We start from the raw sequence: 144,179 nt of genomic DNA, 5'->3' as shown, positions 1-144,179 counted from the left end.
ATGGGGAGAAAACAGGGACAGGGTACTGAATTTGGATGATGAGCCATGATCTCATTAAATGGCGGAACAGGCTCGAGGGGCCGAATGGCCTACTCCTGCTCCTATCTTCTATGTTTCTATGTTTCTATTTCACATCATTTGAGTCAAGCCCCATCCACTTTCTGGGTATAGAGTACCAACTGGCAAATGCCAACCTGGACTTTCAGTGAGAAAATGGTAGAAGGTGCTTGATGGATCAAACCTAAACAAACGTAAAAAAAATGAAGGCAAAAGATTGGAATTCAGTTGGTCCAGACCACACTATGATCTCTTCTAAGATCTATTAATTGTACCTCGTCTGGGCTGGTTCAGGTGATGCGTGTAATGATGTATTTGTACACTCTCAGTTTCACTGCAGGTAACCTTGGTAAACCAGGATGAAGGAGCACATTATTTATCTAATCCAACTGCTGGTATCAAGGGGATTGTTTTTTTTTGGCCAACCTCTGTAAAACAGTAATGAATTCATGGCATTGCATTTCGCATCTGTGAGCTACTGAAGAGACTTTAACCATCATAAATTCACACTGTGACACACTCGTGCTGAATCAGCCAGTCTACATGCTAATGCGCTGTAAAGCAGAGTGGAATTGGGAACGCCTGTCTGGATGCCCCTGACGTGAATCATACAAATGAGCTTCCTTGCAATGATACCCAGGCTAATACTTCAAGCACAAGGCTTTTCTTACAAGTTAGAAGAGGTATCAGCAAGTGCGTCTATTCATAAAAAGGTGGGTTGTCCCACTGAGTTAAAAAGCTCCAAAGTGGTCCAAATTGGGCCAGTTTGGGTTTAACTGTGCTTAGTCAGGTTCAGAGACTCCCTTATGTTTAGAACCACTGGCTTTGCCACTCTCCCTGCACTGCCCTTGGGATGCGTGGTGTCAGGTATACCAATTCATGATGGTCTAGTGAAAGCTTTTAGTCCCTGACACTGTCGCACGGTTATGCTTCTGTGACCTCTGTGGATCTTCATGGTCCAGAGCGGCAAGTATGTTCCTCAGTAGTCTAGTGGGGGAAGAATGCATGTGCAATAATTGATGGTCCAAAGAGACGCATACACTAGCCTGAGCTTAAAGGTACGGTAGCATAGTGGTTATGTTACTTAATCCAGAGGCCTGGGCTAATGATCCAGAAACATGAGTTCAAATGGCAGCTGGGGAAATTAAATTCAGTTAATTAAATTTAAAAATCTGGAATTAAAGAGCTAATATCAGTAATGGTGACCATGAAGCTACCAGATTTTTGTAAAAACCCATTTTTGTAAAAACCCATCTGGCCCGGGCATTGGGCTGAAGATTGTCGGACAGGAGGAATGGTGGAAATGGAATGGCGGCGCGCACAGACGCAGCGGCTTTGCTTCTCCCAGGACGGTGCTATTTACGTTTAATGTTAATGTTATTTGTACTGGACTCATGGGAGCTTGCAAGATCACATCTCGTTGTTCATGTACTTGTGCATTGTACAATGACAATAAAGTTGAATTATTATTATTATTAGAATGTCCTTTAGGGAAGGAAATCTGCCGTCCTTACCTGGTCTGGCCGATATGTGACTCCAGACCCACAGCAATGTGGTCAACTCTTAATTGCCCTCTGAAACGGCCCAGCAAGCCACTCAGTTGTAACAAACCACTGTGGGAGGACCTTCAGCGCAGGGACTGCAGTGGTTCAAGAAGGTGGTTCACCACCACCTTCTCGGGGGCAATTAGGGTCTTGCCAGGAACAAATTTTTAAAAAAGTTGTTGGGGTTGATCTTCATATTAAGTCATTTTTATATTTCCAAAGTTGAAACCACAAAAGATGTAAATGTTCATTCCTGGGCTTAAGCTTGTCTAGATCCAGACTTTGACTTTAATTTCCAAATCTCTTCAAATCCAAAGCTTGGATTCCTTCACCATCCCGAACAATCCACAATGCACCATTGTTTTCCGAGCCTCTACAAAGATAGGGGCCATAAGAGATATCCAAATCATCCGAGATTTGATAGATTCAAAGAGCAAATTTGGAAATATTTGAATAAATCTGAATCTGTCCTTTTTTGGATCTATTCTAGTTCAGAGGAAAATTCAGTGCTGCAACCTTACCTAGACTTGAGCATGTCAAGGCAATGTTGAGAAAGGTGAGAGAGGTGAGAAAGAGAAATTAGAAAATTATAGACCTGTTCGTCTAACATCTGTTGTGGGGAAGTTATTGGAATCTATAATTAAGGACAGCATGACTGAGCACTTAGAGAAATTTGAGCTGATTAGAGAGAGCCAACATGGATTTGTAAAGGGTAGGTCATGTCTAACGAAGGTCATTGCATTTTTTGAGGAAGTAACTAAAGTAGCAGACAGGGGAATGTTTATGGATGTAGTTTATATGGACTTCCAGAAGGCATTCGATAAGGTTCCACATAAGAGACTATTAGCTAAAATTAAAGTTCATGGAATTGAAGGCAAGTTAATGACCTGGTTAGAACATTGTTCAGGTGATAGAAGGCAGAGAGTAGGGATAATGGGTATGTACTCGAATTGGAAGGAAGTGACTAGTGGTGTCCCACATGGATCTGTGCTGGGGCCTCAACTATTCACTATATTTATTAATGACTTGGATAACACAATAGAGAGCCACATATCCAGGTTTGCCGATTAAACAAAGATGGGTGGCAGAATAAGTAGTGCAGACAGGAGCATAGAATTACAAAGAGACATTGGTAGATTAAGTGAGTGGGAAAAACTGCGGCAGATGGATTTCAACGCAGTTAAGTTTGAGGTCATCCATTTTTTAAATGGTGAAAATCTGGGAACAGTGGAGGTCCAAAGAGATGTACACAGATCGCTAGAATGTTGTGGTCAGGTACAAAAAATAATTTAAAAAGAGGTCTAGACTATAAATATGCAACAGCTAGAGAAAGGAATTGATCGAGTAAATGGAGTGAAACCTTTCCCACTTGTGAGGGAGTCTAAGACAAGGGGACATAACCTTAAAATCAGAGCTAGGCCATTCAGGAGAGAAGTTAGGAAACACTTTGACTTAATAAAACTCACTACGCACTTGGTTTGAGTATAAAGCAAGGCTTTAATCAACTTGTTTCAGAACATGGAGGTCTAGTTGTACTTCACTAGTTCCTGTCTTACAAAATGTCCCTGGGCAATCTGAGCCCACGCCCGAGTATTTATACTCCTTGGACGGCGCCACCAGCTGGCCGTCCAGTGTTATTTCATGAGTAGTTTCTTCATGATGATGAGATTTATAACACACTTCACAGAATCACAGAATCACAGAAACCCCACAGTGCAGATAGAGGCCATTTTGGCCCATCGAGCCTGCACCGACACATATCCCACCCGATCCCCGTTACCCCTACACCAACACATATCCCACCCTATCCCCATAACCCCACATATTTAATCCCCCTAACACTAAGGGTCAATTTATCATAGCCAATCAACCTATCCCGCACATCTTTGGACTGTGGGAGGAAACCGGAGCACCCGGAGAAAACCCACGCAAACACGGGGAGAATGTGCAAACTCCACACAGGCTTCACACAAAGGCTGGTAGAAGTGTTAAACTCTCTCCCACAAAAAGCAGTAGATGTGAGCTCAATTAATAATTTGAAATCTGAGATCGCTAGATTTTTGCTAGCCGAGGGTATTAAGGGATATGGAGCCACAGTGGGTGGATGGAGTTAGGTCACAGATCAGCCATGATCTCATTCAATAGCGGAACAGGCTCGAGTGGCTGAATGGCCTCCTCCTGTTCCTGTGTTCTAATGAATGTGGGAGCTAAGCTTCGAGTTAGATCCTCAACTCCAGCCGTTGGAGCTGATTATACAACAATTTGTTTAATGAAGATTGAAAAACTAGGGCATCTTCATTGAGCTATGAAATCTGGACATTAGTGGCATCTGTAACACTCGTATTTGGAAATAATGTGAAAGTAATTTTAAAATGTCTGATTAGACATTAGGGATCAAGGGGTATGGGGAGAAGGCCGGGACCGGGTACTGAGCTTGGATGATCAGCCATAATCGCATTGAATGGTGGAGCAGGCTCGAGGGGCCGAATGGCCTACTCCTGCTCCTATCTTCTATGTTTCTATGAAGGCCTGAGGTTTTGTTGATGATATTTTATTCATTTAATGATAAAAGGTTACTAACTGCTACTAAAAGGTTAGAATTCTCCCCCCACACCCCAAAATCAGCATAAATTACCGACTGCAAACCTTTTAAATTTGACAAGTAGACTTGGGCATCGGCCACGGCTTGTGACTATGATGCTGTACAAAATTCAAGCGTAGGATGTTGCACACACGTTCATTCTCTTGTCCTTATGGACTAGTTAGTAGTTGGTGGATAACAGCACATTGAGCAGACAGGTAGTGGGGCAGAGGATGTAATAAAAATTATTTAATTAATGGCCCGGAATTTGGCGACCTCTGTGGCGTGAAACTCAGCTCTCCCGACCTTTGTTTGAGTCTGGTGCCATATCAAGTGAATCCGAAGCATCCAGCAGCATTGATGCAATCAAGCAGGCTGAGCAGCCAATCACATTGAAGAATTCTCACAGACGGCAAACCAGGAAGAAAAATGCACAGATTATAAATTAGTTTTTATCAATTTTACAGAGCGCGAATTGAAGATTGGGACATAGACATGCAATTAAGGTAGAAGCTGAAACATCATAAAAAAACTTTAAAAAAAAATTATATTAAAAACTTGTAATTCTTAATCATATTAGTGGAAACATTTGACGTTCCTCAAATATAAAATTAGTTTTACAGGGCCAGAACGGTTGTTCAGCAGTCAATTCGGTGTTAAAACCCCAGTTACACCTCTTTCAACAAGGCTTAACTTATTATGGGATGTTTTGCAGCGATATTAGAGCAGAAAAGGGGGAAGATCTCGTCAGTTCAAGTGATCTCGCTGATTGCCGGCTCTGGGGAGCTCCACAGCGCAGCCTGTGGTGGAGCAGGGAATGACTGACTGCACCTTCGGGATTCCCGCGTTTATCTGCGCAGGTGCTAAATCCTGACATTGCGGTCGGTTTCAGAGGGGTAATGACGGTGAGCGCTGACAGTTTCACCGTCATTGCCACTACACTCCCCGCAGGGTTTTACTTAGCATTTAAAGGAAAATTAAGCACTCTCTAGAACGGGTGTTGATTTTACACTTCAGGCAGTGAGTTGGAAATGAGCCCCACTGGATCAAACCTACTCTGTTAACGCGGAGATATACAGGAAACTCTTTTTTATCCGGCACCAATGGGACCGGCGTGGTGCCGGTTGATCAAAAAGTCCAAATAACAGAGAGGTATACATACCAAGGTATGAGAGCCCCGTACACGGCCACAGCAGGTGCAGGAGCCCCGGTTACACGGCACTTGTGCAGGAGCCCCGGTTACACGCCACAGATCCAGGAGTCCCTGTTGCACAGCCACAGGTGGAGGAGCTCCGGTTACACGGCCACAGATCCAGGAGTCCCTGTTGCACAGCCACAGGTGGAGGAGCCCCGGTTACACGGCACTTGAGCAGGAGTCCCGGTTACACGGCCACAGATCCAGGAGTCCCTGTTGTACGGCCACAAGTGCAGGAACCCCGGTTACACGGCCACAGATCCAGGAACCCTGGTTACACGGCCACAGGTCCGGGAACCCCGGCTACACGGCCACAGATCCAGGAGTCCCTGTTGTACGGCCACAGGTGCAGGAACCCCGGTTACACGGCCACAGATCCAGGAACCCTGGTTACACGGCCACAGGTCCGGGAACCCCGGTTACACGGCCACAGATCCAGGAGTCCCTGTTGCACAGCCACAGGTGGAGGAGCTCCGGTTACATGGCCACAGATCCAGGTGTCCCTGTTGTACGGCCACAGATCCAAGAACCCCGGTTACACGGCCACAGATCCAGGAACCCCGATTACACGGCCACAGGTCCGGGAACCCCGGTTACACGGCCACAGATCCAGGAACCCCGGTTACACGGCCACTAATATATAGTAAAACTTACCTGAACCTACTCCTGAATTTTGCCGGTTAAGAGAGATTTCCAGATATTTAGGTGCCGGTAAAAAGAGCGTTTCCTGCTTTAAATGGAGGGGCCTGTGCTTGGTTATAAATTCAGGAGAATGTTTTTTTTAATTTGTTCAGCAAGTGATATTGCTCGAAGGGCATTAAAACTCAGTATTTTTTTGGGATACAGCTAGAGCATTGCAAACGCTCAAGTGCATGGCTTTCAAGGGTTCCTTTATTTTCATTTCTTGATATCCGGGGTTTCTGCGCTGGTTTTATTTCCCGCTGATGAACGAGGCAGTGTAGACTCCATCAGAGGTGTCATGGCTAAAACCCTGAAGGATTAGGAACTCCCTCTCAGTCTGCGCTAATGTACCTGCTGCTGATGTTATCAGTCGAGTCCATCTGCACCAGCTGAATATTTGATAAGTGAATATTTAAAGCTACACTGGGCTCACTGCTTCTGTTTTTTTTAAAATATAGACCCGCAACGTGCAGATTAGAGTTGAACAACTCCATCCTTGCTGTGTTGAAATTAATGGGTTGAGATTGCACTGTGTGATATTAGTGAAATGGGCTAACACCCTTCGTCAGCACAGTACACAAAGGAATTTGATGGGAATGCATTAACGTGTTCATCATTAATATTGCAGACTCACAGGTCTCGTCGTACTGGCTCACAGTATCCCAGAACCTCAATGCTGAAGAACTCTATCCACAGCCCAGGGTCACTGCAGCCAATTACAGCACCCCCTCATCTGCCTCATTTGATATACGCTGACTCAGAACAATCCGCTGATCAAACCTCAGTACCATCCTGAACACTGGGCTGTCAGGGGAACTTAGCGGAATCTCTTTAAATGTTAACTGCAACTATCAGGCGTCAACTGAATATCTGGAGGAATGCCAAACCTGTATCGAACCTCGGTTAGACCACACTTAGAGTACTGCGTACAGCTCTGGTCGCCATATTATAAAAAGAGGCGCTGGAGAGGGTGCAGAGAAGATTTAGAAAGAAAGAAAGACTTGCATTTATATAGCGCCTTTCACGACCACCAGATGTCTCAAAGCGCTTTACAGCCAATGAAGTACTTTTGAAGTGGAGTCACTGTTGCAATGTGGCAGCCAATTTGCACACAGCAAGGTCCCTCATACAGCAACGTGATAATGACCAGATAATCTGGTTTTGTTATGTTGGTTGAGGGATAAATATTGGCCAGGACACCGGGGAGAACGCCCCTGCTTTTCTTCAAAATAGTGCCACGCAATCTTTTACGTCCACCTGAGAGGGCAGATGGGGCCTCAGTTTAACGTCTCATCTGAAAGACGGCACCCCTGACAATGCAGCACTCCCTCAGCACAGCACTGAAGTGTCAGCCTAGATTATGTGCTCAAGTCCCTGGAGTGGGACTTGAAACCCACAACCTTCTGACTGAGAGGCGAGGGTGCTACCAACTGAGCCACAGCTGACACTTACAAGGATGATACCAGAAATGTGAGGGTATACATATCAGGAAAGGATGAACAGGCTGGGTCTCTTTTTCTCTTGAAAAAAGAAGGCTGAGGGGTGACCTAATAGAGGTCTTTAAAATTATGAAAGGTTTTGATAGAGTGGATACAGAGAGAGTGTTTCCACTTGTGGGGAAGAGCATAACTAGAGGCCATCAATATAAGATAGTCACCAAGAAATCCAATGGGGAATTCAGGAGGAACTTCTTTACCCAGAGAGTGGTGAGAATGTGGAACTCGCTACCACAGGGAGTGGTTGAAGCGAATAGTATAGATGCATTTAAGGGGAGGCTGGACAAACATATGCGGGAGAAGGGAATAGAGGGTTATGCTGATAGAGTTAGATGAGGAAAGATGGGAGGAGGCGCGAGTGGAGCATAAATGCCGGTATGGACTGGTTGGGCTGAATGGCCTGTTGTATTCCGTATATCCTATGTAATCCTGTGTGCTGGAACATTCGTAAAATTTATGAGATTCTCTGTAGTACAGGCTGCTGAGCTGTTAGACGTAAAACCGAGGTGGGATAGTGCCTCCACTGGCGGGAGGCTGCAATTACAGTATTGGAAGTTTAAATAGGCAGTTCCCATGACAAATGTGGGCACAGGAATTTATAATGGACAATAGAGGAGTGACCTAATAGAGGTCTTTAAAATTATGAAAGGTTTTGATAGAGTGGATACAGAGAGAATGTTTCCACTTGTGGGGAAGAGTATAACTAGAGGCCATCAATATAAGATAGTCACCAAGAAATCCAATAGGGAATTCAGAAGAATCTTCTTGACCCAGAGAGTGGTGAGAATGTGGAACTCGCTACCACAGAGAGTGGGTGAGGCGAATAGTACAGATGTATTTAAGGGGAGGCTGGACAAGATTTTGTAGACAGGGTGCTTCCAGATGTTAGATTTTTAATATATTAAGATATAAATATAAAAAAATCTTATTCATCCAGAACTTTCATGATGTTCTCCATATAATAATGTAATTTCCCAATTGAATAGTTAATAAATCACCTTCTCCAACTGCATCCGGTCAGGCAGTTATATAAAAAAACATTAAACAAACTTAGCTCTTCAAAGCCCAAGTCACTAAAGGCACTGATGTAGTTCTGAGCAAACAGGTTCAGCAACAACAACAACAACTTGTATTGATATAGCGCTTTAACGTAGTAACCACAGGAACATAGGAACAGGAGGAGGCCATTCAGCCCCTCGAGCCTGCTCCACCATTCAATGAGATCATAGCTGATCTACGACCTCACTCCATATACCCACCCGCCTTTGGCCCAATACCTTTGGTTAACAGAAAGCTATCAATCTCAGATTTAAAATTAACAATTGATCCAGCATCAGTTGCCGTTTGCGGAAGAGAGTTCCAAACTTCTACCACCCTTTGTGTGTAGAAGCGTTTCCTAATTTCACTCCTGAAAAGCCTGTCTCTAACTTTTTGACTATGGCCCCCTAGTCCTGGACTCCCCAACCAGCGGAAATAGTTTCTCTCTATCTACCCTTTATTGTCCCCTTGAAAACTTCGATCAGATCCCCCTTAACTCCTTAACCTCCTAAATTCTAGGGAATACAACCCTAATCTCTCCTCGTAACTTAACCCTTGAAGTCCGGGTTTCATTCTGGTAAACGTCCCAAGGCGCTTCACGGGAACATTATAAAATGAAATTTGACACCGAGCCACACAAGGAGACATTAGGGAAGATGATCAAAAGCTTGGTCAATTAGGTAGGTTTTAAGGAGCGTCTTAAAGGAGGAGAGAGAGGTAAAGAGGCAGAGAGGTTTAGGGAGGGAATTCCAGAGCTTAGGGTCCAGGCAGCTGAAGGCACGGCCGCCAATGGTGGAGCGATTAAAATCGGGGATGTTCAGGAGGCCAGAATTAGAGGAGAAATGGGGAGACAGCTGAAGATAAAACAAACAAATGTGTCTGCACAAGAGCTTCTTCATGCAACTAGTGACGATGGCACTAAAAACACTGTTTAAGAAATAGCACACGGGATCCTGGACTTTATTAATAGAGGCGTAGATTACAAAAGCAAGGAAGTTATGATGAACCTTTATAAATCACTAGTTAGGCCTCACCTGGAGTATTGTGTTAAATTCTGGACACCACACTTTAGGAAGAATGTCAAGGCCCAAGGCCTTGGAGAGGGTGCAGAGGAGATTTACTAGAATGGTACCAGGGATGAGGAACTTCAGTTACATGGATAGACTGGAGAAGCTGGGGTTGTGCTCCTTAAAGCAGAGAAGGTTAAGGGGAGATTTGATAGAAGTGTTCAAAATTACAAAGGGTTTTGTTAGAGTAAATAGGGAGAAACTGTTTCCAGTGGCAGGAGGGTCGGTAACCAGAGGACACAGATTTAAGATAATTGGCAAAAGGACCAGAGGGAGAGGAGAAATCTTTTTACGCAGAGAATTGGATATATAACTGTAAAGGAAAAAATTACAGGGCTATAGTGAAAGAGTAGGGGAGTGGGACTAATTGGATCGCTCTTTCAAAGAGCTGGCACAGGAACAATGGGCTGAATGGCCTCCTTGTGTGCTGTATCATTCTATGATTTTATGACAATGGACTGACTGATCCAGCAGGTTCTATGCTGATATTCGGAGACAGGGAAATAAATAAAGTACAAGATGAGATGTGAGTGCATTCATTAGTTCCTTATCCCAGCATTAAACCTGCTCCACCGTTCACTGCAATTGTTCAGGAAGAAGCATTTTTGAAGTTTGTTTGATGTAAACACTTTCATTCAGTTTTCTTTAACGACCTTCCAAATTTTTTTTGTGGAACTCTGCGTAATGAATAATTTTATCTAAAGGGGAAGGCGTGCCCGCGCTCAAACCCAGACTCCGGCGCAACGAGGCTGAGTTTCCAAATTAATCCGAAGAAGACACAGTGTGGATTTGCACTTGGGGCGGACATGCTAGATCTACTGGGGGTAGTTTTGACTTTGTGCGACTGTGTAAAACGGACACTAGCGAATCGGCAGCCCGTTCTACATCTGCCCCCAGTCTTTATTTCCATTGGCTTCAATCAATGGGCTGCCAATTCGCTGTCATCCATGTTACGCTATCGCACAATGTCAAAATTACCCCCATTATGTTGAAACCATTCCTTATACAACAGGCTAGGAAACTTTTATATTTATGTATTTCTTTTTCCTCCCCTTTCTCCGCGAGTGCTGGCTGTTGCTGGGGTTGGGTTTCCATGGGTGCTAGCAGCCCTCCGATACTTCAGGAACGTGCGAGTCTACACATGTAAGGCCAGGGTATCACCCGGCTCTTCACCCAGTCCAGAGGTATATTGCCATTCCTTCATCGTCACTGGGTCAAAATCCTGGAATTCCCTCCCGAACAGCACAGTGGGAGCACCTTCACCACACGGACTGCAGCGGTTCAAGAAGGTGGCTCACCACCACCTTCTCAAGGGCAACTAGGGATGGGCAATAAATGCTGGCCTTGTCAGCGACACCCACATCCCATAAACGAATAAAAAAAAATACCTGTCCTCATCCAAGCTGCCTTTTACAGCAGGAGCCCCTGGATATTGATCAGGAGTGGAAACACTGGTTAGTTTCCTCCAGCTCAAAGCTGGCAAAACCAAAGCACCTACTTGCCTGTGGCCTTTGACTCAGCAAGTAGCTGATAAGTACCTGAAGGAAAAAAATTTGCAGGGCTACGGGGAAAGGGTGGGGGAGTGGGACTAGCTGAAGTGCTCTTGCAGAGAGCCGGCACGGGCTCGGCGGGCCGAATGGTCTCTTTCTGTGCTGTAACCATTCTATGATTCTACGATTCAGTCAATCTCCCCCAGGTGCCACGCCACGGTGAGTCAGGAGATGTGGTACTTTGCTTCTCCTGGGGCTCAGCTTCTTCTCCCCCATATCCACACCACTGACAAGACCTCTTTCTTCCACTTCTGTAAAAAAAAAACAAGCATCCACTCTACGGGCCAGAACTTGCTGGGAAAACGATGGCGACTTTAATAGACACGCCGTTATTAGTGTGCCAATCGTCCACCAGCTTGTGGTGAGGAAGAGATACCCCGTGAGTTGTGAATCGCCACAAGTTGCTGGACGATTTTGCCGCTGGCCTTGCACAAATGGCAGCTCGCCATCAACCTCAAGAAGTTGCTGCATTTGGGCAGTGACTACGAATTAAACTTGCCGTAGGTAGATAAGGTGGTTAAAAAGGCATATGGGATACTTGCCTTCCTTAGCCGAGGCATAAGATATAAGAGCAGGGAGGTTATGATGGAGCTAGTTAGGCCACAGCTGGAATACTGTGTGCAGTTCTGGTCGCCACACTATAGGAAGGATGTGATTGCATTGGAGAGGGTGCAGAGGAGATTCACCAGGATGTTACCTGGGCTGCAGCGCTTCAGCTATGAAGAGAAACTGGACAGGCTGGGGTTGTTTTGCTTGGAGCAGAGAAGGCTGAGGGGGGACCTGATTGAGGTGTACAAAATTATGAGGGGCATAGATAGTGTAGATAGAAAGGAACTTTTCCCCTTAGTAGAGGGGTCAATAACCAGGGGGCATAGTTTCAAGGTAAGGGGCAGGAGGTTTAGAGGGGATTTGAGGAAAAAAAATTCACCCAGAGGGTGGTTGGAATCTGGAACTCACTGCCTGAAAGGGTGGTAGAGGCAGGGACCCTCACAGCATTCAAGAAGCATTTAGATGAGCACTTGAAACACCATAGCATACAAGGCTACGGACCAAGTGCTGGAAAATGGGATTAGAATAGACGGGGTTTGATGGCCGGCGCGGACACGATGGGCCAAAGGGCCTCTTTCTGTGCTGTATAACCCTATGACTCTATGAGAAAGGGAGACAGTTTATTTGATAACGCTTCTGTGAAGTGCCTTGGGACATTAAAGGCGCTATATAAATGCAAGTGGTTGCTGCTGCACCGCGGCGTCAGTAGGACGGAGATGAAGCCTACCCATGCCTGCCAACCGTACGTGGCAGCTGGCGGAGGACCGATAGCTGCAGAATAGCTGCAGCATCGATCACGTTTACATTTTTATAACTGCCTAAGCCTCAAAGCAAAGGAACAGGTCTCCAGGCCAGTGGTCAAAAGCAGGAAAGTTGCTCCAGCGGACAGCACAGGGTTATAATCCTGAAAGCAACCCTCTGGGTGGGTTTGCCAGGGGTTTGGCAATGGCCAATCATAGAGGCTGGCATGCTGGACATTTTTTGCAATAGTCCTGCGCTCTGATGTTTCAAAGACAAATCCGGTGTGGGGAACTGTCAGGGCGAGTGGCCGAGTCGCTTAAAGGGAACCGGCACCACTTCCCTTCGCTGCCTGCGATCTGCTCCCTTGCCCTCCCTGCCGTCTGTACCGTCACCCTGGTCCCTTTTCTTGCCATTTCCCCCTCCCCAACACACAGCTGTTGAGGACAGCAATCCATTGTCTCCGCTGCAGTGGAGTGTAAAATTGGGGTATTGAGCAAATTCACTCCAGAGACCCGTCATCCTTTACCGAGAACAGATAGGTCTTGACAGTCACAGTGTTAACATTAACTGCTGAGAGAGGACACGACTATTATGCTGTTCATCAAAAAAAAATCGCAATGAACATCATGCCAAGCGTGTCAGGAAACCACCACTTGCCATTTATTATGAGTTGGCAGAACGGGCTTATAGACTGAGAACTGCCCGAGACACAAAGAGATAAAAGCTTCAGAACGATTCACTCCACTGTCGGTGGAATTGTTAGCTCTGTATACAGCTGCTGTCTTCTCATTTCATTTCCAGAGAGAGAGAGAGAAAAAAAATCAACAAATGCCTGTTTCTCTTTGATATTATGCAGGGATCCAGATAGACAGATATAAATATCTATTTCTACATATTAAATGTGCCATCCTACAGTACACAGAAATTGTTCCTTTTTTTGTTTGTTGTTAGAAAGAAAGACTTGCATTTCTATAGCGCCTTTCATGGCCTCATGACGTCTCAAAGCGTTTTGCAGCCAATGAAGTACTTTTGAAGTGTAGTCACTGTTGTAATGTAGGAAACGCAGCAGCCAATTTGCACACAGCAAGCTCCCACAAACAGCAATGTGCTAATGACCAGATAATCTATTTTAGTGATGTTGATTGAGGGATAAATATTGGCCCCAGGACACCGGGGAGAACTCCCCTGCTCTTCTTCGAAATACAGGAAACTCTCGTTTAAACGACACCTAAATATCCAGAATTCTCTATTAACCAGCAAAATTCTCACTCTGAAAACAACACCTCAATAACCGGAAATGTTGCCGAGTCCGAGTCTCCCGCAGTGGCTGAGTTAGTCAGTGGGGGTAGTTCTCCAAACTGCCACTACTCGGCTTCTTGGCGCTGTCGGAAGTCAGACCACCTCAACACCCCTGTAACAGGAGTCTGACTCTCCTGCGCTGCCAGTAGTATCGTCTGATCCGCCATTTTACAGGGGTACTGTGTGTCTCCCACGCTGCTGGTAGTCATTGCATTGCATTACCCTCAACTGGCAGTCCTGTACTTAATCAAGCATCTTCTACCATCCATTTAACACAACATTCTGTAGGTGAGTACCCAATTACTGTATACTGCACATTTCTTGATTTTTTTATTTTTCTTTGTTAAAAATAGCCTCGGTAGATAACCCTCTCTGTCATCCGGAATTTTTGATCAACCGGCAACACGCCGGTCTCGTCGGTGCCGGATACCAAAGAGTTCCCTGTAGTGCCATGGGATCTTTTATGTCCACCTGAGAGAGCAGACGGGTCTGCGGTTTAATGTCTTATCTGAAAGACGGCACCTCTGACAGTGCAGGGCTCCCTCAGCACCGCACTGGAGTGTCAGCCTGGATTCAGCTGACCAAGAACATTTAAAAAGGTTTAATTAATCTGTCCTAAGGGTCCAATGCATAAATGAGTAATTGAGTACTGTACAGAGACACATGAAGCTGAAAGATCCTAAGCTTATTCTCTGGACATTGTAAATGGCCCCCTCTCCTCAGGTACTGCTCTCATCCCTTTCAAAACCACTGTCATCACCCTCCTTCTCATAAAACCCACCCTTGACTCATCTGTCCTTGCAAATTACCACCAAATGTCCAACCTTCCGTTCCTCTCCAAAGTCCTTGAATACGTTGTCACCCTGCAAATCTGTGCCCATCTTTCCAGCAACTCTTGATTTGAAGCTCTCCAATCAAGTTTCCATCCCTGCCACGTGGTGCATTATCGCTCCTTGTTCTCCTCAAGCTCTCTGCAGCCGTTGACGTGATTGACCACACTATCCAATGCATCTGCGCTGACTTGATTCCACTCTTACCTATCCGATCATAGCCAGAACATCTCCGGCAATGACTTCTCTTCCAATCCCTGTGCCATGACTTCAGGAATCCCCCAAGGATCTATCCACTTCCTCACCTACATGCTGGCCCTGGATGACATCATCCACAAATATGGGGTCAGCTTCCACACGTACGCTGATAATCCCCATCTCTACCTCTCCAGCACCTCTCTTGACCCCTTACTGCCTCTGTGTAGTCAGACTGCTTGTTCGGCATCCCATCTTGGGTGAGCAGCAACGCCTCCAATTAGACATTGGGAGACTGAAGCCATCGTCTCCTGTACCCTTGTCATAGATTTCATAACCCTCGCTGGCCATTGTCTTAGGTTGAACCAGACTGTTCGCAGCCTTCGCATCCTATTCTACCCCAAGCTGAGGGTCTAACTCCATATCAACTCTATCGCAAAGACCTCCTCCTTCACTTCCATAACATCGCACGGCTTCGGCCCTACCTCAGACCACCTGAAACCTCCATCCATGCCTTTGTCACCTCCAGACTCCTCTATTCCAGGCTGGTCTCCCATCTTTCACCCTCCATAAACTTTGACACATCCAAAACTCTGCTGCCCGTATCCTATCCCGCACCAAGTCCCGTTCACCCATCATCCCTGTGTTCACTGACCTACATTGTCTCCTGGTTCGCTCAAAGCCTCAAATTTAAAATTCTTATCCTCATGTTTAAATCCCTTCACCGCCTCGCCCCACCCTATCTCTTTAACCTCCTCCTGGCTGACAACTTCCCTCTAACTCTCCGTTCCTCTGAATCTGGGCTTTTGTGCATCCACCATAGGCAGCTGTGCCTTCAGCCACCTAAGCTCCATGCTGGACTTCCCTCTCTAAACCTCGCCGCCTCTCCACCTCTCTCTCTCCTCCTTTAAGTCCCTCCTTAAAACCTACCTCTTTGACCAAGTCCTAATTCCTAACATCTCCTTCTTTGGTCTGGCACCCATTACCCCTCTGTGAAGTGCCTTGGGATGCTTCTCTACATTAAAGGCGCTGTATAAATTGTTGTTCTTCTTCTTCAATGACCTAGCTGATCTCAGTTGGGATGGCAACAGGTATGCTGCAATTCGACTCAGTGTCCATAGACTAGGGATGGGAATATTCAGCTGAGCAGTCTCATCCAGTCACTCCTACTCGTTAGAAGTGGGTATGTGAGGCTGTTGGTTGAGGACAGGATTGGGTTGGTTTGTCTTGGCTTGGCTGTGATACCCTCTGATGTAAGAAAACTACTAGGCACTTGGTCTAAGCATTAAACAAAGCTTTAATCAACTGTTTTACAACATTGAGGTCTAGTTGTGTCCTTCACTAGTTCCTGTTAAGAATGTCCTGCGCAAGCTGGGCCCATGCCCGAGTATTTATACTCTCCCTGGACAGCGCCACCCGCAGGCGGCTCAGTATTATTTCATAAGTCTTTCTTTCATGAATGACTGATTCATGTCACCCCCCACGGTGCAACAGCCCACTCACTGATCCTTACCGTTTAACCTCCGATATGACCACCAGGGCAAGGTAGCGGAGGGCAGTTGGAGTCCATTGATTGCCCAGCAAGAACCGACTTCTTTAGGAGAGCAGGGATAAAAAAAAAAATAGGAGAGGAAAGGAAATACAGCTTCCATCTGATTTACTCCCAGTACTTAACTTTTGTAGATTTTGTTTAACTTAATGCAGGCACAATCGGCATCAATGGGACTCGACAATCGAGCGCACTGGTTCCCAGACACTCCTGAACGAACTGTGACTCACACTGAATCACTTGACTATCACAGCGACTGCATGTCACCTCTGCATCATGTGAGGAATGCCAAACATACGCAGAATGTCACTGATTGCACCCAATGAAGAGCGGAGCAACGTAGATGAGAATTTATAGGCCAGTCCCGGCCAGCAGGCATTTTTTGTTCAAATCTAAATAGAGGTTTGAAGCCTGTGAAAGGATTGAAGTCGTAACCTTGGAGTAAATTACCCTGAAGCTTTATTTTGATGCTTGCAAAGCACGCCAGGAATCCATAAGCAAGGTTAGGAGCTATTATCGCCCTCTTCTCAATGCCAAAGGTGGTTTCAGTGATGTCACAAAATGCTTGAATAATATATTTCAGGAATCTTGAAATTCAGGCCAGATCTGACGAAGATTTCCCCTCAGCACTATCTGTAGGGCATTCGTAATATGGTTTATAAAGGGTGCGTTTAGTGTTGAATGTAACAAATCTTATCCGGTTGATCCCAGAGTGTGTTTTTTCTTGTTTCTCTGCTTTTAAGGGGGGGATTCATTTGAATTGAATCCGCACATAATTCAAGTGAAGATATTAATACAGTTACTGAGTGACTCTTTGGCACTGACGTGGATAAGGAAAGTCGGGCGGCTGTAGATCGGGCTGCCGATTCGCTATCGGCCGTTTAGTGCTCGCGCCCTTGACCAATGTCATCCGCAATGCGCAATATCAGTAACGGAAGCACTAATGCATTCACATACAACAACAACAACAACGTGTATTTCTATAGCGCCTTTAACATAGTAAAACGTCCCCAGGTGCTGCACAGGAGTATTGTAAGACAAAAAATTTGACACCGAGCCACATAAGGAGAAATTAGGGCAGGTAGGTTTTAAGGAGCGTCTTAAAGGTGGAGAGAGAGGTAACAAGGCGGAGAGGTTTAGGCAGGGAATTCCAGAGCTTAGGGCCCAGGCAGCTGAAGGCACGGCCACCAATGGTTGAGCAATTATAATCAGGGATGCTCAAGAGGGCAGAATTAGAGGAGCGCAGATATCTCGGGGGGTTGTGGGGCTGAAGGAGATTACAGAGATAGGGAGGGGGCGAGGCCACGGAGGGATTTGAAAACAAGGATGAGAATTTTGAAATCGAAGCTATTTTTACCAAACCATTAACCTACTTGAAAATAAACCCAATAGCAACTTTATTAAAATAACAGACAAAGGAATTTCCCACAAAAGCATTAACTTGTTTGTTGTTAATATCGCAGCGCGATTTCAACCAGAGCCCTTCCCTCACTCCTGTTGGCAGGAGGATGCCGGGAGCAGATGTTTCGCATACAATCATCTTTTCAGTGACACCACAAGGTTGCGCTCTGGAACCCTCATGGCTAGGGCTAGAGGGTGAAAGGCTGCATGCCCAGTTCATTGGGGCAGTAATTCCTCCCCAAACGCGTGAGTACGGAAGGGGTACTCATGCGTCTGGCCGGAGGAAATGCCGGTTTTCAGCATGCACAGCGCATGCGCTGAAAACCGGCATTTCCTCTCCTCTCACCCAAGAGTTGAAGAGGCTAGCGCGTGCGCTGTAGGGGGCAGCGCGTGCGTCTTGGATTTCCTCTGTTTTGGGGGATTTGCGCATGTGTAAAGGCCTCCGGTCTTTACGCTTGTAAAAAGCACACGTAAGTATTTATTTTTACAGGTAAGCGGTGTTTTAGTGCAATTTAGAATTTTTTTTCCACAGGTTTATTATTTTAAAGAATCTACAATAAGGTAAGTTTACTTTTAGACCCTTTTTAATAAAAATTTATTTTTTTCAAAAAAAAAAATTATTGTTTAAATTATTTTTTTAAATTTATTTATACTTAATTTAATGATTGGGATGTTTTTTAAATTTTTATTTAAAGTTTAAATAGTGTTTTGGGCCCCCGTAGTTTTCATGAGTTTGACAGTTCTTACTCTCAAACTCATGAATGAACCTTCCCCTCCCCTGATTGGTTGTACAGTGCTCACCTGATCCCAGCCGGCACATCGCACCAACTACGCTGCTGGATCAGGTAAGCACTGCGCGCTGACATCTGAACCGGGCGTGTCACAGGAAATGCAAGCAGGCCCGGGCTTCAGATGTCAGCGCGCAGGGTGAGTGCAGATCGGGGGCTTGCACACGCGGCAAGCCCCCGATCCTAATTTCAGGGCCATTATGTCAATTCAGAGTCCGCGCATACAGTAACACTACACACCTCGAGTCTCTTCGCCGGGAGCAAGCGGAAGCCAAGCGCAGGCAGCGCAAGGAGCGCACGTCAACCCAAGCACCCCACCCACACGCCCCTTCAACCACCATCTGCCCCACCTGTGACAGAGACTGCAGATCCCGCATTGGACTTATCAGTTCACCTGAGAACTCATTTTTAATGTGGAAGCAAGTCATCCTCGGTTCCGAGGGACTGCCTAAGAGAAGAGAGATAGACTCCAGACCTATCGAATTGTGGCAATACTTGCGGATGATAGCATACTGTCCTCATACAACATCCAGCTGTTATGCCTTACCTGGAAGTGCTTCGATGTTGACACTGGCCATTGAATAGGAAAGTGCTCGGTTCTTTAGAACCAATCTCCCTCACCTTGTTGAGTGTGAAAATTCACCTCCTTCCCCACCTAAAAAACATGTTATGTTGGTTATGCCGATAGGGTGAGCTGAAGAGGGGTAGGAGGCGGCTCATGTGGAGCATCAATGCCGGCACAGACCAGTTGGGCTGAATGGCCTGTTTCGGTGCTGTACAGTGTATGTAATTCTATGTTAAGTGCCCCTCCTTTACTCCAGGAAATCATACAGGGGCACACAACTCACCTCAGCGCCTCTCCGTCTAACAATGATGTCTCGGTAAAGTCAGCAGGTTGGATGTATAGAACTGTACAACATAAACAATAACTTTCCCAAGCTGCGAATGCACCATGCTACACTGTATTGAAACCAATATGTGGAGATGCCGGTGTTGGACTGGGGTGGACAAATGTAGGAAGTCATACAACACCAGGTTATAGTCCAACAGCTTTATTTGAAATCACAAGCATTCGGAGCGCTGCTCCTTCGCCAGGTGAAGTGAAGAGAAGCATACAGGCACAGCATATATAGTCAGAGAAAACTGCCAGATGATTACAGGTAATCTTTCTAACTGCCCTTTATCACACCTCGGCAGAGAGATAATCATAGCAATCAAAGGTGTGAATGGTGTCCAAACAGGTCAGTCAGGAAAACATTACATCAAAGAGCAATGAGGTGGGGTCACAAGGGGTCAAATGTTGCAGATGCTGGGGTCTGTATGAAAAACAGAAAAAAAACAAAAACCTTTGCTGGAAATCACAGCAGGTCCGGCCGCATTTGTGCAGAGAGAACAAGCCAACGACGACTCGAGTCTGGATGACTCTACATCAGGTGGGGTTACATGCAGCGTGACATGAACCCAAGATCCCGGTTGAGGCTGTCCTCATGAGTGCGGAACTTGGCTATCAGTTTCTGCTTCCCCGGAGTGGAGAAATTACGCCATGTTCTCCGCAGCCTTCAACATGTCATCGACGACGACGAACACCTCGCTAAGGTCATCCCCACGCCTCCACTACTCGCCTTCAAACAGCCGCCTAACCTCAAACAGACCATCGTTCGCAGCAAATTACCCAGCTTTCAGGAGAACAGCGACCACGCCACCACACAACCCTGCCACGGCAACCTCTGCAAAACATGCCAGATCATCAACACAGATACCATCATCACACGTGAGGACACCACCCACCAGGTACATGGTACATACTCATGTGACTCGGCCAACGTTGTCTACCTCATACGTTGCAGGAAAGGATGCCCCGGAGCATGGTACATCGGCGAGACCATGCAGACACTGCGGCAATGGATGAACGGACACCACACAACAATCGCCAGGCAGGAGTGTCCCCTCCCAGTCGGGGAACACTTCATCAGTCAAGGACATTCAGCCTCCGATCTTCGGGTAAGCATTCTCCAAGGCAGCCTTCGAGACACACGACAACGCAAAATCGTCGCGCAGAAACTGATAGCCAAGTTCCGCACTCGTGAGGCCTGCCTCAACCGGGATCTTGGGTTCATGTCACACTACATGTAACCCCACCTGACGTAGAGTCATCCAGACTCGAGTCGTTGTTGGCTTGTTCTCTCTGCACAAATGCGGCCGGACCTGCTGTGATTTCCAGCAAAGTTTTTTGTTTTTTTTCTGTTTTTCATACAGACCCCAGCATCTGCAACATTTGACCCCTTGTGACCCCACCTCATTGCTCTTTGATGTAATGTTTTCCTGACTGACCTGTTTGGATACCATTCACACCTTTGATTGCTGTGATTATCTCTCTGCCGAGGTGTGATAAAGGGCAGTTAGAAAGATTACCTGTAATCATCTGGCAGTTTTCTCTGACTATATATGCTGTGCCTGTATGCTTCTCTTTACTTCACCTGACGAAGGAGCAGCGCTCCGAAAGCTTGTGATTTCAAATAAAGCTGTTGGACTATAACCTGGTGTTGTGTGACTTCCTACATTTGAAACCAATACTCATTGCACCTTATCCTTATACTCATTACCGACCTTAGGGGTGGTAACCAAAAGACACAGATTTAAGGTGAATTTCGCGAGCGGCGCAAACATCGCTGCACCCGGGCGCTAGTTGCTTTGTGCCCTCCCCCCCCCCCCCCGCTAACGGGAAGCGCAAAGCAACCGAACTTTTCCCCCTATGATCCTATTGAACTCATTCTTTCCCAGTACATCAAAATTCTGGCAACCCTCAATTCTCCCTTTCCTCCTCTAATCTACAGGCTTTTAATACCCAAGCTGGGTGACACCTTTCTGATTGACCTCATCTTCTCTTCTATTTTCAATGTTGCTGGTGTCTTATTCTATAGGCAGGGGTGCCAACTCTGATTGGACCTATTCCTGGAACTTTCACCACATGACCTCTGTGCTTCTAACCATCCCGCCATTGGTCGCCTAACACGTCCATCCTCACAGTGCCCCGCCTTCTCACGGCCAATGGGAAAGTAAACAGGCTCTTAATTAATCCAATTGGATGACTCTTGGCTGTCAGTCAAACAGCCTTTTTATCCCCCATCTCCAATATTTTTATAACTAATAAACAAAAGTGTCCAATGGAAATGAAAAAAATCACGCACCATTTAAAAAAAAATGCCCCAATGATTTTTCTCCCGGGTGTTGCTGGCTGCAGTGTCCTGGAGATTAATCTTCACTTCCTGGAGAGTCCAGGGCAATCCTGAAGGGTTGGCAACCCTCATTACAGGCCTTGCCCCTTCACCTTAGGTTCCTCAATTTAAAATAACCACCCCCAATTTAAATGTATTTATACCTGAGGTAACGGAGAGACAGGAGGGAGGGGATCCTCTGGGATCATTAGCTTTCATGCCCTCCATTTTAAGGAAAGAAAGACTTGCATTTATACAGCGCCTTTCACGACCACCGGACATCCAAAAGCGCTTTACAGACAATTAAGTACTTTTGAAGTATCGTCACTGTTGTAATATAGGAAACACGACAGCCAATTTGTGCACAGCAAGCTCCCACCAACAGCAATGAGATAATAACCCGATAATCTGTTTTTAGTGATGTTGATTGAGGGATAAATATTGGCCAAGACACCAGGGACAACTCCCCTGCTCTTCTTCGAAATAGTGATGACGTAAGAAAACTCACTAAGCACTTGGTTGAGTATAAAACAATGCTTTAATCAACTGTTTCACAACCATGAGATTCTAGTTACATCACTAGTTCCTGGTTACCAAAACGTCCTGGGCAAGCTGGGCCCACGCCCGAGTATTTATACTCCTTGGACGGCGCCACCAGCTGGCCGCCCAGTGTTATTTCATGAGTCATTTCTTCATGAATGATAAGATTCATGACAAGTGCCATGGGATCTTTTACGTCCACCTGAGAGAGAGCAGACGGGGCCTCGGTTTAACGTCTCATCTGAAAGACGGCACCTTCGACAGTGCAGCGCTCCCTCAGCACTGCACTGGAGCGTCAGCCTAGATTTGTTATGCTACAAGTCTGCGGATCGGGGACTCTGAACCCACAACCTTCTGACTCTGAGGCAAGAGTGCTACCAAGTGAGCCACAGCTGATACTGCAGCTTTAAGGAATTTGCACAAGTTACCATTCAGAAGAATGCGCTGACACAAATGTCTCTATGCATGATGGATGCTGCACCTCAGTACTCTGCTCACTTACAGCAATCAGCTCGGGCTCCAAATGCTTGTGTTGACCCAGTCACTGCTGTGCCGCTGTTTGCTCTACCCGGCCGTATGCATGGCTTAGAACCCGAATCAAGTGGGCTCCCAATAAGTAGCAGTCTGACCCCTTCCCACCTCGTGACCTCGTTGGAGAAAACCTATGGATTTGCGATTAGACAATAATTGTATTTTTTTTTTACAGCGCTAATATATTGAGTGCTGCCGGGGCAGCCTCCGAGAAGCTTGAACATCACCTGTCCCTGTACAATTCATATACAACATGATGTACAACTGCCTGCCTATATGATTCTTATATCAATCTTTGACATACCACACCCCTCCTCCTCCCTCCATGATTCTTATACCATCCCTGAGATATCACATCCCTCCCTGTTCCTTTGCCTATACTATTCCCTGATATCTCTGTCTTAGGCAGTCCCTCGGAACCGAGGATGACTTGCTTCCACACTAAAAATGAGTTCTTAGGTGACTGATGAGTCCAATGCGGGACCTACAGTCTCTGTCACAGGTGGGGCAGACGGTGGTTGAAGGGGTGGGTGGGTTTCTAGGGTTGACGTGCGCTCCTTCCGCTGTTTGCGCTTGGCTTCCGCTTGCTCCCGGCGAAGAGACTCGAGGTGTTCGGCGCCTTCCCGGATGCTTCTCCTCCACATTGTGTGGTCTTGGGCCAGGGATTCCCAGGTGTCGGTGTGGATGTTGCCCTCCCTGATATATCACCCCAGCCTCTTCCTATACCAGCCTTTCCACCATCTACAAGGCACAAGTAAGGAGTGTGATGGAATACTCTCCACTTGCCTGGATGAGTGCAGCTCCAACAACACTCAAGAAGCTCGACACCATCCAAGACAAAGCAGCCCGCTTGATTGGCACCCCATCCACCACCTTAAACACTCACTCCCTCCCCCACCGGCGTACCATGGCTGCAGTGTGTACCATCTACAAGATGCACTGCAGTAACTCGCCAAGGCTTCTTTGCCAGCACCTCCCAAACCCCTGACCTCTACCACCTAGAAGGACAAGGGCAGCAAGTGCATGAGAACACCACCACCTCCAAGTTCCCCTCCAAGTCACACACCACTCTGACTTGGAAGTATATCGCTGATCCTTCATCGTCGCTGGGTCAAAATCCTGGAACTCCCTCCCTAACAGCACTGTGGGAGCACCTTCACCACACGGACTGCAGCGGTTCAAGAAGGCGGCTCACCACCACCTTCTCAAGGGCAACTAGGGATGGGCAATAAATGCTGGCCTTGCCAGCGACACCCACATCCCAGGAACGAATAAAAAAAAATATATAATTCCATTATCTAACACACCCTTCTTTAATATACCTCAAACCATCCCTGTATCATTCCCTAATATACAGCCTATATCACCTCTCCTGTGGCATTCTTTATTATAGCAATACTTTTCACTTCCTGTCATTCTCTCCTTCTTTAATATGTTGCACGTTGCTCTCTACAGCACTGTCTGATATAAAAATCATTCCAGCTGCACTACAGAGAGGTGACCAGTTCTCAGGACATTGTCAATGTTAACCATGATCCACACTGAAAATACGTAAGTGAGAACAGTCCCAAGTGAACTGACCAGCTGATAATTTCTTTTGTTCTTGTGGGGTTGGGAGTCAAAGGCAATCTCCACCCTAAAGTCCCGTTCCACCCATCACCCCTGTGCTCACTGGCCTACATTGGCTTCCGGTCCAGCAACCCCTCGATTTTAAAATTCTTATCCTTGTTTTCAAATCCCTCCAGGGTCTCCCCCCCTCCCTATCTCGGTAATCTCCTCCAGCCCCACAACCCTCCGAGATCTTTGCGCTCCTCCAATTCTGGCCTCTTGCGCATCCCCAATTTTAATCAGCCCACCATGGGCGGCCGTGCCTTCAGTTGCCTAGGCCCTGAGCTCTGGAATTTACTCCCTAAACCTCTCTGCCTCTCTACCTCTCTCTCCTCCTTTAACACGCTCCTTAAAACCTACCACTTTGACCAAGCTGTTGATCACCTGTCCTAATATCGTCTTATGTGGCTCGGTGTCAAATTATGTCTGATTACGTTGCTGTGAAGCACCTTGGGATGTTTTACTTTATTAAAGGCGCTCTACCAGTTGTTGCTGCTGTCAGTATCCACCCGTGCGGAGGGAAAGGCAATATCCAATAATGTAACAAGACGCACTCACACTGACACTGGTACGGGGGCAGGAGTAGGCCCACGTGCCACTATGGGTAGTGGTTATCATTCAGCAGTTATTATGATCTGGAATGCACTCCCTGAAAGGGTGGTGGTGGGGGGGGGGGGCGGCGGGGGTTTGGGGAGGAGCTGTTTTTGCAGTCTGGAAACCCGGAATAATGGGTTTCCCTCAGGCCCTGCCGAATTAAACGGCAGGGCCTGATCAATAGGTCTTATTATTTGTTTCCGTTTCCCGGCTGCAGCCAGCCAGGTTGAGAGGCTGGCTGGCTGGTGGGCAGGAAGGCCTGCGTCACCAGGCCGCAGCCGGTGAGAGGGAGGGGGGGAGATCGTGGGTCGGGGGCCGTGGATTGATCGGAGGGTCGGAGACATCAGGTGGGGGAGCAGAGACACATTGAGGGACTGGAGACATCGGAGGGGCAGGCCGGTGACACATCGGTGAGGCTGGAGGGAGGGAGAGATCGGAAAGGCCGGTAGGCGGGGGGGGGGGGGGGGGGGATCGGAGGCATGGGAGGAGGGGGGAGATCGGAAGGATTGGTTGGTGTGAGATCGTGGCTTGGAGGGGGAGGGCGATTGATCGAGATGAGGGGGTGGGGTGGGGGGGGATACCGGTAAGCCAGATCTAGCAGGTAAGTGCAAAGGCACTTGAAAGGCACTTACCTGCTGGATCCTGCCATCCTCGCCTCCCTTTAGCTACCAGGTTTCCCGAAGCCCCGGGAAACCCGAACAGCCAGGGTGAAATTTAAAATGGAGATTAAATCTGAGGGACACTGCCTCATTATGATATTTAAATTACCAACCAGCCTCCTGGGGGTGGATTGGTTGCCCGCGCCCCTGTCCCGCCTCCGTTAAAACCGGAAGTGGGCGGGTTGGAGTCAGGTTGGAGATTTTTAACATTTTTACATCCCACCCGGCCCAAAGCCACCCATTTTTTTGGGGGGATCAAAGTTCCCACCAAAGAGCCAGCACAGACACGATGGCCCGAATGGTCTCCTTCTGTGCTGGAAAGATTCCCGGCAGCTCCTGCTTCTTGTCAGTTTTCCGCAGACTCGCAGACCGAGGTACGATACAGTCTGCAAGCTCCAAGCTTCTCTACGGGGAGGAACGAAAAGTGTCGGACTACAGAGAGTTAAACCTCCGAGCAGATGGAGGAGCCGTCCTTCTCACAGAGCGTTCCTTGTGGCGGGGACAGAACTTGTGGAAAGGAGATAGGATTGCCAGGTGGCGCCAGCACCTCCCAACCAGCTGTCCGGGACTGACCATCTGACAGGGGCAGGACTGGGTAGAACTGCCTGCAGTATTCTGCATTACAATGAATCCTAGGCCAAACTGAATTGTTCATTAACACCGTCGTTCTCAATATTCTTTTACAGCAGAAGCAGCAACTCTTAAAGTGGGTCGATTGGGCTTATATTCGCTGGAGTTTAGAAGAATGAGAGGGGCTCGCATTGAAACTTAGGACTAGACAGACTAGATGCAGGAAGGATGTTCCCGATGGCGGGGGAGTCCAGAACCAGGGGTCACAGTCTAAGGATAAGGGGTAAGCCATTTAGGACAGAGATGAGGAGGAATTTCTTCACCCAGAGAGTGGTGAACCTGTGGAATTCTCTACCACAGAAGGCAGTTGAGGCATAAGAACATAAGAACATAAGAAATAGGAGCAGGAGTAGGCCAATCGGCCCCTCGAGCCTGCTCCACCATTCAATAAGATCATGGCTGATCTGATCCTAACCTCAAATCTTCTATCACTGTGCATCCACCCGAACCCATGTGATCTCCCGGGAGAGGCGAAAAACCAGATAAAGACCCAATGGCCAATTTGGGAGAAAAAAATCTGGGAAATTCCTCTCCGACCCATCTAGGCGATCGAAATTCTTCCAGGAGATCACTCTGTCCCTATATTTTCTACAGTACTTACCTTCTGTAAAGGCGATCTCCACCACAGCCAGGAACAGGAATAAAGCCATCTCCTGAAATCTAACACAGAATTAGAACACAGTAGGTGCAGAACAAGGCTACACGGCCCCTGGGCCCAGCGGGCTCGAGGGGCCGAATGGCCTACTCCTGCTCCTATCTTCTATGTTTCTATGTATTCAGCAGTTGACTCTCACTAGGCCAGGTTGTTTTTCGACTTTTGTTTTGCCTTTGACCCTTGGGGACAACATGACAGCACCTCGATTGAGCGAGTTGGCGGGGGACGGGGGGCGGGGGGGTGAAATGTGAGGCTGTAGGAATTGCCAAATTCCTATCTGAAGTACTGAGACCAGGCAACTCTGGTAATTAAACGATGTTTAATACAAACTGGTGGAAGTAACAGTTAAAACGCAAGAGAACTAAACAACAGGTGTTTGCTTAAGGCTGACTCCACGAGGACTGAGTCTGGAAGCTTCCCCGCACGTTTCCCGCCGTTGGGAACATCACGTGACCTGCGTGATGACATCATCGCGTTCAGTCTACATCTTAAAGGGACCGCGTTATTTACATACAGCAAACTAATACAGGTACCGATTCACTCTGTTAAAGGCAATTATGTACATCCATATAAGAGTCCCTTGGTGGCTCTGCCACATGCGCCCCCCCCCAGAATTGTCCTTAACAGCGAAAGTCAATCGAAGAGGAGGTCGGCTGAGCCTGTTCGAACGAATCCTATATTCCCGGAGAGGAAATTGCTGGGCAGCTGAGGAGCTGGCCGGTGGAACGATCCGGTCGGGTGTGGTAGCAGCAGGCGGTCGACCACGACGCGGTGGCTGTGCAATCTCGACTGGTTGCTCGAGAGCCAGGTGCGCGGGCTTGAGGCGGTCAATTGAGATGTGGTTGGGTTTGCCGCCGATGTCGACCAAAAAGCTCTTGGCACCTGCCTGCAATACTCGGAAAGGGCCCGTATAAGGAGGTGTGAGTGGACTGCGATGGGCATCATGATGAACGAAAACGAACCTGGCGTGCATCAACTCTGTTGGAATGTGGGAGGCAGGCAAACCATGATGTGATGTCGGAATTGGCTTGAAACACTGGGCTGCTTCCCGGTGGGCGTCTAGTTGGGCGGCTGTGGACCACGGCTTTGTCGGTGATGGCAAGAACTCGCCTGGCACCCGGAGTGGCTGGCCGTACACAAGTTCCACGGCAGAAGACTGCAAGTCCTCCTTTGATGCTGTCTGCAACCCAAGCATAACCCAAGGCAGCCTATCTGCCCATGCGGTGCCCTGGAGGGTGGCCCTCAACGACGCCTTCAACGACCGATGAAAGCGCTCACATAACCCATTTGCCTGCGGATGGTAGGCCGTGGTGTGATGGAGCTTGGTGCCCAAACCTAAAGCTACAGCGTTCCAAAGTTCAGACGAGAATTGCGGGCCGCGGTCTGAGGAAATATCTGTTGGGACACCGAACCGTGCAACCCATGAGGAAATAAAAGCCCTGGCGACGTCCGCGGACGTGGTGGACGTCAGAGGGACCGCCTCCGGCCATCTTGTGGTGCAGTCGACGATAGTCAGGAGGTGTGTGAACCCTTGCGACGGTGGAAGAGGCCCAACGAGGTCGACGTTGATGTGGTCAAAACTGTGCTCCGGTACTTCGAAAGTGGCCAAGGGGGCTTTGACATGGCGTTGCACTTTGGCTCTTTGGCAAACGACGCAAGTGTTAGCCCAGTCGCGGACGTCCCTGCGCATTCCTCTCCAGACGAATTTGGATGCCAGTAACTTTTGAGACGCCCTCACGCCAGGATGTGAAAGTCCGTGGATGGCATCAAAAACTTTCCGCCGCCAAGAAAACGGAACGATCGGGCGGGGATCCCCCAATGAGACGCCGCAGAGCAAGGAGGTGCCCGCCGCGTGGAAATGCACATCCGTTGGCTGGAGGCAAGAGGAGTCGATACGGAATGCCTGAGTTTCCAGGTCGGCTGCTTAGTCGGCAGCCATGTGTGAATAATCTATTCCCAGCTGGACGGCTTGGACGGTCGCACGCAAGAGGCAATCAGCCACCACGTTGTCCTTGCCGGCCACGTGCTGGATGTCGGTGGTGAACTCTGAAATAAAGGTGAGTTGCCGCTGCTGTCTAGCTGACCACGGTTCAGCAGTCTTGGCCATAGCAAACGTCAATGGTTTGTGGTCCACAAACGCGGTGAAGTGGCGCCCTTCCAACAGAAAAAAAAATGGCGGATGACCAGAAACAGCGCCAACAACTCCCTGTCGAACGTGCTGTACTTGTGCTCATTACTGCGCAGTTGGCGACTAAAAAACACCAGCGGCTGCCATGTACCGTTGACCCACTGCTCCTACACGGCTCCTATGGTGTAGTCCGATGCGTCGGTCATCAGAGCGATGGTGGCTCCAGGCAGTGGGTGCACCAACATTGTGGCATTTGCGAGAGCAGCCTTTGTGTCCCCGAAGGCACAAACCATCTCAGGCGTCCAAACCAGGGGTTCCTTTCCCGACTTTCCTCGGAGGGTCTCGTAGAGTGGCTGCATAAGTTGCGCGGCCCTGGGAATAAAACGATGATAAAAATTTACCATACCCAGGAACTCCTGGAGGGCCTTGATGGACTGCGGCCGCGGAAATGCTGCAATCGCCTCCACCTTTGACTGAAGTGGCGTCGCCCCCTCTGCGGTGATGCAATGGCCCAAGAAGTCCAGCAGCTGTAGCCCGAACTGGCATTTGGCCGGGTTGATTATTAGGCCATGCTGAGGGAGGCGGCGAAAGAGGATGCGCAGATGATTGATGTGTTCCTCTTTGGTGGCACTGGCAATCAGGATGTCATCGAGATAAACGAATAAAAACTTAAGATCCCGCAGCACCGAATCCATTAGGTGCTGAAACGCCTGTGCCGCATTTTTGAGCCCAAAAGGCATTCGGAGGAACTCAAATAGGCTGAAGGGGGTAATGACCGCCGTCTTTTGGACGTCCTGGGGGTGTCCAAGCACTTGATGGTACCCACGAACAAGGTCGACCTTGGAAAAGATCGAAGTTCCCGCCAAATGTGCGGAGAAATCCTGTATGTGCGGTATGGGGTACCAATCGGGGGTCATGACTTCGTTAAGGCGCCGGTAGTCACCGCAGGGCCGCCAGCCACCACCGGGTTTAGGGACAATATGGAGCGGCGAAGACCAGGGACTATTCGACTGGCGAATAATCCCCAGCCGCTCCATTGCGGCGAACTCCGCCTTTGCAGCCGTGAGTTTGCTGGCTTCTAGTCGCCGAGCCCGTGCATAGACCGGGGAGCCGGTCGTTGTAATATGGTGCTCCACACCATGCTTGGCGGACGTTGCAGAGAAGGTGGGCCTGGTTAGCTCTGGGCACTCGCCAAGAAGGCGGGTGAATTCGTTGAGTGCTGGCAAGGCGCAGGAAACCGCGTGCGACGTGACTGAACCTCGAACGCACGGAATGGAGTTGTAAGTGGCGGCGTTGATCAGTCGACTATGTTGGTGCATAAAAAGTCAGCGCCGAGGATCGCTTGCGAAATCTTGGCAGTGATGAACTCCCATTGGAAGTGTTGCCCGCCGAAACACACCTTGATCCGTCGACTCCCAAATGTACGAATAGCACCGCCGTTGGCGGCTTGGAGGGGAAGGCCGCTCCTCCCAGCTCGGATGTCGAGGACTGATGCGGGAAGAATGCTGCACTGCGCCCTTGTGTCGCACAAAAATCCCTGGCCCGAGATGGAATCAGTGATATAGAGTAACTTCCCAGAGTTGCCAATCGCCATCGCAGCCGTGGGGCATACTGCAGGTTCGGGCTTCCTTTCGCGCAGCTGGTGCTGGTATTTTTTGGTTGCCTTGGGCGTGAAACCGCAGGGCGGGCGGCAGCATCTGGCCTTCGTGCTGAAACGGGCGTGGTAATAACACAAGGCGGATGGTGGAGGCGTCGAGGCGGGGTCCCGTGGGGAAGGATGCCTCGAGGCGGCGCAATGTTGCTGCATGACCGCGTAAATAGTATCAGCTTCGGCTGCAAGCACCACACAATCTGCGGTGTCCGACCGTGCGAGGGCCGCCTGTACCTGCTCGGGCAACTGGCTCAGGAACAACTCCCGAAAGAGGAAACATTGCGGTTCGGACCCGAGGAGTGTGAGCATCTGGCTCATTAACTTCGACGGCTTGGAGTCGCCTAGCCCGGGCAGCGTGAGCAATCGTCGTGCACGCTCTGCCTTCGTGAGGCCAAAAACCTGAAGTAGCCACGCCTTAAGGGTATCATACTTGCTGTCGGCCGGGGGGTTTTCCAGCAGGTTGATGATCCTCAAAGCCGTGGAGCTGTCGAGTGCGGAGACCACGTAGAGATACCGGGTCTGATCCACCACGATATTCCGAAGCTCGAACTGAGCCTCCGCTTGCACAAACCAGGAGGCCGCCTGTTGCTCCCAAAACCGAGGGAGCTTCAAAGCCACTGCGTTCGCATCCATCGTGTCACTGCGTCTCGCTTCCTCCGCGAAGATCGTCCACGAAGATTCGGGGTCACCACTGTAGGAATTGCCAAATTCCTATCTGAAGTACTGAGACCAGGCAACTCTGGTAATTAAACGATGTTTAATACAAACTGGTGGAAGTAACAGTTAAAACGCAAGAGAACTAAAGAACAGGTGTTTGCTTAAGGCTGACTCCACGAGGACTGAGTCTGGAAGCTTCCCCGTGACGTCATCACGTTTCCCGCCGTTGGGAACGTCACGTGACCTGCATGATGATGTCATTGCGTTCGGTCTACATCTTAAAGGGACCGCGTTATTTACATACAGCAAACTAATACAGGTACCGATTCACTCTGTTAAAGGCAATTATGTACATCCATATAAGAGTCCCTTGGTGGCCCTGCCACAAGGCGAGAGAGAGAGGAAACAGAGCCAAAAGGGGGCGTGGAACCTGCTCACTGTGGTGACGTCAGACACAAAGAAGGCAATGACATCTTCACCACTCAGCGACATGCATCAACAGGAATTAGTGTTTGGCAAATACAGAGGGGTCGATGGGGGTAAAATCCCTCCTTTCGATAATTTTATTGCAAGGAGCAGCAGGAGCGCAAGATTGGAGTTCCCTTTCTGTACTTTCTGCTGGAGTTATCACAGAAGTTTCATCCCAAATGTTTCTGTAAATCACAGCTGGCATTTAAAAAAAAAACTTTTTTAAGATTATTCTTATCCAAGCACAAAGAAAGAACTTGCATTTCCACAGCACCTTTCATGACCTCAGGACGTCCCAAAGTGTTTCACAGCCAATGAAGTACTTATTGAAGTGTAGTCACTGTTGTAACGGAGGAAACACGGCAGCCAATTGCGCACAGCAAGCTCCCACAAACTGCAATGGTTTGCGTGGCCAGTTTTCAAGTGATGTTTGTTGCGGGATAAATGCTGGCTAAAATACTGTGAAAACTCCGCTGCTCTGCTTTGAATAGTGAAATGGAATCTTTTTTAGGTCCAATGAGAGAGCAGATGGGTTTAACACTTCATCCGACAGTGCAGCGGAGCTCCCTCAGTACTACGGAGGTTATCAGCCCAGGTTATCACCAGGAATTTCTTGTGGGGTTTCCCCGTTTTCAGCCATCATAACTTCGACAGAAACCCAAAAAAAAATCCCAGCATATGAGCAGAAGTCTCTGGCGTGGGGCTTGAGCTACACAACCTTCTGACTCGTGGGGCAAGTGTGCTAATCACTGAGCCACAGCTGACGCTTGTTCCACTTAATTTTTTTTTTAATGCTGAAATCAAAGATAATTACAGCACAGCCCTGTTAGTGTAACTGTATCCAGTGCCTTAATACACTCAGGCAGACTTTATACCAGGCACCCTGAGGCCCTCCACATGCGTTGCTGGATTTAAAAACTCCTGAGGCAGTGGGGACAACAAACTGCAATAAAACATTGACGCGCTTTAGAAACATAGAAATATAGAAAAATAGAAGCAGGAGTCGGCCATTCGGCCCTTCGAGCCTGCTCCATCATTCAATATGATCATGGCTGATCCTCTATCTCAATACCATAATCCCACTCTCTCCGCATACCCCTTGATGCCTTTTGTGTCTAGAAATCTATCTATCTCCTTCTTAAATACATTCAGTGACTTGGCCTCCACAGCCTTCTGTGGTAGAGAATTCCACAGGTTCACCACCCTCTGAGTGAAGAAATTTCTCCTCATCTCAGTCCTAAATGTCCTACCCCGTATACTGAGACTGTGACCCCCCTCGTTCTCGACCCCCCCCCACCCAGCCAGGGGAAACATCCTCCCTGCATCCAGTCTGTCCAGCCCTGTCAGAACCTTATACGTTTCAACGAGATCCCCTCCCATTCTTCTAAACTCCAGTGAATATAGGCCTAGTCGACCCAATCTCTCCTCATACGACAGTCCTGCCATCCCAAGAATCAGTCTGGTGAACCTTCGCTGCACTCCCTCTATGGCAAGTATATCCTTTCTTAGGTAAAGAGACCAACTGACTTGCTATTAGTAACAACAACAACAATTTGCATTTATATAGCACCTTTAACATAGCAAAACCTCCCAAGGTGCTTCTTTAGGCATTGAAGATTGTTCTCCAGGGCACTGCTGCAAGCAAGCCCGGGAGAAATACCATCCGTGCATTAAAGAAAATTGCATGATTTAAAAAAAATTTCTTTGAACAATTTTACTTAAAATCTGATGCTGAGTCACATAAAGAGGTATCAGGGCAGGCGACCAAAAGCTTGGTCAAAGAGGTAGGTTTTAAGAAGCGACTTAAAGGAGGAGAAAGAGGCGGAGAGGTTTAGGGAGGGAATCCCAGAGCTTAGGGCCTGGGCAGCTGAAGGCACGGCCGCCAATGGTGGAGCGATGGAAATCGGGGGATGCGCAAGATGCCAGAATTGGAGGAGCGCCGAGATCTCGGAGGGTTGTGGGGCTAGAGGAGGTTACAGAGCTAGGGAGGGGCGAGGACCATGGAGGGATTTGGACACAAGGGTGAGACTGTTAAAATCGAGGCATTGCCGGGCCAGGGGCTAGTGTAAACATAGACATAGAAACATAGAAGATAGGAGCAGGAGTAGGCCATTCGGCCCCTCGAGCCTGCTCTGCCATTCAATTTGATCATGGCTGATCATCCAAATTCAGTACCCAGTCCCTGCTTTCTCCCCATACCCCTTGATCCCTTTAGCCTTAAGAAATATATCCAACTCCTTCTTGAATATATTTAATGTATTGGACTCTACTGCCTTCTGTGGTAGAGAATTCCATAGGTTCACCACTCTCTGGGTGAAGAAATTCCTCCTCATTTCTGTCCTAAATGGCCTACCCCTTATCCTTAGACTGTGACCCCTGGTTCTGGACTCCCCGGCCATCGGGCACATCCTTCGTGCATCTAGTCTGTCCAGTCCTGTCAGAATTTTGTAAGTTTCAATGAGATCCCCTCTCGTTCTTCTAAACTCCAGCGAGTACAAGCCCAATCATCCCAATCCCTCCTCATACGTCATTCCTGCCATCCCAGGTATCAGCCTGGTGAATCCTCGCTGAACTCTTTCCAAGGCAAGAACATCCTTCCTCAGATAAGGCGACCAAATCTGCACACAATACTCAAGATGTGGTCTTACCAAGACCCTGTACAACTGCAGCAAGACATCCTTGTTCCTGTACTCAAACCCTCTCACTACGAAGGCCAACATACCATTTGCCTTCTTAACCGCCTGCTGCATCTGCATGCTTACCTTCAGTGACTGGTGCTCAAGGACACCCAGGTCTCATTGCACTCCCCCTTCTCCCAATCTATTGCCATTCAGATAATAATCCTGTTTTTGCCACCAAAGTGGATAAACTCACATTTATCCACGTTATATTGCATCTGCCATGCTTCTGCCGAATCACCCAACCTGTCCAAATCATCCTGTAGTTTCTCGGCATCCTCCTCACAGCACACACGCCCACTGTAAGAATTCGCAATAATTTACAGCTCCGAAGATTAATTTCTTTGATTAAAGAATCCCTGGGTGATGTGCCTTTAAAAGATTTCAGGGATCAAAAATGGCCGTCAGACCGCATGGCCGAAGACAAAGGACTTGGAAAACAGCTTTCTGTGTCTGTGAAGAAAGGTTCAATGGCAGTCAAATCTGTCAATCAAAGGGAAGTTTCCCCCACCCTGCAGCAGGACAATCGATGCCTGTTTACAAAACGTTCTACAATGTTGACTCTAAGATCAAGTGTTTGAAACTGCCAGCATGAACAAAGGAACTTTGTTTGCTAAGCACTCAAGACTGTCAATCAATTGCGGTTCCAGATGACCACAGGACAATGCTTTGTTTACAAAGAAATTTAATGCTATTAGCATTTGTTTGTATATCAAGTGGACACATCCAAACTGAGGAGAAACCGTTTAAATGAATGGGAGAACACATTCAAACCCATTACTGGACAATGGGGCAGTTGGATCCCTTTTGTTTTAGCCCAGAAACATCCGGATCTGGGCGGGCCCCAAAAGGGGGTATAAAAGATAGCTTCCCAGAAGCTCTTGCTCTCTCTCTGGCCTCGCCTCTGTGTCCCTCTACAGCGTGGGAGTCTGCCTATAGAAGCGAAACACCAGCAGTTAAACTTTTAAAACACTGGGGTGTTTTTCAATTCAGGGCATTGAAGATCTAAGTTCGCAGGACACAGAGCAGGCATTTCCAGTGGTGAGCATATATTTTTCTGGCCTTCCACAAGGCAACTTAGGATAGATATAGGGGTGGGAGTAAAGTGGGAATTTCGTTAGAATTGTGATTTTAGTCGATTTCCTTCATTGTGTCTGTTTCTCCTCCCCTATTTAAGCAAGACAGTGTTGCACCTAGCAGTGAAGTGCTATAGTGAACATTGAATTCGGTATTTAAAACTGTATTAAAAAGGAGTAGCTGTTTTAAAGTACTGTATGGAAAACTGTATTAAAAGGGGTGTTGCATCAAGCTGTAGAGCTGTGGTGAACGCTGTGTAGCTATTTTTTTAAGTCTATATTAAAGTACTGTATTTAAAATAAGGTAGTGTTGCACTGGGCAGGTAGTGCTCTGGTGGACACTGAGCGTACTGCGTGTATTAAATAAAGTAGTGTTGCACTGAGCAGGGAGCCCTCTAGTGGACACTAAGTGTACTGCATTTAAGCAAAAGTGTTGCACCAGGCATTTCGATTTTTCTTTCTTTTGTTTTCAATAAATACTGGTCGGTTTTGCACCCAAACCACGAGTCACATTGTTTTCTGTCTACATCGCTACCGAATAAGTCCGGCGGTCAGAACTCAGGAATAGGGGAGCGCTTCGAAACTGCAAGGGGGTCCCTGGAGCAGCTCAGAGGCTTCTGACTGGCCAGAGACAAATAACCCCAACCCCGCTAGCGTGTGCTAATTCCTTACACCCACCCAGCTTTGTGTCGTCTGCAAATTTGGAGATATTACATCTAGTTCCCTTGTCTAGATCATTAATGTATATTGCGAATAGCTGGGGTCCAAGGACCGATCCCTGCGGTACCCCACTAGTCACTGCCTGCCACTTGGAAAAAGACCCGTTTATTCCAACTCTTTGCTTTCTGTCTGCCAACCAGTTCTCTATCCAAGTCAATACCTTGCCCCCAATCCCATGTGCCTTAACTGTCATTGTTTTCCAAGTGCTCTGCTATTACATCTTTTATAATGGACTCTAGCATTTTCCCCACTACCGATGTCAGGCTTAATTCCCCGTTTTCTCTCTACCACCTTTTTTGAATAGTGGGGTAACATTAGCTACCCTCCAATCCATGGGTACTGTTCCAGATATAGTGTAGGCTAATATGGCATTGCTGTCGTATTGGCCAACTCGGACGCAGGGCTTAATACCAGGAGCAGACTCCTCTGAACACTCCACTTAAACATTGCCACGTTGATGCCAAGAGAATGTCTGTTCTATGACAGGTGGTGTATCAAGATCTTTGACTGTGCATTAATATTTTAAAATAAGCATATGAATAAAAATGTTGGAATGATTGGAGGCTATTCGACCTGTCCAGCTCTCCCAGTCACTTATCAGCCCTCTGTCTCTCTCCTACACCAAGCTCATTCTTCTCACTGCTGAACCAGGAATCCGTCCAATTGCCTTCTCAGCGTGTCAATGTTTACTGAGCTATGCAGCAGCCTGTTGCATAAATTAGCAACTTTAATTATGAAGAAGTTAGTCTTCTCACACGTATAACTAGTGGAATAAAAAAATGTTTCCGTAAATTTTATAACAGTATTCATAGGGTTTGAGCCAAGAGCCCTTAGAATTTTCTAATCTAGCTTCCTGTCCCATATGCTGATCCAGCAACTGTGCCATCAATTTCTTCCAGTTTGAGGCTTTGTCTGAAGGGGAGAATGGTAGGAACTTGGTTGGGGGGGTTAACGGGGTGGCGGGGGAGGGAGACAACCTCATTTTCAATTTGCTCACGTCTCTGACCCCATCCCCCCGCCCCCCCCGCCATTCCCTTCCCATAAGATTTCATAGGTGCTAGCAGCTCCCCAATACCTCACCATCCTGCATGTTCAAGCCTAGATGGTGACTGTCGGCTGCTCAACCTTGGAGACATTACTACGAAGCCCAATCCTGTGCTCACCTAAGGTCCACTCGCGTACACATTTCAGCAGGGATCTTCTTCTTCTTCTTAGGCAGTCCCTCGGAACCGAGGATGACTTGCTTCCACATTAAAAATGAGTTCTCAGGTGACAGATGAGTCCAATGCGGGACCTACAGTCTCTGTCACAGGTGGGGCAGACGGCGGTTGAAGGGTCGGGTGGGTGGGGTGCTTGGGTTGACGTGCGCTCCTTACACTGTTTGCACTTGGCTTCCGCTTGCTCCCGGCGAAGAGACTCGAGGTGTTCGGCGCCTTCCCGGATGCTTCTCCTCCACTTTGTGCGGTCTTGGGCCAGGGATTCCCAGGTGTCGGTGTTGCACTTTTTCAAGGAGGCTTTGAGGGTGTCCTTGAAGCATTTCCTCTGCCCACCTGGGATCACTAGGTAGCAATCAAGCAAATTGGGACTGGGGTCAGCCAATTCATTATAGACCAGAGATTGAACCTGGGACTTTGCACTCAACACGGCTCAGTCCTACACTGTTTTATATGCCAACTGAGCCATTGATAGTCTCAGTGAAATTATTGAAAGGGAAGGAATGTCATGAGGTGTATGTTTTTTTAGAGGTACTCCCTCATTTCTATATCAAAAATAGATTCATATTTTGTTTTATTCAGTTTTCATAAAAGCATAACTTTTTTCTATTAACATGGAGAGGCTTTGATGTAAGAAAACTACTAGGCACTTGGTCTAAGCGTTAAACAAAGCTTTAATCAACTGTTTTACAACATGGAGGTCTAGTTGTGTCCTTCACTAGTTCCTGTTAAGAATGTCCTGCGCAAGCTGGGCCCGTGCCCGAGTATTTATACTACTCTCCCTGGACAGCGCCACCCGCAGGCCGCTCAGTGTTATTTCATAAGTCTTTCTTTCATGAATGACTGATTCATGTCAGGCTTCATCATCATAAACAACAACAACTCTTAGAGTACACTTGGAGAAACATGTCCCACAGCATTTTATATAAAGCTGGGTAGCAAGGGTCTTGGCAGTGGTCGAGAGAGGTAGGTCGACGAAGGGTGGGAGTTGGAAGAAAGCGGGCGGAGTAATGGATCAGATGTTGGGAGGAAGCTCAGCTTGTGGTTGAGCAGAATGTCAAGGTTTCGAACCTCTGGGCTAAGCGTGAGGTGGCAGCTGGAGAGGTTGATGGGAGTCCACGCCAGTGGAAGAGAGGTGGCGTTGAGGGTCAAAGAGCAAAGCTTACGGTTGGCATCAATCTGAGCAACTCATCCAGGTCTTAACCTTGGACACCTGACTGGGGAGGTTAACAGCAGCGGGAATCAAGCATGGAAGCTGAGAGACAAAGTGGGGTGTCATTGGTCTACTGGTGGATGCTCCATGGATATGGATGGTGCCACTGAGGGGCATCTTGGAAACGACGAAGAAGAAGGGACCAAACATGGAGCCTGAGGTACATTAAAGGTTACAGTCTGGGCACAAGAGGAGAAAAAGTTGGAGGAGGCTATGACCGAGAAATTCGGGTGTGCCCATTTTCGGGCACACGGGGTGTGCCCTGCACCTGAATGGTGAGGCTAGAGGTGCCCCCCAATATTGGGTCTCGAGCCTCATTGTGATGGAGCCGGTGGGGCGAGAAGACATGTGGCTATTGGCTAACGTACGTGTCTAAATAGGCAAACGAGGCCTCAGTTTAACGCCTCATCTGAAAGACAATGGAGGGCCAAAATTCCTTCAGGGTTCGCCGGCCTCATGCCTTAATTCCAGCAGTACCTCCCGAGGTGTCCGCCATTTCAGGGAGTTCCAGGTAAATCTCTGTCCACCCCCTTGCCTGGGTACCTACATCAGAGGGAGCAGGGCCGAGGGTAAGGACATCCAATGCCCTTGGCTTACAGGGGACGCAGTATAGAATCAGAAGCTGGTGCGCCTTAATGCATGTGGGCCTGGACCCCCCTGAAGAAAAGGGAAACTTTTTTTTAATAAAAAAGTAGCAGCGCACTTACACAGGCTTCCCTCATTTTGTTTCTCATGGGGAGAACCCAGCACACTCACCCCCAGAGCTGGCCACTTACACCACACTATGTGGCCTCTTCTGCTGGGAGACACCCCCCCACCAAGACCAAAGGCCCATGTTTCATAACCCCCCAGCCCTTGTTACATTACAACAGTGGCTACACTTCAAAAGTGCTTCATTGGCTGTAAAGCGCTTTGGGACATCCTGAGGTCATGAAAGGCGCTATATAAATGCAAGTCTTTCTTTCTAGCCCAGGAACTTCAGCAGAGTCCATATCTGGTACCACTTCCATCAAGCCCAGCACCTCTGACGATGCAGCACTCCCTCAGTGCAGCACTGAGGTACTGAGGTGTCACCCAGGCCCGGGAGCAGGGCTTTGTTACCCGTATCCTATACCAAAACCAGGTCCCACTCAATCAGCCCTGTCCTCAATGACCTGCATTGGCTCCCGGGGTTCGCCGGCCTCGTGCCTTACTTCCAACAGAGCCTCCCGAGGTGTCCACCATTTCAGGGAGTCCCTGTGGAGCATGCTAAACCTCTGTCCTCTCCCTTGCCTGGGTACCTACATCAGAGGGAGCAGGGCTGAGGGTAAGGAGATCCAATACGAGGAGTTTCTGTGCCCTTGGCGTACAGAGGACACAGTATAGAGTCAGAAGCTGGTGCACTTCGATGCGAGTGGGCCTGGACCCCCTGACGATGAGGCTCCCTCATTTTGTTTCTCATGGGGAGAAGCCAGCACACTCACCCCCAGCCTAGCCACGTACACCACACTATGTGGCCTCTTCTGCTGGAAGACAACCCCCCCCAAGACTAAAGGCCCATGGTTCATGACCCCCACCCCTTGCTCCCATGAACTTCAGCAGGGTCAACAGCTGGTAGCACTTCCACCAGGCACAGCACCGCTGACGATGCAGCACTCCCTCAATACTGCACTGAAGTGTCACCCAGGTCCTGGAGCAGGGCTTTGCTACCCTTCCCCTAACCCAACACCAGGCCCCACTCACTCATCAGCCCTGTCCTCAATGACCTGCATTGGCTCCCGGTCTCCTAACGCCGCAAGCTATCTTCCTTCGTGGCCTCACCCCCTCCCTATCTCTGTAACGTCATCCAGCCCTACAACCATGTCCCACCACCTCCTCCCCCCTGAGCGCTACGTTCCTCTGACTCTGGACTTTTGCGCATTCTCTCTCTCTCAGCCCACCTTCATTCTCTCTCTCAGCTCACCTTCATTATCTCTCAGCCCACCTTCATTCTCTCTCAGACCACCTTCATTCTCTCTCTCAGCTCATCTTCATTCTCTCTAAGACCACCTTCATTCTCTCTCAGACCACCTTCATTCTCTCTCTCAGCCCACCTTCATTCTCTCTCAGCCCACCTTCATTCTCTCTCAGCCCACCTTCATTCTCTCTCAGCCCACCTTCATTCTCTCTCAGCCCACCTTCATTCTCTCTCAGCCCACCTTCATTCTCTCTCAGCTCACCTTCATTCTCTCTCAGCTCACCTATGTAGTGTATGTACCTTTAAGAGAGAACTACTTTTACAGCTCCTGTATACTGTAGTACCGGCAGTGACCACACCTGTATATAAGCCTTGAGCATGCCTCTGTACCCCCAGTCTTGAGACTACCCTACTCCAGTAAACACCTGTTGATTGTTAAGTTACAGCATCCGTGTAGTTATTTGAAAACATCATACTCTCATAATCACGGATCCAACAGTGGTGATGAGTGTCGATTCAAATCTACCTGCAACTCTACATTTCCCTTCAAGGATTCGCTCCGGGAGGGCGGTGGAAGAAAGTCGAGGCCAGAAGCACGGGCGTCAACCGCGAGCAACCGCCCAGTTGTCCGGCAAAGAGTGAACATCGCAGGGGAGGCTGTTGAGAGCCGGGCTTGGTTCCCCAGCCACGACGATCCAGCAACAGACTGACAACAGGTACAGCGCAGACCCTTCCCGGACAGCGGTGGCTGGAGCCGACCGACGGCAGAGAAAAAGCCGAGCAGCGTCGACAGGGTAAGAGAGAGGGTGAAGCGCACAGGGTGCAGCTGGGGGTTGAAAACCGAGCGGCGTCGAGGAAAAACAAAACGGAGATAAAGAGGGTAAAGCAACAGTCGGGTTCAGGACCGAGCAGCGGAAATGGGGAAGGCGCACAAAAAAAAAACCCCGCAGAACACAGCCAGGGCTCAAGGGCTGAACAGTGTCCGCGGGGAGAAGAAGGGAGAGCGCGGGAGACGCCATTGAGCCGCGGAGAAGAAGGAAGAGCACGGGAGATGCCATTTTTAGAAGCTGCAGCGGAGAAGGGCGAGCGCGGGAAGAAAGGGAAGCACGGGAGACGCCATTTTGTGCCAGCGGAGAAGAAGGGAGAGCACGGGAGACGCCATTGTTGACAGTTAAATCACACCCAGAGATGCCGAAGAGTGGCAGTATCTCTACGTTCGACAATGAAGTCGAAGATTGGGCGACATATGTGGAACGTATTGAGGTGTACTGCAGGGCGAATGAAGTGCCAGATGCTAGGAAAGCACTGGTTTTGTTAAATTCCATGGGCGCAAAAATTTATGGCTTACTGCGAAACCTAATAACCCCAGAGAAGCCCGTGAATAAGAATTTCGAAACCATAGTAGAAATCCTACAGGACCACTTAAACCCCACACCGCTGCTGATAGCAGAAAGATTTAAGTTCCACAAAAGGAACCAGCATAAAGATGAAAGTAATGCTGAGTACTTAACGGAACTGCGCAAGCTATCGAAACACTGCCAGTTTGGAGTGGGACTAGCAGATACGTTAAGGGACAAGTTTGTGTGTGGGTTTCAAAGTGAAGGAACCCAGAAACGGCTTCTATCAGAAAAGGATCTTATGCTGGACAAGGCTTTCAGCATGGCAGTATCACACGAAGCAGCTGCAAGGGGCGCTGCAGAGATACAACGGAGACCACAAGAATATGGCACCAATGAAATGTCATATGGAACAGGGAAGTGTTATCGCTGCGGCAGAACAACACATGACCAGAAGGATTGTTGGTTCAAGGACCAAGTGTGCAGACAGTGTGGAAAAGCAGGACACATAGCAAGAGTCTGCAGGTCAGGGAAGAAAACCAACAGCAAGAAATCTCCACAGGAAAAGTACAAAAAGGTACATAAGGTGATGGACAGTAGTTCAGACGAACAGGAAAGTGATACAGACTCTGGAACCAAGGAGCTGGGTTGTCTGAAACTACATAAGGTAACCAAAATGGAGGATCACCAGACTATCTGGGTCACACTCAAGATAGACGGAGTCCAAGTGAAAATGGAATTGGACACAGGATCAACCCTAACAGTCATAAACCAAAGGGACTACAAGCGGCTATTTTCACACATACCCTTGAAAGCTACAGAGATTGTCTTGAAGACGTACACGGGGCAAAAAGTCTACCCCAAAGGAAAAATAAGGGTGAAAGTGCTATACAAAGGCCAGGAAATACCTAAAATGGACCTATATGTATTGCCAGATGGAGAACCACCGCTACTAGGACGTGAATGGATCCGGATGATACAATTAGATTGGCATTCCATACAGGCACTGAAGGTTGAGGCCAAAAAGGATGACGACGTCACACCTGGACGACTGTCAAAAATGCTAACTGACGCAAAAGAAGTGTTCCAGGAGGGACTTGGAACACTAAAAGGCATAACAGCAACAATTTAAATAGAGGAAAATGCAAGCCCAAAGTTTCTTAAGGCCAGACCAGTGCCTTATGCGATCAGACCAGCTGTCGAAGCAGAGCTGGAAGGGTTGGAACGTTCAGGAGTACTGTCCAAAGTAGACTGGAGCAAGTGGGCTACACCCATCGTTCCTGTAATGAAGAGGTCGTTGAGTAATACGCCTGGGGAACCAAAGAAGGTCGCATCTGTGGGGATTTTAAGGTGACAGTGAACCCAGTCCTTCACACGGTACAATATCCGCTTCCACGAATTGAGGATATTTTCGCCTCGCTATCTGGAGGTAAACGCTTCACCAAAATTGATCTAGCCCAGGCGTACTTGCAAATGGAGGTAGAAGAAGCCTCAAAACAATACCTCATGATCAACACTCATAAAGGTCTCTACCAATACAACCAGCTGGTGTTCGGGGTAGCATCGGCTCCGGCTATTTGGCAAAGGGTGATGGATCAAGTCCTGCAAGGGATTCCAGGGACCCTGTGTTAATTGGACGACATCCTGGTCATGGGCGAAAATGGCAGTGATCACCTCGCCAACCTGGAGAAGGTGCTCACTAGATTAAGCAGTATGTAACTGAACCGACCAGGGGGCAAGCAACCTTAGATCTGGTCCTGTGTAACGAGACGGGATTAATTAAAAATGTCCTAGTAAAGGATCCCCTTGGAATAAGTGACCATAACATGGTTGAATTCCATATTCAATTAGAGGGTGAGAAGGTTGGATCTCAAACAAGCGTGCTAAGCTTGAATAAAGGAGACTATGAAGGTATGAGAGCGGAATTGAGTAGGGTGGATTGGGAAAATAGATTAAAGGGTAAGACGATACATGATCAGTGGTGTACATTTAAGGAGTTATTTTACAACTTCCAAAAAATATATATTCCACTGAGAAGAAAAGGGTGTAAAAGAAAAGACAGCCATCCGTGGCTAAGTAAAGAAATTAAGGATAGTATTCGACTAAAAACAAGGGCATATAAGGTAGCCAAATCTAGTGGGAGGATAGAAGATTGGGAAAACTTTAAAAGACAGCAAAAAATAACAAAAAGATTGATTAAGAAAGGGAAGATAGATTATGAAAGTAAATTAGCAAAAAATATAAAAACAGATAGTAAGAGTTTTTATAGTTATATAAGAAGCAAAAGGGTGGCTAAAGTAAATGTTGGTCCCTTAGAGGATGAGACCGGGAAATTAATGGTGGGAAATATGGAGATGGCAAAAACACTGAATGAATATTTTACATCAGTCTTTACAGTAGAAGACACTAAGAATATCCCAACACTGGACAAACAGGGGGCTAAAGGGGGGGAGGAGCTAAACACAATCAAAATCACTAAGGAAGTGGTACTCGGTAAAATAATGGGACTCAAGGTGGATAAATCACCTGGACCTGATGGCTTACACCCTAGGGTCTTGAGGGAAGTGACGGTAGGGATTCTGGATGCATTGGTAATAATTTTCCAAAACTCCCTGGACTCGGCAAAGGTCCCGGCAGACTGGAAAACTGCTAATGTAACACCCTTATTTAAAAAGGGCAGTAGACAGAAGGCTGTAAACTATAGACTGGTTAGCCTAACATCTGTGGTAGGTAAAATTTTGGAGTCCATTATTAAGGAGACAGTAACAGGACATTTGGATAATCATAATTTAATAGGGCAAAGTCAGCATGGTTTTATGAAGGGGAAGTCATGTTTGACAAATTTGCTGGAGTTCTTTGAGGAAGTAACGTATAGGGTGGATAAAGGGGAACCAGTGGACGTAGTGTATTTAGACTTCCAAAAGGCATTTGACAAGGTGCCACACAAAAGATTATTGCTTAAGATAAAAAATCACGGGATTGGGGGTAATATTCTGGCATGGATAGAGGATTGGCTATCTAACAGAAGGCAGAGAGTTGGGATAAATGGTTCATTCTCAGACTGGCAATCAGTAACTAGTGGTGTTCCGCAGGGGTCAGTGCTGGGTCCCCAACTCTTTACAATCTATATTAACGATTTGGAGGAGGGGACCGAGTGTAACATACCAAAGTTTGCAGATGATACTAAGATGGGAGGGAAAGTAGTGAGTGAGGAGGACATAAAAAACCTGCAAGGGGACATCGACAGGCTAAGTAAGTGGGCAGAGATTTGGCAGATGGAATACAATACTGGAAAGTGTGAGGTTATGCACTTTGGCAGGAAAAATCGTAGAGCAAGTTATTATCTTAATGGCAAGAAACTGGAAAGTATTGAAGTACAAAGGGATCTGGGGGTCCTGGTGCATGAAACTCAAAAGGTTAGTATGCAGGTGCAGCAAGTGATTAAGAAGGCCAATGGAATGTTGGCTTTCATTGCTAGGGGGATAGAATATAAAAATAGGGAGGTATTGCTTCAGTTGTACAAGGTATTGGTGAGACCGCACCTGGAATACTGCGTGCAGTTTTGGTGTCCATACTTAAGAAAGGACATACTTGCTCTCGAGTCAGTACAAAGAAGGTTCACTCGGTTAATCCCGGGGATGAGAGGATGGACATATGAGGAGAGGTTGAGTAGATTGGGACTCTACTCATTGGAGTTCAGGAGAATGAGAGGCGATCTTATTGAAACATATAAGATTGTGAAGGGGTTGGATCGGGTGGATGCGGGGAAGATGTTCCCGATGATGGGTGAAACTAGAACTAGGGGGCATAGTCTTAGAATAAGGGGCTGCTCTTTCAAAACTGAGATGAGGAGGAACTACTTCACTCAGAGGGTGGTAGGTCCATGGAATATGCTGCCCCAAAAAGCTGTAGAAGCTACATCATTACATAAATTTAAAACAGAAATAGACAGTTTCCTAGAAGTAAAGGGAATTAAGGGTTACGGGGAGCGGGCAGGAATTTGGACATGAGTCTAGGTTCGGATCGGTCATGGCCCTGTGGGTAGCGGAGCGGGCCCAGGGGCCGTGTAGCCTGATCCTGCTCCTATTTCGTGTGTCTAATTCTATTAGATTCAGGAGATGGTTCTGTGATAGTGGATTGGCGGTTAGGATCAGATCAGCCATGATCTTATTGAATGGCGGAGCAGGCTCGAGGGGCCGATTGGCCTACTCCTGCTCCTATTTCTTATGTTCTTATGTTCTTATGTTCTTAAAGGAATATGGGCTACGAGCTAATCGCCACAAGTGTGAGTTTTTCCAGAAGCAGATCTCGTATTGTGGCCACGTTATCGATGAAGAGGGGTTACATAAGTCCCCTGAAAAGATTGAGGCAGTAGTCAAGGCTCCAGCACCGGAAAATGTGTCACAACTGAGGTCGTTCCTCGGGCTGGTAAACTACTACCATAAGTTCTTGCCAAATTTGTCTACGGTATTACACCCACTGAACACCCTACTGCAAACAGGGGTACCATGGAAGTGGAATGACGAACGTAAACGAGCTTTCCAGAAATGCAAAGAATTGATCACATCAAAAGAGGTGTTGGCCCATTTCAACCCAGCACTACCAATTCGTTTGGCATGTGATGCATCACCCTACGGTATTGGAGCGGTGCTGTCGCACAAATTCCCAGACGGGTTGGAGAGGCCAGTAGCCTTTGCGTCTTGGTCACTAACCTCAGCCGAGCGCAACTACACCCAGATTGACAGGGAGGCCCTCAGCCTAGTATGGGGAGTAAAAAAATTCAACCACTATCTGCATGGGCAGAAGTTCACCTTGCTGACTGACCACCAACCACTTGTCTCCATCTTTAATCCAAAGAAGGGCGTTCCGGTGATGACTGCACAACGGTTACAAAGATGGTCCCTTTTTCTAGGGGCGAACCAATATGAAATAGAATATAAAGGCATGAAACAGCATGGAAACGCTGATGGGCTATCACGCTTGCCACTGCCTACTGTGGAGGAAGCACCAGCAGTGGACCCTATCAAGATATTTTATTCATCAATAATTGAACGATTGTCAGTAACTAACACGGATATAGAGAAGGAGACCCGCAATGATCCGACACTGTCTCGGGTATATGATTTGACGGTGAGGGGATGGCCAACACATGGCGACTCACTGTTGCCAGCATTCTCATCCAGAAGAGAACAGCTGTCAGTATGCCAGGGGACAGTGATGTGTGGGTCCCGAGTGGTGATTCCACCCAAGTTAAGGGAGAGAGTGCTAAATGAGCTTCATGAAGGTCATCTGGGAGGGGTGAAAATGAAAAGCCTTGCTAGGGCTTATGTGTTGTGGCTGGGGATCGATCAACAAATCGAGGACCTAAGAGCTGCTCAGGATGCCAGAAGGTCCAAAATGCACCACTACATGCCCCTCTACACCCATGGGAGTGGCCCTCCTCTCCATGGCAACAGGTGCATATTGATTTTGCTGGTCCATTCATGGACTCAATGTTCTTAATAGCAGTGGATGCTCACTTGAAATGGCCTGAGGTGATAAAAATGTCCTCAACCACTACAGAGAAAACGATTGCAGTCCTACGGACCATATTTGCCAGGAACGGCTTGCCAGAGCAGATTTGCTCTGATAATGGACCACAGTTTGTGTCCGACGAGTTTCGGAAATTTATGAGAAGGAATGGGGTAAGGCATTACACATCCGCCCCGTATCATCCAGCCACAAATGGATTGGCTGAGAGGTTCGTACAAACCTTTAAAAAGGCCATAAAGGCCATATGCAATGATGAAATTCCACTACAGCATAAGGTGGACAATTTCCTATTAGCCTACAGAAATGCGACACATGCAGTTACCAACCAGACCCCGGCCATGATGCTCTTTAACCGAAGGTTGAGATCTCGTCTGGATTTGCTCAGACCAAATGTGCGAAGAAATGTTGAGGATAAACAATTCCAGCACATCAATGAGAAGCCGACAAGGAGCTTCAATGTAGGACAACCAGTCTTGGCCCGTGACTACCGAACAGAGAAATGGCAACCCAGAATGATATGCATAAGGCAGGGGCCATTAATGTACACAGTGGATGTCGGGGAGAACATTGTGAGACGCCACGTCGATCAGATCTTAGCGTCACAGGAACGAGTCAACCCCATGTCTCGAGTACCTGGGGATGAACCCGACATACCGTTAGCATCTACCTCAGAACCAGTAGCAGTGGAAACTGATGAACTAGCCGACGAAAAGGGGCCAGAATCGCCTCCGCACGAAGAACAAGAACCTCAGGAAAGGCGCTATCCAGAAAGGATCAGGAAGCCGCCCCAAAGACTGAATCTATAAATGGACTATTTTTGTTTAATGTGCATGTTAAAGTGTTAATTGTTATTTGAATATTATGGGTACTGCTAATCTAAAAGGGGAGGAATTGTAGTGTATGTACCTTTAAGAGAGAACTACTTTTACTCTGTACCCCCAGTCTTGAGACTACCCTACTCCAGTAAACACCTGTTGATTGTTAAGTTACAGCATCCGTGTAGTTATTTGAAAACATCATACTCTCAGAATCACGGATCTAACAACCTTCATTCTCTCTCAGCTCACCTTCATTCTCTCTCTCAGCCCACCTTCATTCTCTCTCTCAGCCCACCTTCATTCTCTCTCTCAGCCCACCTTCATTCTCTCTCTCAGCCCACCTTCATTCTCTCTCAGCCCACCTTCATTCTCTCTCCGCCCACCTTCATTCTCTCTCCGCCCACCTTCATTCTCTCTCTCAGCCCACCTTCATTCTCTCTCAGCCCAGCCGTGGCTTCAGCTGCCTAGGTCCTAAGCTCTGCAGTTCCCTCCCTAAGTACCTCTGCCTCTCCGCCTCCTTCTTTTCCCTTAAGACGCTCTTTACAACCCATCTGTTCGACCATGCTTTAGGTCACCCCTTCTAATAGCTCTTTCTTTGGCTCAGCAGTCATTTTTTTTCCTTACGTCACCCTAAAGCTCCTTGGGGTGTTGTTTTACTGTGTTAAAGGTGCTATGTAAATGCACGTTGCTGTTGTTGTTGAACCTATAAAGCTAACCTTTTAACTCAGTGGCAAAGAATGGTACCAACTGAGCCAAACCGACGCTGCTGAAAGATGCATGTAGGGAGAGCGTGCACTGCATTGAAAATATATTCCCTCCCCCTGCTGTATTTTTCCCCTTTAATGAATTTATAATATGAAGAACGTCAATAAATGAGAGGAAAAAAATCATATTTACACCAAATAATCTTGGTGATTTATTAGCCACTGAGTTTGCCAGATTAGTCGTTTTTCTGGGATTCGATTTCCAATACCTTGTAGTTGCTGTTAAAGGAGCCACCCATCTGGGGAGTCTTAAAGCCAGTCTCAGATCCTCGAAGGACCAGGAACTGTTTCAGCTCCATCAGATACCGTGCCAACTTCACCCAGTGCCAGATGTCGACGTACTGTGCGGGGTGATCTCCATCCCTGCTTCTGTTTTCGCACAAATCAGTTTGCGTTGCAATGTATTTTTCTCTTTAAAGAAAGAAAGGACTTGCATTTCTATAGCGCCTTTCACAACCTCAGGACGTCCCAAAGCGCTTTATGGCCAATGAAGAATCGTTTTTGAAGCGCAGTCACTGTTCTGATGTAGGAAACGCGGCAGCCAATCTGCGCACAGCAAGCTCCCACAAACAGCAACGTGATAATGACCAGATAATCTGTTTTAGTGGCGTTAGTTGAGGGATTCACCAGACTGATACCTGGGATGGCAGGAATGACGTATGAAGAGAGATTGGGTCGGTTAAGCGTATATTCGCTAGAGTTTAGAAGAATGAGAGGGGATCTCATTGAAACTTATAAAATTCTAACAGGGCTAGACAGACTAGATGCAGGAAGGCTGTTCCCGATGGCAGGGGAGTCCAGAACCAGGGGTCACAGTCTAAGGATAAGGGGTAAGCCATTTAGGACTGAGATGAGGAGGAATTTCTTCACCCAGAGAGTGGTGAACCTGTGGAATTCTCTACCACAGAAGACAGTTGAGGCCAATTCATTAAATATATTCAAGAAGGAGTTAGATATATTTCTTAAGGCTAAGGGGATCAAGGGATATGGGGAGAAGGCAGGGACAGGGTACTGAATTTGGATGATCAGCCATGATCGCATTGAATGGCGGAGCAGGCTTGAGGGGCCGAATGGCCTACTCCTGCTCCTATCTTCTATGTTTCTATGTTTCTATGATAAATATTGGCCCAGGACACCGGGGAGAACTCCCCACCCCGCCCGTCTTCAAAATAGTGTCATGGGATCTTTTACGTCCACCTGAGAGAGCAGACGGGGCCTCGGTTTAACGCCTCATAATGTTGACATACATTCCCTCTTTGCCATCTTGTTGTTAAGTTTCCCCACCTCCGTGTTTGAGAGATCCCAGACTCCACCCAGCGAACTAAACACCTATTCCCAGCCTCTGCCAATAATCCTCTGTCACGGGTTGCTAGGAAACTTGGCTCCTGCCCTTCTCCACTTCCTCCTTCCCATTGAGGCAACTTCTTTCCTCCCCAGTCTTCCCCTCCCAATCCCCATCCTCCCCACCCCACCCCTCCCGCCAACCCTCCTCCCCTTTCAGTCTTTAGCTCGCAGAGTCAGATCCCCAACTGAGATGCAGAGCAAGTCAGCCATTGCCTCTTTAAAGCGCTGGTATCTGCAGCATTGGCTTTCACAACACGCAAGAACTCCAGCCTGAGTAAATGAAAGCCGGACTCAGCAATAAATGCGTATTGATTTCCCACGCAGTTTACAATCCTCCCAGGCCCGCAAGAGTATTGCTGCCCCACATCAATAACCATAACAAGGTTACTGTTTTCCCGTTTATTCACTGGATACCAGTCCATCTGTTGCATTCACGGTACCACTAAAGACACCGGGGATTTATGTTCTGTGAGAAGCTCACTGCTCTATAAAAAAAAACACACAGCATCTTCCCTGCAGCTCGTCGAGTTGAGGAATGATAGTGCAGGAGAATGCAGCTTCATGCGCTGTTGCACAGTCAGCATCAAGTTCCCCTGCTGTAGGAAGGGGGACAGGTCGGATGTAAAGGCCGGCTCCCTCTATAGCCTCTGCGCACAAGAAACTTCCAGAGGTAACAGACCGCTGATACCACCCCCCAACTGCAGCGGAGGCGGAGGTCCCCAATGGAGGGCTCTTTACACGGGAGTCCTCCCCTTTTCTATTGGGGACTTGGCCTGGAGGGTGTTGCACGGAGCAGTCCCATCCAATAAAATGTTAAGTAGGTTCACGGACTCCCAGGCCGCCTGCCTTTTTTGCGGCCTAGAGGAGTCCGCGTTCCACGTTTATATTCAATGGGAGAGGTTGCAGCCCCTGTTCCATGACTTAAAGGGGCTGCTCCTTGATTTTTGGTTGCACTTCAGTCCCACGCTCCTGATCTTCGGTCACCCGGTGCGGAGGGGAGCGGGCGGGTCGGAGGACCTCCTCATAGGACTGCTCCTGGGCCTGGCCAAAGTGGCCATTAATAGGTCCAGGCAGCGGGCGGTCGAGGGGGTCGTCCGGCCCGATTGCCTGCCTCTCTTCCGCGGCTATGTTCGCGCCCGGGTGGCCCTGGAGATGCAGCACGTGGTGTCTGCCGGCACGCTCGAGGCCGTCCGAGACCAGTGGGCGACGCGGGGACTGGAGTGCTTCGTCACCCCGGCAAACCAAATTTTAGTTTAATTTGTTAAGTTTTAATTAAAGTTTTATTAAGTTACAGTTAATTCACAGTTAATTTGGTTCAACAAAAGAGGACCCCCCAACTGCACAAAGCCAATTAGGTCAATCAATTTGAATCTAATAAGATAAAAAATCGCTAAACCAGCAGCGTTTCCGTGGCATTTTTTCAACATCTGTTGATACATGGAGACTAGCCTGAATATCGACCGAATCCGGAACTTCCCGAGTTGTGCACCACGCGCCAGACACGAGTTTAACAACCAGCGCCTGTCCCCAAGAACGGCTCGTGATCACTTTACCAGCTAGTTGCTATGACAACGTGGCACTCGCCAAGCACAGGGGCAGCCATTTTGTATCAGCAATTCTGAACAATTATTTTCCAGAATATTAGTTTGACTAAAATAGGACCAACAATTCTCAGCACACAGCTGGCATTGCATCTACTAGTTGAGGAGGCCTTCGGCAGTGTGCTAACATTGGGGGAGGAAAACGTTACCAGTGAAGTTTAAAGGCTGAGCCCCTTTGGCCTCACATTAAAGTTATGCCTCAGCTCAAATGGTAAAAGACGCCCCCCCCCCCCCCGCACTCTACTAGAGGCAGCCTCGCACCTCCTGCCATAACGTGGTCTGCAGTCAGAGTCACTGGCCTGACTCCGCCGAGAGTTATATCGCCAGATGTGAATCCGAAAGCAATTGTACATAGAAACATAGAAGATAGGAGCAGGAGTCGGCCATTCAGCCCCTCGAGCCTGCTCCACCATTCAATGAGATCGTGGCTGATCATCCAAATCCAGTACCCTGTCCCTGCTTTCTCCCTTGATCCCTTTAGCCTTAAGAAATATATCTAACTCGTTCTTGAATATATTTAATGAATTGGCCTCAACTATCTTCTGTGGTAGAGAATTCCACAGGTTCACCACTCTCTGGGTGAAGAAATTCCTCCTCATCTCAGTCCTAAATGGCTTACCCCTTATCCTTAGTCTGTGACCCCTGGTTCTGGACTCCCCGGCCATCGGGAACATCCTTCCTGCATCTAGTCTGTCTAGTCCTGTTAGAATTTTATAAGTTTCAATGAGATCCCCTCTCATTCTTCTGCAAATCCCGATGGTATAACCTCTAGGTATAATAGCAAGTAACAGTAGCTGCAACATTGATGTTACGTCACTGGGTCCATGGAGCAAACAATACTGAGGCATGAAAGGGCAATTTTAAACTAATCCGCCCATCGGAAAACTGATGGCTTCGCTGGTTTTACGCCTCGCCTGATTTTACCTTCCATTCGCTGGAGAGCAATATTGGGCGGGGTGTAAAAACTGGCGTTCCGCCCGATCCCGTGGGATTCCCACCTGCTGAGCTAGGTTAAAATTGCCCCCATATTTGCAAGGCATGTTAATCAAATCAAATCAAATCAACTTTTATTGTCATTGTTAGTGCACAGTGCAGTACAACGAAATGTAGGCTTGCGGCTCCCGAGAGTGTACATTTAGATTAAGACATTTAAACATTCAACATACATTTGGCTTGTAATACATTAACATAAACATAACTGTAATGATATCAGCAAATAGTGATGTTATTTGCCTGTTTGATTATCATGTCTTACCAGCATGTTTGCATGTATTGATTACTTATGCCTGACCAGCAGAGGTCATGTGAGAGACAAGCAGTTTGAGTTTAGTTTCAGTTTCGTTCTAGATGCATCACAAGCATCGTGTCTCCTGTAAAGCTGTATAAAGAGTTGAACAGACTTTAGATTAAAAGACATTCTCTTTCATAAATGTCTCGTCATTGAACCCACGAAGAAATCGATACATGGTGTCAGAAGTGATTGAAAGAGATGAAGAGGAAAAATCTGAAGTTAAATCAGCTGTCCACAAATTAGCAAGCCAAAAGAGAACATCGTTGCTTACCATTGGAGAATAGCTAACGAAGTGAAAAAATGGAAGGTTTACACCCACCGGCGACGCTTCAGTTGACAGATAATGTGGCTGAAAATTGGAGAAGGTTCAAACAACGTGTGGGGTTGTATTTATCAGCAATCGGAGCTGACGAGAAAAGTAATAAAAGGAAATCGTCACTGTTCTTACATGTCGTGGGTGATGAAGCGCTGGAGGTGTATAATAACTTCACTTTCGCTGCTAATGGAGACAAAATGAAGCTAGATAAAATAATGGAACAGTTTGAGGCCTACTGCATACCTAAACATAACGTGACGTTTGAGAGGCACAGATTTTTCACATGTGTACAGAAAACGGGTGAGACTATTGATCAGTATGTGACTGAACTGAGAAACCGAAGCAAAACATGTGAATTTGGGGGACAGACAGACTCGCTGATAAAAGACAGACTGGTGTGTGGTATTCCAGATAATGGTCTAAGGGAAAGACTGCTAAGAGAGCAAGATCTAGACCTGGGAAAAGCCATAGCACTGTGTAGGGCTACAGAGACTGTGAAGTTGCAGGCAAAGGAGCTGTTCAGTGACAATAGCTGCAACGTGGATGCAGTGAGAAAGAACGGATACAAACCGTTTAACAAAACGAGCGCCAATGTGAAAAAAGAGACGTGGCCAGCGAACGAAAATGAAAGGGACAATCGAAAGTCATGTAGTCAATGCGGTACACAGCATACACCAAAAAAGTGTCCAGCATATGGTAAAACATGCAATAGTTGCAACAAAAACAACCATTATGCCCGTTGCTGTAAGAACCAAGCGCAACAAAGCAAGGTCCATGCAGTAGATGAAAGTGGGATAGAGGAGTTCAATGTGGATGTTGTGTCTGAAAACAAAAAAGAAGAAAGAGACTGGATGTTGACACTAAAAGTGAATGACATACACATTCCATTTAAATTGGATACTGGAGCACAAGTTAATGTGATATCAGAGACTGATTTTAAGAAAATTAGACCCAGACCAAAGATACATGGAATAAAAGTGAAAGTGACAGGATACTCAGGTACTGAAATACCAGTGAAAGGAAGATGCATTGTCAAAGTGACACACAAGGACAGAGAGCACATGCTAGCATTAATCGTGGTGCCAAAGGATGTGCAAGCCATACTAGGTTTAAAAGCCTGTGAGAGACTGAACCTGGTAAAGAGAGTCTTCGTTGTGGAAAGCGAAGGAGAGACAGTCTATGATGAACTGAATGTTGCGTACACACCGGGTAAGCTGATGTATACAGCAGACACGTTGTCCAGAGCTGTTGACCCAGGAGAGCCCGCAAACACAGTGAAAAGACGGATGTACAAGGCAAAAGACAGTGGAACTGACTTCTACCAGAGCATGCTTGTATACCGCACAACGCCGCTCGAGTGTGGTATGTCACCAGCCCAACTCCTGATGGGACGTCGGCTAAGGTCAAACCTACCCATCCCGGAGAACCTCCTGAAAACAAAAGAGGGGGAGAAAGTGAGGAAGTTCAAAGAACAACAGAAAGAAAAGCAAAAGTACTACTATGACAGAGGAACACAAAACCTACCTGAACTCCACACTGGTGACCAAGTAAGGTTGAAAGACAAAACAAACACATGGACTCAGAAGGGAACTGTCCTGAGTGAAGTTCAACCAAGATCATACACCATTCAGACAGATGAGGGTGCTGTTCTGAGAAGAAATCGTCGAGATCTTCTCATGGGACCAGCCACAGCAGGTCAAGAGACTGATACTGTTGAACAACCTGATCACACAGCTGAGAAACCATCATCTGAGGCAACAACTCAGATTCAAGGACAATCAATCAGAAAATCCTCAAGACACGTGAAGCCTCCTGAGAGACTCATTGAGCAAATTTAAGGACTATTGTTATAGAAGGAAGTAATGTTATCTTATTCTTTTGTCAAGTTCTAGTGTATTGACATATTTCATGTGAACACACAAAGCAAGGTTAAAAAACCTTGATCATGATAATGATAATGTAAGTTCATTAAGTGTTACAGTTAAAATGCAGATTAATACAAAGAAAACATGTTGTTAGTTAAAAGTAAAATACTTTTGTTTTAAGAAAGGGAGATGTAATGATATCAGCAAATAGTGATGTTATTTGCCTGTTTGATTATCATGTCTTACCAGGATGTTTGCATGTATTGATTACTTATGCCTGACCAGCAGAGGTCATGTGAGAGACAAGCAGTTTGAGTTTACTTTCAGTTTCGTTCTAGGTGCATCACAAGCATCGTGTCTCCTGTAAAGCTGTATAAAGAGTTGAACAGACTTTAGATTAAAAGACATTCTCTTTCATAAATGTCTCGTCATTGAACCCACAAAGAAATCGATACAATAACCATAATAAAGTGCATTGGCAGATGTGCAGGCAGACATTACACTTGCACCAACCATGACTCCACTCTGGATTCAAAATCCACCAGGGCGATTATGATTCGGAGTCGCTTTCTAATTCAGTAGAGTTTGAAGGCAAGAAAGAAAAGTGCAAATCTTTGGAAATCAGAAATGAAACCAGAACATCTCCTGATCAGTCAGCATCTGAGGATGGAAAGACCATGTTAACAGTCGGCTGCCGACTCCGAAAATAAAACGGCAAAAACGCTGCGCCTCTGGGCACTTTCTGTTCGTATTTTAGTTCGTATTAGATTCCATTTTGCCTGAAGTGAAGCTGGTAAACCCCCTCCACCCACCCCCCCAACTAGTCTGGAGAAGGTGACTGACCACAGACAGCAGCAAGAGCTGACAAGCTGCTTCCCAATTGTGACTAATTACCACAGAAGAATGAAGGCCGGCTGAATTATTCCCTTTGTCCTGACCGATCGCTGCCATATCAGAGCTGCTCCGGCAGCTGTTGGTTGTGGTGCTGCCTTATTTCCCACCGATCTCTGGTATCTCGGGCCTACCTGAAGGGATCACCCTCCGAGAGTGGGAAAGGAAGGATACAACGGGTTATGGGCCCTGGAGAAAGATATGAGGACTGATGTGTAGATGAGAAATCTTATCTCACACAGGTTATTAAAAGGGTGTCTGCGGGAACCAGGCAATATTTGATTCTCTGGGCTATTACTCCTGGGTCAAACAGAATTAAATTCTCCTCTGTTCGAACAGTAATGGTGGCTGTAGCATCTCTGGCCCAAAGTAGTCAGAAGGAAATATACATTGGACTTGGAAATTAATCAACGCTAAATTACCCAATATAAATGCCACAATTGTTAATAATTTTGCATGAACTATTCATGTGTTAAGGTTACAGAAAGACTTGTAGGTTTCATTCATGGGATGTAGGTGTCACTGGCAAGGCTGGCATTTATTGCCCATCCCTAGTTGCCCTTGAGAAGGTGGTGGTGAGCTGCCTTCTTGAACCGCTGCAGTCCGTGTGGTGAAGGTACTCCCACAGTGCTGTTAGGGAGGGAGTTCCAGGATTTTGACACAGCGACGATCAAGGAACGGCCGATATATTTCCAAGTCAGGATGGTGTGTGACTTGGAGGGGGACTTGGAGGTGGTGGTGTTCCCATGCACCTGCTCTCCTTGTCCTTCTAGGTGGTAGAAGTCGCGGGTTTGGGAGGTGCTGCCGAAGAAGCCTTGACGATTTCTGCAGTGCATCTTGTAGATGGTACACACCTTTATTGTCTTTTCCATTTTATCAATGCTACAATAAAAGAAAAAGAAAGACTTGTATTTCTGTAGCGCGTTTCACGACCACCGGGCGTCCCAAAGCGCTTTACAGCCAATGAAGTACTTTTGAAGTGGAGTCACTGTTGTAAGGTGGGAAACACGGCAGCCAATTTGCACACAGCAAGCTCCCACAAACAGCAATGTGATAATGACCAGATAATCTGTTTTTGTTATGTTGGTTGAGGGATAAATAGTGGCCAGGACACCGGGGAGAGCTCCCCCTGCTCTTCTTCGAAATAGTGCCATGGGATCGTTTACCATTGTTCCTCTTCAATTTCCTCTCTCGTTGCTCTGGAGCTCATTATACCCTGTCCTATGTGCTCTTCTTCCTCCTTGCAACCTCACTGCTTTGAAATCAAGAGCCAACGCACTTTCTCCTGTACTAATATATGACTTCAAAACTATGAAACTCCTTCCCTCCCTTGCACAGTCTGCAGCCTTGTAAAACCCCGAGCCTGGCGCCGCCTAATCACACTTTGCTGATCTGCTTCATTCTCTCGTCCGCTCTTTACAACCTTGGTGAACAGAGGGAGGCCATTCAGCCCATTGCATCTGTGCCCGTACCAGCTCTTCAGCTGGCGCTGCATCCCATTGCCCTGCCCTTTCTCCAGTTTGAAAACTGCAGCTAATTTTGTCACCTGACACCCTCACGTTGATAACTGCATTTTGAGGTTGCCATTACTTGGCGTATAACGTAACTTTACAGTTTTGTTGGGCAAGACAGTAAATTAACATAAGAACATAAGAAATAGGAGTAGGAGTTGGCCATTCGGCCCTTCGAGCCTGTTCCACCATTCAATGAGATCATGGCTGATCTTCTGCCTCAACTCCATTCACCGGCCCTATTGCCATATCCCTTGATGCCCTTACTAGTCAGAAATCTATCGACTTCTGTTTTGAATATACCCAATGACTGAGCCTCCACAGCCCTCGGGGGTAGAGAATTCCAAAGATTCACCACCCTCTGAGTGAAGAAATTTCTTCTCATCTCAGTCCTGAATGGCCTACCCTTTAGCCTGAGGCTGTGGCCCCTGGTTCTAGACTCCCCAGCCAAGGGAAACATTCTCCTAGCATCCACCCTATCAAGACTTGTAATAATTTTGTATGCTTCAATGAGATCCCCTCGCATTCTTCTGAAATCAAGAGAACAAATGTTCAATGGCTCTATACTTCTCGTAAAAAAAAGTTTACTTTCATTTTTCTCATTTTAGTTATTCTTCCAGCAGAGAACCTACTCATGAACTCCTCCAGTGTAAGTGGTGCCATGCCTGCTTTGACTTTCTCAACCTTTCACTAGAGCACCACCAGACCTTCACTTACAGCTTCCTCCTGGCAGCCCAGAATGAGATAGGGAACTCACTGTTTGCAGTGAAAAAGAAAAGAAAGAACTTGCATTTATACAACGCCTTTCACCACCTCAGGACATCCCCAAAGTGCTTTTTGTTAAATTCATCCATTGGATGTGGGCGTCGCCAGCAAGGCCAGCATTTATTGCCCATCCCTAATTGCCCTTGAGAAGGTGGTGGTGAGCCGCCGCATTGAACCTGCAGAGGGCAGTTAAGAGCCAACCACGTTGCTGAGGATCTGGAGTCACATATCGGCCAGACCGGGTAAGGGCGGTAGATTTCCTTCCCTAAAGGACATGAGTGAACCAGATGGGCTTTTACAACAATCCAGTAGTTTCATGGTCGCCATTAGTAGCTTTTTTTTAGAATTCCAGATTTATTTAATTAACTGAATTTAAATTGCCGTGGTGGGATTTAAACCTATGCCTGCATTATTCCAGGCCTCTGGATTACTAGTCCAGTAACATAACCACTGTGCCACCGTATCCTTTACAGCCAATAAAGTCACTGTTGAAATGTAAGGAAATGCATCCGCCAATTTGCGCACAGCAAGCTCCCACACACAGCAATGTGATAACAAACAGATAATCTGTTTTAGTGATGTTGGTTGAGGCATAAATATTGGCCAGGTGATAACTCCCCTGCTCTTCTTTGAAATAGTGGCTGTGGGATCTTTTACGGCCACCTGAGAGAGCAGACGGAGCCTCGATTTAACGTCTCATGCGAAAGACGGCACCTCCGACAGTGCAGCAACAGCTTCCCTCTTTAATCCCACTTTGGAGCATTCCATTTTACTTTTACCTCCATTTTATTCTTGTAGCGGTTACAGGTTGAAAACCGTGTGAATTTGGGAAGAGTTTGAAGAGCATTCAAGGCATCAAGGGTTGGCAAGTTAGCTGTAGTGAATTATGAATCACATTTTAGAGTGGAAGGCAGCATAATGCCTTCCGAATAATAGTGATAGGACATGACATGTGTTTGTTCCCATTATTTCCTACGCAGATAGTTCCTGGGAGCATCAAGTGGGGAGACAATGAACGGAACAAACAGGACAATTTATCCTGGGCTGCTCTCAGACACCAACTAGTGGCTGAATGAAGTACTGACAGAGGCCTCGGTGCAGGTGACTGGTTTAACTTTGCAGGAATGGTGCCTCACATGAGGGTGGGTGAGAGGGCGCAATGTACCAAGGCCGAGGAAGCCAAAATAGCCCTGAATTTGCGCTCGGCAGGACAGTGAACTGTCCGCCTTTGAAACTGACCTCAATGGGTCAGGATTCCCACACGTACTTGCCCATGCACTAAATCCTGAACTTCTCAAGAGGTTTCGCTGTGTCTTTCACCTCCTGATAGAAATCAACGTGCTGGCGAAAAGTTGGGTCAATTGCCCACCTGCTCCAAAGTAATTAGGCTTTCAATTCTTAAGTCTTGTGCAAGCAGGCGCAGGAAACCTGTTGCACAGCGCAAGGGGAGCGGAAGAAAGGTTTTTTTTCTCTTGGGAATGAAGTTCTAACACTCAGTTGAATATATTTTTGAAGGATCATTTATTTATTTAAACTTTTCTCAAAAACAAATGCTGCACAATTGCAAAAGCTGACATTCTCATTTAATTGTATATATAACGTTTGCAATTATACATAATATGCATGTAATTAAACTATTTGCCAACATCCCTTCTAGTAATCTCGCGTGAATGTCGCCTCGTTATTTTAAAGTGTTGGCCTGCCAGGCTTTAAAAGGCCAGTAATTTGCAGAGTTGCTGTGTCTAAAAGTCCCAGATCGGGGATTATGATAGGCAAACAAGACTGTGTAGATCAAATGGATGGCATGGTGCTGGTTTATCCCTGCCATCACAGTCAGCTGTGAGCTGAAGCTCAGCACAGACGACCTTGCCTCAAAAAAAAGTTTTTGAAGAGCTTTCTTTTTGATGCAACGTAAAAAATTACTTTTGAACGGCTAATGCCTGTTACAGACGTTTGGTTGGAGGGGAAAGAGAAAAATGTCAGGTAGTTTGAAACGGGATAACTTGGATATAATTCGAGATTAACGATAGAATTTTTTTCGGATTCCCGTCGAATTAAATAGGAACTGAAATCCATATAATCTGTAATCTGGTGGAGTCCAGAACCAGGGGTCACAGTCTAAGGATAAGGGCTAAGCCATTTAGGACAGAGATGAGGAGGAATTTCTTCACCCAGAGAGGGGTGAACCTGTGGAATTCTCTACCACAGAAGGCAGTTGAGGCCAATTCATTAAATATATTCAAGAAGGAGTTGGATATATTTCTTGAGGCTAAAGGGATCAAGGGATATGGGGAGAAGGCGGGGACAGGGTGCTGAATTTGGATGATCAGCCATGATCTCATTAAATGGTGGAACAGGCTCGAGGGGCCGAATGGCCTACTCCTGCTCCTATCTTCTATGTTTCTATGGTCTTGCTGTCAATTTAATGCCAGTCGAAATAAAAAGCTTACAGCACGTTGTGCGGAACTCTGCAGCAGTTTGAAGGAAGTTCTCGCAGGGAGTGATCGTGCGAGGTAGGTGTAGATTTCTCGCGATGTCGGCAGCGCGCTCCTCAGCTTTGCCGCCGAGTGCAAATTCATGCCTAGCAGGTTTAAAGAAAATGAATGTTCGACTGGATAAAAAACCGGCTCTTTTCTCCAGCCGTTATTGGATTTTAAAATTACATTTTCCTCCCTCCGCTCACACCTTTTTGTAAAGACAAAAAGGAAAACCGGCAAATGCTATCAATCTGAAATTATAGAAAAGTGTTGGAAACGCAGAGTGGAGTCTGAAAAAGACAATATAGGTTCATGTTTCGGAGGTAACCCTTAAATGGCCGACCCCTTATCCTGAGACTATGGCCCCTAGTTCTAGACTCTCCAGCCAGGGGAAACAACCTCTCCGTATCTACCCTGTCAATCCCCCTCAGAATCTTAGATGTTTCAATGAGATCACCTCTCATTCTTCTAAACTCCAGAGAGTATCGGCCCAATCTACTCAATCTCTCCTCAGAGCACAGCCCTTTCATCCCAGGGATCAATCTGAGGCATACAGGATAGTAAGGCTCAGGTTTGATCCCCTAGTTTGTGCTTTTAGTTAAGCTCAGCTAGGACGCTCCAATTGGCCTCAGTGCCCTTTGAGTTGCGTTGTGAAAACTCGCCTTGAGTTCCCCTCACTCCTGATCATTATCTAGTTGGATGTGTGGACATGAATTAAGGACCGGATCGGGTTCGGACGTGCGACCTCCCACCGCTCAGGATAAGGGGTAGGTCATTTAGGACTGAGGTGAGGATAAATTTCTTCACTCGGGGTTGTGAATCGTTGGAATTCTCTACCCCAGAGAGCTGTGGATGCTCAGTCGTTGAGTATATTCAAGGCTGAGATAGATAGATTTTTGGACTCGTGGGGAATCAAGGGATATGGGGTTCGGGCAGGAAAGTGGTGTTGAGGAAGAAGATCAGCCTTTGTCTTATTGAATGGCAGACTCGAAGGGCCGAATGGTTTACTCCTGTTCTGATTTCTTATGTTCTTATGCTCGCTGTCGAGGCTTACTGGGGAAGTGCCGAGTGGATGATCCATCTTGGCCTCCTCCTGAGGTCCCCACCACCGCAGACGCCAGTCTTCAGCCAAATCGATTCACTCCACATGATATCAAGAAATGGCTGATCGCACTGTATACAGGAAAGGCTATGGGCCCCGATAACATCCCGGCTGTCGTGCTGCAGACTTGTGCTCCAGAACTAGCCGCGCCTCTAGCCAAACTGTTCCAGTATAGCTGCAACACTGGTATCTATCTGACAATGTGGAAAACTGCCCACAAAAAGCAGGACAAATCCAATCCAGCCAATTACCGCCCCATCAGTCTACTCTCAATCATCAGCAAAGTGATGGAGGGTGTCATCGACAGTGCTATCGAGTAGCACTTACTGACCAATAGCCTGCTCGCCGATGCCCAGTTTGGGTTACGCCAGGACCACTCAGCTCCAGACCTCATTACAGCCTTGGACAAACATGGACAAAAGAGCTGAATTCCAGAGGTGAGGTGAGTGTGACTGCCCTAGACATCAAGGCAGCATTTGACCGATTGTGGCATCAAGGAGCCCTAGTAAAACTGAAGTCAATGGGAATCAGGGGTGACAACTCGCCACTGGCTGGAGTCATACCTAGCACAAAGGAAGATGGCTGTGATGGTTGGAGGTCAATCATCATAGCCCCAGGATATTGTTGCAGGAGTTCCTCAGGGCAGTGTCCTAAGCCCAACCATCTTCAGCTGCTTCATCAATGACCTTCCCTCCAACATAAGGTCAGAAGTGGAGATGTTCGCTGAAGACTGCACAGTGTTCAGCACCATTCACAACTCCTCAGATAATGAAGCAGTCCATGTCCGCATGCAGCAAAACCTGGATGACATACAGGCTTGGGCTGATAAGTGGCAAGTAACATTCGCGCCACACAAGTGCCAGACAATGATTCTCTCCAACATGCGAGCGTCAAACCACCGCCCCATGACATTCAACGGCAATACCATCGCCGAATCCCCCACCATCAACATCCTGGGGGTCACCATTGACCAGAAACTTAACTGGACCAACCACATAAATACTGTGGCAACAAGAGCAGGTCAAAGGCTGGGTATTCTGTGGCGAGTGTCTCAACTCCTGACTCCCCAAAGCCTTTCCACCATCTACAAGGCACAAGTAAGGAGTGTGATGGAATACTCTCCACTTGCCTGGATGAGTGCAGCTCCAACAACACTCAAGAAACTCGACACCATCCAAGACAAAGCAGCCCGCTTGATTGGCACCCCATCCACCACCTTAAACATTCACTCCCTCCACCACCGGCGCACTGTGGCTGCAGTGTGTACCATCTACAAGATGCAGTGCAGCAACTTGCCAAGGCTTCTTTGGCAACACTTCCGAAACCCGCGACCTCTTCCACCTAGACGGACAAGGGCAGCAGGCACATGGGAACACCACCACCTCCAAGTTCCCCTCCAAGTCACACACCATCCTGACTTGGAAATATATCGCCGATCCTTCATCGTCGCTGGGTCAAAATCCTGGAACTCCCTCCCTAACAGCACTGTGGGAGTACCTTCGCCACATGGACTGCAGCGGTTCGAGAAGGGGGCTCACCACCACTTTCTCAAGGACAATTAGGGATGGGCAATAAATGCTGACTTTGCCAGCGACGCCCAGATCCCAGGAACTAATGAAAAAAAATATTGGCTGCTTGGGCAAGACATCGGAGGGGGAAGAGAGAGGGGAGAAAAATGGCAGAGAAAAAGTGGCAAGAAATGAGAGACACTCATTGAAATAAGTTCTGTACTGAGTATTGTGGTGTTTTTGATCAGCAGGACAGGCCTTTGTTGAAATCCCTCATCCAGCAGAGTGTGGGAGACCCCTGTTGGTCATCCCTGCAACTGCACTGCCAGGATACTGTGAAAGCAATTTTAGTACCAGTAACCTTGACAAATGGAGAGGAACAGTACAGCAAAACAGCACAGTGCTGTGTCCTGGATTCAATGGGGGGGGAAGTTGTCTTGATAGTACACTGATAGTACATTGCCTGGTAAATTGTTCCAAACATTTCATACTCTTTGAGTGAAGAGGTTTTTCCTGATATCTGGTACAGTTATACTTTTTACTAATTTTCATATATGTTCTCACCTTTAACCTGGCAAGTGCGATGGCATTGATTAGATTCCAAGAGAAGCTTTCCCTACAGAAATCAACATTTATTGCCCATCCCTAGTTGCCCTTGAGAAGGTGGTGGTGAGCCGTTGCCTTGAACCGCTGCAGTCCGTGTGGTGAAGGTACTCCCACAGTGCTGTTAGGGAGGGAGTTCCAGGATTTTGACCCAGCGACAATGATATATTTCCAAGTCAGGATGGTGTGTGACTTGGAAGGGAACTTGGAGGTGGTGGTGTTCCCATGCACCTGCTGCCCTTGTCCTTCTAGGTGGAAGAGGTCACGGGTTTGGGAGGTGCTGTCGAAAAAGCCTTGGCGAGTTGCTGCAGTGCATCTTGTAGATGGTACACACTGCAGCCACGGTACGCCGGTGGTGGAGGGAGTGGCTTGTGACATGTAGATGGTAGAAAGGCTTTGGGGAGTCAGGAGGTGAGACACTCGTTGCAAAATACCTAGCCTCTGACCTGCTCTTGTTGCCACAGTATTTATGTGGCTGGTCCAGCTAAGTTTCTGATCAATGGTGAACCCCAGGATGTTGATGGTGGGGGATTCAGCGATGGTAATGCCGTTGAATGTCAAGTGGCGGTGGTTAGACTCTCGCTTGTTGGAGATAGTCATTGCCAGGCACTTGTGTGGCGCGAATGTTACCTGCCACTTATCAGCCCAAGCCTGAACGTCATCCAGGTCTTGCTGCATGTGGTCATGGACTGCTTCATTATCTGGAACTGAACACTGTGCAATCATCAGCGAATATCCCCACTTCTGACCTTATGATGGAGGGAAGGTCATTGATGAAGCAGCTGAAGATGGTTGGGCCGAGGACACTGTCCTGAGGAACTTATGCAGCGATGTCCTGGGGCTGAGATGATTGACCTCCAACAACCACAGCCATCTTCCTTTGTGCTCGGTATGACACCAGTCAGTTGAGCGTTTTCCCCTTGATTTCTATTGACTTCAGTTTTACTAGGGCTCCTTGATGCCACACTCAGTCAAATGCTGCCTTGATGTCAAGGGCAGTCACTCTCACCTCACCTCTGGAATTCAGGATTTGCATATTGGAAGTTTACTATCCCACTGACGTAGGGTTGCCAACCCTCCAGGATTGCCCTGGAGTCTTCTGAATGCTTACGTCTTATTAGCTTTAGAACTATCGGGAATGGGGAAAAAAAGGCTATTTGACTATGGAGGGCGGTTGGAGGTGGGAGGTCATGTGGTGAAACCTCCAGGAACACGTCCAATCAGAGTTGGGAACCCGACACCGAGGGCCCCCGGAGCTAATCGCTCAATAACCAGTCTGAAACCCCATCGGCGAGCAATTAGACTTTTTAGAAACATAGAAAAACAGGAGCAGGAGTCGGCCATTCGGCCCTTCGAGCCTGCTCCGCCATTCAATATGATCATGGCTGATCCTCTATCTCAATACCATATTCCCGCTCTGCCTTTTGTGTCTAGAAATCTACCTATCTCCTTCTTAAATATATTCAGTGACTTGGCCTCCACAGCCTTCTGTGGTAGAGAATTCCACAGGCTCACCAACCTCTGAGTGAAGAAATTTCTCTTCATCTCAGTCCTAAATGTCCTACTCCGTATCCTGAGACTGTGACCCCTCGTTCTAGACCCCCCCAGCCAGGGGAAACATCCTCCCTGCATCCAGTCTGTCTAGCCCTGTCAGAATTGTGTACATTTCAATGAGATCCCCTCTCATTCTTCTAAACTCTAGTGAATACAGGCCTAGTCGACCCAATCTCTCCTCATACGACAGTCCTGCCATCCCAGGAATCAGTCTGGTGAGCCTTCGCTGCACTCCCTCTATGGCAAGTATATCCTTTCTTAGGTAAGGAGACCAAAACTGCACACAGTACTCCAGGTGTGGTCTCACCGAGGCCCTGTATAACTGTAAGTAAGACATCCTTGCTCCTGTACTCAAATCCTCTTGCAATGAAGGCCAACATACCATTTGCCTTCCTAACTGCTTGCTGCACCTGCAAGTTTGCTTTCAGTGACTGGTGTACAAGGACACCCAGGTCCCTCTGTACATCAACATTTCCCAATCTATCACTATTTAAATAATACTCTGCCTTTCTGTTTTTCCTACCAAAGTGGATAACTTCACATTCATCCACGTTATACTGCATCTGCCATGTATTTGCCCACTCACTCAACTTGTCTAAATCGCCTTGAAGCCTCTTTGCATCCTCCTCACAACTCACAATCCCACCTAGTTTCGTGTCATCAGCAAACTTGGAAATATTACATTTGGTTCCCTTATCCAAATCATTGATATATATTGTGAATAGCTGGGGCCCAAGCACTGATCCCTGCGGTACCCCACTCGTCACCACCTGCCACCCCAAAAAAGACCCATTTATTCCTGCTCTGTTTCCTGTCTGTTAACCAATTTTCAATCCATGCCAGTATATTACACCCAATCCCATGTGCTTTAATTTTGCACACTAACCTCTTAAGTGGGACTTTATCAATGGCCTTCTGGAAATCCAAATACACCACATCCACTGGTTCTCCCTTATCTATTGTACATACTTTTTTTCTTAATCTTGGTCCATTAGTATCAGAAACTTGTTTTCCTCTGGAACACTTTGAATCCCTACGGAAAACTGTTGGAGCTTGTGATTCAAACGTGTTGAAATAAAATAACCCAACATTTTGCTGGCCGGGCAGAAACTGCGTGGAATCATAGAATGATACAGCACAGAAGGAATGGATCTACATGCTGCCCCTTGGCGACATCATCCGAAAACACAGCATCAGTTTCCACATGCACGCTGACGACACCCAGCTCCACTTCACCACAGTTTATACACTTAATGGCACAGTTTTAAAGAGTGTGCAGGGACAGAGGGACCTGGGAGTTAATGTGCATAGGTCCCTGAAGGTGGCAGGACATATTGAGAGAGTGGTTAACAAAGCATACAGGATCTTGGGCTTCATAAATAGAGGTATTGAGTATAAAAGTAGAGAAGTTATGCTGAACCTTTATAAAGCGCTGGTTAGGCCATAACTGGAGTATTGCGTCCAGTTCTGGTCACCACACTTTAGGAAGGATGTGAAGGCCCTTGAGAGGGTACAGAGGAGATTTACCAGAATGGTTCCGGGGATTGGGGATCTTAGCTACAAGGGCAGGTTGGAGAAGCTGGATTTGTTTTCATTAGAGCAAAGGAGGTTGAGGGGTGATTTGATAGAGGTGTACAAGATTATGACGTGTTTGGGTAGACTAGACAGGGAAAGGCTGTTTCCACTAATTGATGGTACAAGGACTAAGGGACACAGATTTAAGGTTTTGGGCAAGAGATACAGGGGGGATGTGAGGAAAAACTTTTTTATGCAGCGAGTGGTGAGGACCTGGAACTCGCTGCCGATGGAAGTGGTGGAAGCGGAGACACACAATGTTTTCAAGGGGAGACTGGATAGGCACTTGAGGGAAATAAACTTGCAGGGCTACGGGGATAGAGCGGGGGAATGGGACTGACTGGATTGCTCTACAGAGAGCCGGCACGGACTCGATGGGCCGAATGGCCTCCTTCTGTGCTGTTATGACTCTATAACTTCTCTCGACCCCTCCACTGTCTCTAAATTGTCACACTGCTTGTCCAAAATCCAGTACTGGATGAGCAGAAATTTCCTCCAACTAAATATTGGGATGACCGAAGCCATTGTCTTCAGTCCCCGCCACAAACCCCGTTCCCTAGCCACTGACTGCATCCCTCTCCCTAGCATCTGTCTGAGGCTGAACCACACCACTCACAACCTTGGTGCTGTATTTGACCCTGAAATGAGCTTCCGACCGCATATCCACGCAGCTACTACCTCCATAATGCCACCCGACTCCTCCCTGCCTCAGCTCATCCGCTGCTGAAGTTGGCGAGTTGGAGCTGGCTTCCCGACCTGCTTGGAATTTTTCCTGATTTAACCGCCCTCCACACCTCCCGCACCCAATCCCACGCGCTCACCCGTGTTAAAATTCCCTCCGATATGTTTTCCTTATGGGATGGGGTGAAAGGGTATGATAGCATAGTGGTTATGTTACTGGACTAGTAACCCAGCGGCCTGGACTAATGATCCAGTGAAGACGTGAGTTCATAATCCCACCACGGCAGCTGGGGAATTTAAATTCAGTTAATAAATAAATCTGGAATAAAAAAAGAAGCTAGTATCAGTAATAGTGACCATGAAACTATCGGATTGTCGTAAAAACTCATCTGGTTCATTAATGACCTTTAGGGAAGGAAATCTGCCGTCCTTACTCGGTCTGGCCGAGATGTGACTCCAGACCCACAGCAATGTGATTGACTCTTAACTGCCCTCTGAAATGGTTTAGCAAGCCTCTCAGATTAGGGATGGGCAATAAATGCTGGCCTTGCCAGCGACGCCCACGTCCTGTGAATTAATTTTTAAAAAAACAAGATTTTAGTCAAAAGTTCAAAGATCACAGATTAAAGTCTATTTTCTGCTATCAGTGAATCAAATTAATAAATGACATTTGCAAAACAGTTCGGCACAGTGGCATGCAGAGAACATTCGGTCAGCTTCTCGGCAGCATGAATGTTTTTTTTTGCTGTTTCTTCACTGCCTGGGTCGCTTTTCTTTCTCCGCTGTTGGTTAGAAGGGGCAATTCGTGTTGCAGCTGTCCCCGGACTGGAAAACCTTATACACATTTACGAGCGGAAACATCGTCAGTGCTCCGATCATGGACCCCAGCTGCACTGCTGCTCCACACCACACAAGGGCGCTGTGGCTCTCTTCGCGGAAAATGATTCCAATCATCACCTTGACATATGACAAGACCCCGCTAAACAAAATCCACGAAAGGATCTGAGTGAATAGGAAAAACAGGTTGTTATACAGAGGCACAAGCAAAAAAAAAACAGTCAGCTCAATAAAATGGGCACAACATTCAACAGCCTGATGTCATAAAATAAGGAAAATAAAAACTTGCATTTATATAGCGCCTTTCACAATCTCAGGACGTCCCAAAGCGCTTTACAGCCCACGACTTTACTTTTGCAGTGTAGTCACTGTTGTAATGTAGGAAACGTGTCAGCTAATTTGCGCACAGCAAGCTCCCACAAACAGCAATGACCAGATAATCTGTTTTTAGTGATGTTGATTGAGGGATAAATATTGGCCAGGACACCGGGGAGAACTCCCATTGTCTTCTTTGAAATAGTGTCTGTGGGAGCTTTTACGTCCACCCGAGAGGGCAGACGGCGCCTCGGTTTAACGTCTCATTCTAAAGACTGCACCTCCGACAGTGCAGCACTCCCTCAGCACTGCACTGGGAGTCGCGACCTGGATTTTGTGCTCAAGTCTCTGGAGTGGGACTTGGAACCCACAACCTTCTGACTCAGAGATGAGCGTGCTGCCCACTGAGCCAAGGCTGACACTGAGGAGGAGAGAGAAAATGAAAATCTGCTTTATTAAAAGAATAAACTCATTAGCAATATAAGGGTCGATTTTCCTGACCCTTGCCCCCATGGCACACACATTTCTCCTGGCGCAAAGGTCAGGAAAAAGGGGCGGAGACCTGTTTCACTGAGTCTCCACCCCTTTTCACATTGCCCCAGAATTTCCAGGGCTTTCCTGAAGAGGGTCAGTGGGGGGGGAGGGGGTAGAGCTGGCTCTATGCCTGCATTTGGCGGAGGTCCACCGCTGTGTTCCTGGCCCTCATTTTCTGTAATGATCACTGACGTAATACAACTCACTCATCACTTGGTTTGAGTATAAAGCAAGGCTTTAATCAACTTGTTTCAGAACATGGAGATCTAGTTGTACTTCACTAGTTCCTTGTCTTACAAAATGTCCCTGGCAAGCTGGGCCCATGCCCGAGTATTTATACTCCTTGGACGGCGCCACCAGCTGGCCGTCCAGTGTTATTTCATGAGTAGTTTCTTTATGATGATGAGATTTATAACAATCACACTTTGGATGCCCCAATACTTTGGGTTCCCAGAGAAACATGGCACTGTGGCCTGCCCCCTAACCCCTGCTGACAGGAGGGTCTGAATGTGTCCCGGGGGTGGGTGAGGGGGGAGGGGGGTGTTGGTGGGCAGGGGTGGCATGCCAAAGACTTAAAGGTAGGTCCGTTTTTATTTTTTAAGTTCTTACACCCCTCCTCCAGGATGTGTAGATTTGAGCAAATGTTTCTGGCATCAGGAGCTATATGGGCAGGTGACCAAAAGCTTGGTCAAAGAGGTAGGTTTTAAGGAGCGTCTTAAAGGAGGAGAGAGAGGTGGAGAGGTGGAGGGGTTTAGGGAGTGAATTCCAGAGATTAGGGCCCAGGCAGCTGAAGACACGGCCGCCAATGGTGGGGTGAAGGAATCCTGCCCTTATCTGACCTACGCAGGTGCGCTTTCCAGCAGGGGTCATGTGCCTGAACCCTGGCTGACCCCTCTCCCTAGGCCAATTGCAACACCACAACCATGACAAGCTAACTCCGCACAGACCAAGGGTCAAACCTGGTCTCTGTGGCTCAGTCTCAAACCACACGGTGCATTTGCCCACTGAAAGAAAGAACTTGCATTCATATAGTGCCCTTTCACATCCTCGAGATGTCCCAAAGCTCTTCACGGCCAATGAATTACTCTTGAAATGTAGCCATTGCTTGTTGCATAAAATTGGCTTGTATAGCAGATTGAAGGGTGGTCAGATCGAGGTGTTCAAAATGTTAAAAGGATTTGATAGGGTAGATATGGAAAAACTATTTCCTCCGGTGGAGGGATCAAGAACAATGGGATGTAATCAGAAAAATGGAGCTCGGGCATTCAGGGGGGAAATCAGGAAGCATTGTCACAAACAAAGGTAGTGGAAATCTGGGACTCTCTCTCCCCCAAAGTCTGTGGATGCTGGAGGACAATTGGAGCTTTCAAGATTGAGACAGATAGATTTTTGTTGGGTCCGGGTATCAAGGGATATGGAGCGATGGCGGGAAAATTGAGTTGAGGTGCAGATCTGCCGCGATCTAATTGATCACCCTTCAATCTGCTATATGGGGTCCTGGACTTCATGAATAGAGGTATAGGGCTGGATTTTGTCAGCCCCGAGGAGGCGGGTATGGAGGCGAGACTGCCGGTAAAGTGGCAGAATTTGGGGGCGGGTGGCAAACCATCCCGCCTCCGTGCCCTTTTGCCAGGAGGCGGGAAGCTGTCCTGCCCCAGGTCCTGTCTCCTTGAGGCAGGAAAGGGATTAAATCCTGCTAACTGCCTGTTAACAGGTAGTTAACAGGCAGAAAAAGGGATTATCCCTATTTTTAGCACCGAAGTGCAGGCTTCCCGACCTCGGATAACCCCGCCAGGGTGTAGGACACGAGAAGGAGGTCTACGGGGGTCGGAGGGGCCTGAAAGTGAGATGTAGAGGTGAGTGATGGGTGCAAGTGTGGAGTGGTAAGTATGTAAGGTGAGTGTTAAGTGATATAAAATGTTCACTTACCTTTGTTTCTGCCGACAGCCTTCAGCCGCTGTGGATCCGGAGTCCCGACATCTTCATTGTAGATTTCACAGACTGGCTGTTGGATCCTCTGAACCAACAGCCAGGTGATTTCTGCAAAGTTGAAAGGTTTGATGAGTCCTGAACACAAAGACTCATCAGTCTACACAGAATGACAGTGTTTGACAGCTTCACAGAGCTGTCAAACGCTGACATTTCTTCTTTCAAGAAATCTTGACAGATGGCACGTCATAGGCTGATGTGCTCTGTCAGTGACTTCCCCTAATTGGCCTGCTGAGCCTGCTGGGTGGGCTTAACAAGGTCAATCAGAGGAAAATCCCACTGGTTGGCCCGAAGCTGATGGAGGTGGGATTGAAAGCCGGCAAGCAGCACTTCTGCCTCCAAAAGCTTCCCATTGACAAAAGCCAGCCCATAGAGTACATGGAAGTTATGATGAACCTTTATAAAACACTGGTTCAGACTTCAACTGGAGTATTGTATCCAATTCTGGGCACCGCACTTTAGGAAGGATGTAAAGGCCTTAGAGAGGGTGCAGAAAAGATTTACGAGAATGATTCCAGGGATGAGGGACTTCAGTTAGGAGGGTAAACTGGAGAAGCTGGGGTTGTTCTCCTAAGAGCAGAGAAAATTGAGAGAAGATTTGATAGAGGTGTTCAAAATCATGAGGGGTCTGGACAGGGTAGACAAAGAGAAACTGTTCCCATTGGTGGAAGGGTCGAGAACCAGAGGACACAAATTTAAGGTGATTGGCAAAAGAACCAAAGGCGACGTAAGAAAAAACTTTTTTACGCAGCGAGTGGTTAGGATCTGGAATGCACTGCCTGAGAGGGTGGTGGAGGCAGATTCAATCACGGCTTTCAAAAGGGAGTTGGATAAGCACCTGAAGGAAAAACATTTGCAGGGCTACGGGGAAAGGGCAGGGGAGCGGGACTGGCTGAAGTGCTCTTGCAGAGAGCCGGAACGGGCTCGACGGGCCGAACGGCCTCCTTCCGTGCTGTAACCATTCTAGGATTCTAATGGTGGAGCAGGCCCGAGCGGCTGAATGGCCTCCTCCTGTTCCTAATGTTCCTAATGTTAAGAAGTTAATGTTAATGTTAAGAAGGCAAATGGTATGTTGGCCTTCGTAGCGAGAGGGTTTGAGTACAGGAACAAGGATGTCTTGCTGCAGTTGTACAGGGCCTTGGTGAGACCACATCTTGAGTATTGTGTGCAGTTTTGGTCGCCTTATCTGAGTATGGATGTTCTTGCCATGGAAAGAGTTCAGCGAAGATTCACCAGGCTGATACCTGGGATGGCAGGAATGACGTATGAGGAGAGATTGGGTCGATTAGGCTTATATTCGCTGGAGTTTAGAAGAATGAGAGGGGATCTCATTGAAACTTATAAAATTCTAATAGGACTGGACAGACTAGATGCAGGAAGGATGTTCCCGATGGCGGGGGAGTCCAGAACCAGGGCTCACAGTCTAAGGATAAGGGGTAGGCCATTTAGGACAGAGATGAGGAGGAATTTCTTCACCCAGAGAGTGGTGAACCTGTGGAATTCTCTACCACAGAAGGCAGTAGAGGCCAATACATTAAATATATTTAAGAAGGAGTTGGATATATTTCTTAAGGCTAAAGGGATCAAGGGGTATGGGGAGAAAGCAGGGACAGGGTACTGAATTTGGATGATCAGCCATGATCGCATCGAATGGCGGAGCAGGCTCGAGGGGCCGAATGGCCTACTCCTGCTCCTATCTTCTATGTTTCTATGTTTCCTGTGTAAGGTAGGGAAGCTGAGCGACGAGGGGAATTGAGAAAGCCCCAGCTCCCTACTCCCTGCTCCTGATAACAAAAAAAATTACATAAAGTAAACCATTAAAACCAAACAGTAATAGATGGAGGTACTACATCAAATCGGAAAATACGAAAAGAATTGCTGGCTGGAACAAATTTGGCACATATATAAAAAAAAATTAAATATTATTAAATCAATCTGTACATAACCTAGAATCATGGAAAATATGATTATATAATTAGTATTTTATGACCAGAAGTAATATTTCTTTAAACCACAAAAGTGCTGATGTATAAATGTACTAAACGCAGACTAATTGGAATAATGTTTTCAGATTGTACAATCGCAGCCCCAGGGGAGCTGGCGAGTTCTCAGCTCTAGTCCCTGAGTTGATTTAAAAGCCTCTCTGGATCTAGTTTAACTGCCAATTAATCTTGTGAGGCTCATGACACGGCATCAAGCGATATTAAAGGGAAAAAAATAGGTAAGGAGAACAGTATTCTCCCACTGCCTGCATTCATAGAATCATAGAATGTTACAGCACAGAAGGAGGCCATTTCGGCCCATCGTGCCTGTGCCGGCTCTTTGAAAGAGCTCTCCAATTAGTTCCACTCCCTCCCCCCTGCTCTTTCCTGGCAAATTTTTCCACAAGTATTTATCCAACTCCCTTTTGAAAGTTGTAAGAAGTCACACAACACCAGGTTATAGTCCAACAGTTTTATTTGAAATCACAAGCTTTCGGAGCGCTGCTCCTTCATCAGGTGAAGTGGAGAGATGCCGATAGACACAGATTATATTGTCAGAGAATAATGCCAGGTAATCTTTCTAACTGCCATTTATCACACTGTAATCATCTGGCATTATTCTCTGACTATATAATCTGTGTCTATCGGCATCTCTCCACTTCACCTGACGAAGGAGCAGCGCTCCGAAAGCTTGTGATTTCAAATAAAACTGTTGGACTATAACCTGGTGTTGTGTTACTTCTTACATTTGTCCACCCCAGTCCAACACCGGCATCTCCACACCATGGCTACTTTTGAAAGTTATTATTGAACCTGCTTCCACTGCCCTTCCAGATCATAACGAACTCGCTGCCTAAAATTAATTCTCCCCATATCGTCTTAAATCTGTGTCCCCTACCTCTGGAAACAGTTTCTCTTATTTACTCTGTCAAAACCCTTCATGATTTTAAACAACTCTATAAAATCTTCCCTTAACCGTCACTGCTCTAAGAAGGCTTGTGGGCATTGAAGTTCCCTTTTACCTTGGGGGAACATAGGATCAAGAGTAGGCCATTCAGCCTCTCGAGCCTGTTCCACCATTCAATGAGATCATGGCTGATCTGTATCCTAACTCACTCGCCTTGGCTCCATATCCTTTAATACCCATGACTAATGAAAATCTATCTATCCAAGAGTTTTATACAGTATACTTCTACCACCCTTTGCATGAAGAAGTGATTCCTAACTTCTCTCCTGAATGGCCTGGCTCTGATTTTAAGGTTACATCCTAGACTCCCCCAATAGAAAAAGTTTCTTTCTATCTACCCTATCAATTCCTTTCAAAATACTAAAAAAACTCAATCAAATAACCCCTTAACCTTCTCTGTTCCAGGGAATACAAGATTAATTTGTGTAATCTCACCTCATAATCTAACCCTTGGAGTCCTGGTAACATTCTGGTGAATCTGTGCTGCACTCCTTCCAAGGCCAATCTATCCTTTCTAAGGTGCAATGGCCAGAACTGTACACAATACACCAGATCAATGTCTCCTGTAAGTTGCGCGGCCACGCAGCACTCCAGGGGTCCCGCGCAGTCAGCGTGCCGGCTTTTCAATAGAAAAACCGCGCATGTGCGGTATTTTGAATGGGCCACACATTCCTTAAAGGGGCCGCGCAGCCCGAAAAAAATTACAGGGAACAGTGCTCCAGATGTGGTCTCACCAGGGCTTTGTATCACTGTAGCAAAACTTCCCTGCCCCCCCCCCACTTTATATTCCAGCCCTCTAGTTATAAAGGCTATCATTCCATTAGCTTTTCTGATTATTTTTTTTACCTGACTACTACATTTTAGTGATCTATGTACATGGACTATTAAATCTCTTTGGACCTCCACTGTTCCTAGCTTTTCACCATTTAAAAAATACTCGGATCTATCCTGCTTTGGTTCAAAATGGATCATCCCACACTTACCCATGTTGAAATCCATCTGCTCACTTAATCTATCAATGTCTCTTTGTAATTGTATACTCATATCTACTTACTATGCCATCTATCTTTATGTCATCGGCAGACTTGGATATGTGGCTCTCTATTGCATTACCTAAGTCGTTAATAAATATAGTGAATCTTTGAGGCCCCAGCACAGATCCTTGTGGGGCACCACTAGTCACTTTCTTCCAATTCGAGTATGCACCCATTATCCCTACTCTCTGCCTTCTATTGCCTGACCAATCTCCTAACCAGGTCAATAATTTGCCTTCAATTCCATGAGCTTTAATTTTAGCGAACAATCTCTTATGTGTAACCTTATCAAATGCCTCTGGAAGTCCAAATAAGCTACATCCATAAGCATTCCCCTGTCTGCTACTTTAGTTACTTCCTCAAAAAATTCAATAACTTCGTTAGACATGACCTACCCTTTACAAATTACTTTACAAATCCATGTTGGCTCTCTCTAATCAGCTGAAGTTTCTCCAAGTGCTCAGTCACTCTGTCCTTAATTATATTTTCCAATAACTTCCCCACAACAGATGTTAGACTGACAGGTCTATAATTTTCTAATTTCTCTCTCTCACCTTTCTTAAATAATGGAGTTACATTTGCAATTTTCCAATCTAAAGGGACAATTCCTAAATCAAGAGAGCGTTGGAAGATCCTGGCTAAAGCATCTGCAATTTCCTCACCTACTCCCTTTAAAACCCTAGGGTGGAAACCATCAGGTCCTGGGGATTTGTCAGTGTTTAGTGCCATTATTTGTTCTAATACTGTTTTCTTGTCTACGTTAACTTTAGTGAGTTCCAGTCCATGATTCATTATTAGTTTCCCTGGAATATCAGGTATATTATCCTCTTCCTCTACTGTGAAGACTGACACAAAGTAATTATTCAACAAGTCTGCCATTTCCTTATTTTCATTTGCAATATTACCCGCATCTACTTTTAAAGGGCCCACAATGGGGCAGAAATTCCTCCCCAAACGCATGAGTACGGAAGGGGTACTCACGCGTCTGGCCGGAGGAAATGCCGGTTTTCAGCATGCACAGCGCATGCGCTGAAAACCGGCATTTCCTCTCCTCTAACCCAAGAGGTGAAGAGGCTAGCGTGTGCGCTGTAGGGGGCAGTGCGTGCGTCTTGGATTTCCTCTGTTTTGGGGGCTTTGCGCATGTCTAAAGGCCTCCGGTCTTTACGCTTGTAAAAAGCACACGTAAGTATTTATTTTTACAGGTAAGTGGTGTTTTAGTGTAATTTAGAATTTTTTTTCCCCACAGGTTTATTATTTTAAAGAATCTACAATAAGGTAAGTTTAGTTTTAGACCCTTTTTATTAAAAATTTATTTTTTTCAAAAAAAAAAATTATTGTTTAAATTATTTTTTTAAACTTATTTATACTTAATTTAATGATTGGGATGTTTTTTAAATTTTTATTTAAAGTTTAAATAGTGTTTTGGGCCACCGTAGTTTTCATGAGTTTGACAGTTCTTACTCTCAAACTCATGAATGAACCTTCCCCTCCCCTGATTGGTTGTACAGTGCTCACCTGATCCCAGCCGGCACATCGCACTAACTACGCCGCTGGATCAGGTAAGCACTGCGCGCTGACATCTGAACCGGGCCTGTGACAGGAAATGCAAGCAGGCCCGGGCTTCAGATGTCAGCGCGCAGGGTGAGTGCAGATCGGGGGCTTGCACGCGCGGCAAGCCCCCGACACCAAGTTCTGGGCCATTATCTTTGACTATCTTTTTTCTTCTAATATAATTGCAAAAACTTTTTGGATTAATCTTGATATCCCTCACAAGTTTCTTTTTGTATTCCTTTTTGCAGCTCTTAATATCTTTTTTGTCTTCTTTTGCTGTTCTTTATATCGCTCCCAGTCCCCTGCATCTATACTTTTGTGTGCTCTTTCCTTTAGTTTTATGTTAACTCTCATGACCATGGCTGTTTTATTTGGTAAGTAGACCTCTTGCTCCCTTAGGGGTATATACTGGTCCTGTATTAAGCTAAATTATTTTTTGAACTCCTCCCACTGTTCATCTGTAATTTTACCCAATAACAGTTTTGACCAAAATAACAACAGAGAATGCTGGAAAAACTCAGCAGGTCAGGCAACATCCGTGGAGAGAAATTTGAGTTGACATTTCGGGTTGAAACCCTTCTTCAAAACTGGAAAGAAAATAAAAAGATCGAAGGCAAAGCTGCGATCGAACAAAAGAAGAAAAAGAGACAATAAAAGGTATACGAAGCCAGATGAGATGGTAATGGGCCCGTGGAGACAAAAGGCAGCTGAGATTAGGTGTGAAGTGTACTGGCAGGATAAGGACAGCTGCCAGGTGAGAGAGAGAAACAAAAGGAAAGGAGGGGGGGGGGTGGGGAAAGGAGGACCCAAAACAAAGGGGTGGAAAAAATTAAAAGTAAAAAAGTGATAGGGACCGAGGTTATGATCTGAAATTGTTGAACTCGATATTGAGTCCGGAAGGCTGCAAAGTGCCTAATCGGAAGATGATTTGCTGTTACTCGAGTTTACGTTGAGCTTCCGTGGAACAATACAAGAGGCCAAGGATGGTGAGGTCCGAGTGGGAATGGAACGGTGAATTAAAATGACAGGCGTTTGGTCTCTGCGTTGACCAGTTTGCTGTTGCCAGTCTCTGTCTCATCCCATTAAAGTTAGCCTTATCAAAATCTAGAATCTTCGTAACTGTGTTAAGTTTCTCCTTCTCAAGCCTAATTCGATCATATTATGATCAATGTTAGATAAATGTTCGCTTACTGTTAGGTTATTATCTAAGACTGGCTCATTACTCATTACTAAATCTAGTATGCCCTGCCCTCTTGTTAGTTCTAGAACACATTGTTCCAGAAAGCTATCTTGAATGCACTCAAGAAATCCACTACCTTTCTGACTTGAGCTTCTCTGTTCTTCCCAATCTAGATAAAAATTAAAGTCTCCCATTAAAACAACCCTGCTTTTGCTACAAGCCTCTCTAATCTCTGAATTAATACATTCTGCCACTTCATCACTGCTATCAGGAGGCCTGTAGACAACTCCCAGTACAGTTTTAAGTTCTCCCTTATTCCTCAACTCTAACCAAAGAGTTCCCACTGATTGCTTTCCCTTACCTATATCCTCTCTTAATAAGGGGTGGTGCCAAGTGTGTTGTCCAACCAGGACAGAGTGACAGTGACCCTAGGCTTGTGCTTCAAGGTCAATGACAGGCAGCACCAGTTGCACATTTAGGCGGGTAAATGGTGTGAAGTTACAGATCAGCAATGATCCAAGTGAATGGCGGAGCAGGTTCAAGGGGCTGAATGGCCGACTCCTGCTCCTATGTTTCTAGCCTGGGGGGTGTTCACTTTGCTGGAACTCTTGGTCTGGGAATGGTATGGGATGATATGGAATCATTGAGGTTTACAGCACGGAAGGAGGCAATTCAGCCCATCATGCCTCTTTACTAGAGCAATCCAAAGCTAATCCCACTGCCCTACTCTCTCCCTCTAGCCTTGCATCTTTCTCTGCTTCATGTATTTATCTGGTGTAGGAGATGGAGGAAGGGGAATAAACTGAATAAAAGTTCAAGTAATTTTGCTGATGTCCTGTATTGCGTTAGACCATCCCATAACCACCCCAATACTAATGCCAGTTCATCACTAGTCTTGGCTAAAGGTGGAGTGTGACTTTGGACAATGGGGTGAGTAAGGGGCAAGATGAGTTCAGGGTTAGCTCGGCCCCTGTAAAACAGGACAAGTGCAGTGGTGCAGTTCTTATTTTAGCCTGGTGTCACGGTGGCACAATGTGTTGGAGCACCCACTCGCTGTCCCCCTTTGATGCAGTGGTAACGTGTTGGTTCAATCCTCGCTCTGCCAAGGTTCCCTCCTCAGCCACACTGCCACCAGGGGTAATTCACTGGTCGCAGGTGATGAAGGACCCACTGAGACCAAGGGAACTGGGGAAAAATATATTTCAGCGTCCTTATACTGAGGTACAGGGAGGAACCAGCGCCTTCCCAGCAACATGCCCAAGTGGTCATTCTTCATGCTTCACTCACACTGAGTGTCGACAAGCTAGTCAACTGTGGGTGTTCTGTGCTTACCTGATGTCCACTTTGCTGCAGGGGTCAATAGATAATGACTGGGAATGGAAACCCTGACTAATATTTCCCCCTCCCTAGCCCAGGGGAGCTGAAACCAACTGTATCAGCTCCCCACCTGAGGTCAGTTTTCTCAGCACAGAATGGACCTACATTGTTCAGTACCATACAGGGACTGCAGGGTAGATTCTAGGAAAAAAAATTGTTTTTAATTTTATTCATTCACGGGATGTGGGCATCGCTGGCAAAGCATTTATTGCCCATCACTAATTGCCCTTGAGAATTTTAATAAATGAAAATCATACCCCCCTGTATGTTGATCTGCATGCCCAGGTCCATGACATGTGTTCCCATCGCAAGGAGCCCTGTGCTGGGAGCACTGATGTAAAATCTACCCCATAAAGTTTTGCAAAGAAATCAGATTGTGGAGGCTAGTGGAATATATTTATTGCATTTTTGCTCTGCATTTCTGCTGATCATGCAGAGACTGAGGAGATGAGCACAGGGGCGGATTGGCTCCTCCGACAGGGCCTGGGATTCGCACAGGAAAAATGGCAGCACTGATAACACAGCGCTATGGAGCCATTCACGGGGACACATGCAAAATCGCTCGGTTTCCCAAATGGCCAGTCCATCCCTAGATGGCCAATAATTCTCAACTCATCAAAAAAATGGCACCTCCAACAGTGCCGCACTCCCTCAGCACTGCACTGGAGTGTCAGCCTAGATTCTCTGAGACTTGAGCACATAATCTCGGCTGATGCTCCCAGTACAGTGCTGAGGGAGTGCTGCGCTGTCGGAGGTGCCGCCTTTTGGATGGGATGTTAAACCAAAGCCCCATCTGCCCTCTCAGGTGGGCGTAAAAGATCCCACGGGAATATTTCGAAGAAGAACAGGGGAGTTCTGCCCGGTGTCCTGGACAATACATATATCCCTAAACCAACACCTAAAACATTTTCGGGTTGGAGGTTTCCCGCGGGTGCAAGCCTCCGACCTGCACTTACCTAGCGCGCCGGCCGTTGTGTGGTGGGCCCACGTGGGATTCTGATCCTGGGCCTCCTCCAACTGCCAGCGCGCAGTGCTTACGTATCCCAGGGGCGCAGTTAGTTCAAAGTGTCCCCTGGGATCACGTGGGCCATGGAGAGCCAATCGTAGCAGGGAATCTCTATTCATAGATTTGACAGGAAGACTCACATTTTTAAAATAACTATAAATTACATAAAATAACTATTTTAAACAATAATTTACATTTTTGAAAAAATTAATTACATTTTCTAACGGGGCTAAAAATAAACTTACCTTTCTTTAAAGTATTTTAAAATAATAAACCTGTGGAAAAAATGTTTTAATTTTACTTAATTCACCACTTACCTTGTTAAAAGCAGGCCTTGGACTGCTTTTTAAAGGCGTAGCTGCTGGAGACTTACCCTCCCGGAGAAACCTGCAAAAAAAATGGACGTTCCAGGCGTACGCGCTGCCTCTCCGGCGCACGCGTTCGACCTCTGAACCCCTTCCTTTAAGGGAACGGAAGTTCCGGTTTCCCACGCATACGCAGTGCATGCACGAAACCGGCACTTTCATTGGGCCTACGCGTGAGTACCCGGCGCGTACTCACCCGTGGGGACCCGAATTTCTGGCTCAATATTATCACATTGCTGTTTGTGGGGGCTTGCTGTGCGCAAATTGGCTGCTGCTTTTCCTACATTACAACAGTGACTCCACTTCAAAAAGTATTTCATTGGCTGTAAAGCGCTTTGGGATCATAGAATCATAGAATGGTTATAGCACAGGAGGAGGCCACTCGGCCCGTCGAGCCCGTGCTGAAAACGCTAGGATGTCCTGAGGTCTTGAAGGGTGCTATATAAAGGCATAAATCTTTCTTTTGTTCTTACTGGTGCTGCAGCACTGATGCTTGACCAATGTCCTGAAAGAGTTAAACACATTTACAGTTTCTGAGCAGCAGAAAGACTATGTTAACTGTACTGACTGGGCTCGTTGTGTTGCTGCATTGGTTTGCCAGTAATGTTCAGAGAGAGTCAAGAACAACTGATTCACATAGTAAAACACAGGCTGAATCTCACGCCCCAACAACCTACGCGAATCTGGCAAATAATGCGAGTGTTCAGGATTCTCATAGTCATCATACAGAGCACAGGCCTGGGAATAAGGAATGAGTAGGAGAGAGTAGGAATGGGGAGAGGTGCTCAAAGTAATGAAGGACTCTGAAACACTGGTTACTGTGAGGCAGAAATTATAGGGCTTGTAACAGCTGAGATGATCTGATTAGAGCCACCACAGGACTTAATCCACACACATTGTAAGACTTGATGGATGAAGGTGATTTTTTTTTTAATCCCCTGAAAACGTACAGGTGCAAAATGTGAGAAAACGTTACACATTCCATCACAACCCTCCCTCACTTTGAATGAATATTTGAAATTGCTCTAGCCCATCAGCAGGAGATCAGCTATGCGAAGAAAGGTTAAATAAAACAGCCACGATTAATCATTTATTTTAAAACTGAGCAAGAGCAGGGCCATTAGCAAGGTTGAGAAACGTTACAAGAAAAAAAGTCAAGACCTGCAATTAAAATCAGAAGGAACTTCCCCAGCATTCAGCAACAGAACGCACAGTTCAATATCTGAATCACTAAATGCTGGGAAACGCCATCCAAAAATTACTGATGTTATCAGTCTTAATCACCTCCCTGGGTAGACTACTCCAAACATTCCCACCTTCTGTGTGCAGTAGCTCCATCTGATCCCGTCCATTCCGCTCTGTGTACAGTAGTTCTATCTGATCTGTCCATTCCCCTCTGTGTGCAGTAGTTCTATCTGATCCGTCCATTCCCCTCTGCGTACAGTAGTTCTATCTGATCTGTCCATTCCCCTGTGTACAGTCGTTCTATCTGATCTGTCCATTCCCCTGTGTACAGTAGTTCTATCTGATCCGTCCATTCCCGTGTACAGTAGTTCTATCTGATCCGTCCATTCCCTCTGTGTACAGTAGTTCTATCTGATCCGTCCATTCCCCTCTGTGTACAGTAGTTCTATCTGATCTGTCCATTCCCCTGTGTACAGTCGTTCTATCTGATCTGTCCATTCCCGTGTACAGTAGTTCTATCTGATCTGTCCATTCCCCTCTGTGTACAGTAGTTCTCTCTGATCTGTCCATTCCCCTGTGTACAGTAGTTCTATCTGATCTGTCCATTCCCCTCTGTGTACAGTAGCTTTATCTGATCCGTCCATTCCCCTCTGTGTACAGTCGTTCTATCTGATCTGTCCATTCCCCTGTGTACAGTAGTTCTATCTGATCCGTCCATTCCCCTCTGTGTGCAGTAGTTCTATCTGATCTGTCCATTCTCCTGTGTACAGTAGTTCTATCTGATCTGTCCATTCCCCTGTGTACAGTATTTCTATCTGATCTGTCCATTCCCCTGTGTGCAGTAGTTCTATCTGATCTGTCCATTCATAGAAACATAGAAACATAGAAGATAGGAGCAGGAGTAGGCCATTCGGCCCCTCAAGCCTGCTCCGCCATTCAATGCGATCATGGCTGATCATCCAAATTCAGTACCCGGTCCCTGCTTTCTCCCCATACCCCTTGATCCCTTTAGCCTTAAGAAATATATCCAACTCCTTCTTGAATATATTTAATGTATTGGCCTCTACTGCCTTCTGTGGTAGAGAATTCCACAGGTTCACCACTCTCTGGGTGAAGAAATTGCTCCTCATTTCTGTCCTAAATGGCCTACCCCTTATCCTTAGACTGTGACCCCTGGTCCTGGACTCCCCGACCATCGGGAACATCCTTCCTGCATCTAGTCTGTCCAGTCCTGTCAGAATTTTACAAGTTTCAATGAGATCCCCTCTCATTCTTCTAAACTCCAGCGAGTACAAGCCCAATTGACCCAATCTCTCCTCATACGTCATTCCTGCCATCCCAGGTATCAACCTGGTGAATCTTCGCTGAACTCCTTCCATGGCAAGAACATCGTTCCTCAGATAAGGCGACCAAAACTGCACACAATACTCAAGATGTGGTCTCACCAAGGCCCTGTACAACTGCAGCAAGACATCCTTGTTCCTGTACTCAAACTCTCTCACTACGAAGGCCAACATGCCATTTGCCTTCTTAACCACCTGCTACACCTGCATGCTTACCTTCAGCGACTGGTGCACAAGGACACCCAGGTCTCGTTGCACTTCCCCTTCTCCCAATCTATTGCCATTCAAATAATAATCTGCCTTCCTGTTTTTGCCATCAAAGTGGATAACCTCACATTTATCCACGTTATATTGCATCTGCCATGCTTTTGCCCAATCACCCAACCTGTCCAAATCATCCTGGAGTTTCTCGGCATCCTCCTCACAGCACACACGCCCACCCAGCTTTGTGTCGTCTGCAATTTTGAAGATATTACATCTAGTTCCCTTGTCTAGATCATTAATATATATTGTGAATAGCTGGGGCCCAAGGACTGATCCCTGCGGTACCCCACTAGTCACTGCCTGCCACTCGGAAAAAGACCCGTTTATTCCAACTCTTTGCTTTCTGTCTGCCAACCAGTTCTCTATCCAAGTCAATACCTTGCCCCCAATCCCATGTGCCTTAACTTTACACGCTAACCTCTTATGCGGGACCTTATCGAAAGCCTTCTGAAAGTCCAAATACACCACATCCACTGGTTCTCCCTTATCTATTTTACCAGTTACATCCTCAAAAAATTCCAGTAGATTAGTCAAGCACGATTTACCTTTTGTAAATCCATGTTGACTTTGTCCGATCCTGTCACTGTTTTCCAAGTGCTCTGCTATTACATCTTTTATAATGGACTCTAGCATTTTCCCCACAACCGATGTCAGGCTTACCAGTCTGTAATTCCCCGTTTTCTCTCTACCACCTTTTTTGAATAGTGGGGTAACATTAGCTACCCTCCAATCCATGGGTACTGTTCCAGATTCCATCGAATGCTGGAAGATGATCAGCAAAGCATCAACTATTTCTAGGGCCACTTCCTTAAGTACCCTAGGATCTGTCCATTCCCGTGTACAGTAGTTCTATCTGATCTGTCCATTCCCTCTGTGTGCCGTAGTTCTATCTTATCTGTCCATTCCCTCTGTGTGCAGTAGTTCTATCTGATCTGTCCATTCCCCTCTGTGTGCAGTAGCTCTGTGTGATCTGTCCTTTCACCTCCGCTCTCCCTGAGCTTCACTCCATGTCCCCTGGTTGTCAGTCTTCACTACCCCAATAAGACTTCTCGCAGTCTTCTGCATTGTGAACAAACTCAGCTTCTGTAATCTTTGCCTGTAGCTCAGGTGCCTGATGGCAGGTATCAGACAGACAGCTGTTTGCTGCATTTTGTCCAGGGCCCTAGTGCCATTCCTGTGATATGGCGAACAGAACTGAACAGTCCTCAAACCGTGCCGAAAGGTACAATTCCGGGTGGTGAGACCACCAGGGGAGAAAGCCAGCACCAGTAACTCTAACGCTCTACAGCCAGAAAATTACTCTGAGCGATTCATCAAATTCCTCTTTCCACTCTTTTGCCAAAGCTTACTTTAAATGCACAACACAAATAGGCGCAGCGCAGCAAAAGCATCTTTTATTAAACACCAACATACTTGAAAGGATTTGTCTATGTTGTACCTCTGCAAAATCTTTCTTGCCTTAATTAGTATTGATTTTAAAGAAATAGGCTCTTGGTAGAAATAGCATTAACTTCACAACATTGCTCATAGAAGCCACAAAGATGGCTGAGGGGGAAATGCAAATGGAGTTGGGACATCACTGGGTGTCAACACTGGAAAGTGTTCCATTGCCCAACACTGGCATACTTCACCTTGATCAGCAGAAAGTTCACTGAGCACGTGCAAAATAATCAACTAAAACAAGAGGACATTAATGGTGACATGACTTTGTATCCCTTTGATTTTTGAAGGCTACCCTGACAGTGAGAATCCCTCTTTAACACTCACTACAAGTACAAGTGTTACCCGGCATTGCATTTTCTGACAGTACGTATTCCTCCTTCTTATTCCGTACTCACAATCAGAGCGGTGCCAGCTTCCGAATGCTGGAGTAAGGGGCAGGGGCTCAGGGCAGCCATTGCCATATTATAGGTAGCAAACGCTGTGCCGACCAGAGAGAGGGATCCCAACAGCACCAAGGATCTGAAAAATGAGGGGGAAGAGATAAAAAAACATCAGCTTGAACCTGGTGAACTTCGTATTGCAACATTCCCTAACGAACTGTTGCTTCAAAACCAGTTATCAGCCAGACAATAGGGACATCTGTGCTGACACAGATACCAATCTAGAACTTTCTTTTGCAATTACATAACCTTTGGATGTCCAATAGATAAACCATTAACAAAAACTAATTATCTGGCACGCTATAGCACAGCAACGCAGGAGCTGGCTGACTGACTGAAAGAGACTACTTCAGATTTCACGGTCTACACTCGATTTATCTTGTGTTCCGTGTCACCAGTCACTCCTGTAAGTGAACCTTACATCCCCTACGATCTGGCGTCTACCTTTACAGCCTCGTATCTAGTCAAACGTTAGCATGGCCCAGTCATCCGAACATAGACCCCCATATTGTGTGTACTGGATACCACAATCTCACACATGCCCCACCGTGCACCGTCCTGTCCTTTTGGAATATGGACTATTGTGTGACAAGGACAACTGTAAACCAAGCAACTGGTTTATTTTGCATAGAGTATTTGAATGAATAGAATATTGTTTTGCAGTAAGATACATTTATTTCCAATGCTCCTCATATGATGTAACAATGATACACAACATTTTCTATTTTCCAGGTAGAACCCACTTACAAATTAGCTGTCCCTAGACTAGTTGGGCTGACAGCCCTTATTATTCCACGTTCATACCTCAGCCAAGATTCTCACTGCCTCAGAGTTCCCTCTCCAGAGAGAGCGATGAAAGAGATGGGAGGGAAAGTAGTGAGTGAGGAGGACATAAAAAACCTGCAAGGGGACATCGACAGGCTAAGTAAGTGGGCAGAGATTTGGCAGATGGAATACAATACTGGAAAGTGTGAGGTTATGCACTTTGGCAGGAAAAATCGTAGAGCAAGTTATTATCTTAATGGCAAGAAACTGGAAAGTACTGAAGTACAAAGGGATCTGGGGGTCCTGGTGCACGAAACTCAAAAGGTTAGTATGCAGGTGCAGCAAGTGATTAAGAAGGCCAATGGAATGTTGGCTTTCATTGCTAGGGGGATAGAATATAAAAATAGGGAGGTATTGCTTCAGTTGTACAAGGTATTGGTGAGACCGCACCTGGAATACTGCGTACAGTTTTGGTGTCCATGCTTAAGAAAGGACATACTTGCTCTCGAGTCAGTACAAAGAAGGTTCACTCGGTTAATCCCGGGGATGAGGGGATGGACATATGAGGAGAGGTTGAGTAGATTGGGACTCTACTCATTGGAGTTCAGAAGAATGAGAGGCAATCTTATTGAAACATATAAGATTGTGAAGGGGTTGGATCGGGTGGATGCGGGGAGGATGTTCCCGATGATGGGTGAAACTAGAACTAGGGGGCATAGTCTTAGAATAAGGGGCTGCTCTTTCAAAACTGAGATGAGGAGGAACTACTTCACTCAGAGGGTGGTAGGTCCATGGAATATGCTGCCCCAAAAAGCTGTAGAAGCTACATCATTACATAAATTTAAAACAGAAATAGACAGTTTCCTAGAAGTAAAGGGAATTAAGGGTTACGGGGAGCGGGCAGGAATTTGGACATGAGTCTAGGTTCGGATCGGTCATGGCCCTGTGGGTAGCGGAGCGGGCCCAGGGGCCGTGTAGCCTGATCCTGCTCCTATTTCGTGTGTCTAATTCTGTTAGATTCAGGAGATGGTTCTGTGATAGTGGATTGGCGGTTAGGATCAGATCAGCCATGATCTTATTGAATGGCGGAGCAGGCTCGAGGGGCCGATTGGCCTACTCCTGCTCCTATTTCTTATGTTCTTATTATGTTCTTATGAGAAAGAGATAGAAAAAGATGGTTTTTCTGACCCTCCCTTAACTGTATACCATGAGGATTGGTCCACTGACCTGCCAATCAAAGTTATCACCTTGAACATAAAACTGTCCCTTGGTATGAAAGCTCAGAGCGCCTGTTTGTGCTTCTTTGTGGGTTATAGGCGTGGGGCATGATAACTTTCCATAAAAGACCCTCTTTATGTTGCCTCGTCTAATGGAAAAATTGTACAATACACCTTCTTCATAAGACGTTTTTCATTCGGACTTTTTTTTTTACATGGCTCCAAAGAAAGTTCTGTAGAAAGTGCCTATTGCAAGTTCCAAACTGATACTACAGTAAGTGTAGATCACCATGCACATGTCCTGTAGGCAATCCGTTCACCAATGCTGCTTCAGCTCCTTTAGTCCTCTTTTGGTTTTCAGCTCCTTTAGTGATGTCACCCATTGACTGGATCTACTGCACTGGTTTTGATTGCCTGAGGGGGTCGAATATTTTTTTCCCTTATTGGCACAGTTTTTTTTCCTGGTTTTTTTTCCTCTCCCAGGAGATTACATGGATGGGGGTGAGATGGGGGTGCGGGGGGTAGGGATAAGAAAGTGTTTAGGCACGATGCTGAAGGGGGACCTAATAGCGGTCTTTAAAATTATGATGTGGTTCGATAGGTTAGACATAGAGAAAATATTTCCACTTGCGGTGGGGGGGGGGGGGGGGGGGGGAGTCCAATCTAGGGGATATAAATATAAGTTAGTCACTAAAAAATCAAATAGGGAATTCAGGAGAAATGTGTACGAAAGGCTGATATTTAGAGATATTTAGTAGATGAGAATCATATACAGTACGTATAACTTCAAGTGTAGCCATTGACCAAATAATATTACCCATATTTACTCCTGGGTAACTAAAAAAGCTAAGACTTGTTCAAAATGTAGCTGCAGTCAAAAGCAGTTTCGACTAAGTTTTGATAACAACCAACCACAGACTGCGAGTGAAGGTTAAATCATTAAATAACATATTATAATGCTGTATAGCACTTAGAATTCGCTTACCAAAACTAATTGCAATGATATTTTAAAAATAATTAGTATAAGGACATAAAATGAGAGCGATCATGGAGAGGAAGTATTTATCTGGTAGATTAAAGTGAGATAGTTTGGATACCTCAAGACTAGTGAAACAGCGCTGATATGGGCCCTTGGTATCAAGGCCTTGTATCAGGGAGGCTAGAAATGAAAGAGATAAAGTAAATTCCAATGGGGTGTAAAACTATAAACAAGATAACACTGAACATGGCAAAGTTGGTGGAAAAATACTGGAAAGGCGGGATGCTACCTTAGTCTGAATGACAACGGTATTTTGACCATTAGAACCAATTAAAAAAGGTCATTTTGTTAAAGACCATATATGGACACTGTTAGATCCGTGTATCTTGATGTTGTGTTTCCTTCAATAATGAGACAAGAGACTGCAGGGAACAATCAACAGGTGTTTACTGGATGAGGGTTACTCTAAAACTAATTGTACAGATCCCTACTCAGGGTTTATATACAGATGTGGTCACTGCCGGTACTACAGTATACAGGAGCTGTAAAAAGTAGTTCTCCCCTTAAAGGTACATACACTACAATTCCTCCCCTTTTAGATTAACAGTACCATAACATTCATTTAACAATTAAATATCAACTAATTACAATTAACACTTTTAACATGCAACATTAGCTGAAAATAGTCTATTTATAAATTCAGTCATTGGGGAGGCTTCCTGATCCTTTCTGGATAGCGCCTTTCCTGAGTGTCTTGCTCTTGGTGCAGAGGCGATTCTGGCCCCCTGTCGTCGGTTGGTTCATCAGCTTCCGATGCTACTGTTTCTGGGGTAGATGCTACCGGTATGTCGGGTTCATCACCAGGTACGTATGGGCAAGACATGGGGTTGACTCGTTCCTGTGACTCTAGGATCTGGTCAACATGGCGTCTCACAATGTTCTCCCCAACATCCACTGTGTACATTAGTGGCCCCTGCCGTGTGCATATCGTTCCTGGTTGCCATTTCTCTGTTCGGTAGTTGCGGGACAAGACTGGTTGCCCTACATTGAAGCTCCTTGTCGGTTTCTCATTGATGTGCTGGAATTGCTTATTCTCAACATCTCTTCGTACATTTGGTCTGAGCAAATCCATACGAGATCTCAACCTTCGGTTAAAGAACATCATGGCCGGGGTCTGGTTGGTGACTGCATGTGTCGCATTTCTGTAGGCTAACAGGAACTTGTCCACCTTATGCTGCAGTGGAATGTCATCATCGCACATGGCCTTTACTGCTTTCTTAAAGGTTTGTACGAACCTCTCAGCCAATCCATTTGTGGCTGGATGATACGGGGCGGATGTGTAATGCTTTACCCCATTCCTTTTCATAACTCTTCGAAACTCCTCGGACACAAACTGTGGTCCATTATCAGAGCAAATCTGCTCTGGCAAGCTGTTCCTGGCAAATATGGTCCGTAGGACTGCAATAGTTTTCTCCGTGGTGGTGGAGGGCATTTTGATCACCTCAGGCCATTTCGAGTGCGCATCCACGGCTATTAAAAACATTGAGTCCATGAATGGACCAGCAAAATCAATATGCACCCGTTGCCATGGAGATGAGGGCCACTCCCATGGGTGTAGAGGGGCATGTGGTGGTGCATTTTGGACCTTCTGGCATCCTGAGCAGCTCTTTGTCAGGTCCTCGATTTGCTGATCGATCCCCGGCCACCACACATAGGCCCTAGCAAGGCTTTTCATTTTCACCCCTCCCAGATGGCCTTCCTTAACTTGGGTGGAATTACCACTCGGGATCCACACATCAAGGTCCCCTGGCATACTGACAGCTGTTCTCTTCTGGATGAGAATGCTGGCAACAGTGAGTCGCCATGTGTTGGCCATCCCTTCACCGTCAAGTCATATACCCGAGACAGTGCCGGGTCATTTCGGGTCTCCTTCTCTATATCAGCGTTAGTTACTGGCAAGCGTTCAATTATAGTCGAATGAAATATTTTGACAGGGTCCACTGCTGGTGCTTCCGCCGCAGTAGGCAGTGGCAGGCGTGATAGCCCATCAGCATTTCCATGCAGTTTCGTGCCCTTATACTCGATTTCATATTGGTTCGCCCCTAGAAAAAGGGACCATCTTTGTAGCCGTTGCGCAGTCATCACCGGAACGCCCTTCTTTGGATTAAAGATGAAGACAAGTGGTTGGTGGTCAGTCAGCAAGGTGAACTTCTGCCCGTGCAGATAGTCGTTGAACTTTTTCACTTCCCACACTAGGCTGAGGGCCTCCCTGTCAACCTGGGCGTAGTTACGCTCGGCTGAGGTTAGTGATCGTGACGCAAAGGCTATTGGCCTCTCTGAGCCGTCCGAGAATTTGTGCGACAGCACCGCTCCAATGCCATAGGGTGATGCATCACACGCCAACCGAATTGGTAGTGCTGGGTTGAAATGAGCCAACACCTCTTTTGATGTGATCAATTCTTTGCTCTTCTGGAAAGCTCATTTACATTCGTCATTCCACTTCCATGGTACCCCCGTTTGCAGTAGGGTGTTCAGTGGGTGTAGTACTGTAGACAAATTCGGCAAGAACTTATGGTAGTAGTTCACCAGCCCGAGGAACAACCTCAGTTGTGACACATTTTCCGGTGCTGGAGCCTTGACTACTGCCTCAATCTTTTCAGGGGACTTATTTAACCTCTCTTCATCAATAACGTGGCCACAATCCGAGATCTGCTTCTAGAAAAACTCGCATTTGTGGCGATTCGCTCAGAGCCCATATTCCTTCAATCTAGTGAGCACCTGCTCCAGGTTGGCGAGGTGATCGCTGTCATTTTCGCCCGTGACCAGGATGTCATCCAAATAACATTGGTCCCTGGAATCCCTTGCAGGACTTGATCCATTGCCCTTTGCCAAATAGCCGCAGCTGATGCTACCCCGAACACCAGCCAGTTGTATTGGTAGAGACCTTTATGAGTGTTGATCGTGAGGTACTGTTTTGAGGCTTCTTCTACCTCCATTTGCAGGTACGCCTGGGCCAGATCAATCTTAGTGAAGCGTTTCCCTCCAGATAGCGAGGCGAAAATATCTTCAATCCGCGGAAGCGGATATTGTACCGTGTGAAGGACTGGGTTCACTGTCACCTTAAAGTCCCCACAGATGCGAACCTTCTTTGGTTCTCCAGGCGCATTACTCAATGACCTCTTCATTACAGGAACGATGGGTGTAGCCCACTCGCTCCAGTCTACTTTGGACAGTACTCCTGAATGTTCCAAACCTTCCAGCTCTGCTTCGACGGCTGGGCGGATCGCATAAGGCACCGGTCTGGCCTTAGAAAACTTTGGGCTTGCATTTTCCTCTATTTTGATCGTCGCTGTTATGTCTTTTAGTGTTCCGAGTTCCTCCTGGAACACTTCTTGTGCGTCAGTTAGCATTTTTGACAGTCATCCAGGTGTGACGTCGTCATCCTTTTTGGCATCTACAGTCAGTGCTTGTATGGAATGCCAATCTAGCTGTATCTTCCAGATCCATTCACGTCCTAGTAGTGGTGGTCCTCCATCTGGCAATACATATAGGTCCATTTTTGGTGTTTCCTTGCCGTTATATATAACGTTCACCCTTATTTTTCCTTTGGGGTAGACTTTTTGCCCCGTGTACGTCTTCAAGACGATCTCTGTATCTCTCAAGGGTATGTGTGAGAATAGCCGCTTGTAGTCCCTTCGGTTTATGACTGTTAGGGCTGATCCTGTGTCCAATTCCATTTTCACTTGGACTCCGGCTATCTTGAGCGTGACCCAGATAGTTTGGTGATCCTCCATTTTGATCACATTATGTAGTTTCAGACAACCCAGCTCCTTGCTTCCAGAGTCTGTATCACTTTTCTGTTCATCTGAACTACTCTCCGTCACCTTATGTACCTTCTTGTACTTCTCCTGTGGAGATTTCTTGCTGCTGGTTTTCTTTCCCGACCTGCAGACTCTTGCTATGTGTCCTACTTTTCCACACTGTCTGCACACTTGGTCCTTGAACCAGCAATCCTTATGGTCGTGTGTTGTTCTGCCGCAGCAATAGCACTTCACTGTTCCATATGATATTTCATTTGTGCCATATTCTTGCGGTCTCCGTTGTATCTCTGCCGCGCCCCGTGCTGCTGCTTCGTGTGATACTGCCATGCTGAAAGCCTTGTCCAGCGTAAGATCCTTTTCTGATAGAAGCCTTTTCTGGGTTCCTTCACTTTGAAGCCCACACACGAACTTGTCCCTTAAAGTATCTGCTAGTCCCGTTCCAAACTGGCAGTGTTTCGATAGCTTGCACAGTTCCGTTAAATATTCAGCATTACTTTCATCTTTATGCTGGTTCCTTTTGTGAAACTTAAATCTTTCTGCTATCAGCAGCAGTGTGGGGTTTAAGTGGTCCTGTAGGATTGACACTGTTTTCAAAATCCTTTTCCACTGGTTTCTCTGGGGTTACTAGGTTTCGCAGTAAGCCATACGTTTTTGCACCCATTGAATTCAACAATACCAGCACTTTCTTGTCATCTGGCACTTCATTCGCCTTGCAGTATACTTCAATGCGTTCGACATATGTCGTCCAATCTTCGACTTCATTTTCGAACGCTGTGATACTGCCACTCTTCGGCATTTTTGGGTGTGTTAGACTGGCTCAAAATGGCGTCTCCCGCGCTCTCCCTTCTTAATGGCGTCTCCCGCGCTCTCCCTTCTTCTCCGCTGCGGCTCGGCCCTTGAACACCGGCTGTGCTCTGCGCGTTTTCCTGCGCGCCTCTCTCTCGTTGCCGCTGCTCGGCCCTTGAACACCGGCTGCGCTCTGTGCGCTCTACCCTCTCTCTTCTCCCGTCGACGCCGCTCGGTCCTGAACAACGGCTGCGCCCTGTGCGCTCTACCCTCTCTCTTCTCCCATCGACGCTGCTTGGCCTTTTCTGTGCCGTCAGTCGGCTCTAGCCGCCGCTGTCCGGGAAGGGTCTGCGCCGTACCTGTTGCCAGCACGTTTCGCTGGACCACCATGACTAGAGAACCAAGCCCAGCTCTCAACAGCCTCCCCTGCGATGCTCAAATCTCCGCTAGATGGTCGACGCCCGTGCTTCTGGACTCGGCCTTCTTCTTTCACTGTTCTCCAGGAGCGAATCCCTGGGAGGTAATGCAGAGTTGCAGGTAGGTTTGAATCGTCTCGTCGCCACTGTTAGATCCGTGTATCTTGGTGTTGTGTTTCCTTCAATAATGAGACAAGAGACTGCAGGGAACAATCAACAGGTGTTTACTGGATGAGGGTTACTCTAAAACTAACTGTACAGATCCCTACTCAGGGTTTATATACAGGTGTGGTCACTGCCGGTACTACAGTATACAGGAGCTGTAAAAAGTAGTTCTCCCCTTAAAGGTACATACACTACAGACACTGGCCAAACCAACTTTTGATAAGAAAAGGGTTAAAATCTCGATACTCAAAGAACTACTTTACACAGACTTACTGCGAGAACAAAGGAACAGACTTAAGACGATGTCATCTGTGTCCGAGAGGTCCCAGAGACCAAGGGCTGTGAGCTACTCGTTAAAACTATCGCCTAATATTAAGTATATTACGCTGTAAGCCTAATAAACCTTGATCTATTGCTCAAACATACTGGCTGCTGCCTATTGGTGTCTTGTCCAAGAACTCAGAGATCATTAAGATCTTATAAACATCTTTATTCAGAGAGTGGTTAGAATGTGGAACTCACTGCCACAGGGAGAGGTTGAGGCGAATAGCATGGATGCCTTTAAGGGGAAGCTAGGTAAGTGCATGAGGGAGAAGGGAATCGATGGATATCCGGATAGGGTTAAATGAAGTAGGGGTGGGAGGGAGATCGTGTGGAGCATAAACACCAGCATGGACCAGTTGGGCCGAATGGCCTGTTTCTGAGCTGTAAATTCCGTTTAATTCTATGTCCCGGCCATCATGGTGTGGGGCAGGCTTGATGGGCCAGCTGGTCTTTACCTGCCCGTCAGTTTCGTACATTCGTAGGATGAGACTGTCTTTCCAGCTCCTTCAATGAAGACATTGCAGTCTATGCCTGGCATAGTAGTTACTAACCCTCTGCGTTGGGAGTGGACAATTCACTTTCACAACCCCCGCGTCTGCTCCGTCTGCCCCCCTGCCCCCCATAATTTGCTGCTTCTGCGCATTTGTGGGCTTTGCACCCGTACCGAAAAGGTGAATCGTTTTGCTGGCAGTGAGCGGCAAGAATGGATGTCGGCAGGTGTGTCCCTTATTCAGCAATTTGGATGAGAAGAGAGGGAATAATAATGGCCCAGAACTTGGTGTCGGGGGCTTGCCGCGCGTGCAAGCCCCCGATCTGCACTCACCCTGCGCGCTGACATCTGAAGCCCGGGCCTGCTTGCATTTCCTGTCACAGGCCCGGTTCAGATGTCAGCGCGCAGTGCTTACCTGATCCAGCGGCGTAGTTGGTGCGATGTGCCGGCTGGGATCAGGTGAGCACTGTACAACCAATCAGGGGAGGGGAAGGTTCATTCATGAGTTTGAGAGTAAGAACTGTCAAACTCATGAAAACTACGGGGGCCCAAAACACTAATTAAACTTTAAATAAAAATTTAAAAAACATCCCAATCATTAAATTAAGTATAAATAAGTTTTAAAAAAAATTTTAACAATAATTTTTTTTTTTTTTTTAATAAATTTTTAATAAAAAGGGTCTAAAACTAAACTTACCTTATTGTAGATTCTTTAAAATAATAAACCTATGGAAAAAAATTTGAAATTACACTAAAACACCACTTACCTGTAAAAATAAATACTTACGTGTGCTTTTTACAAGCGTAAAGACCGGAGGCCTTTACACATGCGCAAATCCCCCAAAACAGAGGAAATCCAAGACGCACGCGCTGCCCCCTACAGCGCATGCGCTAGCCTCTTCAACTCTTGGGTGGGAGGAGAGGAAATGCCGGTTTTCAGCACATGCGCTGTGCATGCTGAAAACCGGCATTTCCTCCGGCCAGACGCGTGAGTACCCCTTCCGTACTCACGTGTTTGGGGAGGAATTACTGCCCCATTATTAACGTGGTGATATGTTTTAAGGACCCATGGAAAATGTGAGGCCACCTGCATAAAAACATCCTGGAGCGATTGAGCAGGAAACAGAGCACATTGAGGTCACTGTGACCTACAAAGGCATCTCCTCCGCAGGTTGCTAAACAACCTAAGCTGCAGCAAGGAACACAGACTGCTGACGGTCAGGGACCTGTAATGTTTGCAGGAGCAGATAGCCACGAGATACAAATCAGTGGCTGTCACAACTATACTGTAGGAGAAAGGAGAAGCATAGGCATGATGGGCCGAATGGCCTCCTTCTGTGCCATAAACGTCTATGATTCAAGGTAGCAGCTATAAATAAGTATTTCTCTCCAAGTTGAGGCTGTTTTTGCATTAAAGTACATGTTACATTATGCAGCTTTACTTTGTAAAACTTTTCACGTCTTGCTGCTGTGAACTTAGATCAAACTGGGCATGTGTAAATAGATTGATTTGTATTCTTGCTCCTTTCCTTCTCGAGCACAATACCTTGAGTGTGTGTCACACTGTAATTCGATAACATGCAACGGATGTACTGTTCCAGGGCAAATATTCCACTGTAAATGCTGAATGCATCCAGATTCAATTTAGATAAAAATTGAAACCAGTCCCTAAAACAAATGGATTGAAAGAGTTGGTTCAGCCAATTTTTAGATGCTGCCCCATTGAGAGGTTGGCCAAGCAGAATGTTATAGCTCCTGCTTATGACTCAATGTTTGCCAAGGTTACATAGAATTACATTACATAGAATTTACAGCACAGAAACAGGCCATTCGTCCCAGCTGATCAATGCTCCACTGGTGTTTATGCTCCACACGAGCCTCCTCCCACTTTATTTACTTCCTCTCACCCTATCGACATTTTTTTTTTTATTCGTTCACAAGATGTGGGCGTCGCTGGCATGGCCAGCATTTACTGCCCATCCCCACTTGCCCTTGAGAAGGTGGTGGTGAGCCGTCCTCTTGAACCGTTGCAGTCCGTGTCTTCACGCTTTGGTACAACTGAGTGGCTTGCTGGGCCGTTTCAGAGGGCAGTGATAGTCGCATATAGGCCAGACCGGCTAAGGGCAGCAGATTTCCTTCCCTAAATGGCATTAGTGAACCAGATAGGTTTTTACAACAATCCGGTGGTTCTATGGTCCCCATTACTGAGATACTAGCTTTTTTTTTTTTTAATTCCAGCGTTATTTAATTAACTGAATTTAAATTCCCAGCTCCCGTGGTGGGATTTGAACTCATGTCTCTGGATCATTAGTCTAGCTTCTGGATTATTAGTCCAGTAATCAAGAGGCCTGGATCGCCTCAACTACTTGCTGTGGTAGCGAGTTCCACATTCTCACCACTCTCTGAATGAAAAAGTTTCTCTTGAATTTCTTGTTGGATTGGCTGTTGGTTAAACTTTTAGCTGTTTCACCTCTGATAATGGATTTGCCCAAGAGTGCTTGTAACTATTTACAGGATACAAGTATTTAAAGAAACCAAAGCTGATGAGAAGAAGAGGAAAAACTCACCTAGAAAATGCTGACAATGGTGAGTGAGAGAGCTAGAGCTAAGGGACTGATTCACGACATCCAGGAAGCTCTCCCAACAAACTTTAAATGTCCGTTTGTACACTTCTTGCTCTCAACCAAGTTTGGGCACTTGAAAATAATCATATTGTGATGTGTAACAGCTTCAGCTTGAGCAGCAGCTGACGTCACTGCGGTGCATCCGCGAGGCTGAGAGCTTTGTGGATAGCATGTGGTCACCCCGCAGCTAAGGAGTGTGCAGGCAGAGAGGGAATGGGTGACCGACAGACAGAAGAGGAGGACCTGGCAGGTCGTGCAGGAGTCCCCGGAGTGCAACTCATTCTCCAACCAGTATTCTGTTCTGAGTACTGGTGAGGGCGATGGTTCCGCTGGGGAGTACAGCCAGAGCCAAGATAGCGAAAGCAATAGTGGTAGGGGATTCAATAGTTAGGGGAGCAGACAGGTGTTCTGCGGCCGCAGATGTGACTCCAGGATGGTAAGTTGCCTCCCTGGTGCCAGGGTCAAGGATGCCACTGAGCGGCTACAAGACACTCTGAGGGGGGAGGGTGAACAGCCAGAGGTCGTGGTCCATTCGGTATCAATGACATAAGTAGAAAGAGGGATGAGGTCCTGCAGGCAGATTTCAGGGAGCTAGGAAAGAGATTAAAAAGCTGGACCTCAAAGGTAGTAATCTCTGGATTACTCCCGGTGCCACGCGTGAGTGAGTCTAGAAATTTGAGGATAGAACAGATGAATGCTTGGCTGGAGAGATTGGTGCAGGAGGAAGGGCTTTAGATTCCTGGGACATTGGGGCTGGTTCTGGGGGAGGTGGGACCTGTACAGGCTGGACGGGTTGCATCTCAACAGAGCCGGAACCAATATCCTCGCGGGGAGGTTTGCTAGCGCTATTGGGGAAGGTTTAAACTAAGTTGGCAGGGGGATGGGCACCAGGAAGTAGCGTTAGAAAGGGGAAAAAAAGTGCTCAAAGGATTGGGAGAGGCAGAGAGCACTAAAGTAAGAAATTGTAAGGTATTAGGTGGGGTCAGACTAAGAGAGAATACAGGATGGTCTAAGATAGGTTTACATTGCATGTATGTAAACACACAAAGCATAGTAAACAAGGTTGGTGAGTTGCAGGTGCAAATAGCCACATGGGAATATGTTGTCATGGCAATAATGGAGACCTGGCTCAAAAAAGGATTGGGTATTAAATATTCCTGGATATAAGGTGTTCAGGGAGGATAGGAGGTGGTGTGGCAGTATTGGTTATGGAGAATGTTACAATGCTGGAGCGGGAGGATGTCCCGGAGGGGTCAAGGACAGAATCTATGGGGGAATGTTTTGGGGGTCAGTGGGCGCATTTTGTGGTGGGTCAGCTGGGGAAAAAATGTTTTTGACAGCGGGTAGGGAGGCAATTAAATAGCATTTTAAGCTCACCTTTAGATTTTTAGAGTTCGCCAATGGCTTCCCCGCTGCTTGGAGATCACGACAGGTAAGGAGGTCGGGTGCTGTGTCAGCATGGGATGATTTACTAACTTGACAGCTGCAAATGGTCTATAAAAGCTCCCATTTCATCGGTCTTCACTTTCCAAGCTCAGAAGCTGTTGCTTACTGCATTTGGAAGACAGATTGAGCTTTATGCAGGTTGCAAGTGTTTGGAGCAAACTCTCTATCCAGTGTCACCTCTTTGGAACAACCTCTCTCACCACTGACAGATTGCTTCTGTCATCTCAACCTCTCCTGCCATCTATTCCATCAGCATCGGTGCCCTTGAAAAAATCTCACCTTGGTCCTCAGAATCTAACCACGATCAGCCACAACACCAGCAGCACCAGCAACAATGCCCACCTTCTCCGCAATCACCTGATGCAGCACAGGACAGAGGCCATCAGCACCCAACCACATTGCTGCCTGGGAGTCCAGGGATGACCTCACCATGGTCAGATTTACTTCACTTGACTCTGTACACCCTGGCTGCCACATGATACGCCAGGTTGGCACCACCCCACACAGCACCATAAAGCATCCCTACAATGCCCAAGCCATTCCTTTCACACTCATCGCCATTGTGGGGGGTACCGTTATGTCTCACCATTCACTACAACTCACTAAGCCACATCCAATGGTGCACACTGTTGGATCCGTGATTCAGAGGATATGTTGTTATTAAATCATCACACGGATGCTGTGCATTAACAATAAACAGGTCTTTACTGGAGGAGGGTAGTCTCAAGACAGGGGGTACAGAGGCATGCGCAAAGCTTATATACCGGTGTGGTCACTGCCGGGTACTACAGTATACAGGAGCTGTAAAAGTAGTTCTGACTTAAAGGCACATACACTACAATTCCTCCCCTTTTAGATTAGTAGTACCCCTAATATTCAAATAACAATTAACATTTCAACATGTACATTAAACAACAAAAGTCCATTTATAGATTCAGTCTTTGGGGCGGCTTCCTGACCCTTTCGGGAAAGCGCCTTTCCAGAGGTTCTTGTTCTTGGTGCAGAGGCGATTCTGGCCCCTTTCCATCGGGTAGTTCATCGGGTTCCACTGCTACTGGGTCTGAAGTAGATGCTACCGGTATGTCGGGTTCATCCCCAGGTACTCGAGACATGGGGTTGACGCGTTCCTGTGACGCTAAGATCTGATCGACGTGGCATCTCACAATGTTCTCCCCGACATCCACTGTGTACATTAATGGCCCCTGCCTTGTACATATCGTTCCGGGTTGCCATTTCGATAGTCACGGGCCAAGACTGGTTGCCCTACATTGAAGCTCCTTGTCGGCTTCTCATTGATGTGCTGGAATTGTTTGTCCTCAACATTTCTTCGCACATTTGGTCTGAGCAAGTCCAGACGAGATCTCAACCTTCGGTTAAAGAACATAATGGCCGGGGTCTGGTTGGTAACTGCATGTGTCGCGTTTCGGTAGGCTAATAAGAAATTGTCCATCTTATGCTGTAGTGGAATTTCATCGTCACACATGGCCTTTATCGCCTTCTTAAAGGTTTGTACGAACCTCTCAGCCAATCCATTTGTGGCTGGATGATACGGGGCGGATGTGTAATGCCTTACCCCATTCCTTCTCATAAATTTTTGGAACTCGTCGGACACAAACTGTGGTCCATTATCAGAGCAAATCTGCTCTGGCAACCCGTTTCTGGCAAATATGGTCCATAGGACTGCAATCGTTTTCTCTGTAGTGGTTGAAGACATTTTTATCACCTCAGGCCACTTTGAATGAGCATCCACTGCTATTAAGAACATTGAGTCCATGAATGGACCAGCAAAATCAATATGCACCCATTGCCATGGAGAGGAGGGCCACTCCCATGGGTGTAGAGGGGCATGTGGTGGTGCATTTTGGACCTTCTGGCATCCTAAGCAGCTCTTAGTTAGGTCTTCGATTTGTTGATCGATTCCCGGCCACCACACATAAGCCCTAGCAAGGCTTTTCATTTTCACTCCCCCCAGATGACCTTCATGTAGCTCATTTAGCACTCTCTCCCTTAACTTGGGTGGAATCACCACTCTGGATCCACACATCACTGTCCCCTGGCATACTGACAGCTGTTCTCTTCTGGATGAGAATGCTGACAACAGTGAGTCGCCATGTGTTGGCCATCCCCTCACCGTCAATTCATATACCCGCGACAGCGTCGGATCATTGCGGGTCTCCTTCTCTATATCCGCATTTGTTACTGGCAATCATTCAATTATTGACGAATAAAATATCTCGATAGGGTCCACTGCTGGTGCTTCCTCCACAGTAGGCAGTGGCAGGCGCGATAGCCCATCAGCGTTCCCATGCTGTTTTGTGCCTTTATATTCTATTTCATATTGATTCGCCCCTAGAAACAGGGACCATCTTTGTAACCGCTGTGCAGTCATCACTGGAACGCCCTTCTTAGGATTAAAGATGGAGACAAGTGGCTGGTGGTCAGTCAGCAAAGTGAACTTCTGCCTATGCAGATAGTGGTTGAATTTTGTTACTCCCCACACTAGGCTGAGGGCCTCCCTGTCAATCTGGGCGTAGTTACGCTCGGCTGAGGTTAGTGACTGAGACGCAAAGGCTACTGGCCTCTTCAACCCGTCTGGGAATTTGTGTGACAGCACCGCTCCAATACCATAGGGTGATGCATCACATGCCAAGCGAATTGGTAGTGCTGGGTTGAAATGGGCCAACACCTCTTTTGATGTGATCAATTCTTTACACTTCTGGAAAGCTCGTTTACGTTCGTCATCCCACTTCCATGGTACCCCTATTTGCAGTAGGGTGTTCAGTGGGTGTAATACCGTAGACAAATTTGGTAAGAACTTGTGGTAGTAGTTTACCAGCCCAAGGAACGACCTCAGTTGTGAAACATTTTCCGGTGCTGGAGCCTTGACTACTGCCTCAATCTTGTCAGGGGACTTATGTAACCCCTCTTCATCGATGACGTGGCCACAATATGAGATATGTTTCTGGAAAAACTCGCACTTGTGGCGATTAGCTCGTAGCCCATACTCCTTTAATCTGGTAAGCACCTTCTCCAAGTTGGCGAGGTGATCACCGTCATTTTTGCCCGTTACCAAGATTTTGTCCAAATAACACTGGGTCCCTGGAATCCCTTGCAGGACTTGATCCATTGCCCTTTGCCAAATAGCCGGAGCTGATGCTACTCCAAACACCAGCCGGTTGTATTGATAGAGACCTTTATGAGTGTTGATCGTAAGGTAATGTTTCGAAGCTTCTTCTACCTCCATTTGCAAGTACGCCTGGGCTAGATCAATTTTGGTGAAGCGTTTACCTCCAGATAGCGAGGCGAAAATATCCTCAATTCGTGGAAGCGGATATTGTACCGTATGAAGGACTGGGTTCACTGTCACCTTAAAATCCCCACAGATGCGGACCTCCTTTGGTTCCCCAGGCGTATTACTCAACGACCTCTTCATTACAGGAATGATGGGTGTAGCCCACTCGCTCCAGTCCACTTTGGACAGTACTCCTGAACGTTCCAACCCTTCCAGCTCTGCTTCAACAGCTGGTCTGATCGCATAAGGCACTGGTCTGGCCTTCAGAAACTTTGGGCTTGCATTTTCCTCTATTTTAATCGTTGTTGTTATTCCTTTTAGTGTTCCTAGTCCCTCCTGGAACACTTCTTTTGCGTCAGTTAGCATTTTTGACAGTCATCCAGGTGTGACGTCCTCATCCTTTTTGGCCTCAACCTTCAGTGCCTGTATGGAATGCCAATCTAATTGTATCTTCCGGATCCATTCACGTCCTAGCAGTGGTGGTCCTCCATCTGGCAATACATATATATCCATTTTAGGTATTTCCTGGCCTTTATATGTCACTTTCACCGTTATTTTTCCTTTGGGGTAGACTTTTTGCCCCGTATACGTCTTCAAGACAATCTCTGTAGCTTTCAAGGGTATGTGTGAAAATAGCCGCTTGTAGTCTCTTTGATTTATGACTGTTAGAGCTGACCCTGTGTCCAATTCCATTTTCACTTGGACTCCGTCTATCTTGAGTGTAACCCAGATAGTCTGGTGATCCTCCATTTCAGTTACCTTATGTAGTTTCAGACAACCCAGCTCCTTGCTTCCGGAGTCTGTGTCACTTTTCTGTTCGTCTGAACCACTGTCCATCACCTGGTGTACCTTTTTGTACTTCTCCTGTGGAGATTTCTTACTGTTGGTTTTCTTCCCAGACCTGCAGACTCTTGCTATGTGTCCTGCTTTCCCACACTGTCTGCACACTTGGTCCTTGAACCAACAATCTCTCTGGTCATGTGTTGTTCTGCCGCAGCGATAGCACTTCCCTGTTCCATAGGACATTTCATTGGTGCCGTATTCTTGCGGTCTCCGTTGTATCTCTGCAGCGCCCCTTGCGGCTGCTTCGTGTGATACTGCCATACTGAAAGCTTTGTCCAGCGTAAGATCCTTTTCCGACAGAAGCCGTTTCTGGGTTCCTTCACTCTATAGCCCACACACAAACTTGTCCCTTAATGTATCTGCTAGTCCCGCTCCAAACTGGCAGTGTTTCGATAACTTGCGCAGTTCCGTTAGGTACTCAGCATTGCTTTCGTATTTGTGTTGGTTCCTTTTATGGAACTTAAATCGTTCTGCTATCAGCAGCGGTGTGGGGTTTAAGTGGTCCTGAAGGATTTCTACTATGCTTTCAAAATTCTTGTTTACCGGCTTCTCTGGGGTTATTAGATTTCGCAGTAACCCATAAGTTTTTGCACCCATGGAATTTAACAGAACCAGTGCTTTATTAGCATCTGGCACTTCATTTGCCCTGCAGTACACCTCAATACGTTCCACATATGTCGCCCAATCTTCGACTTCATTGTCGAACGTAGCGATACTGCCACTCTTCGGCATCCTTGGGTGTGAGTTAACTGTCAAAAATGGCGCCTCCCGTGCTTCCCCTTCTTCTCTGCTGGCACAAAATGGCGTCTCCCGTGCTCCCCTTTCTTCTCCGCGGCTCAATGTCGTCTCCCCTTTCTTCGCCCCGCGGACCCTGTTCAGCCCGTGAGCCCTGACTGTGCTCTGCACGTTCTTCTTTTTATTTTTCGACGCCGCTCAGACTAGAACCCGGCTGTTTCTTTACCCTCTCTCCAGTTTGTTTTCTTTTTCTCGACGCCTCTCGGTGTTCAACCCCCGGCTGCACCCTGCGCTCTTCACCCTCTGTCTTACCCCGTCAACACTGCTCTGCTTTCTCTCCGCCGTCGGTCGGCTCCAGCCGCCGCTGCTCGGGAAGGGTCTGCGCTGGACCTGTCGTCAGTCTCTTGCTGCTCGTCGTGGCTGGGGAACCAAGCCCGGCTCTCCACAGCCTCCCCTGCGAAGTTCAATCTCTGCCTGGCGGCTGGGCGGTTGCTCGTGGTCGACGCCCGTGTTCCTGGCCTCGACTTTTTTTTTATGTTGCAGGTAGATTCGAATCGACACTCGTCGCCACTGTTGGATCCGTGATTCAGAGGATATGTTGTTATTAAATAATCACACGGATGCTGTGCATTAACAATAAACAGGTCTTTACTGGAGGAGGGTAGTCTCAAGACAGGGGGTACAGAGGCATGCGCAAAGCTTATATACCGGTGTGGTCACTGCCGGTACTACAGTATACAGGAGCTGTAAAAGTAGTTCTGACTTAAAGGCACATACACTACACACACAAATCTATCCAAGAATGCAAAGTGTTGAAAATAAAGGTTTCAATGTTTGACACCATATTAACAGAAATTTTACATGAACATTGCATAAAACATCCAAGTGCCTACCCTTGTGTGTCGTTAGTTGGTATGATTGGACTAGGATGAGGGTGAGTGTGAGGGGTGGCTAGTGAGATGGGGAAGTGATGTATGGGTGGAGGTGCAAGGTAAGTTGCTGTAAGGATGTGTAGGGTAGGGATGGCAGAGTGATGGGGATGTGATGTGTGGCACAGTAGGATGAGGTTGAGTGTGGCTTTGCAGTAACGTTTTGTGATCTACTGAGATCATTGAAAGGTTTGCACCACTGCAGCCTGGTCCTCCTGACAACATCCCTGCTTGTGTTCTCCTGTGCAATGTGCAACCAGGCTGCTTTGGTCTCCTGGGGAGATCTCTTCCACCCATTGGAAGGGAAGAGAACCTCCCTGCGTGCTGTGATGGGAGTCATGGGAGATCCTGGGTGCAACCGTGCTCCTCTGTGCAGTGCTTGTCAGTGTTTGCAGCACCTCAATGCTGTAGAACACTGACAGCACAACTGTCAAAAACAATTTGCACATAATCCCTTTAAGGAAACCGACTGATGACGTGTCATCAAGTGACGTCATCAGACCCGCTTCCTTCAATTGGCCGGGAAATGCGCTGGGTGGGCTTAACAAGCCCAATCAGCATAAAATTCTTTTCACAGAGCGGGATGTAGTCAGCTGCAGGGTCTCACCCCGCCACCAAACGGAGCCGCACCGGACCTGCCTTGGTAAGCGAAATCGCGGCCTATATGGCTAGAGTTAAGAAATAACAGAGGTGCCATTACACTACTAGGTGTATTCTATAGGCCACCAACTAGTGGGAAAAATATGGAGGAGCAAATTTGCAGAGAAATTACAGAGAGATGCAAGAACTATAGAGTAGTGATAATGGGGGACTTCAAACTATCCTAATATAGACTGGAATAGTAATAGTGTTAAGGGCAGATAGAGGGAAGAATTTCTGAAGTGTATTCAGGAGAACTTTGTTGATCAGTATGTTTCCGACCCAACAAGGAAGGAGGCATTGCTGGATCTGGTTCTGGGGAATGAGGTAGGTCAAGTGGAGCAAGTGTCAGTAGGTGAACATCTAGGGAACAGTGATCATAGTATCATAAGGTTTACATTAGCTATAGAAACATAGAAACATAGAAGATAGGAGCAGGAGTAGGCCATTCGGCCCCTCGAGCCTGCTCAGCCAGTCAATGAGATCATGGCTGATCATCCAAATTCAGTACCCTGTCCCTGCCTTCTCCCCATATCCCTTGATCCCTTTCGCCTTAAGAAATATATCTAACTCCTTCTTGAATATATTTAATGAATTGGCCTCTACTGCCTTCTGTGGTAGAGAATTCCACAGGTTCACCACTCTCTGGGTGAAGTAATTCCTCCTCATCTCAGTCCTAAATGGCTTACCCCTTCTCCTTAGACTGTGACCCCTGGTTCTGGACTCCCCGGCCATCGGGAACATCCTTCCTGCATCTAGTCTGTCTAGTCCTGTTAGAATTTTATAAGTTTCAATGAGATCCCCTCTCATTCTTCTAAACTCCAGCGAGTATTAGCCCAGTCGACCCAATCTCTCCTCATACGTCATTCCTGCCATCCCAGGTATCAGTCTGGTGAATCTTCGCTGCACTCCCTCCATGGCAAGAACATCCTTCCTCAGATAAGGCGACCAAAACTGCCCACAATACTCAAGGTGTGGTCTCACCAAGGCCCTGTGCAACTGCAGCAAGACATCCTTGTTCCTGTACTCAAACCCTCTTGCTACGAAGGCCAATATACCATTTGCCTTCTTAACCGCCTGCTGTACCTGCATGCTTACCTTCAGCGACTGGTGCACAAGGACACCCAGGTCTCATTGCACTTCCCCTTCTCCCAATCTATTGCCGTTCAGATAATAATCTGCCTTCCTGTTTTTGCCACCAAAGTGGATAACCTCACATTTATCCACATTATACTGCATCTGCCATGCTTCTGCCCAATCACCCAACCTGTCCAAATCATACTGGAGTTTCTCAGCATCCTCCTCACAGCACACACGCCCACCCAGCTTTGTGTCATCTGTAAACTTGGAGATATTACATCTAGTTCCCTCGTCTAGATCATTTATATATATTGTGAATAGCTGGGGTCCTAGGACCGATCCCTGCGGTACCCCACTAGTCACTGCCTGCCACTCAGAAAAAGACCCGTTTATTCCAACTCTCTGCTTCCTGTCTGCCAACCAGTTCTCTATCCAAGTTAGTACCTTGCCCCCAATCCCATGTGCCTTAACTTTACACGCTAATCTCTTATGCGGGACCTTATCGGAAGCCTTCTGAAAGTCCAAATACACCACATCCACTGGTTCTCCCTCATCTATTCTACCAGTTACATCCTCAAAAAATTCCAGATTAGTCAAGCACAATTTACCTTTTGTAAATCTGTGTTGACTTTGTCCGATCCTGTCACTGTTTTCCAAGTGCTCTGCTATTACATCTTTTATAATAGACTCTAGCATTTTCCCCATTACCGATGTCAGGCTTACCGGTCTATAATTCCCTGTTTTCTCTCTACCACCTTTTTTGAATAGTGGGGTAACATTAGCTACCCTCCAATCCATGGGAACTGTTCCAGAGTCTATAGAATTTTGGAAGATGACCAGCAATGCATCTACTATTTCTAGGGCCACTTCCTTAAGTACCCTAGGATGTAGATTATCAGGCCCTGGGGATTTATCGGCCTTCAATCCCGTCAATTTCCCTAACACCATTTCCCTACAAATATGATTTCTTTCAGTTCCTCCCTCTCATTAGACCCTATGTTCCCCGACATCTCTGGGAGGTTATTTGTGTCCTCCTTTGTGGAGACAGAACCAAAGTATGTATTTAATTGATCTGCCATTTCTTTGTTCCCCATTATAAATTCCCCTGATTCTGACTGAAAGGGCCCTACGCTTGACTTCACCAATCTTTTTCTCTTCACATATGGAAAAGGACAGGGAGCAATCTAGAGTAAAAATGTTTAACTGGGGGAAGGCCAATTTCAGTGGGATGAGAATGGATCTGGCCCGGGTATACTGGAATCAAAGATTGGCAGGCAAAACTGTAATGGAACAATGGGCTGCCTTTAAAGAGGTAATAGTTCGGGTACAGTCGAGGTACATTCCCACTAGGGGAAAAGGCAGGGCACTCTGCTCCCTGGATGGCGAAAGAGCTAGAAAGTAAGATGAAGCAGAAAAAGAGCGCTTATGACAGATGTCAGGTCGAGAATACATCTGAGAATCAGGCTGAATATAGAAAGTTCAGAGGAGAAGTGTAAAAGAAAATAAGAGGGGCAAAGAGAGGGTATGAGAATAGAATGGCAGCTAACATAAATGTTAATCCAAAAGTCTTCTATAGGCATATAAATAGTAAACGGGTAGTAAGAGGAGGGGTGGGGCCGATTAGGGACCAAAAAGGAGACCTATGCATGGAGGCAGAGGGTATGGTGGAGATGCTAAATGAGTACTTTGCATCTGTCTTCAACAAGGAAAATGCTGCCATAGAAATAGTGAAGGAGGAGGTAGAGGGGATACTGGATGGGATAAAAATTGATAAAAGAGGAGGTACTAGAAAGGCTGACTGTACTTAAAGTAGATAAGTCACCAGGACCAGATGGGATGCATCCTAGGATGCTGAGGGAAGTGAAGGAAGAAATCGCGGAGGTACTGGCCATAATCTTCCAATCCTCCTTAGAAATGGGGGTGGTGCCAGAGGACTGGAGAATTGCAAATGTTACACCATTGTTCAAAAAGGGGTGTAGAGATAAACCCAGCAATTACAAGCCAGTCAGTTTAACCTCAGTAGTGAGGAAGCTTTTAGAAACAATAATCAGGGACAAAATTTACAGTCACTTGGACGTGTGGATTAATTAAAGAAAGCAAGCATGGATTTGTTAAAGGCAAATCGTGTTTAACCAACTTGATTGAGTTTTTTGATGAGGTAACAGAGAGGGTTGATGAGGGCAATGCAGTTGACGTAGTGTACATGGAATTCCAAAAGGTGTTCGACAAAGTGCCACATAATAGGTTGCCAGCAAAGTTGAAGCCCATGGAATAAAAAGGACAGTGGCAGCAATGATAGGAAATTGGCTAAGTGACAGGAAACAGAGAGTAATGGTGAACGGTTGTTTTTCGGACTGGAGGAAGATACACAGTGGTGTTCCCAGGGGTCGGTTCTAGGACCACTGCTTTTCTTGATGCATATTAATTACTTGGTTGTGGGTGTACAGGGCACAATTTCAAAATTTGCAGATGACACAAAACTTGGACGTATAGTGAAAACTGAGGAGGAGAGTGATAGACTTCAAGAGGACAGACAAGCTGGTGGAATTGGCGGACACGTGGCAAATTAAATTTAACACAGAAAAGTGCGAAGTGATATATTTTGGTAGAAAGAATGAGGAGAGGAAATATAAACTAAATGGTACAATCCTGAAGTGGGTGCATGAACAGAGACCTGGGGGTATATGTGCACAAATCGTTGAAAGTGGCAGGGCCGGTTGAGAAAGCAGTTAAAAAAAGCTTACAGGATCCTGGGCTTCATAAATAGAGGTATAGAGTACAAAAAGCGTGGAAATGATGATGAAACCGTATAAAACACTGGTTCGGCCTCAACTAGAATATTGTGTCCAATTCTGGGCACCGCACTTTAGGAAGGATGTGAAGGCCTCAGAGAGGGTGCAGAAAAGATTTACAAGAATGATTCCAGGGATGAAGAACTTCAGTTATGTGGATAGACTGGAGAAGCTGGGATTATTCTCCTTAGAGCAGAGAAGATTGAGAGGAGATTTGATAGAGGTGTTCAAAATCATGAGGGGTCGGGACAGAGTAGATAGAGAGAAACTGTTCCCATTGGCAGAAGGGTCGAGAACCAGAGGACACAGATTTAAGGTGATTGGCAAAAGAACCAAAGACGACATGAGGAAAAAGTTTTTTACTCAGCGAGTGGTTAGGATCTGGAATGCACTGCCTGAAAGGGTGGTGGAGGCAGACTCAATCGTGGCTTTCAAAATGGAATTGGATAAGTATCTGAAGGAAAAAAAATTGCAGGGCTACAGGGAAAGGGCAGGGGGAGTGGGACTAGCTGAATTGCTCTTGCAGAGAGCCGGCACGGGCTCGACGGGCCGAACGGCCTCCTTCTGTGCTGTAACCATTCTATGATTCTATGATTCTAATCTCCGACGGATCTCGAGCTGCTGGCTACATGCTGCTTTTTTAAAAACGTACTGATAGGTAGGAATGGTTTTTATTTGTTCAAAAACGAGTATTTATTTTTAATTTAAAGTGGCATTTTTTTAAATGTATTTGTGTTGTAAATATCAAAATCTGGAACTAAACTTGCTAAGTGCCCATTGTGCCAGGTCCATTGCTGCTGACTTGATTCCAGTTTTTAATCCCTGCACGCACACCTAATGGAGCTAGGGCCGCAGATGGCATCTTCCCAGTGATACGATAGCAAAATACTGCGGATGCTGGAAATCCAAAATAACAACAGGAAACGCAGGCCAGGCAACATCCATGGAGCGAGAAATAGAGTCAACGTTTCAGGTCGAAACCCTTCTTCAGAACTGAGGAAAAAAAGGCAGGAAATGAAACAGATTAAAAGGCAGTTTGGAGGCTGGGGAATGGGGGAGGGGATGAAAGAAGAGATAGTCAAGGCGAGACGAGATGGTAATAGGACAGGTAAAGAAACAGACAATGGCTCTCGATGAAGTGTGAAATGCGCTGGCAGAGTGAGAGACAGCTGCCATGTGGGAGAGAGAAAAAAAAGGAAAGGCACAAACCAAAAGTGTGGATAATAAATATGAAAATATAATAGGGGATCTGAAATTGTTGAACTCGATATTGAGTCCAGAAGATGATGTTCAACAAATACAAGGAGCCTATCTTTCACAAGTTCTTGAAGTGCATTAGTAGGATCATCTTCTGTGTCCTTCTTCCAATCGAAGAATGCATAGATGTAGTTTGCAGCAGGTGTGTAATAAGCTTATGTCAGCATAATAAAAAGTACCCACTGTGCCATGATTTCAAGAGATATTTTTGTCTTTCTATCCAGAAGTAGGACATTCCCATTGACACTGCGGAGACCTCCACAAGTAATAGCTTTCAATCATTACTCATAAGTGCACAGGTTCTGTAAGTCATAAATCAAAGAACAATATATATGCACCATTGGCAATACTCCACAAACCTAATGCCCTTGGTTGCTACCAAGGTTACCATGATGCATAATTGCCAATTGTCCACATTTTGCACGCATCAGGCCTGATAATATGGTAATTTTGCCCGTCTCCTTCCCCTGCGTTAGCCCACCTGCTGATGAAACCCTCGTGGCCTGCCACCTATCTTCCACCCTCCATAAACTTGAGCTCATCCAAAACCCTGCTGCCCCGTGTCCTAACTCGCACCAAGTCCCATTCACTACATTATCTCCCGGACCACCAACGCCTTAATTTTAAAATTCTCATCCTGGTGTTCAAATCCCTCCATGGCCTTATCTCTGTAACCTCCTCCAGTCTGACAACCCTCCGTGATCTTTGCCCTCCTCCAATTCTGGCCTCTTGCGCATCCCCAAATTCTTTCACCCCCATCATTATCGGCCGTGCCTTCAGTTGCCTAGGCCCTAGGTTCTGGAATTTCCTCCCTAAACCTTTCCGCCTCGCTACCTCTCTCTCCTTTAAGACGCTCCTTAAAATCTACCACTTTGACCAAGCTTTTGGTCACCTGTCCTAATGTCTCCTTCTTTGGCTCAGTGTCAATTTTTGCTCCTGTGAAACTACATTAAAGGTGCTATATAAATACAAGTTGTTGTTGTTGAAAAGCTCGCTCATTCGGCCATATTTTAAATCACGTTTAAATTGCCTCACAAGGCACTGTGCCTTATCAGATCTGCGCACCTACAATATTTTAATGCACGTGCAGGAGAGGGAACTAACATTGTTGCTGATATATATTTGAGAAATGGAGAAAGTGAACAAATGAGGTGGCAGTTTGCAACCTTAAACTTTTCCCTAAACCAAAACGTAAATTGAACATTTTTAGGACCTACCTCAGTTTCTCACAAAGTGAACGAAGAGATACTGGCCTAGAAATTCAGTAAGGCGCTGCAAGCTTTGCGCCCAGTTACCGCCTAAAGAGGGCTTCTGCGCCAGTAGAGGAGGTTGCGCTGATATTGAGCTCGGCGGTAATGGCGGCGGTAGCCGGTAGCGCTGCGCCGGCACCGATGACGTCATCGGTGTGCGCAGTGCCCCGTTTCCGCCCCGATGCCGGCCCGACGCCCATATTCAGTTGCCGCCGCCTCCTCCGTGGCGGCCGCTACTAACATCCGGAGACCAGGGCCTTACTGCAGCCTTAGTGGGACGCATAAAGGTGGAGGTGCGGCCGGCCGCTTTTTCGGCGGCCGCCTGCCCGCACCTCCTTCCCCGGCCTCCTCCACCACCCCCCCCCGTGGCATTGCCGGCTGCTTTCCGCGAGCCCGGCACTTCTCCGTGGTGCCGGGCTCATTTGCCGGCACAATCCAGCGGCGATCTCCCCGTTGCAGGCACCTCCACCTTAAGAGAAGGAGGAGGCCTGCAGTACCACAGCCTGCCGCACCGCATCGGGTGGCGCAGCGGCACCTAGAGCGCTGAAATTCAGTTTCAGCGCCCCAAGCGGGGGCGGGCACACCCTGGAATAGTGCCCGGTTCCGACTTGGGGTGCAAAAAGTGAATATCTGACGGTCGCAAATGGCTTCGCGCCCAGCGCTAACTTTTGGGCGCTAGCCAGCTGGCGGGGCCATAGTGAATTTCTAGGCCACTGTACCTAACCTGAGCAAAGACCATCCCTCATCTAGCCTGCAAAAAACGAACTGTTGGTTACTGGTCAGTAAAAGGCAAATAAAAAAAGGACATAAAAAAATCTAATCAGGAAATAAAGAACCATATTACTAAATAGTGGGAAATTTGAGCTGAGAGCCAATGAATATGTGCTCTGGATTGCAATGTTTTCACAATGTTTTCCAACTTTTTGAACCCAATATCAGCATCAAGCACTTTCAAGTCACACAGGTCAGATACAGGACAAAGTTCGCAGCACTCTTACTTACAATGGTTAATACAGTTCCCAGCGCTTCGAACGGGCACGTTGGTGTTAACATCATTTGCTCGCTGTACGCGATGGGCGGTAAAGCCAAAATGTGACGTAATAAAACAGCGAGTTTTTTTAATTTATTTGTTCACGGGATGTGGGCGTCGCTGGAAAGGCCAGCATTTATTGCCCATCCCAAATGGCCCTTGAGAAGGTGGTGGTGAGCCGCCTTCTTGAACCACAGAGGGCAGTAAAGAGTCAACCACATTGCTGTGGGTCTGTAGTCACATATAGGCCAGACCGGGTAAAGACTGCAGATTTCCTTCCTTAAAGGACATCAGTGAACCAGCTGGGTTTCTATGACAATCCGGTAGTTTCATGGTCGCCATTACTGATACTAGTTTTTTAAATTCCAGATGTATTTAATTAATTAATTGAACTTAAATTCCCCAGCTGCCTATGGTGGGATTTGAACTCACAATTCTGGATCATTAATCCAGGCCTCAGGATTACTAGTTCAGTAACATAACCACTGCGCTACCGTACCCATAAGTCTCCCCTTAGCAACCGCCGCTTGTTAGCAATGACAGCCAGATTCTCATCACACTGCGGTAACGGCACTTTAACCGGGCGCGAACAGCTGATTGAAGACCTGACTTGGCCGGAAATCGGCAGCGCTTTTTCAAATCGGTAAGCACAGGGTGAGCACTTACCGAACTGCCCGAAATAGCCGGCCCTGCTTAATATGTTATAAGTGGCACCTTTGTAATCAACTCTTATGGTAATAACAACTGGTCAGCACCATTTGCCAGATATAGGCGTCCGTCCGGTGTGGACTGTACATGTACATCTTTTTTTTCGTTTTGCTGTTGATCATTGCCTGGACAGATCTCTCCCCTGCTCCGACAGGCTTGACACACTGACTTTTCATGTAAGATTGACGTTGTATTTGTTGGCTAAGTGCTGTAGCCTGTACTCCTGCCTCCCTGATCAATACTTTATCTTTAAACGAGAGCTAAAACTAAATGCTAAGTGTTCACAAGCTGAGAGATGAGCTTGTTTTTGTTTTTTTGCCAGCTGCATTCAGGTCAGAAACAGAGAGTATCCAATTTAGATTTCTATTTTCCAAAAAAAAACAGCTGTCACTCTGTTTTGCTGCTTTCATGTTGAAGTATTGTAGGATGTAAGATTCTTGTTGCAGTCAGTGTCTGTGATGTACAGGGATGTCTTGTTTTTATTGCCATCTGTTTTTTATGGTAATGAACTTTATCAAATAGAAAAACTTTCTTTATGGGTGATCTAGTGCAAAAAGAGGCTCAGTATGGTTCAAAATGCTGAAAAATGTACCAAAAAAGTGTCAAAAACCTAAATTTCCTGGGGGGACATGCACTCACATCTTGCTAGAAAATACATTCTGCACCATCAAAGCTGACAGCCCCTTCAAAAATGTCTAATTCCACACCTGCAAAAATTACACTTTTCTGCAGTTCAGTATTTTTACCTGCTCCATGAATATTGGGCTACAGCTGCAGCTTAAGTCACAACAACTTTGTGTCCCACTGCACTTCCACTGTAACTACTTCTTTTCATATGTCATATGCCATTGGGCTTTAGTTTTTCCACAGAAAAACAAATGGAGGTGCAGAATGCGATCCCGAAACACGAACAAAAGTCTTGACAGCCAACGTAAATAAAAGGAACTTAACTTGGACAGTCACCTTGAAGCAGTAGCCTTGGTCATAAGAACATATGAAATAGGAGCAGGAGTCGGCCATAAGGCCCCTCGAGCCTGCTCCACCATTCAATAAGATCATGGCTGATCTTCGACCTCAACTCCGCTTTCCCACCAGATCCCCATATCCCTTGATTCCCATAGAGTCCAACAATCTATCAAACTCAGCCTTGAAACATAGAACATAGAAAAAATAGGAGCAGGAGTAGGCCATTCGGCCCTTCGAGCCTGCTCCGCCATTCAATATGATCATGGCTGATCCTCTATCTCAATACCATATTCCCGCTCTCTCCCCATACCCCTTGATGCCTTTTGTGTCTAGAAATCTATCTATCTCCTTCTTAAATATATTCAGTGACTTGGCCTCCACAGCCTTCTATGGTAGAGAATTCCACAGGTTCACCACCCTCTGAGTGAAGAAATTTCACCTCATCTCAGTCCTAAATGAACTACCCCCTATCCTGAAACTGTGACCCCTCGTTCTAGACTCCCCAGCCAGGGGAAACATCCTCCCTGCATCCAGTCTGCCTAGCCCTGTCAGAATTTTATATGTTTCAATGAGATCCCCTCTCACTCTTCTAAACTCTAGTGAAATACCAGCCTAATCGATCCAATCTCTCTTTAATATTCTCAACGACTGAGCATACACAGCCCTCTGGAGTAGAGAATTCCAAAGTTTCACAACCTTCTGAGTGAAGAAATATCTCCTCATCTCAGTCCTAAATGGTTGACCCCTTATCCTGAAACTATGCCCCTTAGTTCTAGACTCTCCAGCCAGGGGAAACAGCCTCTTAGCATCTATCCTGTCAACCCCTCTCAGAATCTTACATGCTTCAATGAGTCATAGGGCTATTTTTCAGTTGTACATTGGATTTTGTTTTTGAGTTGTCAACTTTTTTGGGCCATGTCAGCTCTCTTTTGGGAGCTGTATGTCAGCTTTTCCGAGTGTTGTAGGTAGGGACGAATGCTTGATGACGTGGTTTCACTGGAGTTCAGTGACATCATCCCTGCTCTACGCAGGTTGCCCTGCCACCATTGTCCAGCAGTAAAGGTGGTTATTAAGAAAACAGTGAACCCAAAAGGTTGCGGACAATTATGGCATGATAAACCCAGCACACTGTGACTGAAATGTAAGCGTGACAGTTCTTGCTTTCAGGGACCATGGTTTGCACTGGCCCGTTGTTTTGCTATTTCATGGCCTGTGCCATGGCTCAGTTGGTAGCACCCTCGTCTCTGAATCAGAAGGTTGTGGGTTCTCTAGCGCAATACTGAGGGAGTGCTGCACTGTCGGAAGTGCCGTCTTTCGGATGAGACGTTAAACCCAGGCCCCGTCTGCTCTCAGCCACATGTGAAAGTTCCCATGGTACTATTTTGAAGAAGAGCAGGGGAGTTATCCCTGGTGTCCTGGGGCCAATATTTATCCCTCAACCAACATCACCAAAACAGATTATCTAGTCATTATCACATTGCTGTTTGTGGGAGCTTGCTGTGTGCAAATTGGCTGCCACATTTCCTACATTACCATAGTGACTACACTTCAAAAATACTTCATTGGCTGTAAAGCGCTTTGGGACGTCCGGTTGCCATGAAAGGCGCTATATAAATACAAGTCTTTCTTTTTTTTCTTTTTACTAGCATCTCACAATACTCATTGGGAAAGAGGTTGGACATCAGCATCAAAAGACAGGATGGTGCAGTATGTTAGCACTCCACCTCTGCACTCTTGGCATGATTCAGTTCCAACCAGACTGTGAAACATCTCTTTCTAATGACTGAAATGAGCTTGGGGCAGAATCAAACCAGTTCCCAACCATTATGAGTCAACAGCACATGAGAGCTCACAATTCAGCACAAATTCAACTTAAATGGCCATTCGTTCTCAGAGAAGCCATAAGCCGACAAGAGTCTGGTGCGCTCAGGTTAAGCCACTTGTTGGAGAAGGGAAAAAGGAGATTTTTAGGAAACATAGGAACAGGAGGAGGCCATTCAGCCCCTTGAACCTGTTCCATCATTCTATTGGATCATGGCCGACCTGTACCTCAACTCCATTTACCCGCCTTTGTTCCCTATCGCTTGATCCCCCTTACCTAATAAAAATCTATTGATCTAAGTCTGTGGATTTTCAATTGACCCAGGCATTTGGGGAGCGAGTTCCAGGATCTTTTACTCCTCATGTGAAAAGGTGCTTCCTGATTCCACTCCTAACTAGCCTTGCTCTAATTTTAAGATTCTGCCCTCGTGTTCTGAATTTCTCCACCAGAAGAAACGGTTCTATCTACCCTAGCGAATCAACAACAACAGCTTGTATTTATATGCGCGCCTTTAACTTAGTAAAATGCCCCAAGACGTTTCACAGGCTCGTTATCAGAAAAAATGTGACACTGAGCCATTTAAGGAGATTTTAGGACAGGTGGCCAAAGGCTTGGTCAAAGAGGTAGGTTTTAAGGAACGTTTTAAAGGAGGAAACAGAGGTAGGGGGCGGAGAGGTTTAGGGAGGGAATTCCAGAGTTTAGGACCCAGGCAGCTGAAGGCACGGCCGCCAATGGTGGAGCGATTATAATCAGGGATGCTCAAGAGGCCAGAATTGGAGGAGCGCAGATATCTCGGGGGGTTGTAGGGCTGAAGGAGATTACAGAGATAGGGAGGGACGAGGCCATGGAGGGATTTGAAAACAAGGATGAGAATTTTAAAATCAAGGCGTGGCTTAACTGGGAGCCAATGTAGGTCAGCGAGCTCAGAGGAGATGGGTGAACGGGACTTGGTGCGAGTTAGGGCACGGGCAGCCGAGTTTTGGATGACCCCAAGTTTGCAGAGGGGGGAATGTGGGAGCCCAGCCAGAAATGTGTTGGAACAGTCAAGTCTAAAGGTAACAAAGGCATGGATGAGGGTTTCAGCAGCGGATGAGCTAAGGCAAGGGCGGAGACGGGCGATGTTACGGAGGTGGAAGTAGGCGGTCTTAGTGATTGGCCGGATATGTGGTCAGAAGCTCATTTCAGGGTCAAATATGACACCAAGGTTGCGAACAATCTGGTTCAGCCTCAGACAGATGCCAGGGAGAGGGATGGAGTCAGTGGCTAGGGAACGGAGTTTATGGCAGGGACCGAAAACAATGGCTTCGGTCATCCCAATATTTAGTTGGAGGAAATTTCTGCTCAGCCAGTACTGGATGTCGGATAAGGATTCTGACAATTTAGAGACAGTAGGGGGGGTCGAGAGAGGTGGTGCTGAGGTGGAGCTGGGTGTCGTCAGCGTACATGTGGAAACTGACGCTGTATTTTCGGATGATGTCGCCGAGGGGCAACATGTAGATGTGAAATAGGAGGGGCCAAGGATAGATCCTTGGGGGACACCAGAGGTAATGGAACAGCAAGATAAGCCATTACAGGCAATTCTCTGGCTGCGACTGGATAGATAAGAATGGAACCAGGTGAGTGCAGCCCCACCCAGCTGGACAATGGTGGAAAGGCATTGGAGGAGGATGGTGTGGTTGATCCTGTCAAAGACTGCAGACAGGTTGAGAAGGACGAGGAGGGATAGTTTACCATTTTCACAGTCACATAGGATGTCATTTGTGACTTTGATAAGAGCTGTTTCGGTACTGTGGCAGGGGCGGAAACCTGATTGGAGGGATTCAAACATGGAGATCCAGGAATGATGGGCACGGATTTTGGGAGGCGACAGCCGCTCAAGGACTTTGGAGAGGAATGGGAGGTTGGAGATGGGCCGGTAGTTTGCAAGGACAGAGGGGGGTCAAGGGTTGCTTTTTTGAGGAGAGGGGTGATGACTTTAATCATTTTAAACACCTCGATCAGATCACCCCCTCAACCTTCTAAGCTCAAGGGAATACAAGCCAAGTTTATGCAGCCTATACCCATAATTTAACCCTTAAAGCCCTGGTATCACTCTGGTGAATGTGTGTTGCACCCCTTCCAAGGAGAATTTGGGGGAGAAATTCAGGAGCACCCCATATGGGGCACTAACTTTTGAAAGCTGGAAGAATTAGGCGCTAATGATTAACAGCTTTCTGTAAATTTGTTGTTAGCGCTTCAGGAAGGAAGTGGAGCGCTAAATCAAGTGCGCCACTTCCTTCCTGTAGCGCTGAAGGACGCAGGCGGGGGGGTGGTGGTGCAGCGCTGCACAATGTCCCGTGCCGCACTGCCGCCATCCGAGGTTCCTACTCTCCCTTAAAGGGAAGGGCCATCGCTGCAGGCTCTGCATTGGGACTGGTGAGCTGGTTCCCCAACGGCAGCCGTGATCAGGCCTGATCAGCCCCGTGCCCTCCAGTAGAGCGCCGGGCTGATCAAACGTGGCCGAAGAAAAATGGGAAAAAAATTCAAACACTGCGTTGCAACAATTTTACTACTTACTGCGCCAACATCCCCTTTAACTTGCGCTCCCGAAACGCCCGGCCTCCCGAACAACGCCTCCTGCAGCTGTCGGTGTTGCTGCCCGGCGATGCTGCAGGGGTGGGCGGAACCGAAGTTCGGGTCCGGGGCGCTACCGGGGCGATGCGCAAAGCAATGACGTCACGATCTCCAGGCGCAGGAGATCGTGCCGCTAGTGGTTACCGCCGCCGCAATCCTCCAGGTCAATTTCGTGGGCGTCGGTACTATTGCCGCGCCTGGTCGCAAAGTTGGTAGCACCCCTTTATCTTCAGCCCATGTACAATCTGCCCGATCATGGACTTTATCTTCAGACCATGGACAATCTGCCCAATCATGGACTTTATCTTCAGCCCATGTACAATCTGCCCGATCATGGACTTTACCTTCAGACCATGTACAATCTGCCCGATCATGGACTTTACCTTCAACCTATGTACAATCTGCCCGATCATGGACTTTATCTTCAGCCCATGTACAATCTGCCCGATCATGGACTTTATCTTCAGACCATGTACAATCTGCCCGATCATGGACTTTATCTTCAGCCCATGTACAATCTGCCCGATCATGGACTTTATCTTCAACCTATGTACAATCTGCCCGATCATGGAATTTATCTTCAGCCCATGTACAATCTGCCCGATCATGGACTTTATCTTCAGCCCATGGACAATCTGTCCGATCATGGAATTTATCTTCAGACCATGTACAATCTGCCCGATCATGGACTTTATCTTCAACCTATGTACAATCTGCCCGATCATGGACTTTATCTCCAACCTATGTACAATCTGCCCGATCATGGAATTTATCTTCAGCCCATGTACAATCTGCCCGATCATGGACTTTATCTTCAGCCCATGGACAATCTGTCCGATCATGGAATTTATCTTCAGACCATGTACAATCTGCCCGATCATGGACTTTATATTCAGCCCATGGACAATCTGCCCGATCATGGACTTTACCTTCAGCCCATGGACAATCTGCCCAATCATGGACTTTATCTTCAACCTATGTACAATCTGCCCGATCATGGACTTTATATTCAGCCCATGGACAATCTGTCCGATCATGGAATTTATCTTCAGACCATGGACAATCTGCCCGATCATGGACTTTATCTTCAGCCCATGTACAATCTGCCCGATCATGGACTTTATCTTCAGCCCATGGACAATCTGTCCGATCATGGAATTTATCTTCAGACCATGGACAATCTGCCCGATCATGGACTTTATCTTCAGCCCATGTACAATCTGCCCGATCATGGACTTTATCTTCAGCCCATGTACAATCTGCCCGATCATGGAATTTATCTTCAGACCATGGACAATCTGCCCGATCATGGACTTTATCTTCAGCCCATGTACAATCTGCCCAATCATGGACTTTATCTTCAGCCCATGTACAATCTGCCCGATCATGGACTTTACCTTCAGACCATGGACAATCTGCCCGATCATGGACTTTATCTTCAGCCCATGTACAATCTGCCCGATCATGGACTTTATCTTCAGCCCATGGACAATCTGCCCGATCATGGACTTTACCTTCAGACCATGTACAATCTGCCCGATCATGGACTTTATCTTCAGACCATGTACAATCTGTCCGATCATGGAATTTATCTTCAGACCATGGACAATCTGCCCGATCATGGACTTTATCTTCAGCCCATGTACAATCTGCCCAATCATGGACTTTATCTTCAGCCCATGGACAATCTGCCCAATCATGGACTTTATCTTCAGCCCATGGACAATCTGCCCAATCATGGACTTTACCTTCAGCCCATGGACAATCTGCCCGATCATGGACTTTACCTTCAGCCCATGTACAATCTGCCCGATCATGGACTTTATCTTCAGACCATGTACAATCTGCCCGATCGTGGACTTTATCTTCAGACCATGTACAATCTGTACCATTTATTTAATCTGTTCATGAAAAGTTCTGCAAAAATTTCTTTCTGACCCCAAAGCTAATTGAGCAAAAACTGGAAAAAAAACAATGCATCCTTCTGCCTCGATTATTCAGACCTGGCATCTCCAATACAGGAACCATCAGGTTATATGGAATACTTGAATAGCTCTGTCTATTGTTACTAATAAAACCTCCAGTCGTACTCCCAAGCAGATATCCATTGATCCATAAAACACGCTCCACAGCGCCCCAAGGACTAAGCAGTGGCAATTCTGCATTTCCCTTTCACAATAACAGGTCTATTATTAAACCTTCTGCAAAGCAGAACAACTTATTCTGATTAAAAATGTGCCTTTGCTCGCAGTCAAATTCCATTGCTCGATATTTCTGGCTGACCGAATAGATCATCTGATAAAATTGAAAAACCTGAGCTCAGTGGACACACCGTCCCATATGGTGCTGAACCATCCGGACTAGGAAAGGGGAACATAGGAACAGGAGTAGACCATTCAGCCCCTCAAGCCTGTTCCGTCGTTTAGTTAGATCATGGCTGATCTGTACCTCAACACCAACTAGCCACCTTAGCTCCATATCCCTTGATACCCTTACCCAAGAACCTTGATGCCCTTACCCAAGAACCTTGATACCCTTACCTAAGAACCTTGATACCCTTACCCAAGAACCTCGATACCCTTACCCAAGAACCTCGATACCCTTACCCAAGAACCTTGATACCCTTACCCAAGAACCTTGATACCCTTACCTAAGAACATAAGAAGTAGGAGCAGGAGTCGGCCATACGGCCCAAGCTCCGCCATTCAATAAGATCACGGCTGATCATCGACCTCAACTCCACTTTCCCGCCTGATCTCCATATCCCTTACCTAACAAAAATCCATCGATCTCAGTTTTGAAAGCTCCAATTGTCCCCCAGCATCCACCGTCTTTTGGGGGCAGAGAGTTCCAGATTTCCACTGCCCTTTGCTTCCTGATTTCCCCTGTTATATCCCCCACCTTCTCAGGGCAACTAGGGTCGGGCAATAAGTCCCAGCCTCGCCAGCGACGCCCACATCTGAGAATGAATTTTTAAATAAAATAGTCCTCTTGTGAGGGTCTTTTTTTTATGCTGCTGTGTTCGCCTGCTTGATTTTAATAGGATTGGCAGCTTTGAAAGCTCAGCTGTCAGTGTTTCTTCCTCACTGAAGGAACAGCACTGAGAAGGAACTCTTGAAATCACCATCTCTGCGAAATTCAAACAGACAAGCCAGCAGCATAAACCGGGCTCCGATTACATGTAACAGCACATTCTACCTTAAACTCACAGACAGTGACACCCCTAACAACTTGCCCAGCCGCTCCCGAATGGCTGACTATTCCAATGGGGTGACACACTGAGGCCGAGTGCTTCAGTTGTTGCCACGAGATATCGAAGGTGCAGGTTGGGGAAGGTCCCGATGGGCCCAAGTGGCGGCTGCTTCTCCGGTTGCAGCAGAAACCAGCAGGTGGAATGTGAAAACAGAAAGAGAAGAGAAAAAGATTGGGGAAAAAATAAATAAACCAGGAAACAGAAAATAAGGAGGCAAAAGGAACATAGGAACAGGAGGAGGCCATTCAGCCACTCGAGCCTGTCCCGCCATTCAATTAGATCATGACTGGTCTGTATCTTAACTCCATCTCCCCGCCTTGGTTCCCGATCCCTTAATACCCTTGTCCAACAAAAACCTATCAATCTCAGTTTTGAAATTTTCCGTTGACCCCCGGCATCAACAGCTTTTTGGGGGAGTGAGTTCTAGATTTCCACTACCGTGTGTGTGAAGAAGTGATTCCTGACATCACCCCTGAATTCTTTCAAGCAAGAGCTGGACCTGTTTCTGGCTGGGGCGGGGATCACCTCGCACAAAAGGACAGGCACTGCATAGAATTATCAGGGCCAGAGTGATCTCCTGGACTTGTTTTGATTGCCTGGGAGAGGGTGGGGGGTGGTCAGAGAGGAATTTCCCAAATGTTTCTCTCCCAGATTGGCCTGGGTTTTTATCTGGTTTTTCGCCTCTCCCAGGAGATTGCATGGTTTCGGGTGAGGTGGGGGACTGGGGGGCGGGAGGAGGGGGGGGGGGGGGGGGAAAGAGGCGGGGAGAGTGTATATGTCATGATGCACAAGGCATCACAATTGTGTGGGGGACAGGGCTGGATGGATCAGAGGGTCTTTTCCTGTCTGCCATTGTTCGTACGTTCGTCTGTAACCTGTCCACATAATTTAAACCTTCTAGCCCCTGTAGCTAGGAAAAAAAGAGAAACATTTTAAAAAGGAGGAAAAGATAAGACAAAAGGTAAGGCAATTCTATCAAAGCCACAGTTATACTGCACTCGGGGGTTGAAATATTGCTTTGGTTTCACTGCTGTGCAACTACAAGCCACATTTTTCACTGCCCGGGTACTTGGAGTTACATTGGGCTGGATTTTGCTACGGGGGCGGGTTGGAGGTGGGAAACCCACATTCGGGCTTGTTGTCCCGCCTCCATGGAGATGTGGCCAACCCACTGGATTTTCCTCTGATTGACCTTGTTGAGCCCGCCCTGTGGGCTCAGCAGGCCAATTAAGGGCCACCCGGCAACAGGTGACGTCAGAGATTGACATTTCATCTGTCAAAAGCTTTTGGCACATGAAATACCAGTGTTTAACAGCTGTTTGAAGCTGTCAAGCACTGAAAAACTGCTAATTCAGCCTCAGTCCTTTCTCAGGATAACTTTAAAATCATTTTGCTGTAGAAACAAAGAAGCTGATTTTTTTTTTTTTTTATAAATCGGAGCTTCTGTGGTTCTTGCAGCCGACTCCCGACACCGGAATGCAGGACTCCTGTAAAGGTAAGTAAAAGTAAGTTAAACTTATTTAAACACTTGCAAAACACTTACCTTTGCACTCCTGAACCCCTCACTCACCTGAACACTGGGCATCTCGACCCCTCCAAGACCTCAGACCCACGTCCCGCCTCGAAAACTTTTCGTGGTTTGGAGCTGTCGGGAAGCCCACAAACCAGCAATAAAAATCGCGAATAGGCAAAAAACTACCTGTTAACTGGCAGTTTAATTGCCTTTAATCCCTTCCCGCCTCTGGGAGTCGGGTTCCAGCACTTGTCGGGAACCCGACTCCTATGAAATTGACATGGAGGCGGGATGGGGTCGGGACCCCCGGATCTCCGATTTTTATCGCCCGCACGCCTCCAACCCGACTCCAGGGGCTTAGGAAAATCCAGCCCATAGAGTCTACAGCACAGAAACAGACCATACTGGCCCATGCCTGCATTTATGCTCCATTTTGCCTCCTCCCACCCAATCTTCATCTAACCCAATCTTCATCTAACCCCATCAGCATAACCTTCTATTCCTCTCTCCCTCATGTTCTTATCTAGCTTCACTTAAATGCACTATGTTATTTGCCTCAACTACTTCATGTGGTAGTGAGTTCCACATTCTAACCATTCTCTGGGTAAAGAAGTTTCTCCTGAATTCCCCATTGGGTTTATTAGTGACGATCTTATATTTATGACCTCTAGTTCTGGTCTCCCCCACAAGTGGAAACACCTTCTCTACGTCTGCCAATTCGAACCCCTTCATTATCTTCAAGAGCTTGATCAGGTATTTAAAGGAGCGCTGCTCACCAGCCTCCCACTGTCCCTGTGATTTTGAATGAGCAAAAATAGTCCATTTTATTCCATGGTCAAAATGTGAATGGTGATGCAGCAAGCTATCAGGATTTGTCATGGCTTTTAAAATGTACCTTTTCTAATTTATTACAACGAATGCCCATCCGTCCCTGTTTGGGACCACCTCTTCTGATTTGCCAGGAGATGCAATTTGGCGACACGCAGTGTCACAGAGGCGACACGCAGTGTCACAGAGGCGACACGCAGTGTCACAGAGGCGACACGCAGTGTCACAGAGGCGACACGCAATGTCACAGAGGCGACACGCAATGTCACAGAGGCGACACGCAATGTCACAGAGGCGACACGCAATGTCAGAGGCGACACGCAATGTCAGAGGCGACACGCAATGTCAGAGGCGACACGCAATGTCACAGAGGCGACACGCAATGTCACAGAGGCGACACACAATGTCACAGAGGCGACACACAATGTCAGATGACTCCCACCATTACGCTTCATCAGAATCTTGGTGACAACCAGGAGCATAGGTGCCAATTTAGGTGTATGTTGGGGAGCACTTGCATCTGCTTCTCTCTCACTGGTGGCCCACCTGCCTGCCTGTCTGATTCTCAGTGCCCTTCTTACCTTTCTGCTCAATTCCTGATGTCATCCCTGCCTCTCCTCACCTGCCTGCCGTCAAGCTGGCTCACCTGTTCAATTCCCAATGCTTCACCTGCCTAACCCTGATTGCAAACCTATCCAATCACTGGACTCGCCGGGGTTAGAAACTGGTATGCGTTGCACCCATTTTTCAGGCATAAAATGGGCGCAAATCACACCAATTTAGCAGTGGGATTGCCTGAGCCCAATCTGCTTATACGTTAGTCCCACCGCTACATTCGTGGGGAACATTTACAGGGCTATGAGAGAGAACGAGCAGGACAGTGGGAATAGGTTTGATTGGTTCTAGCAAACAGCCAGAACAGACACGATGGGCCGAATGGCTTCCTTCTGTGCTACAAACCTTTATGATTCCACAGGTAACATTGGTTTGCCCTTGCCCATGGGACTGCACCTCACCACTAGTTGGCATCTTCCTAGGGGTTGGGGAGGAAAAATTTGGCTGAAAAGGTACAAGAAATGCTATTATCCTTGATCCATTTATCCAGTAATTCATTGGGAAAATCATCAAAATTTGTACCAATGAAGGAGTTTTTCCAGGGATGTTAGGCAATGGCTCCTCTTTTCCCAGCAAGTTGGTGCCAACATAGAAATATAGAAAAATAAGAGCAGCAGGAGGCCATTCGGCCCTTCGAGCCTGCTCTGCCATTCAATATGATCATGGCTGATCCTCTATCTCAATACCATATTCCCGCTCTCCCCATACCCCTTGATGCCTTGATCATCACAAGTCACTGTTAAAAAATCCCCACCCTCTTTTTTTTGCCAATTATCTTAAAGATTTGTGAATGTGATCCCCCAGGTCTCTCTCTGTTCCTGCACCCCATTTAAAATTGTACCATTTCATTTATGTTGACACTCCTCATTCTTCCTTCCAAAATGCATCACTTCACACTTCTCGTGTGTTAAATTGTATCTGCCCTGTGTCTGCTCATTCCACCAGCCTGTCGGTGTCCTTCTGAAGTCTTTTACAGGAAACTTTCGATTAACCGGCCCCTAAATAACCGGAAATGTCGATTAACTGGCAAAATTCAGGAGTAGGTTCAGGTAACTTTTATTACTTTTTTTACTCCATTTGTTGCTGTGCAAGGGTGTAGCTGCAGCTGTTGCTAAGCTACAGAGACACTTGCAACTTGTGCCCATTGTTCTGAAGCTACAGGGTTTGTTGTTTTATACGGAGCTCTCAGCTCCGTATCTTTTACTATAGCGTTCGGTTATCCGGAATTTTTGATGAACTGGCACCACGTCGGTCCCGTCCGTGCTGGATAAAAGAACGTTTCCTGTACTATCCTCCTCACACTGTGTTTTATTTATTTCAGGAGGAAGCTCGTCGGAAGAGGAGGTAGGACATGCTCTTTACTGAAACTGTACCACGGCAGTGGACGTGGCAACGGAATTCATGGTTCGTTCTAGTTCAGTGCTGTTGCATTGTAAAAGACATTAGAATGGATCCACTACAATAGTCTCACCATATCCAAATTCCATTACATTCTGTGGGGAGAGAAACAGAGTTAACATTTAAGGTCATCAACGTTAACTCTGTTTCTCTCTCCACAAATGCTGCCTGGCCTGCTGAGCATTTACAGCATTTTCTGTTTTTATTTCCATCATCTGCAGTATTTTGCTTTTCCGTTACATTCTGGGTTGCCTACCTGTTGGGTAGAAACAAAGCAATGATGCAGGCGCCCGGATTAGCCATGGAACCCAAAGTGGCAGACAGGTGGTAAGCAGTGTTTCCATAGGGCAAGCATGAATAGGCCTGCACTGATGGTAGAAAACCATTGGTCAATGAATTCACCCAGACAACCAGAAGATAAATGTACAGGAGCTGGTGCCTGGAGTACTTGGGGAACGTACTGGTTGCCATATTTTCTGCTTCGGCTGGGAGCTTAGCTTTCGCCATCCCCTTCCGAGGACTAGTTAGACTGGAGCTTTGTGTATCCGCTGGTCGCTCGGAGATGTATTTACTTAGTTCTGATTCAGTGGTTGAGATGAGCACCACTTGGTTAGACACTCGCTCTTCATTCAGCTCCTTGTGAAGTAACCATGGGACTCGTGTGAGGAAAACAAAAGCCACCAAGCAGAAAACCATCATAACCGTGAGGAAAGCTAAGAATACTTCAGTAGAGAAGTTGGCAGGTAGGTAATGAGTTTCAATCTGGTAAACACTTGCCCCGGCTGTGAAGTTACCAATGGTCCCATTGTCAGGCTTTGAAACATTCACGCACTTGACCATCCCAGCACCTTGGCCTATTGCCACAAGGCCAGGGACAAAGCCGCTCAGGCCTTCTCCAATGAAGTAGGTGGTCATGTACTTTGTCCGGAGTCTCATCATGAAAGGAAGAAAAGTCACAGAAGATGTACAGTCCACTAGTGACAAGAAAAACGTCAGTGTAAGAAATGCTGTACTGTGAGATTTACCCGCCAGTAGCGTAGTTTCCCTCCAGAAGAATATCATCAGCAAGCTGGCCATTATTCCGATGCTGATAATAATGTAGATGACAATGATCTCATTCATCTTCCCTGGTGCAAACTTGTGCATGAGAGTGACAAACAGAGGTCCCACATTGGCCAGTTGAATGATGACAGTGAGGTAAGAGGGCAAGTCCCAACCTTCAGGCAACACGTTGACGATAAGCGGAAGCTCCACCCAAAGACCATTGATGGCAACCCATGAGCCCGTGCCAAGTATACAGGCCAGTATGTGGATGGTGAGGGACATGGTGCTGTGGTACAGGTCAGTCTAAGGGACGGCGCTCATTTGCATTAGAAGGTACAGGGCTGACAGGAGCTTCTCCTGAAATGCAAAGCAACAATAAAATAATCATATGTTTATCAAACAAGGCACCACAAAACAGTGGGATTTGTATTCTTTGCTTATAGAATATATCTAGGAGTAAAACAGCAGCCTATCCCCAGGGTTCAGAACTGACCCACTCACATCATATCCCTTTCTCTATTACTCCTATCCTTGTCCATCTCCACTAGCTTCCCATTCCCCAGTACATTGATTAAAAATCCTCATCCCCCTTTGCAGATCTCTCTGTGACCTTGCTCCATTCTAAGGTAATTGGCAAAAGAACCAGAGGCATTCTGTGGATACACTTTTTTACGCAGCAAGTTGTTGTGATCTGGGACGTGCTGCCTGAAAGGGCGGTGGAAGCAGATTCTATAGCAACTTTCAAAAGGGAATTATATACGTACTTGAAAAGGAACTAAATTGCTGAGCTATGGGGAAAGAGCAAGGCAGGGAGCGGGACTAATTGGAGAGCCCTTTCAAAGAGCCGGCACAGGCACGATGGGCCGAATGGCCTCCTACTGGGCTGTATCATTCTACGATTCTATGGTTCTCCCAGCGCAACCCTCCTGCATCCCTGCTCAAACTCTCCGCTCTCCCAACGCTAGTCTAGTGTACAGTCCTCCCTCCCTCCACATCAGCACTGTTGGCACAACCATCGCCTCTCCTGCACTCGCCTCCCACCTTGGTACATCTCTCAGCTGCTTCAGAAACCTTCTCCAAACCTACCTCCTCCACCACACCTTGGGGGGGGGGGGGGGGGGATGGGATTGTAACTCCTCCCGCCCGGCAAAAACTGGACAGATAAGTTAAATGGACTTACCCACTGGCTTCTCGCCCTGATCTGGCCAACTTTAATTTTAAATTGCAGGTGGCAAGGACACCCGCCCCAAGTGGGCAAGGTAAGTTTTCCATATTTAAGGTTTCATTTAGGGCCAGGAGGAGAGTGCCTCCTGCGGACTTCACAAGGATAACTTGGGTCTCCCCTGCCCCAGGCATCCCTCCCTCAACTGCGACCGCCTCCGGACCTCCAGCCCCACTCCCCCTCCTTCCCCCCGCCTTTACGACCTCTCTCAGTACCGGGGACCTTTCCATCAGGTCCTCGTTGGCAGCCCGAAATCCCGCTCCCGCCCGTCGGCCGGGTACTGATTTCTGTCGGGTTTGGGCGGGAGGCCAACCTCACTTATTAAAATGTAAAAGAAAAGACAGAAAGACTTACATTTCTATAGCGCCTTTCACGACCACCAGACGTCCCAAAGCGCTTTACAGCCAATGAAGTATTTTGGAGTGTAGTCACTGTTGTAATGTGTAAGATCTTGCTAAAAGACGCACGAGCTTGCCGCTCGCCCCTCCTGCCCATTCCCCGCCCCCAATCACACAATGATCCCACCTCCCCTTCAGTCAGCTCTTCCAACTCTTCTCCCCCCTACTGCAGTGTGACCAATCCCCTTTCAGACATCGTGCTATGTTAACAGTGCTCTCGCTTAAGGAAACATTCCAAGGTTAATGTCAAACAAGTGTAGCCACTTCATTATTACGCTCAGCAGGTGAATGATTAACAGAGATGGTGCAGGAGTCTTTCAATTGCATTTGTTTTAGGTACACTTTGAGAAGGAGGAGAAACCACAAGGGGCTTGTCCATAGATACTCAACATTCCTAAAGTTTCTTTCTCCGTTAATGATACATTTCTGGAAAAAAAGTCAATATTTTATTTTCCTCTTTTGCTGAAGGGATGGAACATAGGAACAGGAGGAGGCCACTCAGCCCCCCCCCCGAGCCTGTCCTGCCATTCAATTAGATCGTGGTTGATCTATCCGCAATGAGGGACATCTCCATGGCAACAGTCATTCGGCAGTGCCTTGCCAAGCGGCCAGTAGTCATTGTTGGCAGAATATTTGTTGGGGGAGGGGGTAGAGGCTACCACAGTCACAGTCACACCCAATCCTGTTCTCACTCAACATCCACACGCTTGCACTTTACAACAGGGGTCATTGGATAGCGATCGGAAGCAAGAAGCCTGGCTGATATTTTCCCCCCTACTTTGCTGAGGTAGAGCTAATTGTAGAGCAGCTACTGCCACCCTGACTGGGATCATTGAATCCTCACCACGAGGGACTGAACTGGGGGCCTTGCTGCTTTGTCTAATGCCAAGTGGCACAGAGTCACCAGGGACTTTCATAGGAACATAGGAACCGGAGGAGGCCATTGAGCCCCTCGAGCCTGTTCCACCATTCAATTAGATCCTGGCTGATCTGTATCTCAACTCCATCGACCCGCCTTGGTTCCGTATCCCTGAATACCCTGGCCTAACAAAAATTTATCCATCGCAGTTTTGAAATTTTCAGTTGACCCCCGGCCTCAACAGTTTTTGGGGGAAGAGAGTTCCAGATTTCCACCCCCCTTTGTGTGAAGAAGTGATTCCTGACATCACCCCTGAACGGCCTGGCTCTAATTTTAAGGTTATGCCCCTCTTGTTCTGGACTCCCCCCACCAGCGGAAATAGTTTCTCTCTATCTACCCGATCAACTCCTTTAATCATCTTAAACCTCAATTAGATCACTTCCTTAAGCTTCTCTACTCAAGTCTAATCTATGCAATCTATCCTCATAATCTAACACTTTAGCCCCAGTATCATTCTAGTGAATCTGTGCTGCACCCAATCCAAGGCCAATGTAACCTTCCTGAGATACGGTGCCCAGAACTGAACGCATCAATGGAGTCTAACCTGAGCTTTATAAGAACATAAGAAACAGGAGCAGGGGTCGGCCATACGGCCCCTCGAGCCTGCTCCGCCGTTCAATAAGATCACGGCTATATAACTGTGACTTTCAAAGTGTCTGAAACTAGAGGTCATAAATAAAAGATAGTCACTAATAAATCCAACAGGGAATTCAGGAGAAACTTCTTTACGCAGAGAGTGGTGGGAATGTGGAACTCGCTATCACAGGGAGTGGTTGAGGCAAATAGTAAAGATGCATTTAAGGGAAAGCTAGATAAACACACGAGGGAGAAGGGTATAGGAGGTTATGTTGATAGGGTGAGATGAAGAAGGGAGGGAGGAGGCTCGTGTGGAGCATAAACACCGGCATAGACCAGTTGGGCCGAATGGCCTGTTTCTGTGCTGTAGACGCTGTGTAATTCTATAGATACGCGCATAAGGAGGCCATTCCAGCCCATTGAGCTTGTGCCTCACGGGCTGCCCTGGAACCATCCACTCGAGTACCATTCTCCTGTTGTTTCCATGTATCCTTTAATATATTTCTTTCCCAAGTGTTTCCCTAACTCCCTCTGAAACATTTCGAGTCTGTATTTTTTTTAAATGTTGTTATAAAGTTTTTATTTAAACTAAAAAGTTTGTTATTTTAAAAGAAAAAGATTACGGTGGCATTGCTGTGAGTGGACAATCTTATCATTGTGCCTTCCTTTTAACTTATAAGGGAGGTAACGAGCCTTTCAGAATCTTTTACATTAATGACCCGATCCTTTAATTGAGAAATATAGGCTTTGATTGTGAAATGAAACCTGACTCAGCAATTAAACTCGCTCCACCATCGGTGGCCGTGCCTTCAGCTGCCTAAACCCTCAGCTCTGGAATTCCCTCCCTAAACCTCTCCGTCTCTCTCTCTTCCTTTAAGACGCTCCTTAAATCTACCTCTTTGACCAAGCTTTTGGTCATTTGCCCTAATATCTCCTTATGTGGCTCTGTGTAAAATTTTGTTTGATAATCACTCCTTGGGACGTTTTGCTACGTTAAAGGCGCTATATAAATGCAAGTTGTTGTTGTTGAAAGGCTTTGCCACACGTCGCAGAACTCCAGCAGCTCGAGTGTTTGAAGGTGGTCAGACCCAGGAAAGACACTACATTACTTCACTTCTTTCTGCCTGGTTACTAACCGACATAAAGCAGTGCCCAGAAAAAAGGTCCCGAGACACCTAGATCTGTTCAGACTTTCCCTTAAATAGAAAAAGACGAGAGAGTTTCTTACCTGCAGAAGGAAACGGGCGATCAAGTTCTTGTAAGCTTAGCCCGGAGTGTAACGCTGATGGGACTGCACGCTGTTTAGGCTCCAGCTCTCGTGGGCACAATGCCAAGCCACAACCCCCCACGACTGCTTCAGCCAATAACACTCCCCCCTACCATCACCTTGCACTTTGGCAAGATTCCAGCAGTCATTCTCTACCTGATAATATTGGAAGGTGTGTTTTATGAGTTCAGACGCAGAAGAATGAGACATTTTAATCCTCATGTCTCACTTGCATACGTTAAAGAAACCAGAATTATGACTGAAAGCTGCTTGGTCACACAGCCAGACCAGTCCGAGCTACAACCCACACCCCATGTAATTCTGCACAAGCTAATTACTGCGTTAATAACTGCAGTTCCACTCGTAATAGTTCAAGGCAATTCTTGGGCTAAAAAAAATGTGAATCATCCAATGATTTGAATTAGGCAACACCAATAACACAGCATGAATTGAGCTCTGTAATGTCATTCACTGTAAAATGTTCACATTTTAAATTTTAAAAAGATTTAAAAATAAATAAATAACACAGCATAGTTGGAATTTAGTGTTTCAAACATTTGCATGATCAGATAATTGGAATTAAGTAACTTTCAATCCAGAGTTGGCTGCAGTCTGCAGACTTTGCTGAAAGTTTGCTAGTGTAACAGCAGCGCCCTCCAGTGATCACAGAGAGGCATTGCGAAGTAATTCGTGAGATTTTAGGTCAATAAAGGAGACATTCCCAGCAGAAGAAGCCCTTATAACAAATCACCGTTGCATAATTTTACTTTTTGCTCCATAATGCAAGTTCAGTTAAATTTAATCATTTAGCCAATGCCCACCTTGATCAGGTGCAAACTGTGACCCCCTTCAAATTGATCTTTCAAGCAGTTGAATAATTGAAATGCTGGCTGAAGTTGCATTCATCCCCCGATCAAATGTTTAAAAAATTCATTCATGGGGTGTGGGCGTCGCTGGCAAGGCCAGGATTATTGCCCATCCCTAGCTGCCCTTGAGAAGGTGGTGGTGAGCAGTCCATGTGGTGAAGGTACTCCCACAGTGCTGTTAGGGAGGGAGTTCCAGGATTTTGACCCAGCGACGATCAAGGAACAGCGATATATTTCCAAGTCAGGATGGTGTGTGACTTGGTGGGGAACTTGGAGGTGGTGGTGTTCCCAAGCGCCTGTTGCCCTTGTCCTTCTAGGTGGTAGAGGTCGCGGGTTTGGGAGGTGCTGCCGAAGAAGCCTTGGCGAGTTGCTGCAGTGCATCTTGTAGATGGTACACATTGCAGCCACGGTACGCCGGTGGTGGAGGGAGTGAATGTTTAAGGTGGTGGATGGGGTGCCAATCAAGCGGGCTGCTTTGTCCTGGATGGTGTCGAGCTTCTTGAGTGTTGTTGGAGCTGCACTCATCCAGGCAAGTGGAGAGTATTCCATCACACTCCTTACTTGTGCCTTATAGATGGTGGAAAGGCTTTGGGGAGTCAGGAGGTGAGACATTCGCCTCAGAATACCCAGCCTCTGACCTGCTCTTGTTGCCACAGTATTTATGTAGCTGGTCCAGTTATGTTTCTGGTCAATGGTGATCCCCAGGATGTTGATGGTGGGGGATTCGGTGATGGTAATGCCATAGAATGTCAAGGGGCGGTCGTTAGACTCTCGCTTGTTGGAGATAGTCATTGCCTGGCACTTGTGTGGTGGGAATGTTACCTGCAAATTATTAGCCCGAGCCTGAATGTTGTCCAGATCTTGTTGCATGCCGGCATGGACTGCTTCATTATCTGAGGAGTTGTGAATGATACTGAACACTGTGCAATCATCAGCGAACATCCCCATTTCTGACCTTATGATGGAGGGAAGGTCATTGATGAAGCAGCTGAAGATGGTTCGGCCTAGGACACTGCCCTGAGGAACTCCTGCAGCGATGTCCTGGAGCTGTGATAATTGACCTCCAATCACCACAACTATCCTCCCTTGTGCTAGGTATAACCCCAGCCAGTGGAGAGTTTTCCCCCTGATTCCCATTGACTTCAGTTTCACTAGGGCTCCTTGATGCCACACTCGGTCAAATGCTGCCTTGATGTCATCTGCCATCCTTACCCATTCTAGCAACCACTCCAGACCCACAGCAATGTGGTTGATTCTTAACTGCCCTCTGAAATGGCGGCTCACCACCTCCTTCTCAAGGGCAATTAGGGATGGCCAATGCCAGCGACGCCCACCTCCCGTGAATGAATTTAAAACAAGTCTCCGGCCTCTAACCACCCCGCCCCTATGCTTCCACCATTGCTCGACTGGCATGTCCATCTTCGCGATGCCCAGCCTTCCCATGCCAATTGGAAAGGGAACAAAATCTTTGTTACCTGATTGGCTGATTCTTGACTGTCAGTCAGACAACCTTTTACCCATCTCCGATACTTTCATAACTAACAAACAAACGTGCTCAAAGAAAATCAAATACAAACAATTCTTTTTAATGCCCTCGTGATTTTTCTCCAGGGTTGCTCACAATTCTAATTCCCAGAGGCTCCAGGACAGTCCTGACATGACCACAAAGTACCGCGGGTCACCCATGAACCGGTACCCGATGCTCTCCTGAACTATTCCTTAGCCTTCAAATTTTGAAGCATGTGGTAAGTCGTCTCCCAAGCAAATCTCAGCCTCTGAGTAGATGTGCAGCTATTTTGAAAGTGTAGATTATATATTTATACATAACAAGCAGTAAATTAAAAGGAACTAACCTTTATCTAATTAGACTGCATGTTTCCAAAATAGAAAGTCCCATAATTAATCAGACAGCCACCATTTATGAGAACGTCATTTATTAGCCAATCGCATACCTTGCCAGCCATGGTTCAGTGGGTAGCACGCTCGGCGACCTAAAGGGGCTGCGCAGCCCATTCGCAGTTTCACAGATGCGCGAAGGTTTACACTGACAAAACCGGTGCCGGGCTATGCGTGGCCATGCACCTTCTGGGGAACAATGGTTGTGGGTCCAATTCCCACTCCAGGGACTTGAGCGTAAAAATCCAGGCTGACCCTCCAGTGCAGTGCTGAGGGTAACCGGTTTTTGCGGTGGTCAATTTCCTGTGGCCCCTGCCGCAATCACCAATTATTGTAAGTGGTTTCGTCCCGCCCGTAGCGAGCACGCAAACACCCTTACTACAAGTTCTGGACGATAGGGATTACCGAGAACAGATTTGAACATGGACAGCGTTTTCGGGCTCACCCGTACAGTGTTTATTAAGGTTGACGAAAACCACTCCACTCGCATACAGTACGAGCGGTGTGAACACAACAGTACAGTTTAAACCAGTACAACCCTGACTTGTCCAACAAGCCCCTGCCATGCTGACTTACCACGGCCTAAAAACACCCTCCCGTGAACTAAACAATCACAGGACCCATCCAACGTTAAACCCCCTCTGGTTTGGTAGGAACATACAGGCACCCCCTCACACAGCTAAGAGATCTTGTGGGTGCGTAGGCTTGGCAATGCTCACCTAGATTGCCCTTTTAATCTTGCTTGCTTGCAGCTTCCTCCTGTACATCTTGGCTACTTGCGGCATGCGAGTCCCAGCCTTAGTCGAAGTCCGTCTCGGTTGGAAGAGCAAGGCTCTGCTCCACTTGATGTTCCATTGTGTGGAGGGCAGGAGAGAGCGAGAGAGAGCTATCCAAACTGCTCTCTGATATACCCCTCCAATACACAGACCGCTGTCTGTGGTTTTAATGGACACATGGCCTTAGGGAAATGGTTTCCAGGCTTCCTTCCAGGTTTGAATGGCTTTCAATCTCATTTTGATCTTCCAGCCGATTAACTTAACGAGCTCATCTTGACCCGAAACAATGAGTCGTCAGCCTTGTTAATCAAGACTTGGGAGTGGGCCCCTCGGGCCGTTGTTCCCAAGGACAGTTCGTTACCATATGAATGCTATCTGGTTACGTGAGTCACCTCCAGCTTGAGTGGGTTTTTTTCACTGCTTCCCCCCCCCCCTGCCCCAAGCAGCCTGTCCAGTTTTTAACAAGGGTATATGTTAAAAATCCATGGAGTCTGCGTCGACTGCTACAAAGAGGGCAAAGGAGCTCATAGAGTGCACTATTGGACAGCGGTGGTCCCAAGATCAGTGGCCATCTCATACCTTACCAGCTGTGGCTTTATATAGCGCCTTTAACGTAGTAAAATGTCCCAAAGCGCTTCACAGGACAATTATCAAACAAAATTTGACACTGAGCCACATAAAGAGATATTGGATGAGAGATTTTAAGGAGCGCCTTAAAGGAGGTGAGAGAGGCGGAGTGGTTTAGGCAGGGAATTCTAGAGCTTAGGGCCCAGGCGCTGAAGGCACGGCCACCAATGGTGGAACAATGAAAATCGGGGATGTGGAAGGGGCCAGAATTGGAGGAGCGCAGAGATCTCGGAGTGTTGTAGGGCTGAAGGAGGTTGCAGATATAGGGAGGGGCGAGGCCATGGAGGGATTTGAAAACATGAATGAGCATTTAAAACTGAGCTGTTGCTGGAGCAGGAGCCAGTGTAGGTCAGCGAGCACAGGGGTGATGGGCGAACGGGACTTGGTGTCAGTTTGGATACAGGCAGCCGAGTTTTGGATGAGCTCAAGTTTGCGGAGGGGGGAAGATGCGAGTCTGGCCAGGAGTGCGTTGGAATAGTCAAGTCTAGAGGTAACAAAGGCACAGATGGGGGCTTCAGCAGCAGTTGAGCTGCGGCAGGGGCGGAGACGGGCGATGTTACGGCCGTTTGTTTCTTTGTAGATCTGCAAGACGAGAAGGCAACGCGAGACTGAGTTTGCAGATATTTTTGGGGTAGATTTCTCAAAACAACAATGAGATAAATTAATCAATAATCTGTTTTAACAATATTGGTTGAGGCATAAATAGTGGCCAGGACACCGGGATAAGCCCCCTGCTCTTTAAACACAGCTGTGGGGATCTTTGACAGCCACCTCAGAGGGCAGTCGGGGCCTCGGTTTAACATCTCTGAAAGACACCGCCTCCCACAGTGCAGCAACTCCCAATATGACTGTGACGTAGTTACATCGAACATTCAACAGGCCATCGGCTGGTCCCAACTTAAGCTGCAAATATGTCCCAACATCCAACTCTCGTCAGGGGTGTAGTCAACATGTTTAAATTGTACAAAAGCAAAATACTGTGGATGCTGGAAACCTGAAATAACAACAGAAAATGCTGGAAATACTCAGCAGGTCGGGCAGCATCTGTGGAGAGAGAAACAGAGTTAACGTTTCAGGCCGATGAGCCTTCATCAGAACTGGAAAAAACTGGAGATGTAACAGATTTTAAGCAAGTGTAGGGGCAGAAAAAGGGGGGAGGGGAGGAAAGAACAAAAGGGAAGGTCTGTGATAGGATGGAAGGCAGGAGAGGATTAAGAGACATTGAGAGATTAAGAGATGGTGCAAGGCAAAAGGAGATGGTAATGGGACAAGTTAAGAAACAAAAGGTGGCTCTAGAGAAGTGTAAATGGCACTGGCAGAATGAAAGACAGCTGCCATGTGGGAGAGAGAAAAAAAAATAAAGTAAATGGAAAATAAATAAATAAATAAAAGGTAGGGGCTGAGGTTATGATCTGAAATTGTGGAACTCTATGTTGAGTCCAGAAGGCTGTAAAGTGCCTAATCGAAAGATGAGGTGCTGTTCCTCGAGCTTACGCTGAGCTTCACTGGAACAGTGTGAGAGGTCGAGGACGGCGAAGTCTGAGTGGGAGTGGGGGTGGGGGGAGAATGTTTAAGTTGCACCCACACCTGGGCCTTCAAAATAGCACCATGTCTAGTACATGCTAACGCGAGTATTCCTAGGGAGGTCCAGAGTCATTCTCACTTGACAATTTTTTAATTTTATATCAAAATGCAGTTTTCTGTTTATTTTTAGAACACTAAAAAAAATTCATAGGTGATAGATTTTTAATGCGGGGGGGGCATATTTGTCAATTTGAGATGAGTCAGTAGTGTCTAAAACAGATTTTCACTGCGAGAGCATCACTTTTGGAATCAATTTTACGATCATTTTTAATAATCTTGACTGAAAAATCCTCAATCTTATTGTTTAACTTGTATATTTATGACCAGTTGCAACCACTCTACACTTGAAACTTGCTCCATATCATTTAATACACATATGTCAAGTTAGCAAACCAAGGGGGAAAATCTGGTTGCTTTGCGCCTCTCGTTAGCGCCCTAAGAGGGCACTAATGGGGCGCAAAGCAACTAGTGCCCGGGCGCGGTGCCACCAATGCCTCCCGTGAAATTCAACAGGAGTTTAGCGCCGGCGGTAACCGCTTGCGCCCCAAGAGCGATGACGTCATCGCCGTGCGCAGCGCCCCGGACGCAATCTTCGGTAGCGCCCCCTGACTTACCGCCGGACGCTATGTCTGACGGGGTCAGTGGGGGCCTACCTGCGTCCGGGGCGGCACTATTTAAAGGCGAGGGGCCGAGCGGCCATTTGTGTTGCTGGCCGCCAGCCAGCACCTGCCTCCGCTGCCGTCCCCAGCCTCCTGAACAGCCCTGCCCCTGTGGAGTGCCGGCTGCGCTCCATGAGCCCGGCACTTCTCTTGAGTGCCAGGCTCTTTTGCCGGCACTCCGATCCCGCTGGCCCAGCTGGGCCCCGCGCTCCTGCTGCGCAAAGCCCCTCTCCTTTAAGAAGGGGAGGAAGGCCTGCAATAGCGTGGCACGACGTGACGCTGCGGCATGTAGCGCCGTGATATTCCCTCACAGCGCCCCAAGAGGGAGGAGGGGCACTTGCAGTAGCGCCCCGCTTCCCTCTTGGGGCGCAACCGATAAATTTTGGCCGCGGGGGCGCTAAAAGTAGCGCTCCGGCGAAGTTAGTGCCCCAAAGGGGGCGGGACTCAATTTTTCCCCCTAAATTCCTAAAGTAAACACACAAAATGCTGGAAACACTCAGCAGGCCAGGCAGCGTTTGGGGAGAGAGAAAAACAGAGCTAACGTTTCAGGTCGGTGACCTTTCATCAGGTTAACAGTTTATAAGCAAGTCCAGAGCCAGGGATAAGGAGGGGGGGAGGGGGCGGATTAAAGAACAAAGGGAAGGTCTGTGATCGGGCGGAAGGCAGGAGTGATAAAATGTCAAAAGGTTTGATAGTGCGAGGCAAAAGGGGGTGTTAATGGAACAAATAAATAAACAAAAGAGGTGTAAATGATTACAGCAGAACCAACAACAATTTGTATTTAAATAGCGTCTTAAACATAGTAAAACGTCCCAAGGCGCTGCACAGGACTTTTTTAAGACAAAAAAATGACACCGAGCCACATAAGGAGAAATTAGGGCAGGTGACCAAAAGCTTGGTCAAAGAGGTCGGTTTTAAGGAGCGTCTTAAAGGAGGCACCATTACTAACACCTGCTGTCCAAAAAAAATGGGAGCAGTGGTTATGACCTGAAGTTGTTGAGCAGATTGTTGAGGCCGGAAGGCTGTAAAGTGCCCGATCGGAAGATGAGGTGCTGTTCCTCGAGGTTGCATTGAGCTTCTTTTCCTACCTATTCCCGCGGTTGCTCCCTGCTCACTTTCCTTCACCTGGGCAGGAACCGAGAACGGGGCGGGGCAGATGTGTGAGCACCACTCTTGAGCCATGACAGGTATGTGCATTGGTGCGCAATATAATTTGCACTTGTAAAGGTTCTGCCTCTAGCAAACCTATTGTAGGGTCGCACCCCCCCCCCCACCCCCACTTCAGCAAATCCATCCCAGTATGGAATCTCTCTCAAAATAAACTCTCTGCTGTGGTAAAATAAGGTTTCTGCCCAAAATAAAGTCACGCTAAAGCTCAATTAAACCCATAGGGAAATGATGTCTAGAGAAATAACATAATTGCTTCCATAAAGATGTCATCCAAAACTCTGCTGCTCGTATTCTTTCCCGCTCACCCATCACTCCTCTCCCCCAACGCCTCCAATTTAAATTTCCTACAATACAACAGTGACTATACTTCAAAAAACTACTTCCTTGGCTGTAAAGCGCTTTGGGACACCTCGAGGTCATGGAAGGCGCTATATAAATGCAAGTTGTTAGACTTTTGAAGCTTGCTTTTTAGCGGCTTATTAGCTAGCTTGTATCTGCATTTTCATTGGTGCATTACTTTTTTTAAATTCATTCTAGGGATGCGGGCGCTCCTGGGAAACCCAGCATTTATTGCCCATCCCAAATTGCCCTCGAAGGTGGTGTTGAGCCACCTTGACAACTGAGTGTCTTGCTGGACCATTTCAGAGGGCAGTTAAGAGTCAACCACATTGCTGTGTGTTGTGGAGTATTTTAAACCAACACTCGACACAAGGTTTTCAGATCGATAATCAAGTCGTCTTTATTACACCAGTGGGGAGACAGTCTGCTCTGTCTTAGCCAGACTTCTCCAAATTGTTACAGCAAACACTACATTTTTATACATTAGAATAAGCATGGCGGCCTCATGCACAATTCATTCCTGCCACCTGATTGGATCTTGTCTCGCATGCACCTTCACGGATTGGTTATGAATCTTAATATAAACATGTATAAGCTGCCTCCTCAATTGATCACTCAAACTGCTGAATGCTAATTATAAGATACCTTGGAATGTGACCTAGGTAATAAAGCTCTTCCGGGCAGTTGAAATGCTGGACTTCCTGTCTCCATTTAATGGTTTTATTTCTCTCCAAAGGTCAGTTATCTTGACCGCATCTTTATAGATGTGGCCTTTCATGTTAGCACCTGTCTTACACCATTCAGTGAAACTGCCAGCAATGTCATTTTAACTCTTTCCCCACTGCACTGTGGGTCTGGAGTCACATATAGGCCAGACCGGGTAAGGACGGCAGATTTCCTTCCCTAAAGGACATTAGTGAACCAGATGAGGTTTTACAGCAATCCGGTAGTTTCATGGTCACCATTACTGACACTAGCTTTTTATTCCAGATTTATTTAATTAACTGAATTTAAATTCCCCAGCTGCCGTGGTGGGATTTGAATGCTTCATCCCTGAATAATTAGTCCAGGCCTCTGAATTATTAATCCAGTAACATTACCACTATGTTATGTTAAGTATAGTAATCTGGGATGTTATGATTAAGGTTATCCACCAGGTGGTGCTGTAGCCAATGCTGCTGCTAAGGTCAGGGGATTGCTTCCTGTTAAGGTCAGCTAAGGTGGAATGCCAGGATGCAGGATGCCGGCCTGATGTTTGCTACTCTGTTTAATAAAGTGCTCATGCTAATTCTAAGATATCACCTCTTCGAGTTCTTGCTCCACTACATGGATTTATCACATTTGGCGATGAGGTAAAAAGGACCCTGAATAAAGAAGAGAAGTCTGCCAGGACTTTTAAACAACAAAATCATGAGCTGAAGTTAGCTACCAGTTGGAAGAGAGCATGGCTGCCATGGTAGGAACGGTCTCCGCTTTTGATATTCGAGCACAAACCTGGGAGGAATACTGTGAAGTGTTGGGTTATTTCTTCGAAGCAAATGAAATAAATGATGCTGGAAAAAGGAAAGCCATTCTGCTTAGTTCGGTGGGAAGCCAGACCTACAGTTTGATGAGAAATCTGCTCAGCCCTGAAAAGCCTGGAGGCAAATCATTTGTTGAATTAGTGGCCTTGCTCAAAGAACATTTCAACCCCAAGCCTAGTGAGATTGTACAGCGGTTCAAGTTTAATTCAAAGAACAGAAAAGAGGAAGAGAGTGTAATGGACTATGTCGCGGTGTTGCATAAATTAGCACAAGATTGCAATTATGGGAACAACCTGAAGGAAATGCTGAGAGATAGGCTAGTTTGCGGAATAATGAACGACCGAATGCAGCGTAGATTATTATCCGAGACTGGGCTTACTTATGAAAAAGCATTGGAACTTGCTCAAGCCATAGAGACAGCGAACCAAGATGTAAAAGAAATACAGGGTTCAGACAGGGCTAATGCTAAGCAAGTTGCAGGTCAGGTTGTTGTGCACAATTTAAACATGCGTCAGAAACCACAACGTGAGCATGGGAAGGCATGTTATAGATGCAAGGGCGATCACCTGATGAGTGAATGCCGGTTTCTGGAGGAAAAGTGCCACAAGTGTGGGAAATAAGGACACATAAAATGAGCATGCAGGGCAAAATCATCTGTGGAGGAATCCAAACAAAAAGGGGGAGGAAAGCAAAACCAAGGAAGAGAAGTGAAAAAACAGGGAGCACACCACGTCAGCGGGGAAGCTGAGGAAGAAGAGGACATGTTCATAATGTATAGCATGTTAGAGAACATTCCAAAAGTGGCTCCTATCACATTGCAACTGACAGTAAATAACTCTAAGGTGAACTTTGAAGTTGATACAGGGTGCGGTGTAACCATAATGAACAAGGCAGAGTACTCAAAATTGTGGAACCATGCAAAAGTTCCAGAGTTGAAGTCTTGCTCTCTGCATCTTAAAACATATACAGGTGAACGAGTAGCAACATTAGGTGCAGCCAATGTGACTGTGCAGCACAGGGACACAGTGGAACAGCTACCTGTAGTTATAGTATCGGGTACCGGACCAAACCTGTTAGGTCGGGGTTGGATAAAAGAACTTAAATTAGACTGGGGAGCAGTAAATCAAATAGATGAGAGCAAACAGTTGACTTTGCAAGAAGTGTTGAGTGAACATGAGAATGTGTTCAAGGAGGAACTTGGCACATTTAATGGCCCCCCAACTAAGATTTATGTAGACAAGGAGGAACCGCCAAGGTTTTTTAAACAACGACCTGTGCCTTATGCCATGAAGCCAAAGGTAGAGGCTGAGCTTGACCGTCTATTGAGAGAGAACATACTGGAGCCAGTGAAATGTTCGGAATGGGCAGCTCCCATAGTACCTGTTTTAAAACCGGACAATTCGGTAAGACTCTGTGGAGATTATAAATTGACAGTCAATCGGGTGTCCAAACTAGAGCAGTATCCAATTCCCAAAACAGAGGACCTCTTTGCAAACCTGGCTGGAGGAAAGAAATTCACAAAGTTGGATATGAGTCATGCATACTTGCAGATTACACTGGATGACGAATCAAAGAAGTATGTCACCATAAATACACACAAGGGCTTGTTTACATATAATCACTTACCGTTTGGTGTCTCATCTAGTCCAGCTATCTTCCAGCGGACAATTGAAGGTGTACTGCAAGGGATTCCACATGTTTCCATCTATCTGGATGACATTCTGGTGACGGGAAGAACCGACCAGGAGCATCTGAGCACTCTGAGAGAGGTACTACAGAGATTGAAGAGGGCAGGGTTACGACTCAAGAGGAGTAAGTGCACTTTCCTGGGGAATGAGGCAGTGTTCCTGGGACACAGAGTGGACACCACCAGGCTCCATCCACTCAAGGAGAGGGTACAAGCACTGCAGGACGCCCCTGCTCCTACCAATGTGGCTGAGTTAAAAGCTTACCTGGGACTGCTGAACTATTATAACAGGTTTTTACCAAACTTGTCAACAGTGTTAGCACCGCTTCACAAACTACTGCGCAAGGAGACACAGTGGCAGTGGGGAGAGGAGCAGAGGGTTTCATTTGAACAGTCCAAGAAATTGATGCTATCGTCGGATGTGCTGGTTCACCACAATGAAGAGAAAGACATCATGCTCTCTTGTGACGCTTCACCTTACGGGGTGGGGGCAGTTCTTTCACACTGCATGGAAGATGGAACTGAAAGACCAATAGGGTTTATGTCCCGAACTCTAACACCAGCGGAAAAAAACTATTCCCAGTTAAACAAAGAGGGGTTAGCAGTAATGTTTGGGTTACAGAGGTTCCACAAGTACATATATGGCAGGAAGTTCACCATATGCACCGATCATAAACCCCTTATCTCTCTTTTCAATGAAATGAAAGCAGTTCCACAGATGGTGTCACCCCGGATCCAGAGGTGGGCCGTGACGTTGAGGGCATATGAGTATATCATCGTCTACAAGGCGGGCAAGTACCATGGGAACGCAGATGCCTTGAGCCATCTTCCACTGCCAGGCACACCTATCCGTGCAGCTCCAGAGAACAGAGTGTTGATGTTGGAGGACACTGACACGGCAATTGTGACCGCAGAACAAGTAAGAACATGGACAGGTAAAGATCCAGTA

At 46.9% G+C, this 144,179-nt stretch overlaps 1 protein-coding gene across 5 annotated transcripts; it reads right to left on the bottom strand.

The window, feature by feature from the left end:
* Positions 1-68,843: 68,843 nt before the first annotated feature.
* slc52a3-1 (solute carrier family 52 member 3-1) lies at positions 68,844-132,173 on the bottom strand. Of its 5 annotated transcripts, none has more exons than XM_086005795.1 (5): positions 132,065-132,173; positions 126,934-128,078; positions 123,894-123,968; positions 86,037-86,160; positions 68,844-69,271 (listed from the first exon to the last, which is right to left on the bottom strand). In XM_086005795.1, exons 2-5 carry the CDS (start codon positions 128,001-128,003, stop codon positions 69,059-69,061), a joined length of 1,482 nt encoding a protein of 493 aa, XP_085861921.1. In that variant the 5' UTR covers positions 128,004-128,078; positions 132,065-132,173; the 3' UTR covers positions 68,844-69,058. The 5 variants fall into 5 exon arrangements, with proteins under 5 accessions (XP_085861921.1, XP_085861922.1, XP_085861923.1 ...); XM_086005796.1 differs by lacking the exon at positions 132,065-132,173 and adding an exon at positions 129,298-129,453; XM_086005797.1 differs by lacking the exon at positions 132,065-132,173 and adding an exon at positions 129,147-129,249.
* Positions 132,174-144,179: the final 12,006 nt, after the last annotated feature.

The sequence above is a fragment of the Somniosus microcephalus genome, chromosome 13, assembly GCF_052327205.1.
Source record: "Somniosus microcephalus isolate GS21.2 chromosome 13, FLI_Smic_1.0, whole genome shotgun sequence".
Taxonomy (NCBI): Eukaryota; Metazoa; Chordata; class Chondrichthyes; order Squaliformes; family Somniosidae; genus Somniosus; species Somniosus microcephalus.
Note: the sequence above shows the minus strand (reverse complement) of the source record. Positions and strands in the feature narration are given on the sequence as shown.

Coding starts and splice junctions, on each gene's coding strand:
- slc52a3-1 (XM_086005795.1), bottom strand. CDS start 128,003: ATGTCCCTCACCATCCACATACTGGCCTGTATACTTGGCACGGGCTCA. Junction 123,969..126,933: donor GCTTTGTTTCTACCCAACAG/GTAGGCAACCCA, acceptor GCTTCCCGACAG/CTCCAAACCACGAAAAGTTT. Junction 69,272..86,036: donor AAGCTGGCACCGCTCTGATT/GTGAGTACGGAA, acceptor CTATTCACTCAG/ATCCTTTCGTGGATTTTGTT.